The following is a 144,179-nucleotide window of genomic DNA, read 5'->3' as shown; positions in this document are numbered from 1 at the left end:
ACCCCCAGTGATCAGATGGGAAGCAGACCCAGTGGCTCCTGGGGCCCCGGGCCCAGTCCCTCGTCAGGCAGTAGCGACAGCCCGTGTCCGGAGCAGCAGCAGCAGGAACCAGGGGGGCAGGGCACTGGGCTGGACTGGCCGGGCTGCCATTTGGAGTCACAGGGACTTGTGAGGGCCCAGGGCCAGGTGCCCTCCCAGACACAAGGAAGCAAAATGAGAGGTGGGGGGCTTTGTAGTCACAGGGAAGGGTTTGTGCAAAGGCCCCAAAGTAGGGGTGGCAACCAGAGATGAAGGGGGTCAGAATTTGGGGAGATAGAATGGGAAAGAACTTAGTGACCGGATCCCAACGTGCCAGGTGGGCCTTGTGGGGGCTGGGCCTCCCTTCCCAGAGTTTCGGTGTCCATTGTGGTGTGTGTGGTGAGAGCTGCATGTCACTGTCACCAGCCGCCCCCCTCAGCCCCGGGTCTGGCATCCCCAGGCCAGCCTGCAGGCCTGAGGGCACATGTGGAAAGTCCCTCATGCCGGGGGCAGGACAGCGATGGATGTGAGTCTGGGAGGTCAGGGAGGCTCTCAAAGTGGTTGCCCCTAGAGGTAGATGTCTTTTTCTGACAGAACAGGAAAAAGCGGTTTAGGCAGAAGGACACTCGGTGCAAAGTTGTGGAAGTTGGAGGGTACAGGAGGAATGTGAGGCCAGGGCGAGTTGGGCCACCAGAGGGGAGGCTGGATGTGTGCAGGGTGCTGGGGGGAGGCTGCAAGGGGATGGGGTCAGTTTGTAGGGCTGTGCGTCAGCAAGTATGGAAGTTGTTGTGGAGGAATGTGACTGCCATTCATCCACCCTCCATCCATCTCCTGCTCATCATCAATCACCCACTCAGCTCCACCCATCCACCTTAATCCACCACTGAATCACCACCCCATCCAGCTCATCCACCCGCATCCACCTCTATCCATCCACCCACAGGGGCTAACCAATCACCTCACCTATCCACCCATCCACGGGCATCAAACTGCCACAGCCGGACCGTACCATCCCCCATCCACCACACATCATGACACACCACCCATCCATCCAGCACCAACCAGCCACCACGCAACCGGCGACCCACAAACAACCAAGCACCATCCATCAACAACAGCCACAAGCCATCCAGCCACCCAGCCATCGCCACCAGCCAGTCAACCACTCCAATACCATCCACACCCATCCATCCACCACCCATCCATCCATCCATCCACCTATCCACCCACCCATCCATCCATCCATCCATCCATCCATCCACCCATCCATCCATCCATCCATCTACCCATCCATCCATCCATCCATCCATCCATCCATCCATCTACCCATCATCCATCCATCCATCCATCCACCCATCCATCCATCCATCCACCCATCCATCCATCCATCCATCCATCTACCCATCCATCCACCCCCATCCATCCATCCACCCACCCATCCATCCCTTCCATTCACCCATCCATCCATCCATCCATCCACCCATCCATCCATCCATCCATCCATCCATCCATCCATCCATCCATCTACCCATCCATCCATCCATCCATCCCCACCCATCCTCCTCCATCCACCCACCCATCCATCCATCCATCCACCCATCCATCCATCCATCCACCCACCCATCCATCCATCCATCCACCTATCCACCCATCCATCCCCCCCCATCCATCCATCCATCTACCCATCCATCCATCCCATCCACCATCCATCCATCCATCCATCCCTATACACCATCCATCCACATCATCCATCCATCCACCATCCATCCATCCATCTACCCATCCATCCATCCATCCATCCATCCACCCACCCATCCATCCATCCATCCATCTACCCATCCACCCACCCATCCAGTCTTCAGTGATTTCTGGCCACTGACAAGGCACTGCTCTTTGACGACTCCCTTGTGCATGGTCAGTAATCACTCAAGACCTCAGACTCCTCCAATCCCCAGTGAGGAGGGACAGGAAAGAGGAACATACAGATCTCTGTGAAACCATCAGGTCATGGCACAGGCCAAGAAGTGGACCCAGTGGACCGAGTGGCAGGTGGGGTGAGGTGCCTTTCAGGGCAGGTGGATGGAAGCCTCTCTGGGGTTGTGTGTGAGAAGAAGCCTGACATATCACTGTGCACGTGGGTGTCTGGGGACAAGCATTTTGGCAGAAGGAACAGGCAGTGCAAAGGCCCTGTGGTGGGAGTGTCCAGGGCCATATGGCAGACTCCACTGCCCTTTCTATCTCTAGGTCTGGGGTTGTGAGGGCAGGGGCTGGGGCAGGGGCCTGGGTGGGGAGAGAGCTGGGGGAACCTCATACCCTTAGGAAACTGGCCCTCTGGCTTTAGTTGCTGTCAACTGCTTTTCTCTGGGTTTTGCATGTGACACATGCTCCTTGTACAAATTGGAGTATTTAAAAATGATGAAAAAATAAAAAGCAAGAAATAGGGCCCAGGCGCTCACAGGACCCATGCTGGCCATCGTGGGTGGTTATGCTGCGGCTGCAGATCCATTTTGTCTGGCCCCTGATGTTGGAACAAGCCCCTCCCCACAGCCCAGAAACCCTCCCCAGGGGCTGTTCCAAGGCTGCCCGCAACTCCCTGGGGGTGCCTGTTCACCCAGCGGCCCAGCACCCTCACTTGGACAGCTCTGCCCACATTTCTAATTGTTTCTTTGCCATTGAGTCCCTTGGACAGTTTAAAGATCTTGGTGGCAAATTGCTTTCCAGAAAGTTGGCCCCATCGCCTTGTTCCCTCCCCCTGGGGCAGCAGGCTGTGAGCGGTCTGGCCAGCCCAGTGAGTGTGGTCCCCAGGGCTGTGTGACCTGGGGCAGATTCCACCATCTAGGTGCCTCAGCCTCCCATCCCCAGGACCAAAGTCTGCCTGCTTGTGGGAGGGGGCAGAGTGGGCGATGGGGAGTGGGCTGCAGCCAGGTCCATGGGGTGCTCACCAGTGGCCTCCACCTCAGGTGTGGAGGGCCCACCCACTGCCCACCCCTGGATGAGACTTACAGGGTCACTACGCCTGGGCCCAGGGCTCTGAGGTCAGCAGGAAGGTGCTCCAGAACACACTTTGCCTGCAAGCTCCCTGTTCAGTCTTGGGCACGTCCCTAGGAGCCCGGTTAACTGTGCCTGTTACCTCTGGGGAAGCTGAGGCTCTGAAAGGACCACAGTCCAGCTCAAGATGGAGAATGTAGTATCTGATCCAGAACTGCGAAGCTTGGGCCAGAGGCTCGGGGAGGGGAAGGGGAGGAGAGGGTGGGGGCTGTCTCTCCCCTTCCCCAGACTTCCCCCACTTTGCTCTGCCCTGTGCTAGACAGAACCTCCTTCCATGTTCAGATGGGACCACTCCTCACATAACCAGGCTCAGAGGAGCCAAGCATTTCCTGAAATGGCGACCAGGGTCAGAGCCCCATGTCTACTTCCACCAGTGAGCCCAGAGATTGCGTCTGTGCTCTCCTATGTCTGTGTTTGTGTGTATTTGTGTGTGTTTGGGTGAGAAAATGTCTCACATCTGCAAAATTGTGTGTGTTGGGGGGGTGCCACTGGGGGCTGAGAACCATCCGTGACATGACCATCCTCTGAGTAGTTCAATCTTTTGATCCATGATGTGATCCATGACTCTGTCCCTGGTCACTGATGGAGCCTAGATTCCAGACTCAGACTGAGCCCTGGTCCTGGTCACTGGTCACATGCTGAGTCTTGACCCTGGTCACACATTGAGCCCTGACCCTGTGTCTCATCTGGAGTCACTTGTGCGCGTTCACATATAGTTATGCATGCGTCATGTCCTTGCAGGGCTGCCCGCTTTTCCAGCCACATGCAGTTGTCAGCCATGTGACATGCTTGTCTTGGAAAGTCTGAGCCACAGGCTCCACCAACAGAGCAGATCCTCTGCCTGCCTCACCCTCAGTTGTACACACACACTTGCACAAATGGGCTCAACTTCTACACTTGAGGTGACTGCTCCCAACAGGGCTGAGGGCCCCATCTCCCACACACACCCCTACACCAGCCTGGCCAGTGGCACCGAGGGCCTTGGGAGCAGGGCCACTAGGGAGGGAAATGGGTGGTCTTTGCAGAATTCCCAGCTGTTTAGGTTCGTGGGTGGAGGATGGGCCCAGGACGGACGGACTGGTGCTGGGGGTTAAGGAAGGCCAGGAGCACATCATGGGAATTAAGTCCTGTGGTTCTGAAGGGACAGCTCCTTTCCCTCATGGAGGCTGCACGTAACCCAGAGTTACAAGGAGCAAAAAATTCAGAGCTAGCAAGATCCTTACAAATCACCTGTTCTGCTCTCAGTTGAAAATGGTGGAGGTGAGGGCCAGCTTAGAGACATCAGTGCAGGCCAGGCCTGGGCCAGACACCCTCCAGGTGCTCACACTGCTACAGCAGCCTTTTAGGAGGCGTTCTGCCTGACGCCAATCCCACGTGGGCTCCAGGAAGGGCAGACTTCCATACCCACCAGCTCTTTTGCTCCTGGGTCCTCGTGCTTGGCAAACATAAAGGCTCTGAGAAGTCCTGCAGCAGGCTTCTGTTCAGTCGGGTTTGGGTTTCCTTAATAGTGGGCACTGGGTACCCTCACTGAGCTGGCAGATCAGACACTGGGACTGGCTGGTGGAGGGCGTAACCTTCCTGCACAGTCTGTTGGGTTTTTTTCTCAGAGCCTGACCCTGCTCTAGGCAATGTTAGACCAGCCTGGCTGAGGAGACTGGGACACAGAGTGACATTGACATGGCCAGGGTTGCCCCATGGGTCATGACAGTCTGTGCCATCACCTTGCCCAGGCAGACCATAACCGTGTGGGATGCAGCCATCCAGGGGGTGCTCAGGACCCAGGCTCAGCCCCTTCCCAGTGTTCCTAGCCCAAGTTCTTGTTGGTCCCTTAAAGAGCCTTGCCCCCACCCCATCCCTGGTTTCCTTGGAGACGGCAGTGACGGGGCAGGCCCAGGGAGGTAAGCGAATCGGAGACTTCTCAGGGTTCCTTGGTCACTGTCAGCCGCGGGTCAGTTCCCTGCCTGATGTCTCCCACACTGGCTGGTTCTTGATGGGGGCAGAGGAGGCAGCTCCGGGTGGGTGGATTATGAGGAGGATGGGACAGGAGACGGGCTCGACACAGACGTCCTCTTTGGTGGCCTCTGAAGGGTCTTAGGGTCCGCACTGCCAGTGAGCGTGGGAGGGGGTGTGCTGTACCCCCCCATCTGGGTGGGGGGCTGGGGTTGGGGAAACGGTGCTCTGTTGCTCTCAGAGGGGAGGTCACCTACCATCGGCTGCTCCTGCCTGGCCCTGGATTCAGCCCCCCGCCCCTTCCCCAGGGCCTCTCCCTTCTCTGAGTTCACACCACTTTGTCCTTGGGGAGCAGCGGGGCTGGCAGAGGCTCACAGTGGGCCTGCCCTCTCCTCAAGGGTGCCTGAGCCCAGGCCTGCCTGTCCCCTGCCAGGCTTGGGAGCTGGAGCGGACAATGAGGGCGTGGCTTAGGGACTGCCGCTGTGCTCTGAGCCTGGGGCAGTGAGCATCTCCCCTGCCCAGGCATGCAGCCCTGTCCGCCCGAGCTGCTGCCCTCCACCCTGTGGGCCCCCTTGTCACTCTCCTCCTCAGTGCCAGCTGGAATGCTTGGTGCTTTTGTCCCTGGACCCGCTGCCCTCCTCCAGCCTCAAAAGCCACCTGCTCTTGGAGGCCTTTCTGCCCATTTTCCGACGTCCTTGGTCCTGTCGACTTCCACAGCTTGGACCTCAATTTTGCAGGAAGTCCGTGTATCCTCAAGTTTGCCTCTCCCTCAGCAGAGCGTGAGCCCCATATCCCCCTGTCGGCTGTGCAGTAAGCCCTCGGGAGGTGAACAGAAGCCATTGGAATGGGCCACATGTGAAGGGGTCCCTCATCCTCCAAGGACTGGGGATTTACTCATTCATCCATTCGTTCATTCATTAACTCACTCATTCATTCCCCCAAACACGTCATTCCTGCATCGAGTCTGCCCAGGGTGGTCTGACCATGGTGACAGGGTCCTGCCTCCAAGGTGCCCCCATACACCACCCACCCAGCAGGACATCCACCACGGTGCCTGGCCCTGGTAAGCCCACCCCCTCCCACTCTTGGATATGGGGAGAGGGGCCCACCCAGGAGGCTGGGGACCAGAGGGGCTGGGCTCCAAGTTGCCACCCCCGCAGTGCCTGCTTAGGTCTGTACATCCAAGGGTTTGGGGTCTGTCATGTCCTTGGGTGGTAGATCAGGATGATCAATCCTTCCAACTCAGGAATCCTTGTCTCTGCCCGCACCGGCCACACAAGCCCCAGCCTCAGTTTCCTTAGCTGTGCAATGGGACTAAGGAGGCGCGGCCCAACCACCCCACCCAGCCCCAGCCTCCGCCAGATGCCTCCCAGGCTCCCACAGAGGATGGGCGGCCAGTGCTGGGCCTCCTCCCCACCGCTCCGCATGCTCCTCATCCTGTGGGGAAGCGGACTGCCAGCTGTTGCTAGGCCAGTGATGCTGGTGAGGTGTGTCTGGGGGGGACCATCACAGACATGTGCTTGAGGGTCGGGGCACACTGGCGTGGTAGGGGCAGGGGGGCACCTGGGTGTGGGGAGCTTTCCCAGGCGGAGTCAGGGCGCAGGAGTCTCCCGTGGGGCTGCCTCCCGTGGCATCTCATCCGTGTGTTTCCCCACCTCTGCGGGGCCCCCGTGTCTGGGTCCCCGTGTGTCGGTGGTGGGGATCTGCGGTGCAATGAGCGTGGTGCTCACAGATACTCGAAGGCAAGGGGCTGGGACTGACAGTCAGGGGAGCTAGTGGGTATGGCCAGCCCTGAGCTCACGGGATGTGTTGGATGGGATGGGGGTGGGCAGGGCAGCTGCGGGGTCGGGCCAGGTGGAGTCAAATGCTGAGTGGTCGGGGAGAGTGGGGCACCAGCAGGGGCCTGGGGCTGGGCAGGGAGCTTCGAGGCCTCCCTTACTCCCTGCCTCCTGGCCTCTGCCATCATCCAGCCAGAATCTGCGCAGGCACTGGTTTGGGGGGTGGGCGGGACAGGGAGGAGGAGGAGCATGGAGGGGGCACCCACTGGGGAGGTCAGTGCTGCACCCTGAGTTCACCGGGCAGTGCCAGGAAGCGGGGAGTGCTCAAGCAGTGCTCACTGCCCCCTACAGTGGGACCTGAGGGCGTCCGGTGGGACTGCCTGGGGGCACGGGGCAGCTGCCTTGTGGGGTCACTGGGTGCAGGGAGGGTGCATATGAGGACAGATCCGGGTCTCCTCTGGGAAGGGCCCAGCCAGGCTGGAAGCAGGCGCTTCAGGACACTCCTGGCAGGGGTTTCATCTCTCCGTCCCTCCTTCTGTTTGCGATACGCCTGAGCTCCGTGTCTCTGTAGTAACTCCCGCCCCTGTTGGGGGCTCCCTCACGCCCAGCACTCGTCCTCAGCCTCCCAGGAGGGGTCAGGGTGGGGACTGCCCGCTGCCCAGACCCTGCCTGCTGCCTCCACGGGGCCCTGTCTCTGATGGTAAAGGTGATGCTGTTGATAATGTAACAGTAGTGCTGACATTGGTGACGTTGGTGGTGGCAACGGCAGAGACGTAGCAGTGATGGTTTGATGGTGTTGATGGCATCGATGGTGGTGGTGGTGGTAATGATTGTGCCGGTGACGTTGCTGATGGTGGTGACATGGTGAAAATCGCATTGATGGTGATGGTGTGGGTGGTGGTGCTGACGGTGTTGTGGGTCGTGGGGAAGGTGGTGATGTGGTGGTAGCAATGGCAGTGATGTAGTGGGTCGTGATGATCTGATGATGTTGATGGAAGCAATGATGGTGGTAGTGACGACTGAGGTGCTGATGTTAGCGGTGGTGGTGTTAACTGATGCAGCTCTGTGTAGTGACATGATGGTGGTGGTGTTGGTGGCGGTGGTAGTATGGTTGTGGCATTTGATGCTGGTGGTGGCGCCATGGTGCTGTTGATAATGTACTGTTGGTACTGATGTTGATGGTGTTGGTGTTGGTGGTGATGTGGTAATGACGGTGGTGGTGGTGATGGCGCCGGCAGTGGTACTGATTGTGTTGAAGGTTTTGATGATGTTGACACTGGTGATGGTTTCAGTGAGAGCCGTGAGGGTGGAGGTTGTAGACAGTTAAGGTGGTGTTCGGGGTGTTCTCAGCAATTTGGGGGATGTGAAGCCCCGTCCTCGTGGGAACCAGGCTGCACCCTTGGCAGTGAATGGGGCAGAGTAGGTGAGGGGGGTGGGCGGGAGGGCAGAGGGGAGCGCTCTTGGAGCCCCCAGTCTGGGAAGGTGTCTTGGAGGAGACAGAGATGAGCTGGCAGAGGTGGGGAGGTTTGGGACCCACTGGAGCCTGTGCAGGCGCCCAGCACCCAGCACGGAGCCTGACCAGGCCGGCCAGGGACGCACTTGCTGAGTGAGTGACCTACCGGCTTGACCTCCAGCTGCGCCAGTGGTTGGAGCGTGAGGGGGTGTGGGGGTTGAGGCACTAGCCACACAACTGGCATGAGTAGGTGACAGGCCGGAAGGAGCTGGGCCGGAGGTGCACCAGGTGAAGGTCAGCATGACGGGGAAAGGGCTCAGGCAGGGGTGCAGGCCTCTGAGCTGGGTGGAGACGGCAGGTGCCCTGGGGTTGGTCTGACCCCACATCCCCAGTCCAGACCGCCTCCTTGGAGGGCTGGGGAGCTCAGGGACTCACCTTCTCCAGGGACCCTGTTCTGCTTGCAGACTGTGGGCCTCTGTGGCCCTGCCCAGGTGGGTGCAGTGCATCAGACAAAGAGCTACCAGAGGGTGAGGATGGCCAGGGTTTTTCAGCCTTGGGGCAGGCCTGTGGCTGGAAGCTCTGAATCAGAGCGTGGCCAGTGTCAGGTGGGAACCAGGAGTTTGTCATCCTGGGCTATTTGAGAAGTCTTGGAGGCCCTGATCACAGACCTGTGGATGCTAAGAGAGCCTTAGACATTGTCAGTGCTTGGGGAGCTCGCCCACAGGCAGGAACACAGGCCTGAGGGAACATTGCTCAGCAAGACTGAGATGAGGCAAATATCCATCCACTGAGGTCCCCTTGGTGACAAGCATTGCCCCCAGGGCCTGAACTGAGAGGATATGGCACTGATCTGGGGAAGCAGATGTGGGCCTGCCCGGGGGTGGGTTGGTTCTGACAGGCTAGTGGTCAGATGGGAGCTGGAATGGAGTGGGAGGTTGAGGAGGCTGCCAGGAGATGGCAGGGCCTCGGGAGAGCCCTGAAGGATGAAGCTGAGTCAGCCAGCGGACAGGAGGGGATGTGGTCAGAGGGAACGGCCAAGATCAAGGCCTGGAGGCAGGAGAGGGCGCCTGTGCTCTAAGTCACCAGTGGTTCCATGCCGGCTGGCACAGGAAGGCAGGGCTGCCAGGCCTGAGGTGGGCTTAAAAGCCCTGGTGAGCTATAGATGCTGGGGAGGTAGGACCCAGGAAGGGACCACCAGCCCAGAGGCCGGGTAGGACCTGTAGGAGGAGCCAGGTGCAATGTGCAGGAACTCACAGCTTATCCAGGTGGGCTCCCTGGAGGCGGCAACCCAGCGCAAGCCGTGGCCTGTGGGTGGGAATTCAGTAGGCAGACGTGGGAGGTCGGCACTCTGGACGTGTGAAGCCTGATTCGCCAGGGCTTGTAAATGGAATGGGTGGTTTCAGGAGCATCAAGGCACAGCTGAGGAGTTTTGAGGGGGGTCTCCTAGACGCCCCTGCCTGCAGAAACATCTTGCCCACTCCCTGTTCCCTCACTGGGGTGAGGGTGCCCTCTCTGGCTTCTTTCTGCTGTGTGGGAAGACACCTATGGGTCATTCCCACATCAGTGTGAATTAGCCCATCACCCCAGGGGACCCCGATGCACACAGTCCTATGATAACACCTGCTTCCTGGGCCAGCAGGAGGCATCCTGAATGCCGAGAAGGCCCAGGCCCAGTGGGAGGCCGGGCAGACGGGTGCTCTCCACGCACAGTGTGTTACTGGCCCCTGATGTCCCCTGTGCTGAGCCCTGCGTCCCTGTGGCCTCCCTGACCAGCACACGGGGTGAGGGTTTGTGCCCCCGATAGATGAGGCAGCTCAGACCTGAGTGGCCAGCGGCGGTCTTTGCTGCCCAGTTTCCCCTCCTGGGGCTGGCCTGGGCCAGCAATATCTGGGCTCTGCAGGGAGTAGGGTGGCAGGGGGCCCCAGGCTGAGCCTCCTCCCAGGGCCTCCAACACGCCTGGGCCCTGGGGGAGGTCCCCTGGGGCCCGCTCTGCCGAGTGGGGGCCAGGCTACTCCCCTCTGGCGGTTGGTGGCAGCAGCCAGGCCGCTTTCTCTGAGCCACCTCACCTGGGACACCAAGATAAGGCTGTGGCCCCACAGGCGCTGGAGTCAAAACAAGGTGGGTCTCCCAGGGGGAGAGTGCAGCGAGCTAGGGTTCCCCGCCTGAGTGTGGCTGGAAGGATGCACTTGAGGGGAAGGGGGAGGGTCAGGGATAACGGGCCAGCCCCTGTGGGCTCTGGGTCCCTGAGGGCTGCATGGCCTTTGCTCTGAGTGAGGCGGGAGTGGCGGGGAGGTTTTGAGCAGAGCATGTGTCCTGGCAAATTACAAATGATGGCACTGTGCTGGGGACAGGCAGAGGCGGGAAGGGTGGGGGCCGACAGTGGGTCCCACCAGGGTGGTGGCCACAGAATGGTAAACCGCAGTGACACTCTCAGTGCATTTTGGCAGGAAGGCTGGTTGCTGATGGGTCTGTTTGTATGAGAGAGGGAGGGAGGTGGGAGGGGTCCTGGAGGTCGCTGCCAGGTTGGAGAGGCAGAGGCGGGCCATACTGCCCAGCATCGGGGCCTCGCTTGTCCACTCATAGCAAGTCTTGGCTGGGCTCTCTGCCCCTACTGGGGTGCAGGCAGTAGGGTGAGCCAGCCAGGCCCCGGTCCTGCCCTCCCAGAGGAGGATGCCAGCAGGAACATAAAGCCATCATGTGATGGGAGAACCCGGCAGAGTTGGGAGAACCCACAGGTGGTATGCAGCCAGTGGGTGTGCAGGCAAGGGACAGCCACCAGAGGACAACTTGGAGTGGGGGTACACAGGATCGGAAGGCCGGCTGTCCAGGGAATGAGGTGGGTGGATGGGCTGGTGTGGGGTGAAGGGAGGACGCTGCGTGTATTCAGGACTGGCCAAGGGTGCAAGGGGTGGGAAGCAGCAGAGGAAACTCAGGTCTCTGCTCAGGGTCAGTCCCTGGGAGCCAGTATGTAGGGGGTGCTGACTCAGGGCAGCAGAAGAGCCCAGAAGTGGAGCAAAAGGGACAGGCAGCTGTCCCTGGGGTTTGATGACATGGGGACTTTGGCCAGAGTGGGGTGGGAGGAGCACGTGGTGAGGAACTGGTGGCCTGAGGGGTGTGGGCAGTGCCTGGACCTTCTTGGGGACCCTGGTCAATGGGAGAGGCATAGCCCTGCCCTGGGGGATCCTAGTCTGAAGGGGAAGGCATGGCTGTGTCCTGGAGACCCTGGTCTGATGGGGGAGGAACAGCCTCTTCTCTGGGAGCTCTGATTTGAGAGGCCCAGGGCCACATGCAACCTGTCCTCAACTCAGGCAGGAAAGGGCTTCCCCCTCCCAGTGCTGAGAGGGACCACTGCCCCAGCTCCTTCTGTCACCCTGGACCTGCAGGGTGGGGAGCAACAGGTGTCACTGACCTACATTCCTCCGATCTGAGCCCAGGAGTGGGGGCCTGGATCTGTGACCCCCAAAGTTCCAAGTTTCTGAAGCTCAGACAAGAGGTAGCAAGTGGTCTCCCATGTGTGGGAGTGGTCCCTGTGTGCCCGAGGAAGCAGTGACCTGCTTGTGTTGCAGCGTTGGTAACAGGTGTCCCCTGCAGCAGGAAGGATTGTAGTCAGACGTGCGGAAGAACTTCCAGATGTGGGTACAAGAAGATGTGTCCTAGAGGTCTCACTGAAAGAAGGAGGGCCAAGGGGCCCCTGACCTTTGCCAGGCCAGGGTTTGCCTAAGATACAAGTGAGGGTCCTCTAGCCAGAGACCACCACCCACCTGTCCTGCTTGGGGCCAGTCCTTGGCCAATGCCCAGCACAGCCCAGAAGGATCTGCAAACAATCTTGTAAACATCCTTTGAAGGGCTCTGTCCTGGAGGGGGATGGGCCTTAGGCAAGTCCCCACTCCGCCTGGTCTGGGTGTTAGGACAACCTTGACGGCCACTGTCAAGTCTGTGTTTCAGAGTCCAGTGGCTCAGATGTTGCAGGCCTTGGGGAGGGGCGGTGCGAGGCAGTCAGACAGGTAAAATCTGCTGGAATCTTCACCTTCCTGCTGTCTTAATGTGTGGCGTCAGGCAATCCCACCACCTCTCTGAGCCTCAGTTTCTATATCTACACAGCTGAGCTGAGGATTACTTCTGAGATTAAATGATAAAATGCACAGGAAGCTGTTAATATTGAAAAGGTGGGAAGGGGCAAGGAGAAGCTTCCTGTGCATGTGCTGGAGGTCAGGAGCCTGCACGTGCTCCCCTGATCCCGGCTGCCGGGGCCTGCTGGAGCCAGGGGACACTGGATGGGGGACACCTTGAGGCCAAGGAGCCTGTACTACAGTCCTGCTCCCACAGCTACCCACCTCCTAGGCTGCCAGCCGAAGCAGCTGGTTTTCTGGACGAGGGGCGGAGGCCTCCTGGCGCCCTCTGTGATGGAGGCTGCAGGGGTAGACCCAGGCCAAGCCCCTCAGCGGAGGGGCTGTGCCCATTGCCCTCCCCTCCTCTGGGAGGCTGATATTATTATTAGTGCCCATAGCAGGAATCCTGTGAGGGAAGTCAGTGGTGGCCGGCAGCTGACAGCCTGGTGCCCTGTAGGGCCACCAGCACTGCCTGGGAAACTGCCAGGCTGTTATCCCCAAACAGCCTGACTCCTGTAACCCCAGCCCTCAGGGTGCTGTCCCCTCCTGACCCTCCCAGCAGCCTTCAGCCAGCAGGAAAGCTGGGTTCTGGGTCCCTCCATCCACTCAGAGGAGGAAGCCTGAGACAGTGTCCAGGCCTGGACCATGAGAAATTGAGCTGGGGTGTGAACCCCGGACTGGCCAGCCACAGACCCCTGCTCTTGGGACGAGGACGATGGTGGCAGCGGGGCTGGCCCAGCTGGTGGCTCCCGGAGGGCAGGGCCCCCAGTCCGGACCTGTCCCTGCGGCAGGCGCGCTGAGCGAGGACACCCAGACGCCGCTGCAGCTTCAGCAGCCTCTGCCACCCCGGCTGCCCCGGCGCCTGGGTCTCAGGATGAGCAGGAAATGCCTGTCCTGGTGGAAGGCCTGGGGGCACCTGTGCTCCGTGCAGCTGCTGACTAGCGCTCCTAGTGTTACATGGATAAACGAGATTTATTTTTTCAGGACTAGCGCTGAAGAGGGCTGGTTCAGATACTCGAAAAGCAAGACACGTGACTGGGGAGAGGATGTAGCTCAAGTGACAGAGTACGTGCTAAATACACACGAGGTCCCAGATTCAATCCCCAGTACCTCCTCCAAACGGAAATAAATGAACACACCTAATCTTTAACAAATACTGACCTTTTAAATCTTAGATTTAACTGAATGATAAATAATGTTGCTGTTATTAGTGGGGTCTATGTATATTTTTGAACTAATGTTTTTATTTGAGGGGGTATACGTCAAGAGTGGAATTCCTGGGCCGTATGGTGGTTCAATGTTTAGGCTTCTGAGAACCCTCCATATTGGTTTCCATTGTGGCTGCACCAATTTGCTTTCCTACCAACACTGTACAAGGGTTCCCTTTCCTCCACATCCTTGCCAACATTCGTTTTTGTGTTCTGTTGGAGAACGGTCATTCTTACAAGTGTTGGATGATATCTCATTGTGATTTAGATTTAAATTTCCCCGATATGAGTGATGTTGATGAACTTTTCGTGTTCCTCTTGGCCATCTGCATTTCCTCTTTTGGAAAAATGTCTGTTCAGTTCTTCTGCTCATATTTTAAATGGGTTGTTTGCTTTGTAATTGAAGTACAGTTGATTCCAAATGTTGTATTAATTTCTGGTGTACATGATTTTTTAAAGAAGTTTCAGGGATATCATATTGAGTTACTTATGGCTGAGTTAATAAATGCTTCCCAAAATAAGTCTTTGAAAATAAGACTGTAATTAACACAGCTTATAAAGATGGATTCTAATGCCCTAAGCCTTTCTCTGAACTACAAGTATTTGATGCTAATTTGAGTTGCATTGTAAGCAGCAGTGATTTGCAGGGTTAAGGAGAAATCATATCTCACAGTTTAGTAAGATGATCCACACATTTTTCTAAACATAACAAAACAAAACAAAACATAAAGCCTGGATTCATAATCCTTTGTGACTCTGCACAGAATAAGGAGACATGCTCAACAAAAACAAACGAACCAACCAACCTGCTGGAATCTCAGTGGCATTGACTTGTGAAGAAATACTTTCCTTCAGATATAAAGGAGTTATATCTTTACTAAATAAAAATTTATCTTACTAAATAAATCTTTATATTCAGATATAAAGATTTATTTAGTAAGACAAGGTGAGTGGATGTGATGGTTTTAAATTTAAAGATTCTTTGAGGCTTTTCTCATGCACTTCCCTCCCCTTAAATATATGCTGGCCTCAGTAACTGGTTTCTTGGGGACAGAATATGGGGGACCTGCTGTGTGATTTCTAAGGCTAAATATATTCTGCCTTTCACTCCATGGGGATGTTCACCCTTAGAATCCTGCTACCGTGTTGTGAAGAATTCCAGGCCACATAGCGAGTCTTTCTACATGCAGGCGTTCCAGCTGACTGCCCCAGCTAACGTCCCAACCAATGCCAAGTGTAACTGCCAAGCATGTACGCGAACAAGCTTTTAGATGATTCCAGTCCTCACCTTCAAGTCACCCTTGTTGATGCCAAATGGAGAAGAAATGCGCTGGCTCCACTGAACCTTGCGGAAATGCAGATTTGTGAAACAAGCAAATCCTGTTTTGAGCCGCCATGTTTTTACGTGGTTTATTACATGATTTACCAGCAATAAATAACTGACACATGTTGATGTTAAAAATGGGGTGCAGCCATGAGAAAGAACTAAAACATATGGCGATGCCTTTGAACCTAGAGGTAGTTGCATTCTGAACGGATATACAGAAAAGTAAGTATGGAAACACAAAGGGCTCCATGAGACTGTTCGTGAAAGCCTGAGGGCCCTTGAAGGGGCTGAGAGTGAAGGCCTCTAGGCCAGGGAAGAAAATGACACTGAAACTGGAGGAGACGGGACTCTTGCTACCAAACAGTAAAAAGTAAACTAGATGAGAGAGATAATTTTTAAAAAAGAGTATTAAATATAAAGGAATCAGGACTCACTGGTTTCTAATATCTGTATCCCATTTACAGCCTCTCCACGTGTCCAACTGTCAAATAATGGTAAAATAAAGAAACGGCTTCTGGGCTAAGATCAAGTCTAGGGTGCAGCCAGGACAACATGGTATAAATATGAAGCCGAGACTTTGTTAAGATCTTGGAAAGATTCAAGATGCTGCCTCAGATTCCTTTAAGGGTCTTAAAAGCATAAGAATTTTAAAGGTTTTGTACAACTACAGCTTCGCAGGAAGCCCCAAGTGAAGAGCTTATCTCAAAAAGACTTGTGAGGGTAGCTTTTCCAGTAGCATGAACCCCAATAAAAATTCACAGGAAACTCAAAGTTTCAAAGAGAACTCGGGGAGCAGAAACACTTCTTGCTAGCTTGGACTGAAAGAGACAAAGACAGTACAAAATGCGAAGAGGCCTTGGGTTTTTTCCTTAGAAGTTCTATGAGGAGGAAGCGGGCTTGGGGAAAATTTTAGTCAGCTGCAAACACAGGTCATTTGTTATGAAAGGGACAGAACAAAGAGTTCAGAGAGGACAGCAAAGGAGAACCCTTCCCATGGTTAGGACTAAGTCCTAATCAAAGAACTGCCAACAAGCATCAGGCTGTATTTTGGAAATGCTATGGACCAGTGTGCCTCCATTTTCCACTTGTGAATGGGAGGGTCTTTAGAAGTTTAGCAGAAGGTTGGGTGTGTGGTGGTAAATAACTTGTTTCCTTCATCCTCAAGTCTCAGTATTGAAAGGAGCGTGCTCAAGAAGCTATACTCTAGAAACCACACCCTCAGCCCCATCTTTATCTGATGAAGATGGTAAGATCTTGGAATGGAGCCCGACCCTAACACCGCAGCAATGGAGACGTGTGTGACTACCGAGAAGTGTATTTTTCATGTGGAAGCAATATAAAGCAGCATGGCAAGTGATTAGATTATGCTGGTTTTTCAATGTATGCATAAGGTTTTTTTAAATTAATTCCATAAAAAGGTAGACATTGGGCCAACCTTAAATCACTTGCTCCTAATGAACTGAATGTGGTGAGAGTGGCCCTGGGGGAACTGCAAGGTTAGAAAAGGCAACACGGCATCTTCCTGGCTCTAAACCCTGGAAACCAGCCTCATGTGTTGAAGCTCAGGCCACAGAGAAGGCGTAGGTGTTCCAGGGGAGATGCTCCACCTGCGTACACCAGCTAAGTTTGCAGCCAACCACCAACTTCAAACATGGGTGGACAAATCTTCAAGTGATTCCAGCTCCCAGCCTTCGTGCTGCCCCACCTGAAGCTGAGAGGAATACAGGCCAGCTGTCTTGGCCACACTTTTCCTAAGTGTAGGTTGTGAACAAAATAAATGTTTATTTAAGCCACTGTGCTTTGGGGGAGTTAGTTAGGGGAAAACAGATACATAGAATAGTGGATTTAAAAAAGCTAATAAGAAATGTAATTTAAATACAGTAGAAATTGGTCTCCTATAAATGGGAATCTAATGAACATTGAGATTAACTTATTAATGACAAGCAATGCTGATGAGAAGCAGCAGATAATGAGAAGTGAGTGCTAAGAATGATTGAAAGTTTTTTCAGAGTTTCCTTCAGTTACAATTTCTTGCAAATAAACATGTATGCCTCTTTAGAATTTCCCCTCAGGTTTGAGGGTAAGGAAGACAGGTAAACAGGGAGACATATGGTCTGAAGCCTAATAGTTGAAAAACAAGTGGAAACAGTCAGTTTAGTTACCAAAATCAGACTTTTTACCTCATTTATTGAACTGAAATTCTAAAAGTGATAGGCAACTTTGAGATTTATTACTCTAGCACTGAATTTTTATTTTCCTTTCATCAGAGAGAAAATAAAATATTATGATATCATTTTTAATCTTCTCAGTCATAAAACAAATGTAGTGTCCTTGGGCAGCATTTAAATTAAATACAAATTTTCCCTTACTTTACTTAAACTTGTTTGCATGGGAAGGTAAGACTATCTCGCCTTTATGTTGTACCACAATGCTTCTTTTTTTTAACTTTTTTATTGATTTATAATCATTTTACAATGTTGTGTCAAATTTCCAGTGTAGAGCACAATTTTTCAGTTATACATGAACATATATATATTCATTGTCACATTTTTTCTCTGTGAGCTACCATAAGATCTTGTGTATATTTCTCTGTGCTCTACAGGATAATCTTGTTTATCTATTCTACAAATTTGAAATCCCAGTCTATCTCTTCCCACCCACTGCCCCCTTGGCAACCACAAGTTTGTATTCTGTATCTGTGAGTCTGTTTCTGTTTTGTATTTATGCTTTGTTTGTTTTTTGTTTTGGTTTGGTTTTTTTTAGATTCCACATATGAGCGATCTCATATGGTATTTTTCTTTCTCTTTCTGGTTTACTTCACTTAGAATGAAATTCTCCAGGAGCATCCATGTTGCTGCAAATGGTGTTATGTTGTCAGTTTTTATGGCTGAGTAGTATTCCATAGTATAAATATACCACATCTTCTTTATCCAGTCATCCATTGATGGACATTTAGGCTGTTTCCATGTCTTGGCTATTGTTAATAGTGCTGCTATGAACATTGGGGTGCTTTATGTTCATGTCCACAATGCTTCTTGATATCATATAGATTGACTTTGAAACTTTGAAGTTCAATGCCTAATATATTATCTGTTCATAATGAATTGATTGACTATTATCTGATTTTAACAGCTGTACTCTTGAAAAACTTTCCTTGGACAGGATGAAATATTTATTTCACTAATTATGTATTAAGCTATAAAATACAGCTGGGCATTTCTCTTTTATAAGCAAAAGGAGGGAGATACAGGGGGCAGTGGTTTCTGAGAATGCAGGATCTATGCCAAGAACAAGTTCAGCACCAGTGTTACGCACAAGAACCAAGTCAAAAAAGGATTTGATTGTGAACTGCAAGATGATGGATTAGGGAGACTTCCAAAATGGCAATTTGACAGCCTAGATTTAATCTTTTGCTTCTGGAGAGTGAAATCTATGGATGAGTCTATGAATTATAATGAGTTCAACATAATGAAGTATATTGCAGACTGAGTCAGCAGATCCTGAGACCATGACTTGATGGAAATTGGAGTGAAGTGGGAGGCACTGGGTGAGAAACTAAAGGTTTGGATGGAGGGGGGAAAAAGGAATGGAATTTATCTTTGTAAGCCTACTTCCCATCATGTCATGGAGTCAGCAAGGCATAAGCTGGTCACAGGCTCCTTCAAGAAGCAGAAAATCTCCATCAAAATAGAGTTTAAAACATTGCACTGCACTGACTTTATATTTTGTAAAACAACTGGTAATATGCAAGATGACTGGGAAAAGTTCTCATAAAATCTATCTAGGTACTGGCATAGGACAGACATAGATCAAAGCATTACCACTGAGAATCTAAAAAAAAAAACCCTCACATTTATGGTCAATTGATTTTCCAAATAATTGAATGAGAAAATAATAGTCTTTTTAAGAAATGATACTGGTACAATCGGATATCCACATGCAAAAGAACATATTTCAAACTCTACCGCACACCATATATAAAAAGCAATGCAAAAAAAAAATCAATGTACAATAAAAGAGCTAATACTACAAAATTATTAAAAGAAAACATGTGTGTATTTTCATGACTGGATTTGACACTTATTTCTTAGATAGGACGCTAAAAGATAAAAACAGATTAACTGAACTTTGTCAATATTAAAAATTTCTATGGTTCAAAGAACATCATCAAGAAGGCAAAAAGTCAAGCTCCTGAATAGGAGAAAACATTTGAAAGACCACATTTGATAAAAGATTTATATCCAGATACTAAAAGAATTCATACAATTCAATAATAAAAAGACAACCCTATTTAAAAATGGGCAAAAACTTGAATAGACAGTTCTTCAGAGAAGATACACAAAGGTATAAGCACATGAAAAAATCCCCAACATTATTAGTCATCAGAAAAATGCAAATCAAAACCACAGTGAGATGTCACTTCACACCTACCTGGATGGCTATGTTAAAAAAAAAAAATCGGAGCTACTGAAAATTGTTGACAGGAACGTACAGAAATTGGGATACCTGTACACTTTGGATAAAAATGTAAAATGGTGCAGCCACTCTGGAAACCAGAATGGCAGTTCTTCAAAAGGTTAAACAGAATTAGCATGTGATATGGTGATTGCATTCATAAGTATAATCCCCCCAAAGTGAAAACGTGTTCACACGCAAACTTGGACATAAATGTTCACAGCAGCATTATTAACAGTAGCCAAAAAGTGGAGACAACCCAAAGGTCAGTCAGCTGATGAATGGATAAATAAAATGTGGTATGTCCAAACAATGGAATATTATTCGGCAAGAAAAAGAAATGAAATACTGACACATGCTACAAAATAGATGGACCCTGAAAACATTATGCTAAATGACAGAAGCCAGTTGCAAAGGACCCCATATTATGTGATTTCATTGATATGAAATGTCCAGAGACAGGGAGTAGAGTAGTGGTTCCCTAGGGCTGGGAAGAGTGGGGAAGGGGAAATTGGCACAGTGTGATGGCTAAAAGATACAGGCTTTCTTTTTAGGGTGATGACAATGTTCTAAAATGGATAACTGCATAACACTTTGAATAACTAAAAGAACTGAATCATACACTTTAAACGAGTGAACTGCATGGTATGTTCATTATATTTCAATAAAACTGTCACCAAAATACAATGGATGCCTGGGGATCTGGGATGGTGCACTGCTCAGGTTCAGGTCACTAGCCGGGGTTCATGACATAAGGGAGTTAATACTAAGCCCTTTTTATAGAAAATGATATAGGACAAATGCTGTCTTTTTTACTGGTATGAAATCTGGAAAATTAATATTAAAAAAATCTATGTTTCAGTGGTCAAAGCACTGAGTGACTTATATTTCCCCAAATTAAGTAATTTTGGTGTCCCAAAATTGACTAAAAATTGCCTTATGCTTTAGCATATTAATCTGAATATCCATTTCAATTTGATTATTTTTCAAATCTCCGTGGAAACTAATCTCTCCATTTTCATATTCATACAACTTCCTTCTTGTCATTTTAAAGTTTCTTAAATCTGTAGAAATGTGTTGAATGAGTAAGTCAAGTTCTTTAAAAGTAAATATTGAATTATTACTTAAACAGATATATGTTCTATCATATAAAATAAATCAATAAAACTATGATCGTTTCTCATTTGTTCTAATATTGTTTGAAATCATAATAACTATATTATAATCTTAGGCAAATAATATGAAGAAAAACCTTATGAAATATATGGCAGGTAAAAGTTTAACATAATATCTATATTACATATAGAGTTTTAAACATGTTATAATTAATATCCATTTTTAGTATATTAATATGAAACATTCACTTATTAAATATTAACAATAAACCAAAGATCAAAGTATCCAAAGTGAAGAAGAAGAGCATATTTATAAAATGAATGTTTTGAAAAGACACAAAAATACATTTTGGAACATACCGGACCACAGCTTACAAAAAACAAACAAAAAAAAAGTACACACAAAAAACATCAAGTTATTCACTCAAAACAGAAGAAGAAACAAGGAAGATAAACCTTTGGCGTCTGAGTTGTGGGCGGGGGGGATCCAGAGCGTGAAAGAAAGGAAATCAATGGAGAGAGAATGTGTAAGTCTCCTCAAGACTGTTCTAAGGGATCTAGAAATCTTGGCGAGCACAATGTTGACAAAATATAAAACAATGCAGAGAAAATTTAATGAGAGAACAATGTTGATATGCATCAGGAAACACCTAAGTATAATCATCTCTCGGTGTCCACAGAGGTTGCAATACCCTTTCACACCCCATGGATTCCAAAATCCACAAATGCTCGATCTCCTATATAAAATGGCGTAATGTTTGCATGTAACCTGCACAACATCCTCCCACGTATTTTAAACCATCTCTAGATCACTTATAATAACTAATATAATGTAAGCACTATGTAAATAGTTGTAAATTCAATGTAAATGCCACGTGAATATTTGCCAGCCTGAGGCCAATTCAACTTTTGCTTTCTGGAACTTTCTGGAACTTTTTTTCTGCATTCTTTCCATCTGAGGTTGGTTGAATCTGTGGATGCTAAAGCTAACTGTGCTCAGCAAATAAATGGAAAGGAAGCCATGTGGGCACTTCACAGACTTTGGGACGCACTTTAAAAAAATCTGAGTGGTTGAAACATGATCACTAATTTTATTATTAAGTCATACATATATTTTTGTATGTACACTTTATGACTAAAATGAGAAGAAATTATAAGCCCAATTAAGTTTTGATGTGAAACACTGACACAGATAGGTTTTTAGATACTAAAGCACTTGAGTTTTGAACAACACTAGTTAAAGAAGGAACGATTACCAAAAAGAGCAAAGATACCTTGCAGAGATAAAAATTCAAGGAAGACAATGAAGAGCAGAGTAATATGACTATATGCAAGCGGCATGGTTCTTATTCTTTTAGAAATCTTTATAAAGCAAGTGCAATATTGTGGCATTCAAAAAAGTTTCAGAATGTGCTGTGACTGTCCAAAGTATATATTTAAATACGATAATTTGTTTAGTTATGAAAATACATACATAAAATGAATTTGCATCTAGGTTTTAATAAAAAATATAATCATAGTTAAATCAATCAATTAATAATTGAAATGATCTGAAATATTAAAATCTTACCCAGTAATCTCTTTATTTCTAATTCACTATTTTTCTTCACTTCTTGACCCAAACTATATTCCAGAGATTGCTTTAACTCTGTTAATTTTTTCATTGTTCCTTTTCATCCTCAGACTTTGAAAAAAAAATTAAAGAAAATTATTTTTAAAAACCTAGAGACTTCTTTCTTAAAAATATTATTTTTCATGAGTTTGAGTCATGTGTGTTAATAGTGAAATACAGTTTATAAACCTAATGCCAATGGGGACAGATTTCAAAAATAATGACTTTCCTTAAAACAGCTTTAATTGATTTTTCATTATCATCATCCATTTTCTGAAACTTAAATTGCCAAAATATATCTGTTACAAGCAGAGTTTTTTACACATAAAATGTGAAGTGTTAATGAAATTCTTTAAGAGTGGCTATATTTACATTTTAGCTTCTAAAGATGCCCTAGAAACATTTTCATCAATAGCTCAAGATATTGCAGTTTTCATTAAATTGCAACTTACTAAAATAATCTTTGAAAAATTCTCATGCAATCTGCATTACATTTTTTATAATCATGTGACTACAGGTTTTGATAAAGCCTCTCATTCTCTGTAAGTATCCTTCCATAGGTTTCAATTTCTCCTTTTTTAGCAACCATTTTTCTCTTTAAATTAAGTGTAAGTCTTCTCTATACTATATAAATATGTAACTTTTTCTTGACCCTTGTAGCTTTTTCTTTCTATCATCCTTTTTTGCCCCCTTCCATTGGACTCTAACATTCTTCAATGCATGGCCTCATCCACAGAGTCATCTTTCTTTTACATTAAAATCTCATTCTTCTTTGACACTACAATCTGAATTTCAACTTTATAATTCCCCTAAAAAAATATTGAGGGTTACCAGGAACCTTTTTCTTTAGTCTTTATCCTGCTTTTTTCTCAGCAGCAACTGGTAACATGGCCACACCCTCCCTTTGCTCCTGTAAGCCGACCTCATGTCTAAGTGACCGTAACATTTGGTGTTCGGTCCTTGACCCTTCCTGATCCTCTTTTGGAATTCTCTCGGAGTTCCTTAAGTCCCAAGGCTTCAATTCAGATTCCTGAACTGCATTTCTGACTTGACCCCTTTACTGAGGTCATCTGTATTTTTCCTCTCCCTTCTAGGTCCCCCTACACAATATCTTCAGCCACACTCATGAACCATCACTTGCTGTGGGTTGCCTTTATAGCGCGCTTATCTTAGACACTTGAGGTTTATTATCATTGGTGTCATTTTGATTAGAGTGTTATTTTCCAATCTTGTTAATAAGCATATTGTGTTGGTTTTCTGTTATAAAAAATGCGAAACTTTTCCACGAGGGTCAGGTTTTCAGTTTTTTACCTTCTGTTCTCTTGAATAATTTCCAGTCCCATAGAGACCTGATCTTATGGAAGCCTTTTTCTGACGCTCCTTTCAGATGAATGACTCAACCCAACTGTTTGGAGCTTTGAGTCAGCTAGAGTTATCTCTTCTTCCCAACCCAGATTCTCCCCCTCAAAACTGTGTTGTTCAGATATCCTAACCCGGGTTAATCTCTCGCCAGGGGATTCATGATTTGAGAACCCTGTAGAGAAGCTAGCACTATTGACTGAGTTTGTTAAAACCTGACTCATTAAATTTTTCATTCAGGTCGACCTTAAAGTAGCTAATAATTCTATGTCATAATCCTAACTCATTTCTATAGGAATTTACAGAAAACCCCTCAGTATTAAAAATAACATGCTTAATCAGTTTTTGGTATTCCTACAATTTCTTTTCCATTTCTGATACCTTAATAGATTTCCATTTCACAATGTAAGGGGACTTCTGGCAAATTCAAAGAAAAGTCTTTTTATCAACAAATTGTGTTGTCACTTGTATGAAAAGTATGTTAATACAATATGACTACTTCATGTCAAGTCTAAATAACTAATTTTCATTCTTTCTTCAAACACAAGAAGGATTAGTCAACTGAATGTTTGAGTTCCCCTGACAGGTGCGTATCTGCAAAATGACCCTGCATGAATCTAGCTACTGTGACTAAAAGAAATGAGTTGGACACCTCACTGCTTCATCTCAGGGTTCACAATGCAATCTTCTGATTTTTATATCGTGGGTAACTTCTACAAAGGAGACTATAAATGGAAGGAGAATCCTGTTCTGCTTGCCAAACTGATATATAGTTTTCATTCTCCATCGATAAATTGGAATTCTGGATTAAACGGCAATCTTTTCTGAGACTGGCTGTAAAATCTTTGAAAGGCTGATTAACTCAAGTGAATGGGAAAAATAAATTGCTTCTGAACTTGCAATACTGGGAGCACCTGTTCCTGTGTAAGGCCCTGACTGAGCAGCCATTTCTACTTTTGCTTTGATACCTCTTTTCTTTTTAATTTTAATCCAACAAAGGAAAAATATATTCCTTTTAGAAAAATGCTTGTACAATTACCCAATAATCATTCTTGATGAAGAGAACAAAATACATTAAGGGTAATTCAGTCTCAAAATCCCACTGAAGCATTTAGATTGCAAGAGAAATTCAGAATTCTAGATCAAATCATTACTCAGATTTCTGGACTTCAGGAAATATTTGTATATCCATGTTTATAGCAGCATTACAAACAATAGCCAACATGTGGACAAACACAAATGTTCACTGACATTTGAATGAATAAACAAAATGTGGTATATATTGCTTTTGGACTGTCACAAACTTTTCAACTAAAATCTTACTATGAAAATTATTTATTTGTGAACTTAGTCAACTTCCTCTATAAAGGGAATTATATTACTAGTATCAAGTAATATCAGTATAAATACAACAAATACTTTTATCAGTGAGACTGTTCATATTATCTCAAATATTCTTATATACTTCTAGTAAAGAAATTAGAATTCCTCTTCTCTATGACACAAATTAAGAGATTGACTTAACCAAATTTGTACTTAACAGGTCCTTCTTGAGCTGCTCAATTTTACCTCCTTGCTTTTTGATTATAACTTTTAACTTGGAATTTTCAATTTCAAGCCTAAATGTATATTTTAAAATAATTATTCTGATTTTTAAAATACTACACTGTTTCTGAACAAACACCTCCGTGTTCAAGAACATAAGTTCTTAAAAGTTTGAAGAGTAGATGATTTGGTAATTGTGGCCTTTTTCTAGTTGGGTTTTGTGGAGAATGTGCAAAATTTAGAAATAACAGGGAAAAATTACATATTTCAAAACAGCTCAAAACTGAAAATTTTACCCAGCTTCACAATGATGTATTTACTATCATTACTGATTTAATTCTCAGGTTAATTACTGCTTTCTACTTATACTCAGGTTAGTTTCTGTGCTGCTTCAAATTCGACTTTTGTATGTGACCCTGCATCTTCCCAGCACATCTCACGGCCTCTGTATATCAATACTGTTCTTCTCGGAACCAAAACAAAGGGAAAAAATGTTTTTAATGACTGATAGCCTAGTACATATCTGCCATTGTCTATTTTGTGTTTCTCATCTGCACAGTGTTTATGGCTACTTTGGGGCCATCGCAGCAGAGCTGAGTTACAACAGAGACTTCATGGCTGGCAAAGCCTAAAATACTTACTATCTGGCCCTTTCAAAGTTACTGATATCTCCTCTAGTACTAAAATGCAACATTATTCGTGCTTGAAAATATATTTTGTCAAGTAAATACAGAATTTTATAAATTGGCCAAATGGGAAAAGACATTTAACTTATGGTAAATATTTTTATTTTTGGACTCCAAGCTCCACATCAGCTATAATTTAAAATATTTACATATGTGAATGACCAGGGCTATTTCAGTGAAAATAAAAGTTAACACTGCTTTGGGTGACGACCAGAAGTTTCATGTACTAGTTAGAGAGGCTGTATCTATGCAGGAGACAGAAAGCATGGGTCTGAGTCTTAATCTCCACCAGTTAAGCTGTGTGTCCTTGAGCAAACTACTTACATTTTCTTTGTCTGAACTTCTCCATCCATCAAGTGGAGATGATCAGAGCATCTATCTCCCTGGGATGTTGGGAAGATAAAACTGAGGAAAATACATAATGAACTTAGAAGAGGATGCGGCACATAATGAGTGTTAAGTGTTTGCGGAGATGGGCCAAGACGGCGGAGTAGAAGGACGCTTGTAGCTCACCCTCTCCCACAGATACACCAAAACTCACATCCACAGACCCACCTAGCCAACCAGAGCACCTGCTGAACTCCGACAGAACATCACCCTCTTCAAAAGACGAAGACACCGTTAATCTGGTAGGAGAAAGGAAAAAAAGAAAGAAGAAAAAGCAAAACAGTGGCAGGACCAGTCCTGCTGGGAGGGAGCAGCAAAGGAGGAATAGCGCTTGTTTGCTGGGTCTCCCCACTCCAACGGAGAGGTCAGAGGGATGGAGGGGGTGTCTCCGAGTCTCAGATCTGTATGGAACAGCCCTTGACTGACAGAACTAAGTTAGTTGGCACAGAGGGTCTGAACAACCCCCAGACACAAGAGGCAAATTGGCAGGTGGGGAATGGACAGGCTGCCTGAGTGGGGCAGAGGACTGGAGCAGGCTGCACAACCCTGGGGGACTGCAGGGTGCTGCGTGCCATGGATGAGTGGGTACACAGGGCAGAACAACCTGGTACCCCCATAAAATATGAAAAAAAAAAAGCAACATTGCTGACGTGCCCTGGGGAGAAGGGTGCCATAACCCCTATCTCTGAATACCCACCAAACTGGTTTTCAGGAGAAGAGAGGTGGGGCTCAGCCACAGCCGCCATATCCTACAGTGCTTAGCATTCGGGTGCAGGTGGGGTCAAATCCTGAAATGACCTTAGGTGTACCTAAGGGCTTAGGAGCAGCAATGGTGAGATGAAGGCTTGTTTACAGGCCGAGGCAGATAGGATTGTTCTGCCCTGGTACCTCTGAGAACTTGTGCCTCCAAGACAAACAAGGAGTTGAGTTTGGCATGGAGTGGGGCAGGGCTGTTCTGTGGTCCTCCCTGAGCCCACCTATGGAGCATGGACCCGAGGTGGAGTGGGCAGCTGCACAGAGCAGGGAGTGACCAGCACCGGGAGAGGGGTGAGTGGTCACCTGTCTTTCCAGCAGGAGCACAGCACATGATCACAGTGCTGGGAGGGGGCAAGACCTGCCTGCCTACCTTGTAAGAGTACAGCACCTGACCAGTACTGTTGGGAGGGGGCACGACCTGCTCACCTAACTTCGCTCAAGTGCAGCATCTGACCACAGCATCGGGAAGGGGAGTGATCCATCGCCTACCATACAGGAGCTGAGCTCCTGACTGCAGTGTTGGGAGGGGCGTGATTTGCTTGCTGACCGGCACTGGGAGCAGCACAAACCAGGGGAATGAACTGAGGGCCTCAGGAAGCAGCAGGCTGTGTTCATGCATCAGGGAGAGAACAGAAAGACCTCTCGATAAAATAATTAAGAGTGCACACTCTCCATGAGAACACATCCACTTTTTTTCTTTTTTCCTCTTTTTTCTTTGTTCTATTTTCTATTACCTTTTTAATTTTTACTTTTTAAACAATTGTACATGTCTCCAAGTTTTAATCCCTTTAAAATTTTTCTTTCCAAATATTATTATTATTATTATTATTATTATTATTATTATTATTATTATTATTATTATTATTATTATTATATTTTATTTAACCTCAATTTCGCTTTTATTTCTCTTGGTTTTGATCTCCTGTTATTGATTATACTCAGGTTTAAATTTTTTTTCTCCTTTTTTAAGGTTTTTAAAAGACTTCTCAACTCAATTGTTATTTTGCTTCAATTTATTCTTCTGTTATTGATTATATGCTGTTTTCAAACCTTTTATCTTCCCTTCTTTTACAATTCTCTCTCACTTTTTAAAGCTTTATTCCTGCATAAGCTTTAATAGATAAATAAACTCCTTAAGGACCACAATAGATAACTGATACTCCATAGGCCACAGTGCCAGAGATATGAACATATGAAGACGCAGAGGAACCACTCCCAATTAAAACAAGATAAATCCCCTGAAAGCATGATCGGTGAACTGGACATTGATGGCCTACTAGATCAAGATGTCCAAAAAGGAGTGATCAAGTACTGAAGAAACTAAAAGAGAGTGTTAAGAGATATAAAATATGTCAAAAATGAAATTGAAGCTATAAAGAAGAGCCAAGTGAAATTGGAAAACTCATTTGCTGAGATGAGAGCTGACCTAAAGGCTGTACAAAGCAGGCTAGATGATGCAGAGGAACGAATAAGTGACCTAGAAGACAGGACAACAGAAAGCACCCAATCAGAACAGCTGAGAGAAAAACAAGTAAAAAGCAATGAAAACAATATAAGGGACCTATGGGATAATATAAAGCGAGGCAATCTACGCATAATAGGGGTTCCAGAAGGGGAAGAAAGAACAAAGGGGATTGAAAAGGTATTGAAAGAAATCATGACTGAAAACTTCCCAAACCTAAAGAAGGATCAGATATCCAAGTACAGGAAGTTCAGAGGGTCTCAAACAGGAAGAACCCAAGCAGACCCACACATAGACATATTAGAATCAAGATGGCCAGGGTCAAGGATAAACAATGATCCTAAAAGCAGCAAGAGAAAAGCAAAGAGTGAGTTACAAGGGAAGGCTTTCAGCTGATTTCTCTACAGGCCAGAAGGGAGTGGCAAGATACATTCAAAGTTCTGAATGAAAAAAAAAAAGATGCAGCCTAGGATACTTTATCCAGCAAGTCTGTCCTTTAGAAGAGAAGGAGATATAAAGAACTTCACAGATGAGCAAAAACTAGAAGAGTTAGCAACACTAAACCCATGCTAAAAGAAATATTGACAGGTCTACTCTAAATAAAAAAAGAAGCAGGATGTCACAGAACTGAGAAAATCATAACTGGAAAGGTGGTAACTACCATAAATTACAAATAGAATAAGCATGAAATTGTAAAAGAAGACATCTAGATCATTAAGACTGGGAGAGGGAAGCAGGAAAATATAGAATTTTTTTTTCTTTTTAAAATTTTCTGTTCTTGGTAGGATGGGCTTGAGCTAATATTACTACCTGTTTAATACAAACAGTTACCCTAGTAGGTTAATAGACTTACAAAAAAGGGTAACCACAAGACAAAAACTTACAAATGAGTCACAAAAACTAAATAAAATCCAACATAATGCAAAGGAAAATTATCAAACCACAAAAGAAAGGAACAAAGAGGAAATATCAAATCAACTGAAAAAATAAGTTCAAAATGGCAATAAACACTTATCTATCATTAATTACTGTACATGTCAATGGACTAAATGCTCCAATCAAAAGACATAGAGTGGCAGATTGGATGATAAAGAACCCTCAATATGCTACATACAAGAGACTCACTTCAGTGAGAACACATACATATTGAGTGAAAGGATGGAAAAGGATACTCCATGCAAATGGAAAAGCCAAGAAAGCAGGTGTAGCAATACTGATTTCAGACAAAATAGACTTTAAAACAAAGGCCTTAAAGAAAGATAAAGAAGGACACTTCAAAATGATTAAAGGAGTAATACAAGATGAGGATATTACACTCGTTAATATATATGCACCCAATATAAGAGCACCTAAATACATAAAACAATTACTAACAGAGATAAAGGGGGAAATTGATGGGAATACAATTGTCAGAGAATTTAACAATGCATTAACATCACTAGACAGATCTTCCAGACAGAAAATAAAGGAGATAACAGAGAAATTAAATGATACAATAGAAAAATCAGACTTGGTGGATATTTTCAAAGCATTACACCCTGCAAAAATTGAATATACATTCTTTTCAAGTGCACATGGAGCATTTTGTAGGATTGATCATGTACCTGGGCACAAAAGAAGCCTCAACAATTTTAAGAAGACAGAAGTTATCTCAAGCATCTTTACTGACCACAATGCCACAAAACTAGAAATCAACTACAGAAAAATAAAGGAGAAAATAATGACAGAATGGAGATTAAACAACATGCTATTAAAAAACCAATGGGTCGATGAGGAAATCAAAGCTGAACTTAAAAAATACCTTGAGACAAATGAAAATGAAAACACAACCACACAAAATTTATGGGATGCAGCAAAGGCAGTGCTAAGAGGAAAGGTTATAACAATACAGGTCTTCCTCAAAAAAAAAAAGAATATCAAAAAAACAATCATACCAACCAGCTAAAATAATTAGAAAAAGAAGAGCAAAAAAGCCAAAAAGTCATCAGAAGGAAGGAAATAATAAAAATCAGGGAAGAAATAAGTAAAATAGAGTTTTAAAAAAAACAGGAAAAAATCAATCAAACCAAAAGCTGGTTTTTTGAAAGAGTAAATAAAATCAACAAACCTCTGGCCAAACTCACAAAGAAGAAAAAAAGGGCCAAACTCACAAATAAGCAAAATAAGAAAGGAAATGGAGAAATTACAATAACATAGAAATACAGAATATCATATGAGAATATTATGAAAAACTATTTGGAAGTAAAATGGATAACCTAGAGGAGATGGACAAGTTTCTGGAAACATCCTGTCCACCAAGACTGAATCGAGAAGAAACTGACCACTTGAACAAACTGATCACTAGAAATGAAATCAAATTAGCAATAAAAAACCTCCCTACAAATAAAAGTCTAGGACTGGACAGCTTCACCAGGCAATTCTACCACACATATAAAGAACTCATACCAGTCCTTCTCAAAGTCTTCCAGACGATTGAAAAGGAGGGAATACCCCCAAACTCATCCTATGAAACCAACATCACCCTGGTACCAAAACCAGGCAAAGACACTAACAAAAAAGAGAATTACAGACCAATATCATTGATGAACATAGATGCAAAAATCCTCACCAAAATATTAGCAAATAGAATCCAACAACACATGAAAAAGATTATACATCATGACTAAGTGGGGTTCATTCCAGGGACACAAAGATGGTTCAACATATGCAAATCAATCAATGTAATACATCACATCAACAAGAGAAAGGACAAAAATCACATGATCATCTCAATAGATGCAGAAAAAGCATTTGATAAAATTCAACACCCATTTATGATAAAAACTCTCACCAAAGTGGGTATAGAGGGAACATATCTCAACATAACAAAAGCTATATATGACAAACCTACAGCCAGCATAGTACTCAATGGTGAAAAACTCAAAAGCTTCCCACTAAAATTGGGGACAAGACAAGGCTGCCCACTATCACCACTGCTATTCAACATATTCTTTGAAGTCCTAGCCACAGCAAACAGGCAAGAGAGAGAAATAAAAGGGATCCAAAATGGAAAAGAAGAGGTAAAATTGTCAATATACAGGTGAAATGATACTATATATAGAAAACCCTAAAAGATCCACACAAAAACTACTAGAACTAATCAAAGAATTCAGCAAGGTAGCAGGTTACAAGATTAATGTACAAAAATCAGTTGCATTTCTTTACATTAATGATGAATCAACAGAAAAAGAAAGTAAAGAAACAATCTCCTTTAAAATAGCACCCAAAGTAATAAACTACCTAGGAATAAATCTAACCAAGGAAGTGAAAGAATTATACACAGAAAACTATAAACCACTGATGAAGGAAATTAAAGAAGACTTTAAAAATGGAAAGATATCCCATGCTCCTTGATTGGAAGAATCAATAGGGTTAAAATGGTCACACTGCCCAAGGCAATCTACAGATTTAATGCAATCCCTATCAAATTACCCAGGACATATTTCACAGAACTAGAACAAATCATAATAACATTTATATGGAACCATAAAAGACCTAGAATTGCCAAAGCATTATTGAAGAAAAAGAAAGAGGCTGGAGGAATAACTCTCCCAGACTTCAGACAATACTATAGAGCTACAGTAATCAAAAGAGCATGGTATTGGTACAAAAACAGACATATAGACCAATGGAACAGAATAGAGAGCCCAGAAATGAACCCACAATCTTTTGGTCAACTAATCTTCGACAAAGGAGGCAAGGACATACAACGGAATAAACAATCTCTTCAGCAAATGGTGTTGGGAAAACTGGACAGCAGCATGTAAATCAATGAAGCTAGAACACTCCCTTACACCATACACAAAAATAAACTCAAAATGGATCAAAGACTTAAACATAAAACAAGATACCATAAACCTCCTAGAAGATAACATAGGCAAAACATTATCTGACATACATCTCAAAAATGCTCTGGCAGTCTACCCAAGCAATAGAAATAAAAGCAAGAATAAACAAATGGGACCTAACTAAACTTACAAGCTTATGCACAGCAAAGGAAACCATAAACAAAACAAAATGACAACCTATGGAATGGGAGAACATTTTTGCAAAAGATGAAACTGACAAAGGCTTGATCTCCAGAATATATAAGCAGCTCATGTGACTTCATAAGAAAAAAACAAACAATCCAATCCAAAAATGGGCAAAGACCTAAACAAGCAGTTCTCCAAGAAGAAATACAAATGGTCAATAGACACACGAAAAAATGCTCAATATCACTAATTATCAGAGAAATGCAAATAAAAACTACAGTGAGATGTCACCTCACACCAGTCAGAATGGCCACCATTCAAAAACCCACAAATGACAAATGCTGGAGAGGCTGTGGAGAAAAGGGAACCCTCCTACACTGCTGGTGGGAATGCAGTTTGGTGAAGCCACTGTGGAAAACAGGATGGAGATTCCTCAAAAGACTAGGAATAGACTTACCGTATGACCCAGGAATCCCGCTCCTGGGCATATATCCTGAAGGAACCGGACTTCAAAAAGACACCTGCACCCCAATGTTCACAGCAGCACTATTTACAACAGCGAAGACATGGAAACAGCCTAAATGTCCATCAACGGATGACTGGATAAAGAAGTGGTATATTCACACAATGGAATACTATTCAGCCATAAAAATAACACCACCATTTGAAGCAACATGGATGGTTCTGGAGAATGTCATTTACAGTGAAGTAAGCCAGAAAGAGAAAGAAAAATACCATATGATATCACTCATTTGTAGAATGTAAAAGGAGGAGGAGGAAGAGAAAAAAATGAAATTATATATAAAACAGAAAGAGACTCACAGACATAGAATACAAACTTGTGGTTGCCAGGGGGGAGGGGGGTGCAAAGGGACAGACTTGGAGCTTGAGATTTGTAGATACTGACAGGTATATATAGAATAGATAAGTGAGTTTATACTGTACAGCACAGAGAAATATATACAAGATCTTATAGTAGCTCATGGTGGAAAAGATTATGAAAATGAATATATGTACATTCATGTATGACTGAAAAATTGTGTTGTGCACCAGAAATTGACACAACATTGTAAATTGACTATAACTCAATAAAAATTTTTTAAATTCACAAAAAAGAGAAAATAATAATTTTTTTTTAATTTCTAAATGGTGAATGGATAAAAATGTTGAATGTGCGTGCACACACACACCACACACACAAACGGAATTATTATTCAGCCTTGAGAAAGGAGGACATCCTGACACTTACAACATGGATGGACCTTGACTATATTATGCTAAGTGAGCTAAGTCAGACGTAGAAAGACAAATACTGCATGACATCACTTACATGTAGAATTTAACAAAGCCAACTTTTTAAAAAACAGAATAAAATGATGACTACCAGGGATGCAGGGAGGGAGGACTGGACAGATGTTTAGGATACAAACTTACAACAAGTAGTATGTAAATCCTAGAGATACGATGCACACTACAGTGAACAGAGACTATATTATATTACAATGATCAAAAACCAAGACACTGTAATAATTCTTCCAACTACTAAAAAGAAAGGATAATTTTGTAACGAGACAGAGGTGCTAATTATCACTATAGTGGCAATCATATTACAATACATTCATGCATTACCATGCCTTACACCATACATTTACATACCTTTATTTGTCCAATACATTTTAATTAAAAAAAAAAAAAGGATCAGGGTCAAGGAAGGTCTGGGTGAGGCTGTCACGTATCAAGGCAAGGGTGAGCATGAGGGTCACAGTCAGATACAGGGTAAGGGCCAGGGTCAGGCTGAGGATTTAGATGAAGTTCAGAGCCAAGGTCAGTTTCATGATCAGTATGTGGGTGGATCTGGGCTCTGAGGGTCAGGGACATAATCAAGTCCAGCTGAGTTTGTCAAGGTCACAGTCAACGTAATGGTGAGGGTCAGAACTTCTGGTTAGCCAGTATTAGGATGAAAATGTGGAACAGAGGGTCAAGTTCAGATGAAAAGCCAGGTTCAGGATCAGATTGAGGGTGAGGGTGTGTCAGAGTGAAGGTCAGAGAGGATCAGGGTGACGGTCAAAGTCCCGGTCAGCTTGAATTTTGTCAACAGTGTACCAGGGTGAGCCTCAGGGCCTGAACGGCAACTTTGGGATTGTTGAGTCTCAGAGCAAGGTCAAGAGCAAGGTTGGATCTGTGTGAGGGAGTGTCTGGGTGAGGGCTGAGTTTCAAGGTCAAGGTCAGCCTCAGAGTCTGGTTTAGTGATGAGCGAGAGTCAGAATTAGGGTCATATTTAAATGATTTTCTGGTTCGTGGTCAAGGTTATGATGAACGTTTGGGTGAGGATCACGGTCAAAGGAAGCATCAGTGTTACCAGTTAGGATGAGTTGAGTTGGGGTCACTGGAAGGGTCGGGACAGTGTTAGGATGAAGTTTTCACAGCGAGGTTTTCTGCATGTCAAGGGCACAGGGTCTTGGTCAGGGCCAGGGTGAGTCCGTCAGTCAGCCTAAGGCCCTGGTGGACACCCTCAGGTAAGTGAGGTTGAGGGTAAAGGTCGAGTTGTGGGTAGAATCAGGGAGAATCAAGGGTTAGGCTCAGAGTGAGCATTAGGGTCCAGGACCAAGTTAAGGGTATCAGGATCGTGGTCAAGGGGAGGGTCATCGGCGTCTGGGTGGAGGTGAAGGTCAGCAAACCCCGCCCCATTTCCCAGTACCACGTGCAGCTCCCGCAGATAGCACGTCCCTGAAACATTCTTCCCTCGTTTACCGGCCTACCTCCCTCCCTCACCTGCCTGGAGTCTTCGATGCTGCCCACCCGTCTGCCCCCTCCCACTGGGATACAAGTGCTGTGAAGGCAAGGATTCTGGAATGGAAGGTTCTGTTCCTTGATGGGCTCCCAGCTACTTAGAAGAGTGTCTGGCACAGTGTAGGGGCACAGTTGAAAGCTTAATAATGAGCATGCAGTACAGGATTTCTGGGGGGAAAAGTACACCTGGAAATAAACTACAACAGTTTACAGTAGTCCTTCCTGGGGTAGCATTACAAGTAAGCTTCATGGTTAATGTCATACATGTCCATATTGTTTTTATTTGTTTTTTGAGGGGGAGGTAATTCGGTTTATTTATTTAGTTATTTCAGTGGAGGTACTGGGGACTGAACTCAGGACCTCGTGCATGCTAAGCATGTACTCTCACCACTGAGCTATAACCTTCCCCACCATGTCGGTATTGTTTTGATTTTTAGAAAATTAACACTGCTTGAATCTTTCCATTTTTAAGGGGAAACAAAGAACTTCAGGTAAAGTTCCTGACACGATTGGCACAAAATACTCAATGAACTGTTAACTATTACCTAAACCTTACGTAACTAGCCGCCTTCCTGGGAAGCCTACAGCATCCTCAAGGAAACCGTTTTAGTTCCCTAGATGGACTAAAAGGCAGGACAACATGGAAAAAGTCTATTTATTCGAGGGCAACTTTGAAAACAAAGCCTCAGTAGTCCGATGGGACCTACTTCCCCCATTTCTACTTCAGCCCTTTCCCGCAGGTTTCTGTCCTTTGCAGGCTAGAGCTTGAAGCAGAAAGGGCAGACGGCCTAGATGTACTTATACACAACCTTGGAGGGCACAGTTTGCAGGTGCAGACGCACAGGACACTTGTAGAAGTGGGACAGCAGGGTCTCACTGTAGCCCACGAGGAAGTAGAACTTGTGTGCGGGCAGCTGTCTCAGGACCAGGGCACAGATCTCCAGCTGGTTAGCCCGGCGCTTGAGGACAAGCTGGTCAGCCAGGCAGCCTGGGAAGGTGCCCAGCATAAACTTGCGGAGGAAGACATCTTCCACTGTCCGCTCTGCGGCATGCTCCTCCCCATCCAGGTTACCTGAAACGAGAAGGGCACCACCGCACGTTGGCCAAAACTCTAGCGGTAACATCCAAGGGCACTTGATTCCACACCCGACCCCAGCCTCTTCTCTTTTCTCCTATAAAGGGAATAAAAAGAAATACACTTTAAAGGTCAAACTACATTATGCCAATAACCCCCAAACAAATCCTGTGAAGTACGTATGATCAGTACCCTTGTTTTACAAAAAAAAAATTCGCCAGGGCACAAGACTCAGGTGATCCCTCTGCCAGCCCTCTTCCCGCTCCTTCTTCACCGCCGTATAGAAGCCCTCGCCAGCCCACGGGCCAGAGATGAGGCCACCAGCTACTTCTGAGTTTAAGGATGTGAGTTCTCTCACTGGCCAGGGCCATGACCTCAACCACTGGATTCTCGTTCTGGACCCTGTAGCTGTTAAGGGTCTCTACACCCACCCCCAGACTTTAGACCCAGAACTTGAAATGGGTGGGGAAAAGGAATCCATATTTTAAGTACGTTCTCTAGATACATGTATCTCAAACATTCAAGCTGAGAATCTCATAGGGAACAAAATACTATTGATTCTCATTAATCCATAGTAGTCATATTCTATAAACTCACTGGTTATGTTCCACAAAATCACTGTGAATAATGAATTAGCAAATACTGAACCACTGTTTCTGATGGAAATACACAGTTAGGTTTCTCAAGCCTTTGGTTACAATATTTTTGTCAACAGATCAATATGCAAGGTTTTATTTTGTTTTTCTGTTTAAAGATATCTACGTGTGGCTGGTTAACAATGAACTCTTTTCCAACACCTTTCTTAACTCATGCCTGAAGAAAGCTTTTTTATCATGTTTTCCCTGTAAGGTAAACCGTAGCCTTCTTGTGCTTAGGAACACTAGACAGAACTTCAGTATTATAGGCTACTTTAAGGCAGTGGAATCACCAAAAAAAAAAAAAAAAAAAAAAAGCACAAAACTTGAAAACATAGCACTAATACATTTCAAAATGGTTATTTGTTTACAACATGAAAGCTGAAGCTAAAAGGCAGAGCCTTGCTTGCATGGCAAGATGCATGAGGGGTTCTGCTCCGCCCATGTCTCAGAATGAACGTGCAAGAGTGGGCAAATTCACAAACATGGAATCTGCGAATAATGGAGTCAACTTGTAGTGAAAACTGTGTGCTTCGGTGGGAAACTGCAATATTCAGAAGTTCTCCAGGTCATCGATTTCTACTGGGTTTTAACTCTTTCCACTGCCTCTGAGCTAGTCTACATCTCCTTAAATTACAGACACCCAATAGCAATACAAAATAATTGCCTTCAGACACCGTGAATGAAAAATATTGCCAGCCATATCACGTCTCTGCCTTTTTACTTCTCCTTTGAAGGCGCTAACTGATTTCTGTCTCTGCCATTGATTACTGAGTCAAATAAAACTTCTGACACGTGTTCGTTTCCTGTTTCTGTGACAATCACGATTGAGAACTCCTGCGGTGGGACCTGGGGTCGCATCACCGGCCCCTCTGCACGTCCTCGTCCTCCTCTACCACCGAGACAGGCATCGCCCCCTCACTTGTGTGCAGCGACAGCCAGCCTTTGCGGTGCGCGATGTAGTGAGGCGCGTGTGCCTCCTCGTAGGTTACTGGCTTGTCCCCCTTGCCCACTCGGACTCGGGCCGCCCGATTCTGGAAGAAAAGAAGGGTCATGACTTCCCGCGACCACGGACCCAAACCGCGCCTCAGACCAGGCCCCGCGACCACTGACACAAACAGCGCCCCGAACCAGGACCCAGCGACCACTGACCCAAAAGCGCGCCTCAAACCAGGACCCAGCGACCACTGACCCAAAAGCGCGCCTCAAACCAGGACCCCGCGACCACTGACCCAAACCGCGCCCCACGCCAGGCCCCCACCATGGGGCCTCGGGCCCCGGGTCGCCAGGCCCCCGCCCCAGCAGCCCTGGCCGCGCTCACCTTGGAGCAGACCGCGGAGGTGTGCAGGGCGCGACAGACGCACGGCAGCTCCCGGCTCCAGGGCAGCACCTGTGGGGGGAGTGGGTCGTGAGACCGAAACGAGGGCCCGCCACCCTCGCCGGCCGGCCCCGCCTGCGCCGCCCACTCACCAGCCGCCGGAGCCCCGGGCTGCACATGGGCGCCGCCATGTTGGGCCGACCGGAAGCCGCGACGCAGCGCGACCGGAAGCCGGGACGCAGCGCGGCGCCGCGTGGGGGCGGGGCGACCTCGGGGCAAAGGTCAACCGCGGGAGGCCGCGACGCGGGCGAGACCACGCAGGAGCCGGCGCGGGGGGCGAGCGCTCCGGCCGCGGGGCAGGCGGCGCAGACCCGCGGCGGACGGCGGGGGGCCGGGCTCGGGGGCCGCGCGGCGGGCTACGGGGGCCGGGCGGTGCGGGAGCTGGGCTCTCCCGCCTCCCCCGCCGGCCCGTGCGCCCCTCCGCCCCGCCGCGGTCCTCGCTCCCGGAAATGGGAGGCCGCGGAGCCTGGGGCTTGGCCGGGCGCGCGGTGCCCCGCAGCCGGAGGCGCAGCGCCCGGCCGGCGAGCGCCGCACCAGCCTCTGGGAGTTGGGCTGCTGGGTTCTGTCTCCCTAAGTAATATTCTTGAAAAAAAAAAAAAAAACCCTCTGGCTTTTATCCACAAAGAAAGAGGAAATACGCTTTGGTTCGGACTCTGCCCAGTTCTTGGGAGGAACGAGACACGGGTGGGGGATTCAGAGACGCAAACTACGAGATATGAAATGAATAATCTGCGAGAATATATCGTACAGCGCGGGGAATGTGGAAGCTTTTCGTTTTATCGTAACTTTAAATGAAGTGTAACTTACAGAAACATTGTGTTACTGTGTTGTACGCCTAAATATGGTGAACTAATACAATAGTGTCAATCAACTATACTTGAATACATGTAAAAAAAAAAGAAGAAGAAGCCAGTTCTTCAAGGTTGGGTTATGCAGAGGCTAGGGTTTCACGTGTGCACGTAGCCTAGTGTCTGGCCCTGGGGGAAGGAAAATTAAAGGAGAAAGCGCTGACTAGTAAGGAAGTCCTTGGGGATGTTACAGAGTCTCTAATACCCAAACCAAAGCACTGCCACTGTCGTTTGTATCCAGCGATTATTGTCAGAGGCGGGGAAATCCAGCAACAGTGGGTATCTTCGTTCAGAACTCACCGTAGTAAAGGGGGAACACATTTACTCTGGATGCGGGCTCAGATGCGACAATCTTTGTACAACTGCGCCTCGGTTCCATGACCTAGAAAATGGATTTTGTTAATAATATCACCTTCATAGACCTGTAAGGATACATAGCTGTTACTGGTTCTGTTACGATGAATCACGTGAAGTTGCCAACATTTGGCTGTTTTGATGTAATCATTCACCCCAATATTGCTTACATACTGCTGTGGTTTCCGGTGGGTGAGGGGCGAGGAGGACTAGATTATCCTCTACGTGTAGGGGAAATGGAGGCGAAGGCACAGGGTGAATTGCCTAAGATCCCACTCAGGAGAGCCAGAGGGACTCCTGGCTTCAGTCCAGTACATTTTCCAGGATCAAGATTCTTCTGACCACCTGGAGCTGGTTTCTCCAAAAAGGGACAACGTCTCTTCTGGCCACTTTACTAGGAATGTTTTATTTCTAAACTTTTAAACTGTGGCCTCAAACTGTCCTGGGTACTAGATAAGGGGGCAGGGTAAGAGGGTGAGATGATTTTTCAACCACAATACTTCCCAAACATAAGAACTTTCACCTTTAACTGAAGGACACTTTTAAACTGATAGTATTTATTTTTTTCTTTTTCAAGTTTCCATAACTTTTGGTAATCTTCTAGTTTGATACATTTAATAAATCTGCTCGAAAGTAGTGAGGAACATGGGAGCTGGTATCTGAATTACTGCTTCCTGGCTGTGCAATTTAGGCAAGTGACTTGACCTTCCTGAGCCTTCATTTCCCTCATCTATAAAGCGGGGACAGTGATGGTTGTGAAAATCACATTGTAAAAATGCCTGATGGAGTGAGCAGCTAATAATTTTTTTTTTTTTTAAAGAATAGAGTGTGATACCTACATCCTCTTAGGGAAATGAACCAGCTGTTGAGGGTTTATGAGAACTCAGTGGACCACCACCCTCACCAGAGGAAAGGAGAAGCTGGTTTTCCATCAAGGCAACAATGACAATGACTTCTGTTGAAGCAGCAGGAGGCAGAGCTGTCCAGCTGATCAGGGGCTGCTGTGCTGGGGGCTCAAGTTTTCCCATTCTTCCTTATGCCTCCCAGGAATTCCAAACTGATCTAGAACTTTCATGACATTGTGTTTATTATCTTTGTTTTATACTATACCATGCCTCGTTGCAAAAAGAGTTTCAGCTGGTTCCTTGATGGGGATGGGGGTGGATGATGGGGTCATAGGAATGTGGTACATGATTTAAATAACTTTAAATGACATTTTAAAACTGACTGAACTGTTACACTGTTTTAAGTCACCAGCGGAAAAATTTTAGTTGACTATTTATTTTTCGGTAATTTCCATTTGTTAAGTGTTTTGATGCATTTTGCTTCTCCCATCAATCCTGTAAAGGAAGCAGTATTGTCCAGGTTTTGCAGATGGAGGCTCAGAGGCTCCCCTGAGGTTCAGAACTGGCCAATGGTAGCAAGCCTTCTTGTTCCAAAGCGTGTGCTCGTTCCATCTCTGGGGTTCCACTGCGTCTCTGGGTGGGGGTGAGTGTTCAGAACCTTGTAGGATGGGAGGAGGGACTGTGTTTCTGTGGTTGGGCACAGACTGCTCAGGACGGGCCCCAAAGGGCTTCCTTGATAAGGCAGCCACATCTCTGAACAAGGGACCCATGTGAAGAGGCTGCCTGCTCCCCTCCTGATGGAGGAGGGAAGTGGTCTGGACCACAGCCCTGGGGACACAGGGAGGTACAACTTTCTTCTCACACAGGAGCCCCTTTGCTCTCCTCATGATCACCAGGAGGATCCAGCCTTGCTTTTATGTTCTCAAAGCAGCGGTTCCCCACCTTGGCTGCCCATTAGAGAGTCCACGGGGCCCCACCACAAGCAGAGCACTGGGCAGCCTGGTGATACCAGTCCTTTCTCAGGGTTCCTTATGGTTGAGAACCAGTGTCCCAAACCCCAGGTTTATATGGGGGATCCCCAGAACCTGGTTTGTAGCGACCCCTTTGCAGGAGAGGGCTGTCGGATGACCCTTACAACCCTCTCCTACCACCAATCCTTTGAGACATGACATGGGCCACAAGGCAAAGGAAGGGGCTGCTGTGTGGCCTGGACTTTTGAAGATGGCCTGTCCAGTGGGTCCAGGGCAGCCCAAGGGCTCACCTGTATCTAGCCAGGCTTGTGAGGTGACAGGTGTGGGAGAGGGAGACCCTGGGCCGCCCTCAGCTTGCATAGTACAGGCCAGCCCGGGACACAGTGTTTGTTTCCAGGAACCCAGGGGAGAGGTGCCCTTCCTGTTGGGTGTGGGCTTAGCCAACACACCACCACACATGTCGGTTCTCCTCACAGGACTGACTTAACCAATTTATTATTTTTTTAATGGAGGGACTGGGGATTGAACCCAGGACCTCGTGCATGCTAGGCATGCACTCTGCCATTTCAGCTGTACCCTCACCCACTGTAAACCTATGGTTTTTACATTACCCTTGGTAATTCATTTTCTCCTAATGATCAACCCACTCACCCAGAGGTTCTCATAAGCTCTATTCTGGGAACTAAGCCAAACCAGCGCTGAAACCAAGTTAAAGCAGAGCCTTGAATTGTTCTCTGTCTTGCACAAGGAGCCAGGGGGGCTCTGATCCCACGTTTCCCCGTGAGCTCCCACTCCACTCTCCCACCCCTACTGTCCTGTCGAGGCACAGGAAGAAGGGTAGGTTCCGCGGGTTAGGTCCCAAGCTGTTATCACTGACTTCAGTTTTGGACCGCTGAGTAAGTCCAGTCTCTGGACAGTGGGTCCAATTAGAAACACCCTTTGCCACACTGGGACCCTGGGCTGACAGTCAGGACTCCAGGGCTTGGAGTAGATGGCCAGGATGGGGACCAGGCCTCGCGTGTGCCAGCCACTGAGACCCCACTCCCTTGTTCTCAGATGCTGTGCTGGACCTGGGCACAGAAATGGGCTAGACACCCTGCCTTCCGCAGGGGAGGGCAGAGAAGTAAAAGGAGCTAAGACAAGGACCATGACAGGGACACAAAAAGGCCTTCCTGGGGGGCAGGATGGAGGTGGGGCTGCCATCCAAGTGTGTCCCGAGGAAGTGCCAGACGGGACCAAGAACAGATGGGAGGAAGCTCCAGGCAGACAAGGGCATGAACGAAGCCATGGAGTCCAGAGTGTGGGCGTGCGGGATGACAGGCGGAAGGTCACAAGAGCCCAGCTCAGGATCACACCGTGGCTCTTCTCTGTGGTTCTGATTTACTGGTGCTTGTAAAGCTGGACTCTGATGTGATTTTGTTGAAGCCTTAGGACTTGGGGTAGGTTTGTAGCCAAAATCACCGTTTTATTGCTGACTCAGAAAAGAGAACGGGTTTTTCTTTACTGAGCTAATTCACAACTGAGGAGCTGGGGAGAGCTCCCAGATCAGGTTTACATCAGTGCATAGACTTCTCCACACCAGCCCTGCTAGGTAACGTGTTTCGGTAAATCTAACATGGTGACTAGAAGACAGCGCTTTATGTGCCGTGAAGAATGAGGAAAGGCTGCAAATTAACTTGAAGATACTCCTCATCGATTACAAGATGAATCCTGTGTAGCATGTTAAAATGTTTGTTGATGCAGAAGGCAGGCAACTGCCTTTGCACGAACCTCGTGGGTGTGCAGACACGGCTTCAGGAGTCTTACTTGTCAGTGCGCAGACTGGCTCCTCCAGAACCAGCTTTTGCACACTCACCACAGAGCAGGTGCCAGCCGGGGGGCTACGGCTTAGGGAAGTTAAGTGACTTCGCTCAAAGGGCCATTAGTTAGCAGGAAGCAAGGCCGAGTTCAGAACCAGGCTGCAAGTTCCGCGTGTTAAGGGAGGTACGTCTCATCCCCAGGGACGGGGCAGGCACGCTTGTGCCCAAAGACTCCCAGGCCTGCTTACCCCAAGACCACTTTCGCGGTTCACCACTCTCACCAGAGTAGCTGATGCCATGCGAACAGCCCACACAGCCCTCCATCTCTGAGAGGCTCCCACATCACCATGCCTGGCTCCGAGCACGTACTGCCCAGCCGCCCCATGACAAGTTCTGTGGCCTCTCAGACCCTGGAGATGCCTGCAGGTCTGACGTAGGGGTCGCCCTCTGGCTGTGGCGAACCCAGGAACGACCAGAGTGGACTGGTGCTTAGTATTTTGCGCTCCGAGGCACTAGACAAGTCTTGGGTCCTGTGGAAATGTAATCACGGGAGCAGGGTCTGAAGGTGAACCCCTTTTTGCAGGTCATGGCATTTCACACCAACCCCTCCAAAGTGCCATAAATGCCTCTTGTTGGAAAAAGCCCGCAGCTCCAGGACAGCTTCTCCTGGTCTTGCATCTGAGAGAGGCAGCGGTCTGTCGACACTGCCCAGGGAGGTCCAGAATCCCTCCGTTGTGTGACTGTGAGTTCTCCAAGGCGGCCCTCCCCGGGGCTCCTCGGGGCACCCTCTTGCTCAAGGTCTGTGACGTTTCTCTTTACATTGTTTACTACTGGTTAAATACATCGGGCAAATGTTTGAGGTGACTGCATGGTTTCTTAGGTCCCGGGGATGTACGGGGTAGCGTTCCTGATTACCGAGCAGGTATTAATCTCTTTTAGGTCCTGCCGAAATCCTTCTGAAAGTTTTGCTGAAAGCTATGAATGCTTCCTCCCTTCTCCGTTGCAAAAAAAAAAAAAAAAAAAAAAAAAAAGCACACACTTAATTGTCAGTAATTCAGTAACAGAACCTTATCTATGGACAATGGATAGACTCAAAGTGAAGAATCCTTGATTAGCAGGGAGCCACTAAAATTGGCTTCCCCGTTTCCGATTCCAGGAAGAGCTTGAACCAGTTTTTAAAGGAAGTGGCTGCTATTCGACAATTCTGAAAGAGATTTCCAATGCCTGAACTTGGGGTCCAGGAATCTCCTGGGTGAAATTCCTTCAGTGCTAAAGAAGCAACTGGGTAGTTTCTATGGTTCAGGGGGAAAAAAAGGTAAAGGAGAGGCTTCGGTATTTCCAGGTGAACCAAAATCTTAAATATTTGCATTATTTAATGACCTGGGAAGAAATGAATTTCTAAGTGCCTGAGGATTAGAAGTTCTTTTTGCGTCTCAGAAGTGAAAAGCTTTTTCCTACATTGATGAACAAAAGAGCAGGTTTCCTTTCAGCATCCATTTCACGGGTCCAGAACCAGGCTCCCAGGACCCAGGGCAACACTGTGAGCATCAGATGAGGGGCAGGTGGAGCGCCCTGAGGCTCCAGAGAAGGGGCTGGGGAGCCTGCCGTTCAAGAAAGGGCTCCAGTCAGGAGAGCTCCCCTGCCGTCTGGCAGGAGCACAAGGGACAGAGAAGCTCCTGGTTGCCACCTGGGGCCGTAGTTTCCCTGAACTCGTAAAATACACAGGGAAGGAGGCCCTAAGACCGGGCAGGGATTCCCAGGAATAATGACCCAGCTGGGCTTGGGGCCCGGGGCTCAGAGAGGTGACCCACAGACAAGGATTCCAGCTAGAGAATCAACAAGAGGAGGAGCCCCATGTTCTGGCCCAGTGGTGGCAAGGGGGCCACGGATGATGTCAAGGAGGAGGTCTGGCCCCAGAGGCAGGGAAGCGGGATGAAAGGCTGGCAGCGAGGGGCCAGGCTGGGGGTGAGCCTGGGAGGTGTGAGTGACCAGGAAGCAGAGGCACAGGGCTGAGCCATCCAGTACCTCATCCATTCTCTGCCGATGCAGGCGTGTGGGCAGGGCAAGCCGCTTACTTCCCTCATCTGTAAAATGGGTTCACAACGGAGCTGTTCTGGAAATGTCTCTTATGGAGGCATTTAGTTCAGCTTTCCAATAATGGCCTGAAGAATGGATCTGTGCCTACAGAGCAAGGATGCGGTGGCCTTTTCCAAGACACCTGTCTCAGGTGCCCATTATTCCAGATGTTCTAGAATGCATGGTCCTCAGACAGATGCTGGGGTCCTCTTTGAGGAAACAGCAAAATTAAGGCCCAGAGAGGACCCTGCTCGTTACCGTCATTTGTGCACTCACTACTTGAATTCATTCAACACACATTTATTGAGTGCCTACAGTGTGCCCGGCCCCGGGGGTACAGAGTTGGGTGATGTAAGGCCCCTGATCTCAAGGAGCTCACAGGTCTAGGGGAGAGGCAGACGCGTGCACGGGGAAGTCACGACGCGCGTACGGGGAAGTCACGACGCGCGTGCTGAGTGTTGTGGCAGGGGTTTAAACAAAGTGCTGGGCGTGCGACAGAGCCAACGGGGCCTCTTCCCCGGGGCGGGCTCAGTCCATAAACAGGGTGCCATGGGAGCCCTCGCACACCACGGGCACTCACTCAAATGGCAGGCTCCCTGGAGGGAACGCCTACCTTGCTCTGCTTCCTCAGGGCACCTTCCCAGCCCTATCCTGGGTGCCATCTGCCCGGGCTGCGGTGGCCAGGAGCCACTCTCCTCCCCAGATGCAAACGACAGAGAGCAGCTATGCAAAATGCTTTGGCCTCGAGAGGAGTTCAGAGACAAAGAGCAAGTTACTGCTTGTGTCTACACCTCCTGCCCCAGGGTTGTTACGCTCCCGAGAGCATCTCCAAGCTGCTCTGTGAGGTGACTTCCTTTCCTAACACTGTTTGGGCAACTCCAGACGCGCCCGCCTCCCACTTGTCTTCCCTCCCGGGGGCCGGGCACCGCCCCACGGGGATGCGCTCCCATCAGGACAGGCCGCTCACCGCGGGCCTCTGGCAGCTGGCCTTCTCCCGACGACTCACAGCCGCCTTACCAGCTCGAGGAGCTGCTGAATGTCCTTGTTCTGGTTGGAGAGGCCATTCCTGATGTTTTCCAGCAAGCACCTCTTCAACTCAAAAATGGCTTCGCTGTACCCCGAGCTCACAGCGGCCATGGGAGGCACCCCGTGCCACAGGCCAGGAATGTGCCAAATGTGCTGCTTCTCAGGGTCACAAAAGGTCAGGTCGGCCAGCGTCCGGAGCCCGTCGCCCTGCTTCTCCATCTGCGCCGCGGCCCTGCTCACGTCGCCGGGCTGATCCAGGAGCTGCCGCCTCTCTCTCGGCTTGGAGCCGGGGGCGGACACATCGCGAAGGTTCTGGTACACAAATTGACAGTTGGGCATGTGCCCCGTCTTCTCCAGCCTCAGAAACGCGTGCAGGATAGCCGGCGGGATGTCCCTGGTTTCCGCCAAGCTGACCACGGTGACATTGCTCAGCCCCATGATCAGCGTGGCCAGGGAGGCCTCGCGCTCGAGCCTGTCCCCTGCCTCGCTCAGGACCCCGCCGACCACGCCCCCGGAGTCTATCACCAGGATGTGGTCGCAGCCCAGGTCCTGGCTGAAGCTCTCGGCCACCGTGATCAGCTGCATGAAGGCCCCCCGAGGACCGCAGCCCCTTCCCGTGGCAAAGCGCAGCCCAAACATGGTGTTGAGCAGCGTGGACTTGCCCGTGCCCGGCACGCCGAGCGCTGACAGCACCACCAGCCGCGACCTCCGGTCCAGGCGGCCATGCAGCTCCCGCAGGAGGCCTGTGACCCAGCGCAGCGGGGTGCTCAGGGTGCTCCCGTCGACCAGCTCCAGGGGGAGCCCCCGGAGCAGCAGCTCCAAGGCCAAGCCCGGGAAGTGCGCAAAGCGCCTCTGCCCGGCGGGCAGCTTCCCCGCCTCCACGAGGCAGCTCTCGGCCTCGTAGAACTGGCCCATCTCGCGCAGGAAGTGCTCCACCCCCAGGGGCTCGGGCCACGGCGGCTCGCTGAGGTCCGCGGCCCCGCAGTGCTTGGGCCTCAGGGCGAGAATCGCCTCCGGGGCCGGCCTCGGCCTCGGCGGGGCCAGCCGGGCCAGCCCCCACTCCATCCACCTCAGGAAGTACTGCCTCTCACCCGCGGAGGGGCTGCTGATGCCCCAGACGAACTCCTGCAAGCCCCAGGGGGGCGCGTGGCCGTTCTGCTGCATCCGCAGCTCCAGTAACCGATGCCGCAGCTCCGCCCGGTACTTCTCGGGGGGCTCCCCCGCCCACTGGACCTGGCACAGCTCCCTCTCCACCTGGGCTGCCTTCCGCCACGGGTCCCCCTGCAGCCTCAGCTCGTCCCTCCGGTAGGCGTCGGCGTCTTTGATCTTCCGGGTGATCCGCTCCATGCGGTCCTTTGCGCGCTGACACTCCTCGCAGTCCTCGTCCACCCGCAGCCCCAGCTTGCGGGCCGCGCCCGCCATGTCCTCCACCGACAGCCTCCGGCAGGGCGACCGCGTCACGTGCGCCACGATGGCGCGCACCCTGCGCACGAAGCCCGCGCCGTCCGTGCTGCTGACCTTGACCAGCACGTGCGAGTGGTCCATCCTCAGCACGGGAATCAGCCTGTTCAGAAAGCGCAGGTTCGTGTTCCGCTTGCCCCGGTAGGGGCTCAGGATGAAGTAGTATTTCGTGGCCGAGCCCTTGACGGAGGACAGCAGCTTGTACTCCTTCTTGCTGATGTTGTCCGTCAGGATGAACACGGCCGAGGAGATCTCCGTCAGGAGCTTGAACTGCAGCCAGTGAGACCCAATGTCCCCTCGCAGGTTCAGAAAGGCCACCGGCTCCGGGAAGATGTCCACGTCCTCCCTGCCGCTGGGGAGAAACCAGGAAATTTCCACCAGCCCGTCTGCAATCTCCCGGGGGTTGGTGCCCAAGTTCAGATCCCGGTGCCAGAAGCAGTCCCGCTGCCGGTGGCCGGGGCTCAGCACGGCGTTGAGCAGCTGCGACTTGGAGTTGGTGCTCACCTCCATGCGCACGAAGGCGAAGGCCGGCGCCCGGGCCAGGACCACGCTGTCCTCTCGGAAGCTGCCCGCCGCCCTGGGGGGCTGCGGCCAGCAAGTCCGCACCGTGCCCCGCAGGGCCCACAGCAGAAACACGTGGTCGTGGTTTTCCGAGTCGGGCAACACCAGCGGGAGTGCAAACTGGCAGAGGGCCATTTTTAACACGATCTCTTGCTGCAGGAAGCTGTCGGAGGAATGCAGAAGGGCGCAGAGGAGGTCCAAGGGGTTCACGGGCGTGTCTGGCGTGGGCAGCTCGGAGAAGGAGTAGATGTCGGCAGAGATGTCGTCAGCCGTGTCCCAGTACACGATCTCCTCCTCCATCTGGCTCTCCTTCTCCGCAGGCCTGGTGTCCGGGGGCATGTCCAGCACCATGGTGGTGCTCCTGGCCTCGGCGTTGAGGGCCTGCAGCTTCCTGAGGAAGCTCCAGGGCAGGTCTTTGGGGGCCTGAGGGGCCCAGTTCTTCATGCTGTCACTGCTGATCTGCAAGGAGTCCTGGAGGCTGAGTTTCTGCCCCTGGTACGTCTCTAGTCCCAGCAGTGCCAGCATTTCCTGCAGTCTGCTCCTCTCCACTGTGGAGGGAAAGGAAGACGTAAGTGGTCACCGTGCATGTCAGGGACCCAGGTGACAGGTGGGGAGGGAGGGCCCAGCAAGGTGGGGAGGAGATGGCCTCCTTCAGAGCAAAACGCAGGCACTCCTAGGCCACCTGAGGCCAAGGCAGAGGTGACATCACCCACACCAGATCCAAGTGCAGCCAGGTCCGCACCCTAGCTGGGGGCGCAGGCCCCACTCTCTGCCCATGCCCCCACTCCTCCAAGACACCCCTATGCGTCTCCCCCACCCTCTGGGCCCCGCGGTGGAGCCCCGCACACCGACACCAAGGATTTCCTACAGGGGTGCCCTCACTGATTCACTCTGACCTTCTTGTTCATGTGGTTTCCTCTTTGCAAACAAGTTGGAAACTTTGTAAAGGAAACAGGGAGTTCGTTCCTAGGTGTGGAGTGACAGGAATCATAGATAAATAACATTTTGCAAACCTGAAGCCAATGATACGGTTTTTAATTTTCAGTGTATTAAAAAATACTTGGTAGAGATGATCGTAAGTCTGTGATTGTTCAGAGTTTCAACCGTAACACCCGATACAGTATGAATTCTTACACGCACCAGATGCTCAGAACAGCAGTGCCACCTGCATAGGTTCCATCCAGCACCCCTGTTCTTGCCTGCGGCATCTTACCAATTTTCATAGCATATATATAATTTACTACATATAGTGAATAGCCTTTAAATACTAAATATATTCACAAACAAATAAATACAAATCCTGCTGAGCTCCAGGACTCTCTGCATTCCTTTCTCAAAAGAGGAATGCCACACCCATCATTCTACCTAAGGTCCTGATGGAAACCACAGGAGGAAGCGTAGATGTCAGCCGCCTTTTTTCCCAGGAGGTCATATGATGGGTTCAGGACCCCTCCTGGGTGAACAGCGGGACTCAAGGCACTGGAGAAGGGGTGCCTCATTCTCCTGTGGGGGTCCACCTTGCCGCCTAATGTCTGTCTGCAGAAACTCCACCCTCCATAGGGGCTCAGGAGCGCTACTAGCAGTGTGGCTGTGCCACCGCCCCAGATCGCTCAGGGACTGGCTAATGTGATGCAGAAACACAAGAACTGCACGGGGAGTTGAAATCCACCACAGAATTAACTCAGGTTTCTGAGTGCTACCTGACAGGGACCAGGGATGTTGTCTTCCTCATCCAGACATAGAACAACTGTTTTGAAGTAAGGTGGCAGTTAAGTGCGACAAGGAAAATCCAGGGCAAACGAATCTATTTATACATGCACTTCTGCCCAGTCCGTGACCCTTGGCAGATCTATAAATGAAACACGGGGTCAGATAGATGGTTCCCAAACTTGGCCGTGCTTTAGAATCACTTTGGGAACTTGTATAAGATAAGATTTCTGGGCTTTGCCTCCAAAGATGCAAACTCACTGTGTCACTCTATAGGGTAACAGCAACCGAGAGTTGCTTCTCAGGTAATACTATTAACGGCACATAAAATGGTCCAGTGCTGGTCCTGATGTGGTCAGGCGCTGGAACCATCAGCCCAGAGGATGTGCTCTGTCAACAGGGCAGGAAGTGAGAGCAGAGACAGGAAACAGACAGAAGAAACATACCTGTTGGAAAGTCACTGTCCTGAGCCTCATTTGTACCGTCTAAAAAGAAGCAAAGGAATATGAAGTGTCAATCAAATCAGGTGGCCTCAAATCAATTGGAGCTAACAAATTAACTTCAGCTAAACTCAGAACCCTCTCTCTTTCTCGGTGACGTAGCAGTTTCTTCCAATCATTCACAACACAAAAGCCCTGTCATTTTTCCCATTCCCTAGCTCTTCCCCCAATCCAATCTGCTGCCATAATGAAGTTGTCTCTACCTCCATAATGAAACTCGCAATCATCTCCTTCCATTTCTCTCCATTCCAAATCTGGAAGGAAAAGAAAAAAAAAACATACATCACAGTTTTATCAGCAAGTTAGGACTTTTCCACCAAAAAGGTCAAGTGAAGAGACGGTGGTTAATGTTTATTTCGAGTGCCATCATTGGCGTCAGTTTTTCCTCTGTAAATTTCACTTGTTTACTACCCAAAATTTAGCACAAAGTAGTAACAGCCACACACAGGATAAATGATTTGCTCTAGGACATATTCCTTGTAAAATTCACTAAATTTTGTGAAAATGAAATGTTAAGTAACTACATGAAATTTATACAGGTTAGTGTTTGATTTCAGAAACGATTTAAAATAGTTGATATAAATCCCTTGGCTCCATTTCAGAGCACCTCCTACAAAGTCCATTTTTAATCTCTCATAAGGAGTTTCTGTTATCACGTAAAAGATGCACATATATGGGGGAGAATGTAGAGTGGGGAGTAGAAATGATTTACAAGTAAGCTGTTTCTTGTTCAGAGTCTCTAACAGCATGATATATTCATCAACATTAATTAATTTTAATCACTGAATGTATTTAATTTAGGGCCATTCAGATATTTACATTGGGAAAAAAACCCTTAAAACTCTATAGATTTGCTAGCAAAGGTGGGATGGTGGGAACCAGACTTCTCTGTACAAATTTTTTTATTGTTTTGACTTCTGATCCAAGTAAAAGTATCACCTATTTCAAGATAAAAATTGTATTCTTAAAAGCTTACGAACCAGGAAAATATTCTGACATTTTCAGATTTGTTAGTTTTCTCGTGATTTCTGTGTAATCAGATAGATAAACACGACAATTCAGTCTTCTCTGATGATGTCTCTGGGGGGACAGATGTGAAGAGTTGGAAAAGCAAGAGAAAAAAAGGAAAGGTGGGTCCAGAAAGCATGAGAAGATGAGAGAAGACACATAGATCAGGCTGGCGCGTTGAGCAGTCAAAAGATTATTTTATTCACAGTGGACAAAAGACATCAGAAGAATTTCTCCAAGGAACCCAAAGTGCCATCTGAGCTGGCAGAATGGCTAAAGCAGACACCTGGAGGAGGCCACGACGGGGTCGAGGTGGCTCTGAGAGAGTAGTTTTGAGCTGGAACCAAGGAATAAATTTCAGACCCAGAGAAGACAGGACCTTGCTTTGCTAGTAACGGGAGACAGAATCTGCTTCGGAACAGAAAGGTAACAGGTGGCTGAAGGCAAGAGCGCACAAAATGGCAGAAGGTCGCGCTGTCAAAGGAAATTGCCAAGGGGGCGTGGCCTTGTCACCCCGAATGTTTCACAGGCAGAGAGTTCTGGAAGCCCACATAAACATTCGTCACTAGCAGAGGATGGAAGGGGCAGAAGACAAGGCAGAAGGGCTTTGGACAAGTACACACGTCAGCAGGCAACTACAGGAAGCGAGCAAGGACTTGGGACCGTGGGCCAGGGTCTCCACCGTATTCCCTGCTGGACAAGAACTGGTTAGGACCGGTCAGGCTTGGGCCCCAACCCACTAGGAACACAGGGCTCAGATGGAACACAAGGAGCAGACTGTGGGTTCACTGAGATGAACTCTACATGGGGCGATTAAAACCATTCCCACCCATTACAGTGAACGACTTTTTTCCCTCAATTATTATAGCAGCCAGTCCTCACGCTGTAGAGTTTTTCACCAAATTTTGAAATATTTGTAATTGGGCAGTAAGTGGACATTTAAGACACTATTTGACACCTTTGGGCTATTAGTGTTAAGAATGAGCTATGGATTCCCACGTGCAAAAAGAATGAAGTGGAACTCCTCCCTCACACCATACACAAAAATTAACTCAAAATGTATCAAAGACCTAGACGGAGGAGCTAAAACCATAAAACTCTTAGAAGAAGACATGGGGTTAACCCTCATAACCTTAAATTTGGCAATGAATTCTTAGGTATGTCACCAAAGCACAGGCCACAAAGGCAAAAAAGATACATAAACTGAACTTCATCGAAGTATAAATTCTGTGTGCATTAAAGAACATTAGGAAGAAAAGTGAAGGGCAACCTACAAAATGGGGAAAATATGTGTAAATCATATGTGATTGGATCTAGTATCCAGCATTCATAAACAATTCTTACAACTTCACAACAAAAAAGGAAAAATAATTAAAAATGGGCAGAGGACTTGAATAGACTTTTCTCCCCAGAAGATAGACAAATGGCCAAAAAACACATGAAATGAAGCTTAGCATCACTACTCACTACTGAGATACGAATCAAAACCACAGTGAGATGCCACTGCACCCCTGCTAGGATGGAGACTTGAAAAAAAAAAAAAACAGAAAGATGGAAAATAACAAATGTTGACACGATAGGGAAACATTGGAATCCTTGTATGTTTCTGGTGGGACTGTAAACGGTGTGGAAAACAGGCTGGCTGTTCCTCAAAAAGTTAAACATGGAATTACCATGTGACTCAGTAATTCCACTCTGAGGTGTAGACCCAGAAGCACTGAAAACAGGGACTCAGACAAGTACATGCACGTGCACGCTCACAGCATCACTGCTCACTACAGCCAAAAGGTGCAAACAATCCGAAATGTTCCTCAAGAGATGAACGGATAAACACAATGTTGTCCATCCATGCAAGAGAATATTTTTCACCCTTAAAAAGGAACCACGTGGGTGAACCCCAGAACACTGTGCTAGGTCAAAGAAACTCAGCACAGAAGGGCACACATTGTATGATTCCACTTATAGGAAGTGAACAGAATAGATAAACAAAGATCTAACACAGATTTAATGGTTCCTATAGGGCCCAGGTGGAGGGAGGGGTAGGGAGAAACTAGACATTTTTTGAAAATGAATAGATAAGAAGTGATGATTGATCAACTCTGAATGGGAAAGTACTAAATGCCACAGACCTATTCACTGTAAAATGCTTCCCCCCCCCCAAGATTTTTCCTTTCTTAAAATTGTGTTAAAATACACATAACATAAAATTTACTGTCGTAAACATTTTTAAGTGTACAGGTCAGCGGTACTAAATATATTCACACGGCTCTACAGCCATCACCATCATCTGTCTGCATAATTCTACTCATCTTGTAGATCTGAAATTCTGCACCTATCAAACAATCCCTCATCTGCCCCTCTCCCAGCCCCTGGCCCCACCATCATACTTTTCGACTTTCTGATACTGACACTCTAACCCACACGAGTGGACTCATACAGTATTTGCCATTTTATAACTGGCTTATTTCTGTTAGCGTTATGTTCTCAAGGTTCATCCACGCCGTAACGTGCTGCATGTCTGACTGCTATTCCACTGTATGTATATACACCACGTTTTGATGATCCACTCATCTGTTGATGGACACTTGGGTTGCTTCCATGTCGGTTATTGTGAGTAATGATGCTACGAATCTGTGTGCACCAATCCCTCTTTGAGACCTTGCTTTTGATTCTTTGGGTATATACCCGGAAGTGGGATTGCTGGATCATATGGTAGTTCTATTTTTAGTTTCTTGAGGAGCCTCCATACTGTTTTCCACAGTGGTTTCACGACTTTCCATTCCCACCAACAGCGCACAAGGGTTCCAGGTCCTCCACACCCCTGCCAACACTTGTTCTTCTCTGTTATTTTGATAGTAGCCATCCTAATGGGTGTGAGGCGGCCTCGCACTGTGGTTTTTAAATTGCATTTCCCTAATCACTGGCGATGCAGAACATCTTTTAGAGGGCGTACTGTCCATCCGTCTGTCGTCTTTGGAGAAATGTCTGTTCAAGTACTTTGCCCATTTTTGTATCAGGTTGTTTTTCAATGCTGAGGTTGAGTTCTCTTATATTCTGATATGAATCCCTTATCAAATGTATGATTTGCAAATGTTTCCTCCTATTCTGTGCAATGCCTTTTACTCTGTGGATAGGGTCTTTTGATAAACAAAATTTGTTCATTCTCACAAAATCCAATTTGTATATTTTTTCTTTTCTTGCAGGAGTCTTTGGGGTCACATTCAAGACATTGTAGCCAAATCCAAATTCGTGCAGCTTTTGTCCAATGTTTTCTTCTAAGACAGAGTTTAAGTTTTGCATTGAGGATTACATTGATCGACTTTGAGTTAATTTTTGTATACATTTTTAAGTAGGAGTCCAGTCTCATTCTTTTGCATGCAAATACTCAGTGTTTCCTGCACTGTTTGTTGAAAAGACTGTCCTTTACCAACTGAGTGGTCTGAGCATCCTTGTTCAACATCACCAAGATCTTTTTCAAGGTTGTTTTAGTTATTCACTGTCCCTTGAGATTCCATACAAATTTTAGAATGGGTTTCTATATTTTTTCAAAAAAAAAATCACTGGGTATTTACTAGAGATTGCACTGAATCTGTAGAATGTTTTGGGTAATATTGACATTTTAACAACGTTAAGTTTTCTGCAAGGGAGGGACAAAATAGGGATGGGACTTAAGAGTACAAACTACTATGTATAAAATAAATAAGCTACAAGGATATATTGTACAGCACACAGAATATAGCCAATATTTTATAGTAACTATAGATAGAGTATAACTTTGAAAAATTGTGAATCACTCTTGTAACACCCAAAATTTATATAATATTGTAAATCAATTATATCTCAATAAAACAAGCAATACTAGTCTTCCAGTCCATGAACTTGGTACCTGTTTCCACTTACTTATGTCTTCTTTGTTTTCTTTCAAAAATGGGCCAGTTTCCCATATGTATATTAAACTTCAAAAAACCTTTTCTTTTTAATCCTGTGGGTTGAAGAACTTGCTTTAAGTCTTAATGAAATGCATGCTGAAGAGGAACTCACATACATCAGGAAGGAAATATTTAAAAATAATTACAAAAGGCTTATTCGCTTTTGGAGAGACGCACAGAGATGGAACTTTGGGGAAGGACCAGAAGGTCCCTGAGCCTCAGTTTCCTCAAACGAAATAAGAACCAATAATAACTATCTTATGAGGCTGTTGTAAAAATCTTAATAGGGCAACCTAGCTCATAAGAGACCAGAAGAACATTCTTTTTCCTCAGCCCACTCTTAAGTTTTCTTTCCTAGTTTCCTAAAGCAACACCCGGTAGCAGAACTTGTGCTGGAGCAAATGCTCTGTGTCTGCACTGTTCAGCATGCAGCCACTAGCTGCCTGGCTACTGAGCACCTGAAATATGGCTAGTGCGAGTGAGCAACTGAGTTTTTCATTTTGTTTAATTTTAAATCGTGTGCCTAGTGGCTACTGTATTGAGTAGCACGTTTCTAGATTCTGAGAAACCAAAGGGCTTTGGGCAATTACTGCTTGATCCCACCTTTGCTATAAACCTTGACCAACCTGCCATGAACTCCCACAGGGCTTACCTTCTAGAATTTAAGTTATGAGGACTGGGATTTGGGGCCATTGCATTCAGTTGCTTCCTATATTCTCAATGCCTACAAGGCCATTACATGGTAAGTAGTCAATAAATGTTTGTTTGAATGAATAAAATAAAAAGGAAATTTGATTAACCCAAACTTATTTGCATATTTTGGGGGGCTATTTTGCATAACACTATTAATATCCAATAGAACGCATTTTGAGAAGCACCCAATTAATTAAAAATGCCACATGATATCATTTATATGAGGCATCTAACATATAATAATTATAAGGACACAAATGAACTAATTATTATTTTGATTTCTTGAATATGTGTGAGCACATCTGACTGTCCTTTATGACTGGGTTACTGCGTTCTGTTGATTCTTAGTTTGTAGTTGGCTTTATTTCTTTGATAACTATGTGAGTTTAAAAAGCTAAAGATCTAATCTGCTCTTAGAAACAATAATTAGTACATGTATGGAAACTAAAAAAAGTGCAGTATATTGTAGATATGTATTTACATGCAATATAATGTGTATGTGCAGTCGAACTATATTCTACATAATAAAGCTGAAAAAGGAGAAAAAAAAAGAAAGATAGATTCAAAATGAGTTAAGAGAAATTAAGATATCTGGAGTGTGGCCACCATATCTCAGAGCTGGAGTCACAAGGGGCAGGTACAGCCCTACCGCTGAAATCCCCAGAGAAAGAAAAACCAGCTTATTGGGACCATAACCGAGAGACTACAAGCCCCAGTCCACGCTAGGGACAATCCCAGTTTATAACTTTTGTCCCAAGAGAAAGCACCTTTCACTCTCCCAAGTGCCAAGCTATGTTCAGGATGGCAGGTACCACAACGTGCTCAGACTGGGGTGATGTGTTCCCGGCCACTGCATGGTAATTACCTTTTTAAAACTGAATCCTATTTTGAATAGATGAGGGGGGCTCAAAAGACCCTTAAATGGATCTTGTTGTAAAAGGAAAAATAAAAGCCTTATGTGTGTTTATTTTTGAGGTCCATGACGCGCCCAGGTGGTGCTGGAATCCAGGATCCTAGTGGGACAGAAGAGACCAGTCTGTTTCCGGGTGGGTCCCAGCCCAGCTTTACCTGCAATGGCCACAGCTGTTCGTCCCTCGGATGCTTTTAATTCTGGGGCCACGTCTCCCAAATCTGAGCGTCTGAAACAATTTCAGAAGAAAATTGTAATTAAATTAGCGGAACACCACTGTCACCTATCAAACTGGCTGCGTGTCAAAAATCTCTCTACAAATCCTGTTCTCACTCCTCATCCTTGTCACTGGAATCTCAGAACCGAGCCCTGGGCGTCGCTGCTTTAAAAAGTGCCCGCAGTGAGTATAAGTGTAGCCACAGCTGAGAAACAACGGCCTAGATAAACCAGCCCTCCGAAAAAACTGCGGGCTACAGCAAGGAGCTATTCAGAAAAACAGGTAAATATACGTAACTATTTGACCAGTAATTCCACTTCTATCCTAAGGGAAAAATTAAAATTTAGTTACAAATATGTTGATGCCAACTTTATACATAATAGTGAAAAACTGGATGTTTTAAATCGAAGTCTAGTAACGGGGAATTATGGTGCAGACTTATTCTTTGGACCTCATTTTGTGGGCAAAAAGATGTTGTATGATATGTTATGTAATGATGGTAACGATACATTCATTAATGGGGGAAAAGTCAGGTTATGGAAGAGCATGTGCAGTGTGATTAGTATTTAATAAAACTGTGTCTATTTATTGATAGGTATATGCAGGGAAATCTGGAAGGATGTTTATCAAAAGTTAGTAGTGGGGGCAGGAAGGGATGACCCTGAATTATTTTAAGTAGGTTTGATAAGTACAGTCTATTCAAGAATAAATTATTTTATAAATGCTGGAGAGGCTGTGGAGAAAAGGGAGCCCTCCTACACTTCTGGTGGGAATGCAGTTTGGTGCAGCCACTGTGGAAAACAGTGTGGAGATTCCTCAAAAGACTAAAATTAGGCTTACCCTATGATCCAGCAATCCTACTCCTGGGCATATATCCAGAGGGAACCCTAATTCAAAAGGACACCCCAGTGTTCACAGCAGCACTATTTATAATAGCCAAGACATGGAAACAACTTAAATGTCCATCGACAGGTGACTGGATAAAGAAGCTGTGGTATATTTATACAATGGAATACTACTCAGCCATGAAAAATGATAAAAATAATGCCATTTGCAGCAACATGGATGGCCCTGGAGAATGTCATTCTAAGTGAAGAAAGCCAGAAAGAGAAAGAAAAATACCACATGAGATTGCTCATATGTGAATCTAAGAGGAAAAAAAAGAAGAACATAAATACAAAACAGAAACAGACTCACAGCCACAGAATACAGACTTGTGGTTGCCGGGGGGGTGGGGGGAGCGATAAACTGGGAGTTTGAGATTTGCAGATACTGACAGGTATATGTAAAATAGATAAACAAGTTTATACTGTAGAGCACAGGGAACTATATTCAATATCTTGTAGTAGCTCATGGTGAAAAAGAATATGAAAAATAATATATGTATGTTCACGTATGACTGAAGCATTGTGCTGAACACCATAAATTGACACAACATTGTAAAGTGACTATACCTCGATTAAAAAAGAAGAATAAATATTTTAGGTATATCATAGGAATGAGTAAATGTGTTGATTTTGTCAGAAGTCAGGGCTCCACTGTCGGAGAAAGGGCGTACAAATGAAAGGAGTGGAGGAAGTTAGAAAAAGATCCAGAGAGGTGCCCTGGAACTGGAGGTCCTAGTGTGCACGCATGTTAGCGTACACATGTGTGTCCACTTGCGTGTACATGCATGTATTTCCTAGCTCTGTCCACTGAAAGGGCCATGAAGCAGAGACACTGCTTGTAGCCGCGAGCACACTGAGCACCTTTCAACATCATTCCATGCTGAGAGACACCAGGTCTCCCTGGAGAAACTGCAGGTCCCAGGAGTCGCAAAAGAACAAGATGAATCTGAACATCTTATTTCAGAAAATTAGGAAGTAGTCCAAAAAAAATTTAAAATGCTGGGGCATCTCACAGGACACAGGAGCCAGCTTGAAGGGGCTCCCACTATCAAGTGTGCGTCGATCTGAGTGTGAAGCATAAATCGTAAGACAAACTCAAAATGGAATGTTGTTAGAGGGGGAGAGCTGTATTACCCCAAGGTATGAAAGTCGTAAAAGACTGAGGAAACGTTCCAGATCCAGGGTTGCTAAAGAGACAAGGACACAAGACACAGTAGCTCGCCCTAGACTGGACCCTGAGCTAGGAGACATCTTTGGGGGTCAAATGACTAAACTGAAATATAGGTGTAACCAATGTTACATTTCCTGATGTTGATAACTGTACGCTGGTTACATAAGGGAATATCTGTATTCTTAGGAAATAAGACGCTGAAGGATTTAGGGATAAAGGGTAATGATGTATATAAGTTACTTTCTAATGGTTAAGAAAAAATTACATACGTGTGTATTTAACGCAGAGAGAGAGAAAGAATGATAAATGAGAGTGGTAAATGAGCTAAAATGTTGTGAATGGGAGACCCTGGATAAGGGGCCTTTTTAATTTTGTAATTTATCCGTAAGTAAAAATTATTTCCAGGGGGGAGTTAGACCTCAGGGGTTAGAGTGCATACCTAGCATGCACAAGGTCCTAGGTTCAATCCCCAGTCCCTCCATGAAAAACGAATAAATAAACATCTAATTACCTCCTCCCTCCAAAAAAAAGTCAGCATGTTAAACACTTAAAAAAAAAAAAGACATTAATTCCAAATTAAAAGTTTTAAAAATTAATAGTGATTAGTTCTTTCTGAGCATCAGTTTATCTCATTTGATTTTTTTTTTAAATAGAAGAGGCATGTATTGATTTAATACAACTGGATGAGCTGTTATAATAATGCTGAGGGTCAGGGTCAGAATAAGATATATATGTGCCCCTTTAAACCGCCTTATAGCACAGAATACTAGGCAGCTCTGACTTAATCGGACCCCGATACTACAAAAATGAGAGTTTTCACTGTCTTCTCTTCATTTTTCTGCAAAGAACGTATATTGCTTTTGTAATAAGAAAAAAGGTATCCTTAAAAAAAAGAAAATGTGACTGGTTAAAAATAGCTTCCCAGAGGGGACGAAGCAGACCTGGCCTGGAGGTGGCAGCAGCCGCTGTGCTGAGGTCCCAGGCAGGAAGGGGCAGAGGACAGGTACTTACAGCCCAGGGCTGCTGCCAGGCCTACGCCCACTGCCCGCAGCGCTAAGGACACACTCGCCAGGACGGGAGCTTAACTTCAACCATGTCTTTTCCACGCAAGAAAGTGGAAAACTTAAGAGTGAAATTATCACAGGGGCAACTCTGAGTTTGTGCTGATTTCTGAAAATATACCTGTAAGTCTGTACTTTATTCTTGCTAACAAACTTCATACTTAATTGAGTCCCTGTGTTGTAAACTGGAAGCCGAGCCAACTCTTGCAAGAGAACAGCAACAGAATTTGTGAAATGCTTTCTTTTTTTTTTATATTGAGGTGTAGTCAGTTTACAATGTTGTGTCCATTTCTGGTGCACAGCACAATGCTTAAGTCATACATGAACATACACATACTCAGTTTCACATTCTTTTTCACGAGATCTTGAGTATATTTCCCCGTGCTGTACAGTATGAATTTGTTTATCTATTTCATATATACCAGTCAGTGTCTGCAAATCTCAAACTCCCAATCTATCCCTTCCCACCCCACTTCCCTCTGGCAACCACAAGTCTGTATTCTATGTCTGTGAGTCTGTTTCTGTTTTATATATAAGTTCATTTGTCGTTTGTTTTTTTTTTTTAAGATTCCACATATTAACGATCTCATATGGTACTTTTCTTTCTCTTTCTGGCTTACTTCACTTAGAATGACATTTTCCAGGGCCATCCATGTTGTTGCAAATGGCATTATTTTATCATTTTCATGGCTGAGTAGTATTCCATTGTATAAATATACCACATCTTCTTTATCCAGTCATCTGTCGATGGACATTTAGGCTGTTTCCATGTCTTGGCTATTGTAAATAGTGCTGCTATGAATATTGGGGTGCAGGTGTCTTTTTGAATTAGGGTTCTCTCTAGATATATGCCCAGGAGTAGGACTGCTGGATCATATGGTAAATCTGTTTTCAGTCTTTTGAGGAAATCTCCATACTGTTTTCCACAATGACTGCACCAAACTGTGCAATGCTTTTTAATTTACAACTCATCTTTCAGTATTTGTATGGCCTGAATTGCATCCCCTCAAATTCCTATGCTAAAACCCTAACCCCACAATGTGACTGTATTTGGATACAGGGCCTTTGGGGAAATAATTAAGGTTGAATGAGGTCACAAGGGTGAGGCCCTGATCTGATGGGACTGGTGTCCCATTAGAGGAGGAGGCCCCCGCCCCCCCAAGAGCCCGCTCTCTCTCTGCAGGTGAACAGAAAAGGCCACGTAAGGACACAGCCTGAAGGTGGCCACCGACAAGCCCGGGGGAGGTGCTCCAGGAGAAGCTGAATCTGCCTGCACTGTGGTCTAGGATTTCCCACCTTCACAACTGTGAGGAACAAATGGTAAGCCCCTCGTCTGTGGGACTTTGTTACGGGGGCTAGGCCACCCGACGTCACCCAGCTAGGAAGCTCGGGGCCAAAGCCCGCACACGCAGCTTCTGGTTCCCTTTCGGTTCATTATCAAGGGTCAGATGGCTTTTACGTGACTCCTAATTACAGCTAGTAACTACAAAAATCATCCAAAGCAGCCCACCTGCCCACCCCCAGGGCAGCCTGCAAACCCCAGCCTTGCAGACTTGCTAAGCCGCCTCCTGCCTGTCCACCAGCCGCCCAGGCCAAGAGACTGGAAACACACCGGGCCTCCAGTGGCCCCCGTGTGCCCTGTTCCACTTCCTTATTCGGGGCTATTTAGATTTCAGTCTTCTCCTGAGGCCCATGCTGGTCCTTTCAAGACTTCAGGGCACAGAGCCAAAAGTGGAATCCAGCTCAGGCACGGCCTGGGGGCCACCAGCACAGAGGTCCGGCCGGGGCCTGGGCCCCTGGACCGCTCTGCAGGGCAAGGGGTGATCGGAACGCCACCCTGAGAACAGTCCTTTGTCACTAAGTTAGGAAGCAGGCACCCTGCTTGCACACGGGGCTCCCTTCACGTCTGGCAGGCAGAATCAAGACCCCGACAACTCTGGGCTGTCTGCCTCACCAGCTGTCACCCCTCAAGACACAGAGCAAGGCGCACTTCCCTTGTCTTTTTTGAGGCGCACTGCTTCTTCACCTGGAGGTTTTAAGCCAGGAGATCCCCCTCTGAGATGGAGATGCCTGCGACACCTCGGAGTTAGGCCCTCCTTGGGCAATGTCCCTCCACGCCAAGAACAGGCCGATGCCTAGCAGCAGACCTGGCTCCCGCACTGAGAGGTGCCAACAAAAGAGGATGGCACAGAAAATCGAACAAAACAGGGGCTAAACCCAGTGGCAGTTGCTTCCCTTCGTGTAGTTGGCAATATATTATTAATTGCTTCACACAGCAACGAGTCTGACCCAGTTTTTGCTGTTTGATGCAGACAGCTTTCAAGATCTTCCCCGGCCCCTGCTGCCCCGCATCTGGACCAGCAGACAAGGCAGCCTGGGGGCTCTGTCCTTTGGCCCTGGCTGGGGACCCTCACCCCATGACAACCTCGGAAACAAAACAAAACCTGAGGCCCGTCGCTCACTAAATTAGTCATAAACTTTTTCAAACCCTCTTGGTGGGCTGAACGCTGTCCCCGACAAACCCTATGTTCAAGTCCTAACCCCAGGGCTGTGAACGTGGCCTTATACGGAAAAGGAAAAGGGGTCTTTGCAGGTGTAATTGAGATGCTAAATTAAGATGAGGTCATACTGGGGCAGGCTGGGCCCCTAATGCAATGACTGGTATCTTTATAAGAGAACAACTTGGATGCACAGAGAGAAAAGCACACAACAATGGAAGTGGAGGTGACTGGGCTGGCGCACCTACAATCCAAGGGACACAAGGCCTGCTGGCAGCCACCACAGGGCAGGAGAGAGGCCTGGGACAGGCTCTCCCTCAGAGCCTCCAGAAGGAACCAATCAGCCCACACTTTAGTTTCAGCCCCTTGGCATCCAGAACTGTGAGAGAAAAAATGTCTGTTTTCTGTAAGCCGCCCAGTTTGCGGCACCGTGTTAGACCATCGCTACCGAGCTGGGACGGTGTGTGCGTGGCCCTTGACAGCTGCATTCGTTTCTGCCTCTTATCTTGACAGGGGTTCTCCCCTGCGTGTGTCTGTGTGTCTTCTCTGCTTCTGTGAGGGCGCCAGTCACTAGAGCAGGGCCCACCCTGACACCCAGTGCGCCCCCATTTTAACTCACTGTGTCTGCAGAGTCTAGTTTCAGAAAAGGACACGTCTTTGCCCCAGGCCCACTCTGTGTATGTGCAGCGCACAAGAGGACGTGGCTGTAAACTGCGCCCCATCCTCCAGGCCCTTAAAGAGTTTCGCTGGGGACGCGCTGTGAACACTCACTACACAAACTCTACAAAACACAACGTACGCTGATCTGTGCAGCAAGGCTGCCCTTCCCTGCGCTGCGCACCTCATCAGGTTGCTGTAAGGACCCGGAGAGACTCACGTACACGAAGCCATGTTTATGGAAGGCGATCGCTGTTCTCTTGAATTTATCTGCATATTCATTTGCTGCTAGGAGCTTTTCCAGGAGTTTGAGGTTGGGATAAGACAGATATCTGTGCTCTTAGCTCGCAGTCAGTGAGGTGGGGGGGAGGACAATAAACAATTTTTGAAAGTTTTAGATAGGGGGCACGCTGGGAGGTGAGCTGCTGGGGAGGAAGCTGTGGACCAGGATGAGGGGACCGGGCATTTGTGAACAGCAGGGGGAGGGGGGGCGCTGCTGTAACTGGGTCAGGGCGGGCCTCCCAGGGAAGGGGACGTGAGCGTGCAGACTTGGCCCCAGGTGACAGCACGAGGCGCCCAGCTCCCGGGGAAGGCGTTCCAGGCAGAGGCCGGTGCGGCTGGCGCAGAGGGAGCGGTCAGATGAGACAACGTTCTGGGCCCCAGGAAAGGTTCTGGCTTTGACTCTGCAGGATGCTCTGAGCGCAAGTCAGCATTCCTGTTTCACACTGAGAGGAAACTGAAGAAGGTGAGGCCCTGGGTGGGAGCACCAGAGGTGACAACCAGGGATGGGCTCTGAACATCTCTGTGAGGAATTTCAACAGACTGGGAAGGCTGTGGGCAGGGCAGGGCTGAGGGGCCCACGGGCAATCCGGTGCCCACTTCTGGCCCAGGATCCAGGGACAAAGCCTTCGGAGCTGCTGAGCAGCACAGGGCCTGCAAGGGGCCGGGGGAGGCTTAGGGAAGGCAGCGCCCCACCACGTACCCAATAGACCACTGTTGGCGTCTTTCCTAAGGACACACCGTCCGCCCACGACAAAGGCAGAATCGGCTTGCTATTTCTCCGGGATAACTGAAAGCAATTATGATGTGGATAGAGCTGGAAAACCCAAGAGAGCAACTGAAAAGCAGCTGTGAGCAATGCGGGAATTCAGGGGATGTACAAAAAAAGTTATGTTAAAAACCCAACTGCCTTCCTGTACGTGAACAGAAGTTTAGAACTGTGGAAGGGACATTCCCACTAGGGTATCAACAAGAAAAAAATTAAGAATATACATTATAAATGTGCAACATCTATATGAAAAGGATTTCTGAATTGGGAGCCACTATGTTGTACATTTGTAACTTTATATATTGTACATCAATTGTACCTCAATAAAAAATTTATTCATAAATAAAGAATTTCTAAATACTAAAGAATATAAAAGACTTCAATAAATGAAGAGGCATATTCTTTTTAGAGAAAAAGAAAAGCTTACCATATTTTAAAGTGTAACTCTCCCTAAATTAACCTGTAAGTGAATTGAGGCTCAAAAGCAGATAAGCTGATTCTATTCAGAATTATCTGCACAATAATAATCTGGAAAATTCTGAAAAAATGAATGGTAATGAAGGAAGACAAAACCTCCCAGACAGTAAAATATAGTACAATACATTAATAAATTAAATAAATCTCTGTAGTCCTGGTGCATGAATGAACAGAGCGTCCAGTAAAAGAAGAGCCCAGAAATTTTGTCCCGAATCCAGGTCGCTCGGAGTATCCGGTGATTTTTCAGTTCCAACAACCTGGGAAGAATAAAGGTAAATCCCTACCAATTCTTTCACCAAAATGAAAACCACCTGGATCTAAGAGCTAAATTAGAAAATGAAACAAAAAATGCTCTGAAAGAAAATATTTAAAAAAAAAAAAAGATCTTCATAAAGTCAAAAGGCACATGACAGACAGAGGGAAAGAATTTGTAACACATACAACAAAAGATTATTCGATTTCTCTATGCACAAAGATCCACACGTCCGTGGGCAAGAGCCAAGAATCTAAACAGAAACAAAATAACAAAGCAGACCTCCACAAGGCAGTGTGGGTTTGAAACAGAACAAGGAGGGGGACCCAGAATCCTTACTGTGCCCTGCCTCCCACGGTGATGCTTCTCCAGCAAGGATGCAGGTTCTCAGACAGGAACAGAGTGCGAGGCACCTGAGTTTTCATTTATGTCCCTTTTATACCTTTTGAAACTTTTACCATGTGTCTATATTAACTACTTTTCAAGGCAACTAAGAATTTTATAAAAAGTTACGATGCAGAGAATCTAAGACAGAAGCACCACTTCTGAACTACAGCAGAGAAGGGCTCCCCTGAGATGCCGGTGGTCTCCCTCCCAGCGCACCAGCGCCCATGGGGAACCACTCTCTAAGGGACAGGGCCGCTTCCAGGTTATCCCATCTTCAGCCACCATAACAGCATTAACAGCATAATTGAAGGTACAGCCACTCTGCTGATACAGCTTTTCATCCCAACAAACCAAGTAAACACATCCTTCCTTCAGCTTCCTTCACAACTGTGCCAGAGACACTGTGTGTGTGCTCTGTGATCGGAACAAAACACTGAATCCACGTTTCTGTTTGCGCCTCAGTAAGCAAATTTAATCCAACTATCCTTAATGGAGTCGTTCTGCATCAAGTTTTAACCCAAACTGCTTATGAGATGGGCCTCAGTTCCCTCATCTGTATAACTCGGGTAACAGTGCCACAGGATTGTTGTGAAGATTAAAAACCGTAATACACGCAAAAGGACTTAGAACGGGGCCCAATAACACACTTCTTGGAAGTGGGCAGGATCTAAATTTAAAAGAACATTCGCTCAGACTGGAAAGCCCCTGCCACTCGTGGTTCTGGGAAGGAAGAGGTTCCCCTTCGCGCTGGGGCACAGGCTGGCCATGCTGGCATGCGATCTGATGAGGCGCTAACACAGCTGCCATCCAGGGGCAGGGAGGCGGGGTTCGGTGCGCTGCTCTGCAGAGCCAGGGATGGGTCAGTCCACACCACCTTCCTCTTTGTCTCATTTTCTCCAGTGGGGAGACACTGTGGTGGCGGCGGCTGGCTCACTGGGCAATCCCAGATCTACGGGCGAAGGGCTAAGGCTGCGTCCTGCTGGCAAAGCCACCTGCACACCTTTGGAAGCCACTGTAGCTCCTGAGCGGAGGCTAAGGGCTCCTGATGGACTTCTCCCAGGAGCAGGTATATACCTTGTCTGAGTTCCTCAGTGTCTCCTCCCCGCAGTATGACCTGTGGGTCCTCTGCTCCGCTACCCTGGACTGGCTAGAGGACCCACCCTCCACCCAAGTAAAGAGCCCGGAGCTCTTCTGGCTCATGTGGCCCAGGCCAGGCTCCACTGGGAAAGCTAAGCCCTTGCCAGACGGGGAAGTCCGGGATCCTTTCCTCCCCTACAAAATGATGGCATTGGGAGAGAATCTTTCTGGACAGGGAAGACAAAAAGTTAAGGGGGGAGGGTAGAGCTCAGTGGTAGAGCACATGCGCGGGGTCCTGAGTTCATCCCCAGTACCTCCATTAAAAAATATATTTAAAAAAAAACATTATATATATATATATACATACATACATACACATATACATACACCTAATTCCACACCCCACCAAAAAAAATTTTTAAAGTTACGTCTCAGGTACTTTTAAATGTCCAGTGGATGTTAATGGGAGAGCCTTCAGATGCCAAGGGAGGTAAGTTCTGCAAGAGTGGCCAGGAGGGAGGGTGAGGTGTCCGGTGGACCCCCCCTGCCTCCCACACCTTCACTCCAGGACAGGTCTGTTGCCTCACTCCCGGCCCAGCGCAGGGACTGCTCGAGTGCATAATGACCACATTTCCTGAAACAAAAACTTGATGACGTGAGTTTACTAATGGGCTGTGGGTGCTTAGAATTTGATGTTATCCACCGGATCAAAGACAGTGGGACTGACTACTTCTGAGGGATTATAAGGGGTCAGGGGTAAAGTTTCTCTCTTCATGGGGAGTGAAGGTGGCGTTAGCTTCCTATTTCTTGACTCAGTAATTCCATCAGACAGCAAAACTTTTAAAGTCTGATGCCATCCCATGTTGGGGCGTGTAGAGAACCCATAAAACCTGGTGATGGCACAACCGTTTATGAAGATGCTTTGGGAGCATCAGTTCAAAACCGGACAGGCTCGCTGACCACAATGACCACAATTCTTTGTTACCTGCTTTATAAAAACACCTGTGCATGTCCAGAGGGAGACACTGAGGCGGGAAGCCCCCCAAAAAAACCCGGCATGGCCCCCAAGCAGGGCCACTGCTCTCCTGCCGGCACCACCCGGCTCCCTGGCCCAGAGGCTCGCTCTCACTTTCTGCCTCTGAAACGGCTTACTTACCCCTAAAGCTCTATTGGTTCCCTGAGCTCACTTCTGATTGGTAATTTCTCTCACTCCTGATTGGTCTATTTCTACAAAGCTTGTTCCTGGTTGGTCAACTTCTGTTGTACTTTATTTGCATATGATGTTGCAAAGTGTAAAACTGGCACCTATAAAGGCCTGTGTAAACCTACAGACGGGGTCCAGAGCTTGGAGTGTTAACTCTTCTGGGTTGGGTGGTGTAGTAAACCTGAGTTCTCCAACCCTGAGTGCTGCTTGCTTGGTCTCTTGCCCGGATCTGGGTTGCTGTCACAACTGAGCCGTAACACCAAGCTGTAACACATTTTTCTGCAACACCACCAGCTATGCAGCGTTATCTTACAGAGAAAACTGGAGGCGCTCATAACCATGCCACAGAACATTATACAAATGTCAGATTTTACGTGAATCTGGTCTTTGTTCTCACATGCAAAGAAAGCATTTCAAAGCAGATTGATGGGTGAATAAAGCAAGCTGCTGAACAGTATGAGACCGCTTATGTAGAAAGAGAGAAAATAAATGGTTAAGATGGCAACTTTTAGATTATGTGTAAAATAATAAATTTAAAAATTCCGGGGATGGAAACAGAGCAAAGAACAAATATAACGTGTAAATACAAGGGAAGATGTCTGTCAGGATACCCACCTAGGGTGGGAGGGGAATTTAGGTCCACCTGTAAGGATATCTCTCTGGTTAAAAAAATAATAATAATGCCTTAATTTTAAAAACACCAAAATGTTGTAAGTGGTGGTCTACGGAAACTCAGACTATACTTGATTTTTATTCTCTGTTTTATGTTTGTTTTTTAAAATCCCTACCATCAACAACCTGGAAAAATATGTATTTTGCAGGTAACTAGGTTTGCTATCCATCTAGATAGGTGTGAATGGATGGTTGAGTAGGAGCCCATTCAAGATGGGCTACAGGTGATGAAGGCTACGGACTTGGTCCCAGGAAAATACACATCGCCCCCCCACCCCCGCAACCCCGCAACACTGCATACAATTTCAAGGAATGCAGGACCCTGGAAGCTCACCCATGAATCGTGGACCCTAAGTCATTCAGAACCTCTGACCTGGGACATTTAAAGCTGAAGGGGTGGATGCAGTCATGCACATGTACTGGGGATTACAGAGATGGGCTACAGAACCCAAGGAAACCTTAACAATGAAGGAGCAGGCAGAGAAAGAAGAGATGGGGGCTATAAGAAAGGAAGCCCACGGGAGAGGGTAGACGGAGCAGGTTGATGACCTCCATCTCCCCTGCCTGCTCCGCCTTCCCCACACTGCTGTCACATGGATTCCCCAAGAACTGGGTGACAAACATCCCTCAGTGAACAGTGGGCATCAAGCCCACAAAAGGAGGCCAGGTCCTGCAGTCTGGCCCAGCCTCCATCTGTGGCCTTGTCTCTATTTAGCTCCAAACACACTGGGCTGTGAGTCATCTCAAATGTATCTTTTTCCTTTGATGCCTTCATTCTTGCCACTTTGTTTTGCATAATGCCTAGCACATGGGTAAGGTCCTCAAAAATTGTCAAGATTTCTTCTTTCCTTCCCAGCTGTCTTACAGAAATTGTCACTTGGAAAAGAACACCAGATTTGGTCGCTCCTCCATGAACAGCCCAGGATAAATCATGGCTCCCCTGCCATCCCTGCCCTGAATCTCTGGATTTGTTCCCAAAACACCCAGTCTACTAGGCTGGATGACTGCTGACTTGAGAGAGGCCTGGGGATCTTAGGAAATCAGGTCTCCGTGTCTGGACTCTGGTCTACCAGCAAAGCCCGCAGACATCTGGAGATGGGGACTGTCCCCAGATTTGTACATACCATAATAAGTACATAGTTCTTTCCATGAAATACACTAAAAATTTTGTACCCTTGCAGTGGGTACCCTTCAGAAATCAGCACGAACCGCAAACTCATGGGGTCATTCACAAATAGCTGGAACTGCAAATATCAAATCTATGTCCCTGTAGCCACCTACAGCAGTGCATACCAGCCCAGCATTAAGTACTGCTCTGATCCAGCTCTACAAAGTAGTGGGTTGGACACCAAATGCACCATCACTTTTTAAAGAGGCTCATGGCAGCCCTTCCTGCCTCCAGTCCATCCTGCCTCACCCTTTCCTGACAAGAGGGCCAGGAATACAGTGGGACCTTGGACCTCTGGGTGAATCAGCCTGGCCTTCTGAGGGATGAGCTGTTTATTTTACTTCCAAGCTCAGAGCACTGGGTGCTTCTGACTGCTCCTCCCCAAACCTAGAAAGACAGCAGGTGGATGGAAAATGCCCATGACTTGGTGGAATCAAATCCATATTGCTCCACTGCACTGAGCCCGTTCGCTCGGGGGCATGGTTCAGGCCTCACCTCTAAGGGCCCTCAGATCCATCATCTCTGCCTCACGCCCCCACCCCCACCGGTAAAAGGCCTTCGTGATGTGTAAGGATGTAACAACTCGATCTGCTATCACAGACACTAGATCTAAGACACTGTGAATGGCGGACAACAGTCAAATGCAGACTATTAACCAACCAAAGCAATGACCTTGAGACTAAATGTTCCTCCTCTGTGAAGCGGGGCTGTTGGGTGAATGAAGTCATTCCCAGCTTTCGCGACTAGTTAGACTATCAAACCCAAAAGTGATCATGATGAATTGCTGAGGTTTTATTTTGCAGTAAGGATTTCTTTTTTAATTACAAACTCTATGTGTCACCATCATTTCCTCAAAGAGAGAACACTCGGACACCAAGACAGCAGAATGGAGGTGAAATTCCCACAGCGGCAGCCGCCGCCGCTACCGGGCCCCGCGGCGCAGCCCGAGCGGAAGGCCCGGGCCGGGCCGGGCGGGTCCGCGCCGCCGCCCTGCGGGGCCGCTGGGGCCGGGCCCGCGGCAGGGAGGCCCCGGCACTGGATCACGGCCGCAGCGCCGGCGGGAGAGCGGCCGCGGAGCGCAGGGCGGAGGAGGCCGGGCGCGCGGCTCCCGGCCCCGGGCGCTCGGGGGGCGGGCGGCGGGGGGGGGGCGCGACCAGAGCACACCCGCCCCGCCCCGCACCGCGCGGCCCCCGCGCACCCCGAGCCGCGACACCCGCACGCACCCCGCCCACCGCGCGGCCGCCTCCCCTCCCCGCGGGCGGCGGGAGAGGGCGAGCGCGGCCGGGGGCCGGGGCCAGGGGGCTCCCGCGAGGCCGCGGCCCCGGCCCTCCCGCCACCCCCGCGCCCCCCGCCCGCGCTCTCGGCGCCGCAGCCCCCTCCCCGGCGCGGCCGCCGGCGCCGCACTCACCCGGGCGACGCCATGAGCGCGGCGAGGTCTCGGCGCGGCTGCCGCCTCCGCTTCCTCCGCGCTGAGCGGCTCCGCCGGGGAGGGGCCTCGCGCCGGCCGCCCGCCCGCCGGGGCAGCTCCGGCCGCGGGGGCGCGGGGAGGGCCCGGGCCGGCCGGGGGTGGGGAGGCTGGGAGCGGGCCCGGAGCCGGCGGCGGGGGCGGCGGGGGTGGCGGGGGGTGGGGGGCGGCGCGGGGCGCGGGGGCGCGGGCGGCACGTGCGGGGCGGGGGACTACCCGCAGCCCGGGCCCGCACCGACCCCCCCCCCCCCCGCCGGGTGCCCCGGCGCCCAGGTGCCCGCGGGCCGGGGCGCGCCGCGGGGAGGACGGGGCCACCAGGCGGCTGCGGGGACCCAGGTGAGGTCACCGCCTCCCTGCGATCTGAGTTTTCCGTTTTCTTAAGAAAAGCCTTTCCTTTAGCTCCGGAGTGCAAGGCGTTGTTATTATCAAGCAAAACAGTAACTTTGCTGTTTCTCAGCTGGTGTGCTGCTCTGCGGGAGTCACAGCGCGCAGCCCTGAGGACTGTGGGGCACTTTTATTACTTTTCCACACTGTATTATTTACCAATAATCATGAATTCCTGCAATGGGTTTCACCCCATCAAGCGCGGGGTACTTGAGTGTCCATTCCTGTCTCAGCCAAATGACTTTTCACAGATAAAAGAGCTCTTATAAGTGAAAGCATTTCATAAAAAGCGCTGGACAGTGAAAGCCTTTGTCGATCACATCTGTTATTTTTTTTAACATTTCTTAATTGAGTAATAGTCATTTTACAATGTTGTGTTAAATTCCAGTGTAGAGCGCAATTTCCCAGTTATACATGAACATACATATATTGTCACATTTTTTTCCGCTATGAGTTACCACAAGATCTTGTATATATTTCCCTGTGCTATACAGTGTAATCTTGTTTATCTATTCTACATTTTGAAATCTCAGTCTGTCCATCTGTGTTATATTTCATTATATGAACAATCATCATTTTATCATTTTCACTACGAATAAAAACAAGGGACAGCCAAGCTGTGACTGAAAGCCTTGGCTGGGAGCCAGAATACTTGGGTTGAAGTCTGGACCCTACCAATAATCCTCTCCGGAACCTTGGCCAAGATAGAACCTTCCCAGAGCTACAGTTTCTTCAGCTGAAAAATGGCGATAATAAAGGTCCCTTCCTCTCTAGGAGACCTGAGTTAATAGGAGTTAATATTTGTGGAGGGATTAATACATTTCCTGGTAAACAGTCTCTTAACTTCTGGAGAGTCCATTCAACGTTTTCAGCCTCCTTGTTTCTTTCAGTAAAATGTTATCTCACAATTGCTGCCTTGAGTCCAGATGACAATGCTCTGTAAACGTGAGCTGGTAAGTATGGGGGCATGTGAGATCCAAAATAGGTGTAAACCCCAGAGGACCGGACTTAGAGAAGAGTTTGAGGGATGGGCAACTACTGAATGGGCTGACTCAAGACAATAATGATTGCCACTGGAGTGGGGGAGGTCAGATACTTTTTTAAAATAAGCTGTTGGTTTTAAAATATATTTTGAAATAATGAATAATATCAGTGCAATGAAATTAAATATTCTTCCAATATGAATTTTACTAGGTATGTAGCAATTCACTGCATGACGGACCATCATATGTTTTAATCAACCCTATTATTAGACATAAATGTGATACATATATAATAATGTACATAAACACGCACAAACACACAAAGATTGCTGTTCCAGCACGGTCACCAACACTGATGATACTGCCAGTTTCAAAAAAACTCTCAATAAATGTTACAATTTATTTTTTTATCATTGCCAGTTTGATACGTTAAAAAAAACTTTTGCGGGGGAGGGTATAGCTCAAGTGGTTGAGTGCATGCTTAGCTTGCACAAAGTCCTGGATTCAATCCCCAGTAGTTCCTCTAAAAAAATAAAACAAACCTAATTATCTCCCCTCCACCAAAAATAAAATAATTAATTTAAAAAAGAACTGTTTTGGCAAAATGGCAGACTAGGAGGTTCCGAGCTCTCCTTTTCCCACAGAAACATGAAGAAAGCAACCAGAAGCTGTCTGAACGAATTTTGTAGGGGTTTTGAAAAAGTCAAAGGTTTACAGCAACCAAGCAAAAATTCCAGCAAGAAAAAGCCATCTTTAAAATGACAAGAAAGTTTTGTGGCATCTTTCTATTTGCCATCGCCCGACTCCTTCCCCAGTGTGCCAGTGGCTTTGCTTGAGCAGGGAGCCTTCTGTTTCCCAGTCCCCACAGCCCCATCACCTTGCACTGGAGGGAGCAGAACAGACCTTGTTTGGATGCTACCTGACCTGTGAGAAACAGTAAAGGCGGTCCTTCAGTTTGAAATGCCAGGCAATAACTCATAACAGTATGAAGTTGTAAAGATCTGACAAAGAAAGACATGGGCAAGTATAAAAACTAGTATTCTTTTAAATTTCGTAGCTACTACACCTTTTATTTTCAACAGGACTTAAAAGACAAATGCATTAAAATAATTATCAATTATAAATCTGTATTATTAGACTCAACGTATAAAGGTGTAATCTGCGATATTACTAACATGAAGGGGAAACAGAACTGTATAGGAGTAAAGGTTTTATATGCATTTGAAGTTAAGTTGGTATTATGCAAATTAGATTGTATTATAACTTGAGGATGTTATATGTCACCCCCGTGATAATCACAAAGAAAACATCTTTAGGATATACAGAAAAGTGTATATGAGAAGGGAATTAAAACCTGCCATTAAAATTTTTTAAAAATCTGCTGAACAGAAAAGAAGGCAGTAAGAGAGACCAAAAACACTATAAGACTTTTTTTTAAAGTAGTAAAATAGTAAGTTCCTCCTTAGGAACAGTTACTTTAAATGTAAATGGATTAAACTGTCTGATCAAAAGGCAGAGATAGGCAGAATGGATTAGAAAAATGATCCAAGTTTATACAGTCTACAAGTGACTCACATTAGATCTAAAGATAGAAAAAAGAATGAAAATGGAAAGAGATATTCCATGTAAATATTAACCAAAAGAAAGTTGGGTAGGCTATACTAATGCAGACAAAACAGACTTCATTTCAAAGACTTACAAGAGATAAAGACATTATTGATTAAACGAAAGTTAATTAAACACAACATAACAACTATAAACATATATGCACCAAAAAGAGGACAGAAACATATGAAGCAAACATTCACAGAATTAAAGGGAAACACAGTTCCATAATAATAATTGACTACTTCAATAACCACTTTCAATAATAGATAAGAAAGCCAGATCAATAAGAAAATAGAGCACCTCAGCAATATTACAGATCAGCTGTACCTAATAGACGTTGACTGAAAAAAACCACAACCTAAAAGTTGAGAACTGTGTTTTATTCAGACTTTCTGAGGACTTAAGCGCGGAAGACAGCCTCTCGAATGGCTCTGAGGAACTGCTCCAAAGAGGTAAGGGAAACGTTTTTGCAACAAAAACCAGATAGAACATCAAAAGATTGCAGTTCATTGAGGACAAACCAGATATCTCAAGTTGATGAATTCAGCACTTTTCTCTGTATGGGAAGATGCAAGAGGCCGGGCTCAATGACATCGTTCCTGTGATGCGCACCTGTGCCATCAGGGGCCAGTGTCCGCTTCTCTCCATCCTGCGTCCCCTCAGGGTGCCCAGTCGGGGGCAGCTGCAGTGGCTGATGGCTTGATGCCTGCAACATCATTTGTTTCCTGATATGGCAGGCGATATTTTTCATCCACGGTGCCCCTTCATAAATTCGAGCGACGTTTGGGAGGCATTTTTTGACTTTTTTTGTCCCATGGTTGATAGGAAGGCTCAGTCCTAGATCAGGTGGAGATTAAGTTGACAGGCCAATCAATGTGTTAATTTTTGGATCAGGCCCTGTTGATAATCTAAAATTCTCTGGATCGCCTGTTTCGCTAGTCTGTGATGAGCCAGGAAATGTTTTCCCTTGCATCTTCCCATATCTAGAGTTGTACAAATACAATTATCCTATGCAATTATATATGTAGCTCAGTTGCCTCAAGACATTTGGCCATCACAGAGTCCTGGTTACACACTGGGTAATACGATCTTATAATTTAGACAGGACACGTAACATAGCTAATAACGTTAAGGTCATAGTTCAGCAGAGAGAGACTCAAAGCATAAATTAAGATAAAAATTAAAGCAGTGGTAAGTATAAATAGTTGTAATCTGTCACAAGCAACCATCAAGTCCACAGGGGAGTGAGCTGGAGAAGCCAAATTCTGGAGGGATCGGGTAGAGAGAAAAATCTTCGTTTTATCTTTATCTTTGTTTACACAGTTATGCTTTATCAACCTATTGAAGGTCATAGCATAAGAGGAAAAGTTTTTCTGGAAAGCAAAGATTAAAGTCCAGTATATTTCAGGAAAAAGTCATAAAATTGTAAGTCATATTTATCAGTTCATTTAGTCCCATGTAATTAATTCCTGTTGATCTGGGTGAAGTTGTCCAGCTTTCCATTAGAGTTTTGTAATTTCTTACCCAGTTCAGTGGTATGATCTCAAAGTTATAAGAAACATATTTGTCAGGAAAAAAAAAAATCCTTTTTGTGAATCTTTTTGAAGATCTTCATTTTATAAAAGCATCAGAGTGAAACAATGATTATCTATAAACAGCAAAAGTCTTAAAGTGGCGTGGTTAAAGATCTGATTGCAATGCAATTGTCAAGAAACTTGAACATTAATGTGACACATAACATTTCAAGATAACCAGAATTATGACCGGTAACATTATACCAGGACATATCACATTTACAGAAATTCCAATATTTATATGGAGGAATATTTATCTCCAGTCACTTGGCAATGCTTCTCAAGTAATTTAACACACCAGGTAAGTCTAGTTAGTTTAATATCCCTCTCTGAGATGTCTCGGGGTTTACTTTGAAGCACCCCAGAGTTAGCTGGAGGTTAAAAAAACTTTAGTTAGAATTTATTACTTGGGAAGTTTGTCAAAAATATCAAAAAAAAGTTTAAAAATACTTGGTCAAACAGGATCATAGATCACAGTGAAACAATACTTACTTACTTAACCAAAGTGACAAAAGATTTCAAAAAGCAAATACAGATTGCTTAAAGGCAAAGAAATTCACTTAATCTATTATCAAAAGCAGTATTCCAAGAAAACTTTTTTCTCTTAACAGAGAGAAATCAAATCCAGTCCTGTACCAGCCTATGTTTAATAACAAAACCCATTTATCTAATTAAATTTAATCTAATCCCAGCCTGATCATGCTTAAAACTCTTTTAAACAAAATCTACCACAACTCTGTGTATCCATATTAGTTGATCCCAATTTTGTTTTTTAAATCTAGAAATGATCAGCTCTATGACAAAATTACTCCTTCCCCTTAACAACATGCATTTCCATCTTTTATACCTTCTTTTGTTGAAAACACACATCTGCTTTCCCTGTATAACAAAATGTTTCTCTTATTTTTAGTAGCTTTAACTACATATTATAATTTTAATCCTTATAAATCTCTATCTCTAGCAAAAACCAACAAGCAGCAAGTAATTGTGGACTGTTTATCATCCCACCACTTTCTGATTGGCAAACTTAGAAATATTCCATAACCTCTAAAAACATACAACTTCTCATGGTATAATTTCTTTTTTTAAATGTGGTACAAGACATGTGTTTAATAAACCCCACATATCTTTATGAGATGAAAAAGAAAAACATATTTTTCATCTCATAAGAAGACAAAAGCGGTTAAATTTAGACCTGTTGAGCAATTATTGTTTTAATATTCTATCTTATTTGAAATGAGCTGGGACAGTCAATGAGTTCCCATCATTTAACTTAACCTCACAAAACTCAAGTTAGCCAAAATCTGGAGAATCTATTTTAGATAGACATACCCCAAAACATAATTATTTCTAAAAGATTTCACCTAAAAACTCTTTACCTCATTTACTTTTATTTTACAACTTAGAAAAACCATACCTTATCAAGCTTTTTTTTTTTCTTGTTGAACTCTGCAATAGAAATAACATGAATTTATTGACCTTCAGTAAATCTAGGTACAGTAAGAGAAAAACACATCTATATTGATTAAGTCAGCAAGTGTAAGCCAGCTTTAATAGCAGATATTAATTTAATACGGATTATCCTAAATCATGTGAACCTGATATTCATTCTAGCCAGTTTCCTTTTCAGAAATATTTAATTTGTAAGTGCTTACTTTTAAGTCAAGTAAATAGAGCTATTTTATAATTTTAATTTTGATAGAACTCTCTGGAGGTAGAGACATACTATACGTATAATGTGTTTACACAGACATATAAACAGGCAAAACTAGAGATCTCATACCTTCACTCTAAAAACTTATTTATGAATCAGATATTATAAAATAAACTTACTAGTTTACAAATAACAGTTGGAATAAATTAAATTTGCTTGCTAAGGCTTTACTGTTTGTGGAAAAGACTCTTAATGATTTCTATCTGTTCTTGGTCAAACCTTAAGGAAACTGTGAGATTTTGGGTGAGGGGGCCTTTCCCTTTTTCTTCTCCTTTAGCTTTAGGTTTTACTTGATTGAGCAAATGAGGCTCTGTCTCAGGTCACTGTGAGTTGTATTTACATTTCTGATTTGTAAAAAGATTTGCAAGACAAAGACAGTTGCTTTTAATTTCCCAAAGAACTGGTCTGTCACCTGAATGACATCCAAAGATTCATTTGTCCAACTATATTTTCTTTAATATGCTTCTTTTTTAATATCAGTGAGAAGCTCTCCAGCTAAGCTGAAAATCAAGAGTTCTATGTTCTAAAACTTTAAGAGTTTAATTTGCCATGCCTTCAAAAGCTTGTATAAGGCATTCAACAAAGGCCCTCTTTCTGGGTGCACAGGTTAGACCGAGAGCAAAATGTCTACTATTATTTTTATTAGCCCCTGAATATTGCTCTCAGTCTTTATATATTATGGGTTCAATTAACCCTACTGGCTTCCTTTAGTATGTTTAATTAATATTTCCTGAGGGGCAGATTCATAGTCCCTGCCTTATAATATCAAGCAAGGGAAACATTCCCTACTGAAACATGTCTATCTCAAAATATAATTAAGCAAAAGAAAGGTAACTGAAGTGGGAGGGAATGGGGCAGGGCACCACCATTGAAGGAATGACACAGCCATTGAGGGCAAACTGGTTAGAACCAAGATGGCGGGAGACTCGACTTCCCGTTGACCTTGAGCCTCATGGCGCACCCACAGGCGCCATGGCGGTTCCAGGGCTGACCATAAAAGGTGTTACTTTAAACACCCCACACCTCTCGGTCTCTCTCCCTCTCACCTTTCTGAGATGGACCACATTCTGTGTATGGAGTGGGTACCTCTCTAAATAAACTTGCTTTCACCTTACCAAGCCTTGCTCTTGAACTCCTTCCTGCACGAGGCAAGAACCGAATCTCCCACAACATAACCATCTTATATAAAGCCCATTAAAACATACCATTTTTTATAAACTTTCATCTCAATTCTATCAACGTTTATACCTTTAACGTTGGACCCAATCAACACGTCTTGGTCTTACAAGGAGTCCTAAAAGCTTTCCTTATTTTTCAATCCCCCATTTTATCTACTTGGTAAAAAAGGTTCTGGGGTTCCCAGTGAGGGTTCGAACCAAGGGACTCAGGCCCTTTTGTAAATCTTTAAACTTGATTAATTGGCCTGTCACCCCAAGTAATTGTTGCTCAGATATCTCAGTGTAATTTTCCATCAGCCTTTAAAATATACATATATATAAATATAAATATAAATATAAATATAAATATATATATATTTATAAATAGGGCAGACTAGTCTTGGGCCCTTTAGTATTGGGGCCAGGGTTGGGGGGTGGTCCCTTTGATCCATTCAACCTTAAATAGTGTTGTATCAAAACTGTTTGTTTTAATCCCAATAACGTCTTTTTATTTTTCCCATTTCTTAATAACCATCTAGAGATTTCTTTATCCTTTTGGAATGAGTCCGTTTAAAATTTCCACCTTGCTGGGGAAAAGTCGCTAGACGTTCTCTTAAGATTTTTCTTATTTCCTTGTGAATCAACCCAATTAGCATATTAACATTCTAATTTTTTTTTTTTTTTTTTAGCATCCTTAAGACTTATTGAAGGGAAGCAGAGGCCATAAATAAGGCTTCCCCAAACCAATTTTGTTTCTTTGTTTTAAATTAAGGGAGCTCCTAGGTTAACTTAACTGCGATATATATACACAATTTCCACCTTTCAATTTGTTTTTTATAGGTGCCAATAAAACAGCTGTTTATAACGAGAGTACTCTAAAATATTTACCACTTTAGAAGTTTCTCCAATCTAAAAGGATTCATAATCTGGCCACTAATGAGATATACCTTAATTCTGACTCGAACCAGTAAGATGCAAGGGGCTTCCCCACAAGGGAGTGTGAAGGATGTTGCCTAAAGAAGATCCAGAACGTTTACTCCCAAGAATTGTCTCAGAAAGTGAAGACCTTTATTGTGCTGTCGGACAAGACAAAGGTTAAGACGGCAAAAAGCCCCAGAGTTGGAACAGTCAGACCAAAGATTAGTCAGTATCCCAAAGTATTTGATTGTCTGCCAAGTGTACACCATACATGTATCTTCTGGACGGCAGAGACCAAGTCCTCAAAACACATGCACAACGTACACACACAAACCACGTAGGAGGTCAGGGAGAGCATTTGCATCTCAAAGGCACAGGAAGAGAAATGCAAGTCCCCCCCCCCCCCCAGAAGGGCTTTTGTTTCTTTAAGGTCAGAATTCTGAGAAGATGTTTTATCAAGCCAACTTTTTCTAACTTGACTGCTCTGTATACAATAGAAGAGCCCCCATCTTAGTCATTTTTCAGGGCAAGATTTTCTTTAATTCACAATTAAGTACATACTTAGAAGTGTTAAGTTTTGTACCTACATAAACCTGGCTGGGGTATAGCTGGAGGCAATCTATCATTTCTCTCTCTTTTGTTTAGAAAGCTGTTCCCCATTCTGAGGTTAGTTTGTCAAGATAATTAAAATGAGTGGGTTTTCCTATAGAGAAGTCTGCATGGTATGTGGACCTCCCTCCATCACTCTCGCAAGCTCCTCAGTTGCCCAAGAAAGCCATTATTGACCAGGAGGAGATGTCCCTTCTGTGGAGCTGAAAGCTCTCATGAGATATATTCACATTTATTTTGATAAGCCCTACTTAAAATAGCCAATTCAAGGAAAAACCCAGCTCAACCCTACTTAGTGTCTTTCAACTGAGCAAAGACTTCGCAGTCTTTTAACTGAGGATAGCCCACTCAGTGTCTAAATTGAGCAAAATCTGCTCAGTGTCTTTCAACTGAGGATAACCCAAATCAAGTTTCAAGGACAATCTACTCCTCCAGAGAGGAGTTTTTAACACCCCTGAATAAAACTTAAGATCATCAGCCAATAATGGGATGTATGAGGACCAGGAGAGACTCACCCACATTGATCTGGGCTCTCTGAGGAGGCAGATGGGCCCAAAAGGCCTCTGCTGGTATCAGGCTGTGGATCCCCATAGAGTTCAGGCAAGGGAGAGAAGTCTGCTCTGGGTCCCTTTGTGATGGTCGCCAAAACTGTTGACTGAAGAAAAAGCACAACCTAAAAGTTGAGAATTATATTTTATATGGCGGACTTTCTGAGGACTAAAGCCCCACAGCCTCTCAGATAGCTTTGAGGGACTGCTCCAAAGAGCTAGGGGAGAAACTAAGATATGTAAGAGTTTTCACAACAAAAATCAGGTAGTCAGAACATCAGAATATTACTGTTAATTAAAGAAAAATCAGACATCTTGAGTTAATTAATTTACCACTTTCCTATATATGGGAAGCTGCAAAAGTCTGGGCTCATAGAAATCATTCCTTTGATGTGCACCTGAATTATCTAGGGCCAGTATCCTGCTTTCCTCCATTCTGAATCCCCTCATGTTGAAAAATCAAGGGCAGCTGCAGTGGATGATGGCTTGATGACTACAACATCCCTTGTGTACCAATATATAGTAGTCCACAAAGACACATACAGAACACTCCATTCAGTAACAGCAGAATACACATTCTTCTCAAGTGCACATGGAACATTGTTCAGAACAGACCATATGTTAGGCCACCAAAAAAAGCCTTAATAAATTTTAAAACATTGAAATCATCTTTAATCTCCAGAGTTACTTTTATGATCACAATGGAATCCAACCAGACACCAAAAATAGAAGGAAAATGGAAAGTTCACAAATATGTGGAAACTAGACAACACACTCTTAAACCAACAGATTAAACAAGAAATCACAAGAGGAATTAGAAAACACCTTGATAAAAATAAAAACAACAGGCTAAAACTTATGCAGCAAAGTCAGGGCTAAGATGGAATTTTATACCATACTTATATAAGTATCTATGTTAAAGAAAAAGAAAGATCTCAAATTAATAACCTGACTCTATGTCTTAAGGAACAACAACAAAATGAACAGCAAACCAAACTCAAAGCTAGAAAAAGGAAGGAAATAGCAAAGATAAGAGCAAATAAAAAAATAGAGAATAGATAGAGAAATGTTAATGAAATAAAAATTGATTCTTGGAACGATCAACAAAATTAACAAACCTTTTATTAAACTCACTAAGAAAAAAGGAAACAAGACTCAAATTACTAAAATAGAAATAAAAGGTGGGCAAGTATAGCTCAAGTGGCAGAGCACTTGCTTAGCATGCATGAAGTCCTGAGTTCAATCCCCAGTATCTCCTCTAAATGTAAATAAATAAATAAACCTAATTACCTCCCCTTACCAAAAAAAAACCTAAATAAATAAATATCACTGTATAAAAAATAAAAGTATACATTAAAAAATTAAATTCAGAAATAAAAGTGGGGACAGTACTACTGATTTTGCAGAAACAAAAAGAATTTTAAGAGAATACTAGAACAGTTGTACACCAACAAATTGGAAAGCCTAAGTAAAAAAAAATCCTGGAAACATACTATCATCCATAACTGAATAATGAAGAAACAGAAAATCTGAATAGATCTACAAGTAAAGACATTGAATTAGGAATCAAAAAATATTCCCCCCAAAAAACCATGGACTAGCTACATATTCGTACATTTTACCAAACATTTAAATGTTAGTTAAACTAACTCCAATCCTTCTCTAACTCTTACAAAAAGTTAAAAAGTACCTCTGATTTTATTAGGTTAACATTAGCCCAATACTAAAGCCTGACAAAAACACCATAAGAAAACTGCAGATCAATAACCTTTATTGACACAAAATATACATCCTATATTGATACAAAAATCCTCAACACAATACTAAAAAACAGAACACAGAAACATAGAAGAGGATTATACACCATGACCAAGTGAATTTATTCCTGGAATGCAAGGATGGTTCAACATATGAAACTCTATCAGTGTAATATAAGAAATTAATACAATAAAGTTGCATTTCTATACCCACACAAAATCTAGTCAAAAAGGAAAGTAAGAAAACAATTTTATTTGCAATAGCATCAAAAAGTAAAATACTTAGGAATAAACTTAACCAAGGAGGTGAAAAATTTGTACATTTTAACATTGTTTTAACATTGATGAAAGAAATTAAAGACACAAATAATTGGAAGGGCATCCCATGTTCATGGATTGAAAGAATTAATATTGCTAAAATATCCATACTACCCAAAGTGATCTACAGTTTCAGTACAATCCTTATCAAAACCCCTATGGCATTCTTTGCAGAAATAGAAAAAATAATCCTAGAATTCATTTGGAACCATGAAACACCCTGCATGTCCAATGAACTTTTACACAAGAAAAAAGTTGGAGGCATTACACTTACTGATTTCAAAATATATTATACAAAGCTATGGCACTGGCATTAAAAGAAACATATAAAACATTGGAACATGGCAGAGAGCTCAGAAGTAAGTCCATGCATGTACAGTCAACTGATCTTCAAAAAGCATATCAAGAACAAAAAATTTGGAAAGGATAGTCTCTTTAATAAACAGTGAAGGGAGAACAGGATATAAACATGCAGAAGAATGAAGCTGCATCCTTATCCCAAATTATACACAAAAACTACTTAAAGTGGATTGAAGACATAAACATAAAACCTGTAACCATAAAACTCATAGAAGAAAGCATAAAAACATTGGACTTGGGGATGATTTATTGGATATGACATCGAAAGAATAGACAAATACAAATATATCAAACTAAAAGGCTGCTGCACAGCAAAAGAAACAGTCAACAAAATGTAAAACAACCTATGGGATGGGAGAAATACTTGCAAACCATAGGTCCGATAAAAGGTTAATATCCAAAATCCAAAAGGAACCATTAACAAATGGGCAAAGGACATCAATACACATTATTCAAAAGAAGACGTACAAAAGTCTTCCTTTATACAAACAGGTATATGAAAAGATGTTCACCATCACTAATCATCAAGAAAATGCAAACGACAAAAATCAATGAGATATCACTTCTCACCCATTAGTATGGCTATTACCCAAAAACAAAAGACAGCAAGTGTTGGCAAGGATGCTGAGAAATGGGATGCCTTGTACACTGCTGCTGGGAGTGCACATTAATACAGCCACTATGCAAAATCTATGCCAGTTCTTCAAAAAACTAAACATAGAAATACCATGTGATTCAGTCATCCCACTTCTGGGTATATATCCAAAAGTACTCAAGTCAGAATCTCAAAGAGATATGTGTACTCCCATGTTCATTGCAACATTACTCACCATAATCTCAATATGGACACATACTAAATGTCTGTCAATGGATGAATGGGCAAAGAAAATGTGGCATATAAATACAATGAAATATTAGTCAGCCTTTAAAAAGCAGCAAATCCTGCCATTTGGGACAATTCAGATGTACCTGCAGGACAATACGCTAAGTGGAATAACCCAGACACAGAATGACACATACTGCATTATCCTACTTTTATGAGGAATTTAAAACGGGCAAATTTAGAACCAGAGCATAGAATGGTGGTTATGAGGGGCTAGGAAGTGGGTAAAGTAAAGAGGTGTTGGTTGGACAAATGGTATAGAGTGTCAGTTATGCACATTAAGTAAGTTCTGGAGATCTACTATACAACATAAGGCCTGCGTTAACAATGACATATGGCATACTTAATTTGCTAAGAAAGTAGATCTCATGGTAAGTGCTCTTATCACAAAAGAAAAATATATAATGAATAAATAGATAAATAAATACTAAAATTAATAAATGAATGGAGTGAGAGGAGACTTTAGAAGGTCATACGTAAGTTTATGGCCTTGATTGTGGTAATGGCTTCACAAGTGTATCTTATTTCCAAGCTAATCAAGTTGTGCAGCATTTTTAAGTTGATCATACTCAATCAAGAGGTTAAAAAAAAAAAGTCAGTTGTATTTACATATACTAACAATGAATAATACAAAGAGAAATTGAGAAATCAATTCTATTGATATTTGCATCAAAAAGAAAAATATTTAGAAATAAATTTATCCAAAAAGGCAAAACATGTGAACACTGAAAACTATAAAACAACAATGAAAAAAATTAAGATATAAATGGAAAGACATCCCACATTCACATTGGAGATCTTAATATTACAAAGATATCAATACTACCAAAGCAATCTACAGATTGAGTAAAGTCCCCATCAAAATCCCAAGCCATTTTCTACAGAAATAGAAGAATCCATCCTAAACTTCATTTGGAATCTCAAAGAACAATAATTATACAAGCAAAACAGTCTTGAAAATAAAGTACCAAGCTGGAGAGGTCACACATCCTTATTTCAAAACTAACTACAAAGATACAGTAATCAAAAAAGTGTGGTACTAGCATACAGACAGACATATAGACCAATGGAATAGAAAATAGAGTCCAGAAACCCTCACATACATCTCTATATGTTGAAGTGTAGTTGATTTACAGTATTGTGTTGGTTTCCAGTGTACAGCAGAGTGATTCAGTTATATACGTTCTTCTGATTATTTTTCATCATAGGTTATTACAGGGTGTTGAATATAATTCCCTGTGCTGTACAGTAAATCCTCATTGCTCATCTATTTTATGTACAGTACTTTGTCAATGCCATACTCATTTATCCAGCCCCCAACTTTCCCCGTTGGTAAACATAAGTTTGTTTTTTATGTCTGTGAATCTGTTTCTGTTTTGCATGTAGATTCATTTGTATTAGTTTTGAGATTCCAAATATCATACAGCATTTGTCTTTTTCTGTCTCACTTACTTCACTAAGTACCATGTCCTGTAGGCCCACCCATTTGGCTACAAATGGCTTATTTCATTCTTTTTTATGACTGACTAATATCCCATTGTATATAGAGCATATTTTCTTAAACCAACCATCTGCTGACAGGCACTTGGGTTGTTTCTACATCTTGGCTATTGTAAATAGTGCTGCTATGAACAGTGGGGTGCAGGTGTCTTTTTGAATTAGGGTTTTTGTCTTTTCCAGATATACACCCAGGAGTGGGGTTGCTGGATCATAGAGTAACTTTATTTTTAGCATTTTAAGGAATCTCCACTGTTTTCCATAGAAGCTGCACCAGTATGCATTCCTAACAGCTGTGTAAGAGGGTTACCTTTTCTCCATATCCTCTCCAACATTTCTTATTTGTAGACTTTTTGATGATAGTCACGCTGAACCCCATGAGGTGCTACCCCATTGTGGTTTCAATTTGCATTTCTCTAATAATTATTGATAGTGAGCATCTTTTCATGTGCCTGTTGGCCATCTCTATGTGTTCTTTGGAAAAATATCTACTTACGTCTTCTGCCCATTTTTTGATTGGGTTGTTTGTTTTTTTGATATTGAATTGTATGTGCTGTTTTTATATTTTGGATATTAACTCCTTGTCAGTTGCATCATTTGCAAGTATTTTCTGCCATTTCATAGATTGTTTTTTCTTTTTTTTATATTAACAACCATGCCAATGGGATTCTTTTTAATTGAGTTATAATCAGTTTACAATGCTGTGTCAATTTCTGGTGTATAGCACAATTTTTCAGTCATACATGAATGTACATATATTCATTTTCTTATTCTTTTTCACCATGAGCTACGACAAGATATTGAATATATTTCCTTGAGCTATACAGTATAAACTTGTTTATCTATTCTATATATACCAGTCAGTATCTACAAATCTCAAACTCCCAGTCTGTCCCTTCCCACCCACCCCCATCTCCCGGCAACCACAAGTCTGTATTCTATGTCTGTAAGTCTGTTTCTGTTTTATATTTAAGTTCATTTGTCATCTTTTTTTTTTTTTTAAGACTTCACATATGAGCGATCTCATATGGTATTTTTCTTTCTCTTTCTGGCTGACTTCACTTAGAATGACATTCTCCAGGGCCATCCATGTTGCTGCAAATGGCATTATGTTGTCATTTTTATGGTTTAATAGTATTCCATTGTATAAATACACCATGACTTCTTTATCCAGTCATCTGTCGATGGACATTTAGGTTGTTTCCATGACTTGGCTATTGTAAATAGTGCTGCTATGAACATTGGGGTGCAGGAGTCTTTTTGAATTAGGGTTCCTTCTGGATATATGCCCAGGAGTGGGATTGCTAGGTTGTTTTTTCATTTTGTTTATGGTTTCCTATACGGTGCAAAAGTCTTTAAGTTTGATTAGATTCCATTCATTTATCTTTGCTTTTATTTATTTTGTCTTGAGGGACTGATATGAAAAAATGTTGCTATGATTTACTTATGTCCAAGAATGTTTTTCCCATGTTCTCCTCCAGGAGTTTTATGGTGTCATGTCTTATACTTAGGCCTTTAAACCAGTTTGAGTTTATTTCTGTGTATGTGATTTACACATAGCTGTCCAGCTTTCCCAACACTTGTTGAAGAAATTGACTATCTTTTCTCCATTGTATATTTCTGCCTGCTTTATCATAGATTAATTGATCATAGGTGTATGGGTTTATTTCTGGGCTCTCCATTCTATTCCATTGATCTATCTGTCTTTTTTTGTGTGCCAATATCAAACTGTTTTGATTACTAGAGCTTTGTGGAATAGTGTGAAGTCTGGAACGGTTATGCCTCCACCTTTATTCTTTTTCCTCAGGATTGCTTTGGCAACTCTAGGTCTTTGCGGTTCTATATAAATTTCAGAATGATTTGTTCTAGTTCTGTTAAAAACATAACAGGTATACTGACTGGAACTGCATTCAATCTGTAGATTACTTTGGGTGGTATTGTCATTTAAACAATATTAATTCTTCCCATCCAAAAGCATGGGGTATCTTTCCATTGCTTTGAATTATCTTCAATTTCCTTTATCAACATTTTATAGTTTTAAGCATATACGTTTATTCCTACATTTTAATTTTTTGTGACACAATTTTAAAGTGGATTTTTTTTTTTTTTACTTTCTCTTTCTGGTGTTTCATTGTTAGTGTAGAGAAATGCAACAGGTTTCTGTATATTAATCTTGTGTCCTGATACCTTGCTGAATTCATGTATTAGTTCTAATAGTTTTTTGTGTGGAGACTTTAGGGTTCTCTATATGGAGTATCATGTCATCTACAAATAGTGATAATTTCACTGCTTCCCTTCCAACTTGTATACATTTTATTTCTTTTTCTTGTCTTAGTGCTGTGTCCAGAACCTCCACTACTATGTTGAAAAGAAGTGGTGAGAGTGGTTACCCTTGTATCATTCCTGAATTTATCGGGAAGGCTTTCCATTTTTCACCCTTGAGTATTATGTTGGCTCTGGGTTGTCATAAGTGGCTTTTATTATGTGGCGATATGTTCCCTCTATACCCACTTCAGTGAGAATTTTTGTCATGAATGGATGTTGAATTTTATCAAATGTTTTTTCTGCACCTGTTGCAACGATCATGTATTTTTTGTCTTTCCTTTTGTTAATGTGGTGTATCACATTGATTTTGTGTATTTTGAAATATCCTTATGCTTCCTGGAATGAAACCAACTTGATCATGGTGTATGATCCTTTTTATGTATTGATAGATTCCATTTGCTGATATTTTGTTGACGATTTCTGTATCTATAGTCAACAAAGACATTGGCCTGTCGTTTTTTTGGTAGTATCTTTGTCTGGTTTCGGTATTATGGTGATGGTGGCGTCACAGAATAAATCTAGGAATGTCCCCTCCTCTTCAGTTTTTTTGAATAGTTTGAGCAGGACAAGCATAAATTCTTCGCATGTTTGGTAGAATTCCCCAGAGAGGCTGTCTGGTCCTGAACTTTTGTTTGCAGGGAGTTTGTTTTTTTTTTTTAATCATAAATTCTATTTCACTTCTATGATTGGTCTGTTCAAATTATATGATTCTTCTTGACTCAGTTTTGGCAGGCTATATTTTTCTAGAAGCTTGTCTGTTTCTTCTAGGTTGTTCAATTTGTTGCCATATAATTGTTCATAGTATTCTCGTGATTTTTTTTTTTTTTCGGTATTTCTGTAGTATCAGTTGTTATTTCTCCTCTTTCATTTTATTTATTTTGTTTATTTGGGTCCTCTCTCTCTTCTTCTTAGTGAGCTTGGCTAGAGGTTTGTTGTTTTTGTCATTTTGAAAAACTAGCCTTTGTTTTCATTCATTTTTAAAATTGTTTTTCAGTCTTTATTTTACTTATTTTCTCTCTGATCTTTATTGTGTCCTTCCTTTGGCTGATTTGGGCCTTTGTGTTTGTTCTTCTTTTTCTTTTTTCTTTTTTTTAAAAACATTTTTATTGACTTATAATAATTTGACAATGTTGTGTCAAATTCCAGTGTAGAGCTCAATTTTTCAATTATACACGAACATATATATATATATATATATATATTCATTGTCACATTATTTTCTCTGTGAGCTACCATAAGATCTTGTATATATTTCCCGATGCTACACAGTATAATCTTGTTTATCTATTCTACATTTTGAAATCCCAGTCTATCCCTTCCCACCCCTCACCCCCTTGGCAACCACCAGTTTGTATTCTATGTCTGTGAGTCTGTTTCTGTTTTGTATTTATGTTTTGTTTGTTTGTTTGTTTTCTTTTAGATTCCATATATGAGCGATTTCATATGGTATTTTTCTTTCTCTTTCTGGCTTACTTCACTTAGAATGACATTCTCCAGGGCCATCCATGTAGCTCCAAATGGCATTTATTCTTTTTCATGGCTGAGTAGTATTCCATTGTATAAATATACCACTTCTTCTTTATCCAGTCATCTGTTGATGGACATTTAGGCTGTTTCCATGTCTTGGGTATTGTAAATAGTGCTGCTATGAACATTGGGGTGCAGGTGTCATTCTGAAGTAGGGTTCCTTCTGGATATATGCCCAGGAGCAGGAGTCCTGGGTGGTTCTTCTTTTTCTAAGTCTTTCAGGTGGTAGGTTAGATTATTTGAGATTTTTCTTATTTGTTGAAGAAGGCCTGTATGAACTTCCCTCTTAGAATTGCTTTTGCTGCATCCCATAGATTTTGTAAGGTTGTGTTTTCATTGTCATCTTTCGAGTTATTCTCTGATTTCTTCTTTGATTTCATCATTGACCCATTGAGGGGTTTTGTAGCAGGCTGTTTAGTTTCCATGTGTTTGTTCTTTCCCTGCTTTTCTTTCTGTGGTTGATTTTGAGTTTCACACCATTGTGGTCAGAAAAGATGCTTAATACAATTTCTTTCCTCTTGAATTTGTTGAGGCTTCTTTTGTGACCACATATGTGGTCTATCGTAGAGCATTTTTCATGTGCTCTTGAAAAGACTGTGTATTTGGATTTGGTGTTCTGTAGACATCAATTAAGTGCAATTGGAGTATCGTGTCATGTAGGACCTCTGTTGTCTTATTGATTTTCTGTCTATAAGATGTCAATTGATCTTAGAGGATTGTTAAAGTCTTCTATTATTATTGTATTATTGACCATTTCTCCCTTCATGTCTGTTAATGTTTGTTTTATATATTTAGGTGCTCCTAAATTGGATGCATATATGTTAATGAGTGTAATATCCTCTTCTTGTCTTGATTTCTTTATCACTATATAATGTCCTTCATCTTTCCGTTTTTTGTTTTTTGTTTTTTTTCTTAGCAGTTCCAGAACTTTATAGAAAATCAGCAATTCATTCTCATCCACATTAACTGTAGATTTTTTTTTAAGTAGTGTCAGGTACATAGATAACCAATGTATAGAGCTTGTTTGGTGAATCTTCATCTTCATTACATTTTCTGGGCAACTGCACACAGATACACTACGGGACATTCCTTATTCCTTTGGCCCACACAGCTTTGTTGAGTCTGGTGTCAATGCATACATCTGGAGTTCCCATCTCCTTCATGGCAAATTTCCGGATTTCCTTGAGTGCCCAAGGCACGTGCTAATTGAAACCTACTCCATGGATGCACTTGTGAATGTTGATCATGTATTCTCTGGTCACCATGGTGGACTGGCCCTTCTTCTCATCACCCTTCCTTGTGGGAGCCATTCTGCTCGGATGGGTTGGAAAGGAAGGGATGCAAGGGTTTGCGGCAGAAGGAAAGCCCTTCTTTGTCTTTCTTTATGGACTTTGTTTTAAAGTCTATTTTGTCTGATGTGAGTATTTCTACCCCATTTTTATGTCATTTCCATTTGCATGAAATATCTTTTCCCACCCCTTCACATTCAATCTGTGTGTGTCTATAGCCCTGAATTGAGTCTCCTGTAGGCAGCAAATTTTAGGTTCTTTTTTTTTTTCTTTTAATCCAGTCTACCTCGTGTCTTTTGATTGGAGTATTTAGTTCAATTACATTTAATGTAATTATTGACAGATACACACTTATTGCCACCTTAACCTTGTTCCAGTCATCTTTATAGTTGTCTTGTGTTCATTTTTTCTTCTTTTTGTTTTTTCCTTTTGTGGTTTGACGTTTTTCTTTTGTAGTATGATTGAGTTCCTTTCTTTTTGGTTTTTGCGAATCTGTTGAGAATTGAATTGTCTCCTTTTGATTGGTTCATCTTCGTAGTTTCTAGTTCCTTGGTACCATGATTTGTGTTTCCATTGATAATATTTCTTAATTCATTTAGCATTCTCAACACCTCCTTGTTGAGCTTAGGGCCTTGAAGATGGTGAGGTCTGTTCCAATATTTGTTCTTTCATGGGATTTTTCTTATTCTTTTAATTGTGAGTAATAACTCTGCCTTTTCATTTTACTTAACTTTCTCTGTCTCTATGAATCTAGGAAACAGTTGTCTACTGTGATCTTGAAGGGGTGTTTTTATGTGGGAGTGTCCCTGTGTAGACTGTGTGTTCCAATATTTTTGATGTGAGAGCTGGTTTGGGTATGGCTGACAGCCATGTCTTTCCTCAGAGTACGTTGGTCATTATCCCCTTGATAGGGACTGTGATTGGTGTCATACGGTCTAAAGCCTGTGCTGGATGTGAGGCAGTCCTTTCTCTTTGCTCTGTGGCTGTCACTGCCCTGTTGGTGGTGGGGTCTGCTTCTCAATTGGAGTAGAAGCCCTGAGGTTCAGGTTTGATCAGGCTTTATTGCCCTTGAGTGCATGGCCTGTCCCAAAGTTTGTGTTTGCTAAAGCAAGTGAGGCCAGTGTGGTCACAGCTAACCTATGCACCACCTGTGCAGACATCCATGGTTCTGTTCAGAAGCATCACAAGTTTGTGTTCCTCTTTCAGTTGTGTTCATCCCACATCTAGCACAAGGTTGTGGTGTGGATCAGACTGAGGCTGGATGTTGGGACATTGTAGCTGCATGAAATGAGGTGGTTGTGCTCCATCTGAGATCTGGGCTGTCTCCATGGCAGACTTCTCCCAGGACCTGTCTGCCCCAGATATAGTGCTAAGTTATGGTGTGGAGTGGGTGGAGCTAGGACACTCTCAGTGGGAAAGAAACCACTGTGTGTTCTTCTCCAAGGCCAATCTGCCTGAAATTCAGTGCTTAGCCTCTGTGCAGTCATGTGGCACCACCCGGTGTGTATACTGACAATGTCTGCCTAGCTAGACCCGCTGCCCAGTGCACATGGTGACAGATGTCTCTGTGGTTCTGCCCAGATCACAGCACTGGCAGCCTGGTCTGTCTCTGCATTGCTAGACTATTTGCCCTGATCTTATGCCAGGCTATGATGTGGACTGAGTGGTGCTGGGGTGTTCACCCCTTTGGATTGGGAAGTGCAGTGAGGCAGCAGCCACTGGTACATGGCTCTCCCCACCCTGTTAACAAGCCAGCATGCACGTATTCCTCAGGAGTAGAGTTTAGGCTTCTCCAGCCCTTCTATCTGTCTCAGTGGATTTCCCAGCAGGCAAGGGGGCTTGTCTCCTCCCTGCAGGACCCCAGGGGATCCCAGGGGCTGGCCACACTTTGAGTCAACATAGTCCCCAGGGTGAAGGTCCACCCATGTGGACCTACTGCTCCTTACAGATCCCTCCCAGAGGTGCAGGTTCTGACCCAATGCCTTTGCTTCTTGTCCCACCTGGTTATATGGATGTCTTCCTTGCAGCTTTGGTCATCTAGGAGTTCCTCCATTTCCCGGTTAGCTTTCCATGAGAACTGTTCCACATATAGATGTATTTTTTGATGCATTTGTTGGAGAAGGTGACCTCCATATCCTCCTAACTCTGCCATCTTGGTCTCCTTTAGTTCAAAATATTTTTGACGTAAGTGCTATGATGATTTAACTTGGAAGGGATAGTGTTTTCAACAAGTGGTGCTGAGAAAACTGGATATCCACACAAGTTGGATCCACATCTCACATCATATACAAAATTACTCAAAATGGATCTAAGACCTAAACATACAAATTAAAAGCATAAAACTCTTGAAAGAAAGATAGGTGAAAAGCTTGTAACATTGACTTTAACAATTATTTTTTGGATATGACACTGAAAGCACAGGCAACAAAAGAAAAAAAGAGAAAAATTGAGCTTCATCAAAATTAAAACATTTTGGTGCATCAAAGACATTAGCAAGAAAGTGAAAAGATAACCTATAAAATGGGAGAAGATATTTGCAAATCACTTATCTGACAAGGGATTAATACCTAAAAATACATAAGGAAAACCTCCAACTCAACAGCAGCAAAAGGAAAAATAATTTTTTAAATGGGCAAAAGGTTTCCCTGGACATTTCTCAACATAGATAGACTTAGAGAAAATGAGCACACAAAAATAGCTCCACACCATTAGTCATTTAAAAAAATGCAAATAAAAACCAGAATGAGATAATATTCCCACATTCTAAAACTGGTCTAGTCAAAACACTAGAAATCCCCAAGTGTTATGGAATTTAGAAATTAGGACCCTCATACATTGTTGGTGGGAATGGAGAAGGTTCAGTTATTGTGGAAACCAGTTTGGCAAGTTGTTCAGAAAGCTAAATGTACTTTATGATCCAGCAATCCCACTTCTGGGTATACACTCAAAAGAATTCAGGGCAGGGATTCAAACAGATACAATGTTCATAGCAGCCATTATTCACAATAGCTAAAAGGTGAAAATAGCCCAAATGTCCATCACAACTAAATGGATAAACAAAATATGGTAAAAAGAATAAAGTGGAATATTATTCAGTCACAAAAAAGAAACGAAATTCTGATATACCCTACAACATGGATGAATCTTGAAAACACGATAAGTGAAATAAGACAGACATGAAAGGATAAATATTGTATGATTCCACTTCTATGGGGTATCAAGAATAGGCAAATTAATAGAGGCAGAAAGTAGATTAGAGGTTACCAGGGGCCAAAGGTACGGGAAGTGGGGAGTTACTGCTTAATGGTTACAGAGTCCCTAGGGATAATTAAGTCTTTTTTCAGAATTGACAATGATGTTGTTGCAAAACATTATGAATGCAATCAGTGCCACTAAACTGCACACTTAATGATTAAAATGGTAAAATTTTATGTGTATATGTTACTACAACAAAAAAAAAATTGCAAGAATCAACTACAGATCTCAGAAATAAATATACTGTTGAAATATATAAAATTTTAAATATATTGTTGAAATAAAAGATCTGAAAGAGTGGATTTTAATCATTGGAAAATGCTGCTGTACACTTGTTCTGACCCCACTGCTATTAATAATTGTAAAACCCAGAATAATTTTTAAAATATTAAACCTCTCCAATGAGCTTGTGAGAGAGCTAGGAATTCTCTGGTTAAGTAAAAGAAACAAAGAAGTGGAACGAAACAGCAACCGTGGCCTCCTTCTCCTTGGGGATCTTCGACTTGCCAGGTGAACTTGAATTTGAGCTTCCACAGTCTCTGGTGTTTGAAAAACAGAAACCATCCCTCAGGACCCACCCACAGCAGGGACTGTAAAAGAACAGACTTCATCCCTAAAGCTGGGACCCCAAAGGGCCATACCCACAGTATTGAGAGTGAAACTGCCCTCCACTTCAGAGGAGAGTCGACTGTCTCCAATTTGGCTTAGGAGGATAACTTCCAATAACACCAAAGTGACAGTGGTCCTCATTATAGGTTTATAGCCTGAATTCACCCTACCTGGGTAATCTGAAACTTGAGAAGTAAATTTAGAGTGATCCTGGATTGGGAGGCCTTCTGGGAGCCTGGGAGACACAAGGACAAATCGCCTCTGGAAGAATACACATCTATTCCAGGCCTCAAAGACTTTCTGAAATAAAACTCCAAGAAAAATGAGCATCTGATAGTCAAAAATAATACAAACAGAAACAAGGCACCGTGAATAGGAAAAAAAGCTAGAACAGACCTTCAAGAATTTCAGATAAATAAGTGGGGGTATAGCTCAAGAGGTAGAGTGCATACTTGGCATGCCCGAGGTCCTAGGTTCAATTCCCAGTACCTCCTCTAAAAATAAATAAATAAACCTAATTATCCCTGCCCAAAAAATTAAAAAAAAAAAAAGAATTTTAGATAAATGGAATTGTTAGACACAGATTTTATAATAACTGTTTAATATTTTAAAAGAAATAAAAGATTGTCTTGAATATACAATATAGAAAAAAGGATGAATGAGACTCGAAAAAGAATCAAATCAAATCAAATATAATTTAAATTATGGATGTAATGGATGCTTTTAGCTGCAAATTAGACACCCTGAAAAGAATATATAACTAAAAAGATTATTTGGAATGGAGCAAAAAGCCAAAGACATGGAAAATATGAAGAAGGGTTAAGAAATAACAGAGGATAAAGTAAGAAAGTTTAACATCTATGTAATTATGGACCCAGCTGGGAAGAAAGAGAAAATGGAGAAGAAGCAATACCTGAAAAGATAAATGACCAAGAATTTTCCAGAACTGATGAAAGATAACAACTCACGGATTGAAAGAGCTAAACAAATTTCAAGCAAAAAATAAAAATAAAAATAAATCCACACCTGGTTAAATATGAATGAAAAGCACAACACCAAGAGAATGTACTCTAGGGAAGAGGAAAATTGGCAGACGGAAGATCTGAGCTGCAGGAGGTAATAAAGGGCACAGAAATTAATAGCTGTGTGGGTACATTTAAACAAACATTGGCCTTAAAAACAAACAAACAAACAACAACAATAATAATAATCGTAGGTTAAATAAAACAACTTTAAAGGCAAGATTAGTAGGCAAACTAATGGTCCCCCAAAGGTGCCCATGTCCTAATTTCTATCACCTGTGAATACGTTATATGGCAAAGGGAAATTAAAGGTTGCAGATGGAACTAAGGTTGGTAATTTGATGATTTTAATACACAAAGAGTATACAGGTTACTGGAGGAGGGGCAATGCCCATTATTACAAGGGTCTTTAAAGGCACAAAAAGAAGGGAGAAGAAAAGGTCAGATAGGATAAAACGATTTGACCTGCTGTTGCTGGCTTTGAAAAGTAAGGAAGGGGCCATGAGCCAACATATACAAGCCACCTCTAGGAGTTGGAAAAGGCAAGGAAACAGATTCTCTCATTGGCCTCTAGCAAGGAACACAGCCTTGCCAACACCTTGATCCCAATGAAATCTTTATTGAATTTCTAACCTACAGAACTGGGAAATAAACTTGTGTTGTTTCAAGCCAGCAAGCTTGTGGTAATTTGTTACAGCAGCAATACAAAACTAATACAGAGAGTTAAAAATACACACCAACAACAGCTAATACTCAGCAAATGAAAATATTCTAAGACCCTTTGATTTACTGAGGGTATAAGCAATGTGAAACCAGCTTAAAGTCACTTACAAGCCATTTGTGTACATTTCCTTCCAACTCCACATTCCAATGATGATAGCTTGAAATCAGCCATGATGAGAGGATTTACATGACAAAAACAAACAAATGCCACAAATCAGACTTGTATTTTTTAAATTTATTTATTGTTTTTTTAAAAGGGAAAAAAATGTTGTCATTCTTGGAGTAAAAAGTTATTATAGCCCTAATCCAAAGTTCCAAACTAATCTGGGCATGGTGGGGAGGGAAGTGACAAGGGGGAGATGAGAAAAACTACTGAATATATCCAAAACAGGGCAAGAAAAGAGAAAAGGAAATGTGAAAAAAGGTCATACAATAAAGAGTACAAAGATTATGTTTGTAAACTGAAACATATCAATGATTACAATCATTTAAATGTGCTGAATGTTCAAGTGAAAAGGAAAAGGTTGTCAGAATTTTATTTAAGTGTGCTACATGCTATTAAAGGGACACTTCTGAAGCACAAGGATACTGGGAAGTTGAAAGTAAAAGATACTTAGGGAAATTCTAACCAAGACAAAATTGCTATAGTTACACTAATATCAGGCAAAGTAGACTTTGAGGCAAAAAAAAAAAAAAATCACTGCAAATGATAAAGAAGGAAACTTCATAAAGATAAAATATTATTTCACCAGAGAGATATGACAATTTTAAATCTGTATATGCCTAGTAATGTAACATTAACCATAGAAAGTAAACACTGATATAATTATGAAGACAGACTAATCTACCATCATGGTGGGAGATTTTAACACATTTAGCACTTGAGAAACAGACAAAACAAATCAGTTAAGCACATAAAATATTTGAATAAAAATTTGACATAGGGGATAGTTCAATGTACAGAAAATTTGCAATGATTTGTATGTTTCCCTATGTTCCTTACCCACTATCCCCTAATGTTAACATTTAATAATTACTATAGTATATTTTTATACATAGTAATATATAATTGCCATAGCATAATTACCAAAATTAAGAAATTAACATTGTTGCAATACACTAACTAAAGATCTCTCTCAGACTTGCCTAGTTCTCCTACTAACGTTCTTTATTTGTTTCAAAATCCAATTCAAGATTCCACTTTGCATATAGTTGTCATGCTTCCTTACTGTCTTTTAATCTGTGACAGCTCTTCAGTTTTTCTTTGCCTTTCATGACCGTGACACTTCTGAAGAGCACATGTCAGGTATTTTGGAAAATGTCCTTCAATGTATTCTCATACGTGGACCGAGGTTATAGGTTTTGGAGAATACCGCACAAATACTGCTCAGTTTTGTGCAGCTGTGACCATGGGAGCCCTTTCAGGTTGGCTCCTGTGTCCTTCTATGTACCTCCATGCACTTCCTTACTTTCCAAAGACACTCCAGGATTATCTTGTATTTTCCTTGCCATAGCCCTGGAATCAATGACTTCTCCAGGGACCCTCTGGTCCCTTTTAATGAAGAATGGTACTTAGAAACCAAGATCTGGGTGCTAGGTATGCTCACTGCTATTGGTCTGCCACTGCTTCGAGACCCTCTCAGCTTACAGAGCAAAAAAATATGTGTATACTAAGTCATATATACACATATCTATATTTTAAAACCTATCTATTTTTTTTTCAGCAGAAAACTAAGAAGTGTTGGCAAAGATACGGAGAAACTGGGAAGTTTTGTGCTTTCATAGTGGAAGTACAAAATGAAGCAGTCATTGTGGAAAACAGTATGGCTGCCCTCAAAATATTAAACATAGAATTAATATTTGATTAAGCCATTCTCCTTGTGAGTACACAACTAAAAGAACTGAAAAGATGGACTTGAGCAATTGTCTATTATCAATGTTCCTGGAAGCATTGTGCATGAGAGCCAAAAGGTGGAAGCTACCCAACTGCCTATCAGTAGGTAAACGGAGAAACAAAATGTGGTATATACAAGTCTTTAAAAACAATGAAATTCTTGTTTAGGTCTTTTGCCCATTCCACGGAAGACATACAAGGTATCACCTCACACCAGTCAGAATGGCCATTATTCAAAAATCCACAAATGACAAATGCTGGAAAGGCTGTGGAGAAAAGGGAACCCTCCATCACTGCTGGTGGGAATGCAGTTTGGTGAAGCCACTGTGAAAAACAGTATGGAGATTCCTCAAAAGACTAGGAAAAGACTTACCATATGGCCCAGGAATCCAGCTCCTGGGCATATATCCAGAGGGAGCCCTACTTCAAAATGACACCTGCACCCAAATGTTCATAGCAGCACTATTTACAATAGCTAAGACATAGAAACAGCCTAAATGTCCATTGACAGATGACTGGATAAAGAAGCTGTGGTATATTTATACAATGGAATACTACACCGCCATAAAAACTGACAACATAACGCCATTTGCAGCAACATGGATGTTCCTGGAGAATGTCATTCTAAGTGAAGTAAGCCAGAAAGAGAAAGAAAACTACCATATGAGATCACTGATATGTGGAATCTAAATAAATAAATAAATACATACATACATACATACATACATACAAAACAGAAATAGACTCAGAGATGTAGAAAGTAAACTTCTGGTTGCCAAGGGGGCAGCGGGTGGGAAGAGATAGACTGGGATTTCAAAATTGTGGAGTAGATAAATAAGACTGTATAGCACAGGGAAATATATACAAGATCTTGTCGTAGCTCACAGTGAAAAAAACGTGACAATGAATATATATATGTTCATGTATAACTGAAAAATTGTGCTCTACACTGGAATTTGACACGACATTGTAAAATGATTATAAGTCAATTAAAAATGTTTAAAAAAATGGTCAGAAGCAAATAAATCAAACTTTAATTAAAAAATAAAATTTTAAATGACTAGACCAAACCAAGTAGATATAGTAATGGGTTAACATACATGAAAAACAGGGTACCCACAAATCAAAAATTTACAATTGAGTCACAAAAACCAAAAAGAAGAGAGCTGAGGCATACCAAAAACAAAATCATCAAACAGTAAGAAAAAGAAAAGAAGAAATTTTTAAAAATCAACTGGAAAAAACAAAGGTTTAAAATGGCAATAAGCACGTATCTATCAATAATTACCTTAAATGTCAGTGGACTAAGTGCACCGATCAGAAGACAGAGGGGGCCCGGGTCCCCGCGGGGCCGTGGTGCCCGCCCGCCCTGCGCTCCTCTTCCAGCCCCTCCGGCCGCCGGGGAGGGTGAGGCGGGGGCGGCCAAGGCGGCGGGTCCCCTGTGCCCGGCCCGAGTGCCCGGGCGGAGGTCGCCATCCGCCGAGCAGGCCAGACTCCCTCGGCCCGCGATGGCGATGGGCGGCGGGACCGGAGGACAAGGAGGCGCCCGGGCCCAGGGCGCGAGGCGCGGGCCTCCGGAGACGAGGCGCGGCAGGCGCATGGCGCAGTGACGGCCCCGGCCGCCCCGCCAGCTCCCCGGCCCCAGGCCCGGCCATCCGGCCGTCCTCCTCCTCCTCCTCCTCCTCCTCCTCCCCTCCCCCTCCCCTCCTCCTCCTCCTCCTCCTTGGCCGCCCGTGGCCAGGGTCAGCGGCTGGGCCCGGCGGCACCGCGAGCCGCGCGGGAGGATGCGGACCCAGGCGCTGCCGCCGCTCCGCCCGCCGCAGCAAGCGGCACCAGCGCCAGGGCCGGAAGAAGCACGAGCTCACGTGCCAGGGCGGCGAGGGCACCCGCGCCCACGGAGCGGGCCAGCCCCGCGCCACCGCCCCGCGCCACCGGCCGCCGCGCGTCCGCCGGGCCGGGGCGGCCAGGAAGGCAGTGAGCACCGCGCCGGGATAAAGCCACCGCCGCCGCCGCCACGGACGCTGCGGGCCCACGGGCGGCCGGAGACGCAGCCAAGGTGAAGGCAAAGGGCCAAGCCCCTGGGGGCCGCGTCCCCGCCGCCCGCGGCGCCCGCCGGCCAGGGGACCCGCGAAGGAGGAGCCGCCGGCCCGCTCGCCGCTGCACCGGGACAACGCGGACCTGTGCCCGCCGACCACGCGCAGTCGAGGAACTGAGCCCCGGGGACGGCCTGCGGCTCAGCGGGGCAGACGAAGCGTGGCGCCAACAAGCACGCGTCTGCGCGGCGGACGGCTTCCTGGGCAAGGACACCCGGGCAGCAAGCAGATCGGCGACGAGGTGATCGCCCTGCACGACGCGGGCAAGTTCACAGACGGGCAGCAGGACATCCAAGGCGGTAAGATCACCTGGATCGAGGGCAAGGAGCCCGGCTGCGAAACCATCGGGCTGCTCACGAGCATCATGGACAACCTGATCCACCACTGTAATGGGAAGCTGGGCAACTACAAAATCAATGGCCAGATGAAAACTATGGTTGCTTGTTATCCAGGCAATGGAACGGGTTATGTGTGTCATGTTGATAATCCAAATGGAGATGGAAAATGTGTGGCATGTGTATATTATCTTAATACTAAGGCTGGTATGCCAATGTAACTGGAGGTATACTTCAAATTTTTCCAGAAGGCAAAGCCCAGTTTGCTGACATTGAACCCAAATTTAATAGACTTCTGTTTTTCCAGTCTGACCCCTGCAACCCTCATGAAGTACAACCAGCATACGTTACAAGGTATGCAAGAACTGTCTGGTATTTCGATGCAGATGAGAGAGCAGGAGCTAAAGTAAAATAATGTAAAAAAGATGCGAGGGTTGAACCCAATAAACCATCCAATTCATTCAGTAAAGACTTCTTGTAGAGCCTTCAAGCCACCGATACCACACCTCATGTACAACAGGTGTTGAAGCTATTAATTTGTAACATGAATAAACAGGATAAAGAAAAATAACCAGTTGACATTTTAACAAGGAAACAGAAACAACTTTTTTTGTATCACATGAAAAAGAAGACTTTGACTGTGTGCCTTCTTACTGCATGATGGACTCTGCGCCTGTCATTGCTTATGGGACAGATATAAGTTATCAACTGACAGGGCTGTTTGCATCTGGACATGAAATAAGTGCCCTAGGTAGAATTTTTCATTCTGATATTTTGCCACATCTGTCACCTAGCTGAGTTCATTTCATCATTCCCCTTTTTATATAGTCAAGTTTGAATTTGAAGTAATTTTTGTATGATCAGTTACAATTGATAAAAACTGAGTTGAGAAAAAATTACAGCATTATTCCCCGAAATAGCATCAATCTGTTTTTGTTAAACCTCTTCATATTATTAAATTTTGCCTTTAAAAAAAAAAGACACAGATTGGCTAATAACAAGAGCCTACAATATACGACCTATAAGAGATCCACATTAGAGCAAAGGACACACTGATTGAAAGTGAGAGTATGGGAAAAGATATTTCATGCAAATGGAAATGACAAGAAATCAGGGTTGGCAATACTCATATCAGACAAAATAGACTTTAAAACAAAGGCCATAAAGAAGGACACTACTTAATGATAAAAGGATCAATACAAGAAGAGAACACTACACTCATGAACATATATGCACCCAATATAGGAATACCTAAACACATAAATACTAACAGACATAAAGGAAGAAATTGATGGCAATACAATAATAGGAGACTTTAACACCCCACTAAAATTGTCAATAGCTCTATCTGTCAATAGACAGATCTTCCAGACAGAAAGTTAGTAAGGCAACAGAGATCCTAAATGACACAACAGAAAACAGTTGGACCTAGTTGATATTCTCAGGATATTACATAAAAAAGAAGAAAAAAACCCAGAATATACATTCTTTTCTAGTGCACATGAAACATTCTCTAGGCTAGACCAAATACTAGAATATAAGACAAGCCTCAACAAATGTGAGAGAATAATATTTATTTCAAGCATCTTTTCTGACCACAATGGCATGAAACAGAAATCAACAGAAAGAGAAATGAGAAAAAAAGTGCCTACATGGAGACTAAACAACATGAAACCAATGGGTCAATGATGAAATCAAAGGGAAAATTTGAAAATACCTTGGAACAAGTGACAGTGAAAACACAACCACACAAAATCTATGGGATGCAGCAAAAAGCAGCCCTAAGAGGAAGTTCACAGTCATAAGGACTTCCTGAAGAATCAAAACAAAACAAACAAAAGTCTCAAACAACCTAACCTACTACCTAAAAGAATTAGAAGAAAAAGAATAAAAAAAAAAAAGAACACACAAAACCTGAAGTCAGCAGAAGGAAAGAAATAATAAAGACCAGAGAGGAAACAAATAAAATAGATTTTAAAAAACAATAGGAAAGATGCCTGTAAACACAAGAGTATTTATAAATTAGTAAATTAAACCATGTTTTAACTTTGAAAAAAAAAGAGAAAAAAGACCAGTAAAACCAAGATCTGTTTGTTTTTAAAGAGTAAATACAATCAACAAACCTCTGGCTAGACTCACCAAGAAGAAAAGAGAGAGGACCCACATAAACAAAATAAGAAATGAAAGAGGAGAAATAACAACTGATACCACAGAAATACAAAAAAATAAAATAAGAGCATACTTTGAACAATTATATGCCAACAAACTGGACAACTTAGAAGAAATTAACAAGGTTCTAGAAACATACAGTCCACCAAAACTGAATCAAGCAGAAATAGAGAATTTGAGCAGACCGATCACCAGAAGTGAAATAGAAACTGTAAGAGAAAAAACTCCCTGCAAACCAACATCCAGGACCAGATGGCTTCATCTTGGAATTCTACCAAACGTACAAAGAAGAACTAATACCAAATTTTCAGAAACTATTTGAAAAGATTAACGAGGAGGAGACACTCCCAAAATCACTCTATGAAGCTACCATTATCTTGATACCAAAATCTGATAAAGACACTACCAAAAAAGAAAATTACAGGCCAATATCTTTTATGGATATAGATACAAAAATTCTTACCAAGATATTAGAAGACAACATGTAAAAAATATCATACACCATGATCAAGTAGGATTCATCCCTGGGTCACAAAGATGTTGCAACATACACAGATTAATCAATGTGATTTAAAAAACACACACATATCACAAAAGAAGACAAAAACCACATGATCATCTCAATAGATACAGGAAAATATTCGATAAAATTCAATATCCTGGGGGAGGGTATAGCTCAAGTGGTAGCATGCACAAGGTCCTGGGTTCAATCCCCAGTCCCTCCTCTAAAAATAAAACTAATTACCTCCACTGCCCCCAAAATAAAATAATACAATAATAAATAAAATATTTTTAAATTAAATATCCTATCATAACTCTTACCAAAGTGGATATAGGGGGAACATATCTCAATAAAAGCTCTGTATGACAAACATAATAGTGGACACTGAAAAGATGGAAGCCTTGCCACTAAAATCTGGAATAAGACCAGGATGCCCACTCTCATCATTTCTATTCAACAGAGTATTGGAAGCCCTAGCTATAGCAATTAGGCAAGAAAAAGAAATAAAAGGGATCCAAGTGGAAGGGAAGAGCTAAAATTGTCACTGTATGCACACGACATAATACTACATACAGTAAGTTTTAAGGACTCTACACAAAAACTACTAGAGCCAATATACAAATTAAGCAAGATAGCAGGATACAAGATTAATTTACAGAAATGTTGCATTTCTTAACACTAACAATGAAATATCAGAAAAGGTAAGTTAAAAATAATCCCTTTTAGAATCGTATCAATGGAATATTACCCAGTCATTAAGAAGAATGAAATAATGCCATTTGCACCAATGTGGGTTGATGTAGAGATCATCATATTAAGTAAAGTAACTCAAACAAAGACAAATACCATATGATATCACTTATATGTGGAATCTAAAAAAATTATACAAATGAACTTTACAAAAAGAAATACACTCACAGAGAATCTGAAAAAGGTACATATATATGTATGGCTGAATCACTTTTCTGTACCCCTTAAACACTGTAAATCAACCACACTGTCAGTGTTGCAATACCATGTACACATACACACCGTATGCGGAGAGAGCTGATGGCTACTCTGAAGCTTTATTAAGTTGCACAGTCTTATATAGCAAAGGAGAATGACAAGGGAAATGGTTAACAGGCAGCATCTGGCTCAAGGTCAGAAGACCCTTTATGTTTTGGTAAATCATGGTCGTGTTGGCACCAGCAAGCCTTACAGCTTATCATGACGGAATGTATGAGAAACAGCTGCTTTATAACATTCTTCTTGGACTCAGGTTGCTGTTCGTGTCTTAGGTTGCCCCCTCTGGGGATCTTACCCATCCTTGGCTAACCAGCCTTCTCACCTCTGAGTCTGCAGCTTTTTATAAGTTGTTTACCATTCCGGCCCAAGACTCGTTTCTTGGTCCCCACAGTTGGGGGCCTACACTATACTACATGTAAAAGAAAGAAAAAGGAAAAAATGTAGATCAACCTTTAAAATAGAAAGTCTTCAACTCATTGTGGATATGTCCATTTCTCCTTTTCATTTCTGTTGGCTTTGTGCTTTATATATTTTGAAGTTCAATTATTAGGAGCATAAACATTTATCACTGTTACATCATCCTAACAAATTAATCTTTTTCCATTATAAAATGCTCCTCTTAAATTCTAGAAATACCAAAGTATGGATACTCCAGCCTTCTTCTCATGACATATCTTTTCCATTCATTTGCTTTTAACGTGTTTTTGTTTTTGTTTTCATAATCTTTTTTTAATGGAGGGACTGGAGATTGAACCCAGGACCTCATGCATGCTAAGCATGCACTCTATCATCGAGCTATATGCACCCCCTAACGTGTTTTTAAATGATAGCTTTATTGATGTTTAACTAACATAATAAATAAACTTCACATAAAGTATATAATTTCATAAGTTTTGACATATTCATAAACACAGAAATCCACCACAGTTAAGATAATGAACATATCTATCACATCTAAAGTTTCCCCATGTCCCTTTTAATCCTTCCCTCTTCCCTCTTATCCATCCTCTTTGATCAATAATCTGCTTTCAGTATAGACTATTTTGCATTTCCTAGAATTCCTAGTAAACTAAATCATTTTTATGCAAACAAAGATTTCTTGGGCCAAAAGACAAGAAGCCAACAGTTACTGAGGTCCATAGGAAGGATAGATGCTACCTCCAGAATGTTCTCCAAGCAATGTGCTCAATGCAGGCCAGGTCCCAGGTTTCAGCTATCCAGTGAGAATCTGGGAGGAGTTTATATAGAGTTTAGGGGTTCACTCCCTCAGCAGGGCCCTCTCCCAGGATTTCTCCAGGATTTCTGCACTCCTGCCCACTGAAACTTCAGCCTCAAACTTCCCTACAGAAACCAAAATGTGACAAAGAGCCAGAGTAGGGCAAACCCTACCCTTGGCTGTTCAAGGGTAGACCTCCCTCCAAACTCTACCTGCTTTTGTTTGCCTCTAGGGTTTTCAAATAATTGTTTGGAATTTTTCCATATTTTACGATTATTATCTGTTTCAAGAGTTTTCGTTCAGTCAAGCTACAATGTCAGTTATTAGAAGTCAGTCCCATCTGAACATCTGACTCACAGTTATACCTCAGAGATATTGCAGGTTTGGTTCCAGACCACCGCAATAAAGTGAACATTGCAATAAAGTGAGTCACACACATTTGCTTTCCCAGCACTTATAAAAGCTATGTTAACTATACTGTAGTCTATCAAGTGTTCAGTAGTAGTAATTTTTTAAGTACAGACTATACTTCAAAAAAAAAAAAACCCAATGTATATACCCTAATTTTTAAAAAATTGCTAAAAAAAATGCTAAGTATTATCTGAGCCTTCAACAAGGCATAAACTTCTTCCTGGTGGAAGATCTTTCCTCAATGTTCATGGCTGCTGACTGACCAGGGTGGTGGTTACTGAAGGCTGGGGTGGCTGTGGAAATTTCTTAAACTAAGACAGCAATGAAATTTGCTGCATTGATTGACTCTTCCTTCCATGAATGATTTCTCTGCAGCATGCAATGCTGTTTGACAGCATTTTATCCACAGTAGAACTTCTTTCAAAGTTGGAGTCAGTTCTCTCCAACCCTGCCACTGCTTTATCCAATAAGTTTATGCAACATTCTAAATCTTTTATTATCATTTCAATGATCTTCATAACACCTTCACCAACATTAGTTTCTGCTTCAAAAAAGCACTTTCTTTGCTCATCCGTAAGAAATAACTCCTCATTCATTGAAGTTTTAGCATAAGATTGCAGCAACTGAGTCACATCTTTAAGCCCCACGTCTAATTCGAGCTCTCGTGCTGCTTCTATCACTTCTGCAGTTAATTCTTTTACTAAAGTCCTGAACCCTTAAAGTCATTCAAGAGGGCTGGAATCAAGTTCTTCCAAAATCCTGATAATGTTGATATTTTGAGCTCTTCCCATGAATCACAAGTGTTTTTAGTGGCATCAGCCCTTTCCAGATGCTTTCAATTTATTTCGCCCGGCTCTATCAGAGGATTTGCTATGGTAGCTATAGCCTTATGGAGAGCACTACTTAAAGAGTGAGACTCGAAAGTCAAAATAACTCCTTGATCCGTGGGCTTCAGGATGGACCCTGTGTTAGCAGGCATGAAAACTATATGAATCTCATTATACACGTCCAATAGAGGTCTTGGGTGACCAAGTACATTGTCAATGAGCAGTAATATTTTGAAAGAAATCTTTTTTTTCTGAGCAGTAGGTCTCAACAGTGAGCTTAGGATACTCAGTAAACCATGTTGTAAACAGATGTGCTGTCATGCAGGCTTAGTCAATCCATTTGTAGATCGCAGGCAGAGTAGATTTAGCATAATTCTTGAGGGCCCTAGGATTTGGGGAATGGTAAATTAACATTGTGGTCAACCCAATGCCACCAGCTGCCCCTAACAAGAATGTCAGCATATCTTTTCAAGCTTTGAAGCTCTCTAGCTTAAATGTCCTAGATGGCATCTTACAATATAAGGCCATTTCTTTCACATTGACAATCTGTTGTTGAGTTTAACAAGCTGCATTATCTTAGCGAGATCTGGATAACATGCCACAACTTCCACATCAGCATTTGTCACTTCACCTTGTACTGTTATGTTCTGTAACTTTTTATAATGTTCTATAACTTTTTTTCCTGGAACTATTATGTTCTAGAACTTTTTATGTTCTAGAACTTTTTTTATGTTCTATAACTTTCTATAACCTTGTACTTTTATGTTCTATAACTTTTTATGTTATGCAGGTGGCTCCTTTTCTTAAACCTCATGAACCAACCTCTGTTGGCTTCAAACTTGTCTTCTGCAGCCTCCTCACCTCTCTCAGCCTTTACGGAATTTAAAAGAATGGCTTAAGGGAATGTTGTGGATGGTTTGATCTTCGATCCAGACTACTACAACTGTCTTCACATCAAGCACAAAGACTGTTCACTGGGGCACCGGAACATTCATGTGTTCACAGGGGCGGCGTTTTTAATTTTACCCAAGAAAGTATTCTCTGCATTCACAACTTTGCTGTTTGGCACAAGAGGTCTAGTTTTCATCCTGTCTTGGATTTCAACATGTCTTCCTCACTAAGCTTAATCATTAGTAGCCTGTGATTTAAAATGAGACATGTGCAACTTCTCCTCCATTTGAACACTTAGAGGCCATTGTCGGTTATTAATTGGCCGATATCAACATTGTTTTCTATCAGGGAATAGGAATGCCTGGCAAGAGGGACAGTGATGGTGGTACAGCTGGTCGGTGGAGCAGTCAGAACACACACAACATTTATTGGTTAAGTTCACTGCCTTGTGTGGGTGTGGCTTGTGGGAGCTCAAAACAATTATAATAGCAATATCAATGCTTACTTCCACAGATCACCATGACAAATATAATTCATCTTTTTTTAATTTTATTTTATTGAGTCATAGTTTACAATGTTGTGTCAGTTTCCAGTGTAGAGCTCAATTTTTCAGTTACACGTGAACATACATATATTCATTGGCATCTTTTTAATAACTGCATAATAAAAAATCCATAGTAAAGGGGTTCTGTAGTTTAACCAAACATTCTATTGATTGGCATTTAGGTACCTTTCAGTTGTTGATTAATTTTGTATATATTTATGCCCCTAGAAGCAGCTCTGTGGAAAATGTCTGCATTTGTTGGTGTGTGTGTGTATGCTTTGTTTTCATAAGATGTATTCCCCCAAAGTGAAATTTCAAAGAATTTCATCTTGAAATTTATTTCCAGGCTTTTCTTCCCAAAGAATGGAACAATGCACACTCCCATTTGTGAAGTATTGTGACGCTTTTTCAGTCTATCAGCTAAATGAAAAAGGCTATATCATTGCTGTTTTCAGTTCCATTTTCTGTGATTATTAACTGGGAGGCTGGGAATCTTTCCAAAATGTCTTTGGCCATTGGCTTTGCCCCAACGTGAATGATTATTCATACCCTTCACCTGGTTTTTCCATTGGGCCTTTTCTTTTTCAATTTTTATAAGCTCTGCATATTTTTAAGGAGGAAAATTAAAAACACTGGAGAACAAGGATATTATCATTTTGAAAATTAAAATTTCTTCAAAAAGGGCAATGCCCTAAGCAGTAGAGAAATTTCTATTTCCCTCTGGACCTGCGTCCTCAATAACTTGTTTTTTAATAATTCCAGTGCTTAAAATCTGTCTTGATTTTCTTTGGGTTTTGCTAGTTCTCCCCATGGTACAGATGATCATGCTTGAAAAATTAATTTGAGGCCTTAGGTGAAGATACCATCCTCCACAGACAATCTGCATTTGTTTCCATTAAGCATATGAATACATTATTAGTTTAGGATTATCTCCACCAAATTCAAGGTTTGAGGTCCCCCAGGCTACCCAGCAGTACAAATCCACGCTGAAAATGAGAACGATTACTTGGGTTCCAACTTACCCTAGGGCCACAAGCCTCTGGGATACAAATGCATTTAGGCTCTGGTAGAGGTCTTGGATTTTGGTTTTTGATCCCAAGTCTATCAAAACTGTCAAGATGAAAGTTTAAGTTTGTTGTGATCATAGGCTCAATTATCTTTTTTTATAAACTGTGATGATATACATATACCATAAAGTCTACCATGTTAACTACTTTTAAGTGTACTGTTCAGTGGTAAGTACAATCATACTGTTGTACTTAACCAGCCATCATCGCCACCCATAACCTGAACCATTTTCATCTTGCAAAACTGAAATTCTGTACTCATTTTAAAAATAACTCTCTCTCCACCCTCCTTTGCCCCTGGCAACCATCATTCTACTTTCTGTCTCTGTGATTTTGTCCATTCTAAGCACTTCATGTAAGTAAGATCAGATGTTATTTGTGTTTTGTGATTGGCTTATTTCACTCAGCATAATGTCCTCAAGGCTCATCCATTTTGTAGTATATGTCAGAATTTTCTTCCTTTTTAAGGTTGAATAATACTCCACTGAATGCATATACCACATTTTGCTTATCCATTCATCTACCAATGGACATTTGGTTGGCTTCAACCTCTCAACTACTGTGAGTAATGTCACTCTAAACATGAGTGTACAAATACATCTTCCAGACCCCCTTTCAATTATTTTGGGTCAATATACAGAAGTGGAATTGCTGGATCAAATGGTAATTATACGTTTTATTCTTTGAGAATAAAACCATACTGTTTTCCATAATGGCTCTACTATTTTACATTCTCACCACCAGTGCACAAGTTCCAGCTTTTCCTGATCCTCATTGAAAATTGTTATTTTCTGTTTTGTTGACAGCAGCCATGCTAATGGGTGGGAGGGGGCATCTCACTGCAGATTTGCTTTGCACTTCCTGAATCATTAGTGTTGTTGAACATCTTTTCATGTGCTTATCACCTATTTGTGTATCTTCCTTAGAGAAATGCCTATTCAAGTCCTTTGCCCGGTTTTTAATCTGGTTGCCTGTTCTCTTGTTCAGTTTTAGGAGTCTTCTGTATATTCTGGATATTAATCTCTCATGAGATATGTGATTTTTGAGTATTTTCTCCCACTTCGTGAGTTTCCTTTTTACTTTGTGGATGTCTCTCGATATACAAAGTTTTAAAAATTTTCCATGAAATCCAATTTGTCTAGTATCATTTTGTGGTTGTTGTTGTCTGGGACTTTTTTGGTGTCATGTCCAAAACATTCAATGCCAGATCCAGTGTCATGAAGCTTATATTTTCTCCTAAGAGTTGTATAGTTTTAGGTCTTACATTTAGCTCATGGGTCCATTTTCAATTGCTATGGACTGAACTGTGACACTCAAAACTCATGTTTAAGCCCTAACCCCCAAATGAGTGTATCTGGAGATAGGGTCCTTAAGAGGTAATTAAGGTTAACTGAAGTTATAAGGGTGGGGCCCTAAGCCTAGAGGATTAATGTCCTTCTAAGAAGAGGAAGAGAAGTCAGAGTGCCCCCACCATCCTCTCTTCATGTGCACTAAGGGAAGTCCAGGTGATCACACAGGAAAGGGAGGAGGAGACCCCTCCCCAGACACCAACCTCATTGGCACCCTTACTGGGGACATCCCAAGCTCCAGAGATGTGAGAAAATTTAATATATACTGTTTAGCTATCCAGTCTGTAGTTTTTTTTTAAATAGCAGCCCAAACTAATACATGAGTTTACTTTTGTATATGGTGTGAAGGTCTAACTTTTTTTTTTCTTTTTTGCATGTGGATATCCAGCTTTCTCAGCACCATTTGGTGAAAAGCCTGTCTTTTCCCCCATTGAACAGTCTTAGTCCGCTTGATGAAAATCACTTAACCATTTATGCGAGGATTCACTTCTGAGCTCTCTATTTTGTTCAGTTAGTCTATATATGAAGATCTTTTTGTCAGTACTACACTGTTTTGACTACCATGGCTTGATTCTAAACTTTAAAATCAAGATGGGCAAATGCTTCAGCTTTGTGCTTTTTCAAGATGGTTTTGGCTATTCAGTGCCCCTTGAAGTTCTGTATTTTAGGATGAGTTTTTCCATTTCTATAAAAAACTGTCATTGGGATTTTGATGAGGACCTCATTGAAACTGTAGATTCCATTCATAATATTGACATCTTAACAACATTAAGATTTCCAATGTGAACATGAAATGTCTTTCTATTTGCTTATGCATTCTTTAATTTTCTACACGTCTTGTAGTTTTCAATGTATGTATCTTTCAGTTCCTTGCTTCCTCAGTATTACTAAGTATTTTATTCTTTTTGATACTAATGTAAATGGAATTATTTTCTTAATTTCCTTTTGGTTCATTGTTAGTGGATGCAATGGATATTTTGTGTTGATTTTGTATCTTGTGATGTTGCTTGAAATTGTTTATTAGTTCTAATAATTTGTATATGGGTATAGAATCTTTAGGGTTTTCTACCTATAAGATTATATCATTTATGTATAAAGATTATTTTACTTCTTCCTTTCCAATTTGGAAGTCTTTCATTTCCTTTTCTTGACTAACTGCTCTGGTTAGAATTACCAAGACTATGTTGAACAGAAATAGTGAAAATGGGCATCCTTGTCTTTTTCTTGATCTTAAGGAAAAGCTTTCAGTCTTTCACCACTGAGTATGATGTTCATTGTGGGGTTTTTATATATGGCTTTTATTATATTGAAGTATTCCTTCTATTCATAGTTTGTTGAGTGTTTTTTTTTTTTTATGAGAATGTGTTAAACTGTGTCAAATGCCTTTTCTGCAACAACTGAGATAATCATGTGACTTTTTCCCCCTTTCTTTTGTTAATGTGGTGTATAACAATGATAGATTTTCCTACGTGGAACCATCGTTAAATTCTAGGGGGGAAAATCCCAATTGGTCATGATGTATAATCCTTTTCTTTCTGAGAAAACTTGTCACAAGGCAAATTCTACTTTACTTTTTCAAGTTACCAAAATATAAGCATGTAAAGTATAAAATCTAGTCCATATAAGAGTAGTTCTTGTCACTTAAGATTTATAAGGAATTTACTATATACAATTCATACACAAGTCTTAAAACACACAAAGTTAATGAATAGTAGACAACAATTCAATTCAGTTGCTGCTAATTCAATACAGATTTTGAGGCTGTTCTTAAACACAGGGAACGGCAGTGTTTGAGCACTCTGATGACTACTAAATGTAGTTTTAAATAGTTACTGCAAAATAAGAATAAGCTACTTTTGAGCAGGATACAATGAGTATTTTTTGATCAGTATTATACAAAGGTATGGTCTAACTTTCAGTTCCACCCCCTTCCCCTGTCTAATTTTCTTAAGTAACTTGCTTACGAACTGACTGTCAATATAACATACTGGCTTGGAACTCACTAGAAGATATCTCAAAAAAATCAGTTAAGAGAACTGAGGATTTCTTGTCAAGATGGCAGAGTAGCTGGAGCAAGAGCTCACCTCCATTCATGATTACAACAAAACCACAATTGACTGCTAAACAATGACAGGAGGGGAAAAAAAGACTGGAACCTAGCAAAAAAAGAGACCTGCTTCAACTGGAAACACAAAGAGGGAACTACAGCAGGATGGTAGGAGGAACGTGCTCATGATATAGTCAGGCCTCCTTCCTGCTGGGTGGGTGACCCACAAACTGGAAAATAATTAAATTGCAGAGGCCATCCCACAGGAGTGATAGTTCTGACCCCAGCCCAGGGTCTCAGCATTGGGAGAAGACCCCTTGGATATCTGGTTTTAAAGGCCAGTGGGGCTTAAGTGCAGAAGCACCATGAGACTGGGGGAGACAGAGACTTCACGCTCTTGGGAAGTGCACACAGAATCCCACACGTGTTGGGACAAAGGACAGAGGTAGTAATTTCATAGAAACCTGGGCCAGACCTGCCTGCTAGTTTTGTAAGGTCTCCTGGGGAGGTGGGGTGGGGCAGCTGTGGCTCACCCTGAGGACATGAAAGCTGGTGGCAAGACATTTGTGAGGTGTTCATCTACTTGAGCTTTCCTGGAGACTGACATCTTGCTTGGGTCACTAGTGCCAAGACCTAGCTCCACCAAACAGTTTGCATGCTTAAGTGCTGTGAAGCCTTGGGCCAAACAACATACTGGGTGGGAACACAGCCCCACCCATCAGCAGACTTTCTGAGCCCACAGCCCTAGACACAGCCCTGCCCACCAGAGGTCCAGGACCAAGCTCCAACCAGCAGTGGGGAGGCACCAACTCCTGCCAGGAAACCTGAACAAGCCTCTAGTCCAGCCTCATCCATCAGGGGGCAGATACCATAAGCAAGAAACCAACAATTCCAGAGCTTGTGGGAAGAGTCCACACATGCAGGCCAGACTCTACAGTGCAATCAGCTGGACCGGGGCCCTTGGGTGACAGGGGGGAGTGCACTGCTGGGACGTCTCATTAACAGAGAGCCACTCCTCCAAGGTCAAGAAACATAACTCACCTACATAAAATTACAAAAAGAAATTTAGACAAGATGAGGTGGCAGAGGAATATGTTCCAGGCAAAGGCACAAGATAAAATCCCCCAAAAATAAATAAGTGATGAGGAGATAGGCAATCTACCTGAGAAAGAGTTCAGAGTAATGATTGTTAAGATGATCACAAAACTTGGGAGGAGAATAGATGCACAGAGGGAAGTTTTTATCAAAGAGTTAGAAAATATAAAGAATATGCAGAGTTGAAGAATACAATCACTGAAGCAAGCAATACACTAGAAGGAACCAGGCATAGTCTAAATGAGGCAGAAGAAGAGGTCGGTGAGCTAGAAGACAGAAAGGAGCAAATCACTACTGCAGAACCATAAAAAGGGAAAAAAATGGGGATAGTTTAAGAGACCTCTGGGACAACATGAATTGCACTAATATCACATTATAGGAGTATCAGAAAAAGAAGAGAGAAAAGAAAGGACCTAAGAAAATATTTGAAGAGACAATAGCTGAAAAATTCCCTTACTTGGGAAAGGAAACAGTCACCCAAGTCCAGGATGCACAGAGTCCTACACAGGATTAACCTGAGGGACACACCAAGGCACACTGAGTAATCAAATTGACAAAAATTAAAGATAAGGAGAAAATATTAAAATCAGCAAGAGAAAAGCAACATATAACATACAAGGGAACTCTCATAAGGTTATCAGCTGATTTTTCAGCAGAAACTCTACAGGCCAGAAGGGAGCGGCACAATATATTTAAAGTGATGAAAGGGAAAAACCTACAACCAAGAACACTCTACCCAGCGAGGCTCCCATTAACATTTGATAAAGAAACCAAAAGCTTCACAGATAAGCAAAAGCTAAAAGAATTCAGCACCACCAAACCAGCTTTACAACAAATGTTAAAGGAAATTTTATAGGTAAAAAAGACAAGGCCACAATTAGAAACAAGAAAAGTAATCATGAGGGGAGGAGGGTACCAATGCAGGGTATCTAAAATGCATTTAAAATTAAGAAATCAGCAACTGAAAAGAGTCATGTATAGATATAGATATTGATAGATAGATTTTTATACCAAAACCTCATGGTAAGCGCAAACCAAAAATCTATAATAGATATACACACAGAAAAGAAAGAGGAATCCAAATGTAACTCTATAGTCATCAAACCACAAGAGAAAATAAAAAGAACAAGAAAAAAAGATCTATAAAAACAAATCCAAAACAAATAATAAAATGGCAGTAAGAACATACATATCAATAATTACCTTAAATGTAAATGGATTAAACTCTCCAACCAAAAGACACAGACTGGCTGAATGGATACAAATACAAGATTAATGTACATGCTGTCTACAAGAGACCCTCCACAGAGCTAGAGACACATACAGACTGAAAGTGAGGGCATGGGAAAAGATATTCCATGCAAATGGAAACCAAAAGAAAGCTGAAGTAGCAATATTTGTACGAGACAAAATAGATTTTAAAATAAAGACTGTTAAGAGAGACAAAGAGGACATGACATGTTTAAGGGATCAATCCAAGAAGAAGATGCACAATTGTAAATAGATACACACCCAACACAGAAGCACTTCAATGTATAAGTCAACTGTTAACAGATGTAAAAGGAGAAATCAACAGTAACACAATAATGGAGGGGGGGCTTAACACCCCACTTACATCAATGGACAGATCATCCAGACAGAAAATCATTAAGGAAATACAGGTTTTAAAAAATGCATTAGACCAGGTGGACTTAATTGATATTTACAGAGCATTCCATCTGAAAGCAGTGCACATTCTTCTCAAGTGCACATGGAACATTCTCCAGAATTAATCATATGTTGGCCCACAAAGCAAGCCTCAGAAAATTTAAGAAGTTTGAAATCATGTCAAGCACTTTTTCTGACCACAACACTGTAAGATTAGAAATGAACTACAAAAAAAAAAAAAAAACTGCAAAACCTGCAAACATGTGGAGGCTAAAAAATATGCTGTTAAACAACCAATGGATCGTTGAAGAAGTCAAGGAGGAAATCAAGACCTCTGGGACACAGAAAAGCAGCTCCAAGAGGGAAGTTTATAGAGATACAAGCTTACCTCAGGAAACAAGAAAAATCTCAAATAAACAACCTAACTTTACACCTAAAGCAACAAGGGAAAGAAGAACAAAAACCCTCAAGTTAGTAGAAGGGAAAAAAATCATAAAGATTAGAGCAGAAATGAAAGAAATAGAGACAAAAATAGAAAAGGTCAATGTAACTAAAAGCTGGTTCTTTGAAAAGATAAACAAAATTGATAAACCTTCAATCAGACTCCTCAAGAAAAACAGGGAGAGGGCACAAATTAATAAAATCAGAAATGAAAAAAAAGTTACAACTGACACCACAGAAATACAAGGTATCATAAAAGGCTACTATGAGCAACTACGCACCAACAAAAAGGACAACCTAGAAGAAATGGACAATTTCTTAGAAAGGTACAATTGGTCAACACTGAACCAGGAAGAAATAAAAATAAAAATAGACCAATTACCAGTACTGAAATCAAATCAGTAGTTTAAAAACTCCCAACACATAAAAGTCCAGGACCAGATGGCTTCACAGGTGAATTCTGCTAAACATTTAGAGAAGAGTTAACACCTACCCTTCTGAAACTATTCCAAAAAATTGCAGAGAAAGGAACACTTCCAAGCTCATTCTGTGAGGCCGCCATTACCCTGATACCAAAAACAGACAAAGACATCATGAAAAAAAGAAAATTACAGGCCAGTATCACTTATGAATGTAGATTCAAAAAATCCTGAACAAAATACAAGCAAATCAACTCCAACGATGTATTAAAAGGATCATACACCATGATCAAGTAGGATTTATCCCAAAGATGGAAGGATTTTTCAATATCTGCAACTCAATCAGTGTGATACACTACACTAACAAATCGAAGAATAAAAACCATATGATCATCTCAATAGATGTAGAAAGACTTTTGATAAAATTCAACATCCATTTATAGTTTTTAAAAAACTCTCTAAAAAGTGGGCATAGAGGGAACATACTCAACATAATAAAGGCAATATATAACAAACCCACAGCTAACATCATATTTAATGGTGAAAAGTTGAAAGCATTTCCTCTAAGATTTGCTCCTCCAGGAATAAGACAAGGATGACAACTCTCACTACTTTTATTCAACTCAGTTTTGTAAGACCTAGCCACAGCAATCAGAGGAAAAAAATAAATAAAAGGAATCTAAATTGGAAAAGAAGTAAAGCTGTCACTGTTTGCAGATGACATGACACTATACATCGAAAATCACGAAGACACTACAAGAAAATGACTAGAGCCCATCAATGCATTTGGTGAAGTGGCAGCATACAAAATTAATACAGAGAAATCGGTTGTATTTCTATATACTAACAACAAAATAGCAGAAAAAGACATTAAGGAAACAATCCCATTTACCATCACATCAAAAAGAATAAAATACTTAGGAATAAGCCTACCTAAGGAGGCAAAGGACCTGTACTCTGAAAACTATGAGACACAGATGTAAGAAATGGAAGATGAAACAAGCATATGTGAAGATATACTGTGTTCTTGGATTGGAAGAATCAATATTGTTAAAATGGCCATACTACCCAAGGCAATATACAGATTCATGGCAACCCCTATCAAACTAGCAATGACATTTTTCATATAACTGGGAAAAAAATGCTAAAATTTTTATGGAAACACACAAGACCCCTAGTCTTGAGAAAGAAGAATGGAGCTGGGGGAATCACACTCCCTGACTTCAGACTATACTACAAAGCTACAGTAATCAGAACATTACGGTACTGGTGCAAAAACAGATACACAGATCAATGGAATGGGATAGAAAGTCCAGAAATAAACTCACTCACACATCGATGGTCAATTAATCTATGACAAAGGAGGTAAGATTTTACAATGGAGGAAAAAACAGTCTCTTTGATAGGTGGTACTGGGAAAACTGGACAGTTACCTGTAAAAGAATGAAATTAGAACATTATTTAACACCATACACAAAAATAAACTCAAAATGGATTAAATACCTGAATTTAAGACTGCATACTATAAAACTCCTAAAGGAAAACACAGGCAGAACACTCTTTGACATAAATCACAGCAATACTGCTTTTGAACCAGCTCCTACAGTAATGGAAATAAAAGTAAAAATAAGCAAATGGAACCTGATTACACTTAAGAACTCTTGCACAGCAAAGGATACCATCAACAAAATGAAAAACACAACCTACAGAATGGGAGAAAATATTTGCAAATATTTGCAACCGACAAGGGACTAATTTCCAAAATATACAGTTCACACAGCTTAATATCCAAAAAAGCAAGCAACTCAATCAAAATATGGGCAGAAGACCTAAATAGACATCTCTCCAAAGAAAACATCCAGATGGCCAACAGCACATGAAAAGAGGCTTGACATCACTAATTGCTAGAGAAATGCAAATCAAAACTACAATGAGGTAACACCTCACACCAGTCAGAATGGCCATGATCAAAAAGTCTACAAATGACAAGTGCTGGAGAGGGTGTGGAGAAAAAAGATCCCTCCTACACTGTTGTTGGGAATGTAAAGTGGAGCAGCCACTATGGAGGACAGTATGGAGATTCCTCAAAAAACCAAAAGTAAACTAACCACATGATCCAGCAATCCCACTCCTGGGCATACAGCTGGCGGAAAATATAATTTGAAAAGACACATGCAGTGATGAAAGAGAAAGATTTACAACCAAGAACACTCTATCCAGCAAGGCTCCCATTCAGATTTGATGGAGAAAACAAAAGCTTCACAGATAAACAAAAGTTAAAGAATTCAGTACGACCAAACCAGCTTTACAACAAACATTAAAGGACCTTCTCTAGTCATCAAACCATAAGAAAAGAGAACAAAAATAAGAAAGAAAAAGGAAAAAGGCCTACAAAAGATTACTTTGGCTGTTTGGGGTCTTTTGTGGTTCCTTACAAATTTTGGAATTCTTTGTTCCAGATCTGTGAGGAATGTCGTGGGTGTTTTCATGGGGATTGCGTTGGATCTGTGGGTTGCTTTGGGTAGTGTGGCCATTTAGATATTGTTGATTCTTCCAATCCAAGAGCACAAAATAGCTTTCCATTTCTTTGTGTCATTTCAGTTTTTGGTTTTTAGAGTATCAGTAACCTCCTTGGTTGAGTTTATTTCCGGGTATTTTGTCATTTTCAATGCAATGGAAATGTTTATGCCAGTTATAAAATTCTGGGTTTTGAAATTTTAAAAAAAGTGAATGAAAGGCCACAAATGGCAAAGTATCCATCTTTCTCATGGGTGAGTTGTTTATCTTGGCAATTATAAATAATATTGCTGTGAATAGCAGGGTGTGTGTATCTTTTTGAATTAATTCTTATTTTGTGGTTGACTTTATTCCTTTAATAACTGTGTAAATTTAAAAAGCTAAAGCTCTAAATGTTCTTAGAAACAATGAACAGTATATATATGTAAAGTTAAAAAATACATGCAGTAAAAAAATGTTGTATTAGTTTCTGGTGTACAGTGTGGATGGACTTGGAGGGTACTGTGCTGAGTGAAATAAGTCAGAGAAAGAAAGACAAATGCTATAAGATATCACTTACATGTGGAATCTTAAAAAATACAACAAACTAGTGAATATAACAGAAAAGAAACAGACTCATGGATGTAGAGAAGGAACTAGTGGTTGAACAAGGGGGAGAAGGAAGGGGGAGGGGCAAGACGGAGGTGAGGATTACGAGGTACCAGCTATCAGATGTAAAACAAGCTACAACGATGTATTGTACAACAGTGGGGAACAGAGCCAGTATTTTATAATAGCAATAAATGGAGTATGACCTCTAAAAATCTGTAATCATGTTGTATACCTGTAACACATAATATTGTACATCAACTATACTTGGAACCTACAAGTATTCTTGTAGAACTGTCTATTTCTCCCTTCAAGTCCCTCAATTTTTTACTTCCTATATTTTGATGGTCTGACATTAAGTGCATAAATTCTTATAACTGTTACATCTTGCCGCATTCAAATATTTGCTGATAGGTACTGCCCACTGTCTCTTGTAACCAGTTTTGATTTGAAGCCTATTCCATCTGAAATTAGCATAGCCACTCCTGCCCTCTGTTAGTAACTATTTAAATGTAACATCTTTCTCTGTCCTTTCACTTTCACAAAAAATGGTTTGTGTCTTTGGATCTCAAGTGAGCCCCTTATAGGCAGCATATAGTTGGATCATGTGTTTTTATGCATTCTGACAATTGCTGTCTTTTAATTGGAGACTTTAACCCACTTACAATTAAAGTAATTACTGATAAGGAAGCACTTAATTTCTGTCATTGTGCTTTTGGTTTTCTACAGGCCTATAACTTTGTCCTTCATTCCTTGCAATCCTCTCTCTTTTTTTTTTTTATTTTGTTTTGTTTTGTTTTGTTTTGTTGATGTTTTGGTAGTGAAATGTTTACATTCCTTCTTGATTTCCTTCTGTGTATATTCAATAGCAATTGTCTTTGTAGCTGCCATGGGGATTACATTTAATGTCCTAATGCTGTAACAAACATTTGAATTTATAGCACATTAACTTCAATAACATACAAAAACTCAGCTCCTAGACACTCTGTCCCCACCTCTTTGGGTTGCTGACGTCACAAGTCACATTTCTATACGTGTGCCCCAAAACATAAACCAACAACTCTTCAAATGCATCCATCTCCTAAATTACATACAGAACAAGATTTGGAGTTACAAACCAAAGTTACATTAATACTAGCTGTTACATCAATTTTTTAATTTAAATATACTGGTGTCTTCAGTCATGCAGAAAACAAAAAGTGCAGCTACAATCCATTGTTACAATTATACTAGCTATGGGGGTGGAGGGTGGGAAGGGACAGACGGGATTTCAAAATTGTAGAATAGATAAACAAGATTATACTGTATAGCACAGGGAAATATACACAAGATCTTACGGTAGCTCACAGTGAAAATGAATGCGACAATGAATATATGCATGTTCACGTGTAACTGAAAAATTCTGCTCTACACTGGAATTTGACACAACATTGTAAAATGATTATAAATCAATAAAAAATATTTAAAAAGAAAAGTAAAAAACCAATTATACTAGCTATTAGAATTGCCCATGTATTTACCCTTACTGAGATCTTTATTTCTCCATACAGCCTTGGGTTACTGTCTAATGTCCTGTCACTTTGCAGGACTCCCTTGCGCACTTCTCCCAGGGCCAGTCTAGTGCTCACAAACTCCTTCAGCTTTTTGAGAACTTTTTTCAGCTTCTTGATTTCTCCCTCACTTTTGAAAGACAGTATTGCTGGATACATGAATCCTGGGTGAGTTTTTTCCCTTAAGCACTTTTAATATATCTCCCCCCTATTTCTGCCCTCAAAAGTTTCTAATGAGCAATCTGCAGATAATCTCTTTGAGGATCACTTGTATGTCATGATTTGCTTCCCGCTTGCTTGCTTTCAAGATTTCTTCTTTTCCTTTGTAGTTTGAAAATTAAATGTCATGTGTCTTGGTATAAGTCTGTTTCATGAATCTTAACTTGGAGTTCACTGAGCTTCTTGGATGTTTACATGAATGTCTTCCTTTAAACTGGGGAAGCTTTCAGCTATTATTTCTTCAAACATTTTCTCTGACTCTCTCTTCTTCTGGGACTCACAATGTGTGCCTTTGCCTTTCTGATGGCATCCAGTATCTCTTAGACTCTGATGCTTTTCTTCAATCTTTTCTATCTCTGTTCCTTAGACTAGATCATTTCTATTGTCCTAGTTTCAAGTTCGCTTAATCATTCTTCTGCCTGCCAAGTCTGCCTTTGAATCCTGCTAGTGGATCTTTTATTTCAGTTACTGTACTCTTCAGCGCCAGAATTTTGTTTTGGCTTCTTTTTAGGTTTTGTATCTCTTTATTGATATTTCCATTTTGTTCACTCATCATTTTCTTAACTGTTTCCACGTCTTCCTTTACTTTTTTCCAGCATCTTCAGGACCATTGTTTTAAAGTCTTTGTCCAATATACCTGTCATGAAGTATTTTCAGGGACTGATTTGGTGGTAATTCTGGAAATCAGATTCTTCCACCATTTCCCAGGGTTTGGTCTTGGGCATTTTTTTTAAATTTGTTTTTTATTGTTTTAAGCTGTCTCTTTGCTTAGGAGTAGCCTAAGGAGTAAACTTAAGGTCTTCTCTGATCCTTTCTGAGCATTTTCCTAAGAATGCACAGTAACTTTCTAATTTTCCCCACATACGAAGTTGTTTCTGAACATTCTAGTCTTTAACATGTGGCTGCCAAAAGTGGAAAAAGTGAAAATTTAAGGTGGGAGGTGAGAGTGTTGGCCTTTTTTTAAATGGCAGTATAGTTGATTAACAATGTTGTGTTAGTTTCTGGTGTACAGCACAGTGGTACTGTGATTCAGATATTAAAAGTATATTTTTTTTATTATAGGTTATTACAGACATTGAAAGTGGTTTCCTCTGCTATACATTAGGATCTGTTTTTTTATCTATTTTATACACAGTAGTTTGTACCTGCTAATTCCAAACTTCTAATTTATCCCTCCCCTCCCTTTCCCCTTTGGCAACCATAAGGTTGTCTTCTATGTCTATGAGTCTCTTTCTGTTTTGTACATAAGTTCATTTGTAACTTTTTTTAGATTCCATATATAAATGATATTATATAATATTTGGTTTTTTATGACTTACTTCACTTAGTATGGTAACTTCTAGGTCCATCCATGTTGCTGCAAATGGCATTACTTCATTCTTCTTTATGGCTGAATAGTATTACATTGTGTGTGCGTGCGTGCGTGCATGTGTCACATCACATCTCCTTTGTCCAATCATCTGTTGATGGGCTTTTAGGTTGCTTCCATGTCTTGGCTACTGTAAATTGTGCTGCTGTGAACATTGGGGTGCTTGTGTCTTTTTGAATTAGAGTTTTCTCCAGATATACGCCCAGGAGTGGGACTGCTAGATGATATGGTAGCTCTATTTTTAGTGTTTTAAGGAGTCTCCATACTGTCTTCCCATAGCGGCTGCATCAAATTACATTCCCACCAGCAGTGTAGGAGGGCTCCCTTTTCTCCACACCCTCTCCAGCACTTATTGTTTGTGGAGAAGTGCTGGCCCTTTAATTCCCGTCTAAGTCACTTCAGTTAAGAGGGTGAGGGGCTTGCAACAATGTGGGGAGGTGCAGCAGCAATGGCTGACCCCTCTTTGTGTCACCTCTGTGATCAGAAGCAGCAATCAGAGCACAGATGCCGGATATTTGGAGGACAGGGTTCTTTTTGCCCTCCTTGCTTCTCACAAGATGGTCAAGCTGCTCCAGGAGCACAGTCAAACCGCGTACCATGTGATGGTAGGTTGGAGACTAGTAGCTGCTACTGTGCTAGGAGCTGACATTGACAGAAACTCACCAATTTACTGCTACAAGTTACCTGGCTTCAACAGACTTCAGAGCTCCAAAACAGATACATTAGATGATTCTGCTGGTGCAGCTGCTGCCTAGTTGGGCAGACAGACTCCTGGTGCTTCTGATTGCACCATCTTCCCAGAATCCTTTTTAATCTTCTCTTTTTCTTCATCTATCCAGATAAAGATTTGTCAATTTTGTTGTTCTTTAAAAAATACATACATTTTTTATTTTCATTCATCTTATCTATCATTTTTCTAATCTATATTTCACTCATCTCTGTTATTTTTTATTATTTATTCCTTCACATAGCTTTGGGTTTAATTCCTTCCTCCCTTCCAAAGGACAGTTTTTGGCAGATATAGGATTCTTGATTGACACTTTGTTGTTTTTCTTTCAGTATTTTGAATATACCAGCCCACTGACTTTTGGCATCCAAAGTTTCAGGAGAAAAGTCTACTTGATAATCTTATTGAGGATCCTTTTTATGTGATGAATCGCTTCTCTCTTGTTGCTTTCAAGATTTTCTTTTGACAGCTTTTGTGTCTTCTTGTGGCTTTCTCTGAATTCATCTTATTAAGAGTTCATTAAGGTTCTTGAATGTTTTTATTCTTGTCTTTCCTCAGATTTGGAAAGTTTTCAGGCATTTTTTCTTCAAATAATCTCTTTGTCCCTGCCTGTTAGTCTCTCCTGGGACTCCCGCAATGTATGTTGATCCTCTTGAAGATTTTCCACAGGTTTCTTAGGATTCGTTTGCTTTTCTTCAATCCTTAGTCTTTCTATTCCTCAGACTTGATAATTTCAATTGTTTTAGCTTCTAGTTCACTAATTCTTTCTTCTGCTCAAATCTGCTTTTGAATGCATCTAGTGAGTTTTTCATTCAAGGTATTGTACTTTTCCGCTCCAGAATTTCTTTTTGATGTATTCTTATATTTTCTCTTTCTTGATATCTCCATTTTGTTCATACATTGTCCTGACTGTCTCCATGTCTTCCTTTAGTTTTTTTAGCATTTCAATTCTGTCTGTTGTGTCTGCCATCTGGCCTTTCTGACCAGTGTTTTGTTTTTGGTTTTGTTTTGCTTTGAATGGCAAAATGTTTTTTCCTGTTTCTTTGTATGTCTTATAACTTGGGGAGAGGGAGTGTTGAAACACTTGGTATTTGAATCTAATAGTGTAGTAAGTCTGGAAAACAGATTGTCCCATTTCCCCAGGCTTTCCTTTCCTTTTGTTTATTATTTTTAATATTTTGTTTAATTTAGGCTGTCTGCCAGGGATCAGCCTGAGGTATAAACTTAAGATCTTCTCAGGCTGAGGTCTTGTATGAGCCTGTGTTTCTCCTTAGGCATGCATGGTAACTTTCTAAATTCCCCTGTATGTGTAATTGCTTTTGAATGTCCTGCTCATTAAATGTCTTGCTCCCCCCAAAAAAGAGGGAAAGAGATAAATAAAGATGGCGAAAATAGTTGCAGCTCTTTAAATCTCCTGGAAGTTGTTTCAGCTGTTGCAAGAGGCTTGCAACAATGTGGGGTATGGTGCAGCACTGGCTGTCACATCTATGTCTTTACTTACATTATCAGAAGCAGCAAATCAGAAATCAGATTCCTGATATTTGGAGGACAGGGTCCTTATGGTCCATTCTGAGTCAGCAAGCTTCAAGTAAGCTGCTTCTGGTTCAAACGCACAACTGACTGTCACGGAGTTGAGGGTGGGGGATGGGTGGCCATTGCAGAAATTGACCAGAATCACATGGAATTTCCCATTCAAGCCTTCCCCTTGAAGTTGCAAGTCTGAATAAACTCCAGAGTTCCAACGTAGTTGTATCAAGCAGATTCTGCCAGTACAATCGTCGAGGCAAGAAGACAAGTTTCCTGGCACTTCATACTCGGCCGTCTTCCCAGAATCCCACAGCTCTTTTTATGTATTGCTAAATCCTACTTATTAACTTTTCATTGAGAATTTCTGCATCTGTATTCCTGAGAGATATTAACCTGTAGTTTTTCTTTTTTATGAATGGTCTTTGTATGGTTTTGGCTTCAGGATAATACTGGCCTGACAAAACGAGTTGGGGAATTTCTCATTTTCTGTTTTCTGGAAGACAGTGTGTAGAAATGCTTATTCTTTATATGTAGGATTTTCCACTGAAAACATCGGATTCTTTCTTGGGAGTTTTTTAATTAAAAATTCAATTTCTGTAATGTCTGTTGAACTATGTAAATTATGTATTTCATATTGGGTGAGTTTTGAGGAACTAGTCCATTCACTTAAGTTGTCAAATTTATGCATGTAAAATTGTTTATACTTCCTCATTCTACTTTTGATGTCTACAAGCTCTGCAGTGATGTCCCATTTCATTTCTGATATTGCTACTTTGTGTTATCTTTTTTGCTTTATTGATCTCAGAAGTTTGTCAATATTATTGATCTTTTCCAATAATCATCTTTTGTTTACTTTCTCTATTGTTTTTCTGTTTTCAATTTCATTGATTTCTCTGTATATTATTTATTTCTGCATCTCTGGGTTTTACCCTGCTCTTCTTTTTATAGGATCTTAAGGTGAGATTTTACATTATTTTCTTGAGATTTTTCCTCTTTTCTAATGTAAGAATTTGGTGCTATAAACTTTTCTCTCAGCACTACTTTAGTTATATGCCACACATCTTGGTATGCTTTACTTTCATTTTCATTTAGTTCAATGTGTTGTTTTTATTTCCTTTGTGACTTCCTCTCTCACCCAAAGATTACTTAGCAACTTATTCTTTAGTTTCCAATTGTTTGGAGGTTTTTCCTGTTGTCTTTCTCTTATGATTTCTAGTTTGGTTCCATTGTGGTGAAAGCACACACAGTATGAATTCAATTATCTTTAAAATGTTGAATTTATTTTATAGTCCTGTCATGGTAAGTGGTTGATCTTGGTAAACTACCCGTGGGAACTTGAAAGTAATGTCTATTGCGCTGTTGTTGAGTGAACTGGGGTGTGTGTGTGTGTGTGTGTGTGTGTGTGTGTGTGTGTGTGTGTGTGTGTTGGATCCTGCTGATTTATGGTACTGCTGAGTCATATATCCTTGCTGATTTTCTGTGTACATCAGTCAATTGTTGAAAGGGAGGCTTTGAAATCTCCAACTATAACCATGCATTTGTCTATTTCTCCTCTCAGTTCTGTCAACTTTTTTCATAAATAAAGTTTATTTATGTATTTACTTTACAATATCATATTTTTTAAATTGAAGTGTAGTTGACATACAATGTTACATGTTACAGGTATATAATACAGTGACTCACAATTTTTTAAAGGTAATTTCCATTTATAGTATTTATAAAATATTGGCTAGATTCCCATGTTGCACAATACATCCTTTTTGCTTATTTTATACCTGAGTTGGCACCTCTTAATCCCCCACCCTCATCTTGCCCCCCCCCTCGTCCCTCTCCCCACTGGTAACCACTAGTTCCTTCTCTACATCTGTGAGTCTGTTTCTTTTCTGTTATATTCACTAGTTTGCTGTATTTTTTAAGATTCCACATGTAAGTGATATCTTAAAGTATTTGTCTTTCTCTGTCTGACTTATTTCACTCAGCACAGTGCCCTCCAAGTCCATGTATGCTGTACACCATAAGCTAAAACAACATTTTAAATCAACTGTACTTCAATTTAAAAGCAAACAAACAACAACCCATTTAAAATATGTGCAGAAGAACTGAACAGACATTTTTCCAAAAGAGGAAATGCAGGTGGCCAACAGGAACATGGAAAGTTGCTCAACATCACCAACATCAAGGAAATGCAAATCAAAACCACAACGAGACACCACCTCACACCTGTCAGAATGGCCATCATCAAAAACAGCAGAAATGCCAGATGTTGGCCAGGATGTGGAGAAGAGGGAACCCTGTACACCATTGGTGGAAATGTAAGTTGGTGCAGTCACCATGGAAAACAATATGGAGGTTTCTCAAAAACCCCAAAACCAGTTTTGTCCATTTTTGCTTTAAGTATTTTGCAGCTCTGTTTTTTGGTACATACAGATTTAGGATTGCCGTATCCTCTTGAGAGCCTGACTCTTTTATTATTATGAAATGCTCTCTGACCCTGGTAATTTTCTTTGCTATAGAGTCTACTTTATCTGCCATTAATACAGCCTACTGCTTTTTTAAAAATTAAAGTTTGCGTTGCATTCTCTTTTTCCATCTTTCAATTTCAGCCTACCTATACCATTAATTTTGAACTGAGTTTCTTGTGGGGAGCTTATAGCAGGTCTTGTTTGTTTGTTTGTTTATCTACTCTGTCCTTCTCTTTTAATTGGTGTTTTCAGACATTTATATTTAATGTAACTACTGATATGCTAGGACTTCAGTGGAGATTTTGTTTCATTTTGTTTTGTTTCCTTCCTGTTTTCTTTTTCGGCCTCCCTTTAAGTGACTTGTACCTTTTATTTTAGAATTACATTGTGCTTTATCAATGATGCTTTTCAATGTACCTCTTTGTATAAGTGTTTACTTGTTGCTCTAGGCATTATGTTATGCATACGTAACTTTTGGTGTATTTTATCCATTTGAGTGAAGTGTTAAAACCTTACAATCCTTTAAATTCTTGTACCCTGTGTCATTTATAATAAAATTGTCCTAAATATTTCCCCTACATGCTTTTGAAATGCACATCAATGTTGCAATTTTTATTTATTATTTTATTTTATTTTATTTATTATTAAATTTTCATCTAATTTAGAAAACTTAAAGAGAAAAAATCCATTGTATTAACTAATATTTTTACTTGATTGTTCTACTGCCTTTCCTGATATTTCAAGATTCCTTCTTTTATCATTCTTTCCAATTCAAGAAACTCCTTTAGCCTTTTTTTTTTTTTAATATGGTAGAACTCCTGGTGACAAATCCTTTTAGTTTTCCTTAATCTGAAAGTGTCTTGATATCCACTTTATTTCTGAAGAATGTTTTCACTGGATATAGAATTCTGAGTTACAGTTCTTTGTTTACAGCACTTGGAAATGTGACTGCCCCTTCCTTCTAGCCCCCTTGGATTCTGATAAGAAGCCTTCTGCCATTCGAATTGCTTTCCACTTCTAGGTAAAATATTTTTTCTTTCTGCTTTCAAGATTTTTTGTCTTTAGTTTTCAAAATTTTGACTATGATGTACTTTGGCATGATATATTTGGGGGGTGTCCTATGTGGGGTTAGCATCTGTAATTGCTAAACCGCTAATAGTTCTAGAAGCTTTTTGTAATCTCATTCAGATTTTTGTGTGTAGACAAGCATGCGAATACTTTTGTGAATACTTACTTTTTTCCAGTCTGCCTTTTATTTCTTGTCCTTGCCTTTAAAAAAAAAATGGCTAGGGCATCCAGTATAACATGGATAGTAGTGAAAACAAACTTGCCTTATTCCTGATCTTAGGGTGAAGCAGAGGAAGCATGTAGCCCTTTCATTACCGTTGTGGACTGAATGTTTATTTCCCCTCAAAATTTATATGTTGGAGCCCTAACTCTGAGTGTGGCTAAATTTGGAGATGGGGTCTCTATGGAAGAAATTAAGGTTGAATGAGGTCATAAGGGTGGGGCTCTGATCCAACAGGACTGAGAGAACTAGTGCTCACCCCCTACCCCACTCACCATGTACACGCACCCTGGAAAGACCCTGCGAGTACCTAGTGAGAAGAAGGCCATTTACACAGCAGGAGGAGAGCCCTCATGGAAGCCAAGGCAGCCAGCACCTTGGTCTTGGACTTCTAACCTCGCGAGCTGTGAGAAAATAAATTTCTGTTATTTAAATCACTCATTATATGGTATTTATGGCAGTCCTGGCAAACTAACACAGATTCCCTTGGCTCAAGTTTTTTCAGTAGGTTGCAGTCAAGCTGTCAGCCAGGATCATCCTAATGCTTGAATGGGGAAGGATCGAATTCCAAGCTCATTCATATGGTGTTGGCAGGATTCAGTTTCTTGTGGAGTGTTAGACTGAGGACCTGTTCTTCACTAGCTATCGCTAAGAGACCTGACTTCCTTGGCACAAGGGACTCTCCACAGGGCAGCTTACAATACGGCAGCTAGTTTCCATCACAGTGAGGAAGTGAGGGACCTAGGGAGCAAAGAAACAAGAGAGTGTGAGAGCAAGAGGTCTGCTCAAGATGGACCCTAAGCTCAGACGTGTCATCCCATCAACTTCTCTATTCATTGGAAACATCACTAAATCCAGCCCACACTCAAGGAGAGATCACAAAAGAGCCTGAATACTAGGAGATAGGTATCAGTCAGAGGCCACCTTAGACTCTCCCGACAACAAGCTCTCAATGGCCAAATTTGGGATGACTTGAGAAGCATATTAAATGATGACACTAATGGATTAAAACCGACAGAATAAACATCCATGGGTCCATACTGATATAAACAAGATACCTGAATAAATACAGATCTTCCTCAGTGTAAGATGGGGCTATGTCCTGATAAACCCACCATAGGTTGAAAATGCACTTAATACGCCTACTAAACATCGCAGATTAGCCTAGCCTGTCCTAAACATGCTCAGAACACTCAACGCTAGCTTGCAATCGGGTTTAAGCATCTAACACAAAGACTATTTCGTACTAAAGTACTGAAAATCTCGTGTATTTTGCTGAATGCTGTACTGAAAGTAAAAACAAAATGGCCCCATGGGTACAGAATGGTTGTAAGTGTACTGGTTGTTTACCTTCCTGATTGTGGGGCTTACTGGTTCACTGCTGCTCCCCAGCATCACAGGAGAGCATCATAACACAACGCTAGCCCAGGGAAAGATCAAAACTCAGAATTCAAAGTATGGTTTCTACTGAACTTCTGTTGCTTTCAAATCAACTTCAAAGAAGTGTAAGTTGAACCACTGTAAGTCAAAGACTATCTGTAAGTAAATGGAGGAGAAAGGACAGCTCTTCCTTACAGCAGAATTCCATTTAACAAACGTAGAAAGAAAACTCGAAATAGAAAATTACCACTTGGTAAATACCACAGTAATAACTGCTGTAAGCAAGAATGGAATCTGAAATTACTGGATGATTTGACACAAGATTGTAAAATGATTATAAATCAATAAAAAATGTTAAAAAATTAATAAAAAATGAAAACCTCTTTAAAAAATCACTGGGTGAAAGTCTGATTTTAAAAAATAATATATTTACTTAATCTCAAAGTTTCTCCTCACAATCCACTTAATTTAAAAAGAAACATGTTTAGCTATACAGTGGAGTAATCTGACAAATGACTTAACAAAATAATCAGACTTAACCAGTAATGATTTATCAATGTCACGTGTCTCTAATATGATGCACCAAAAAGTGCAAAACATCATTTCTGTAATAGTCTTGCCAAAAATGCATAACCTTAACCTCATCAACCAGAAAACCCAAATTGAGGAGCAGTTTACAAAATAACTTTCACATACTCTTCAACTGTCAAGGTCATCAAAGCCAAAGAAAGACTAAAAGTCATCTAAGATTGCAGGAGGCTACAGTGACAGGATAAACAGATGCAACATGAGATCCTAAGTTGAATCCTGGACCAGAAAAAGGACGTGATGTGGATAATTAGTGAAATTTAAGTGAAATCTGTAAACTAATAAAAAGTATTATTTAGATGTTAATTTTCTCAGATCATTATATTAGTTACATAATATGCTAATGTTAGATGCTGAAGGGTATACAAAAACTCTGTGTATTGTGATTATATTTCAAACAGCTTTACAGACATATAATTTACTCACTAGCAATCACTTCCTAGCTCTGCCCTCTCAGCTCTAGGCAACAACTAATATACTTTATCTCTACAGAGTTACGTATTCTAGACACTTCATATAAATGGAATCATACAACATGGCCTTTTGAGACAGGCTTCTTTTATTTAGCATAATGTTTTCATCCATTTTTATGTGTTAAATTGTGTACCCTCAAAAGATGTTGAAGTCCTAACCCCAGCACCTGTGAACGTGTCTTCATTTGAAATTTGAGTCTTCACAGATGTCAAGTAAAGATGAGGTCATTCGGCACGGTGGGCCCTGATCCAGTCACTGAGTCCTAATAAAAAGGGCAAATTTGGACACAGAGATAGACACACATAGAGGGAAGGCGATGTCAAGACACAGGAAGAACAGCGTCCACAAGCCACAGAATGCCTGAGGCTACCAGAAGCTAGATGACAGGCCTAGAAAAGATACTCCTCCACAGTCCTCAGAAGAAACCAATCCTGCCAATACCTTGATTTCAGACTTCTAGCCTCCAAAACCGCGAGATAATTATTAAGCATCCCAGCTTGCGGTACTGTCATGACAACCCCAGAAATCTAATACATCCATGTCGTAGCGTATATCAGTACTTCATTTTTTTGTATTATCAAATCATTTCATTGTGTGGCTGTACCACATTTGGCTTACTCATTCAACATTTGGGTTGTTTTGACCTTTTGGCTAATATAAAAAAATGCTGCTATAAACATTTGTGTACAAGTTTCTGCGTGGACATGTTTTAATTTCTCTCGGGTATATACCTAAGATCGGAACTGCTAGGTCATATAATTCTACATTTAACTTCTTAAGGAACTGTCAAACTATTTTCCAAAGTAGCCGCACCATTTTATATTCCCACCAGTGAAGTGCCACGGTTCCAGCTTCTCCACATCCTCGGCAATACCTGTGTTGTCTGTCCCTTTCATTACAGCCAAGAAGGCATGAAGTAGTACCTAATTGCAGCCGTGATTTGCATTTCCCTAATAACTAAGGATGTTGAGCTTATTTTATGTGCAATCATTGGCCATTTCTGTATCTTCTTTGGAGAAATTTCCACTCCAATTCTTTACTTTTTAGTTTATCTTTTTCATTAAGTTGTTAAAGTTCTTTACATATTCTGGATACTGAATCCTTATATATATACTTTGCAAATATTTTCTCCCATTCTGTGTGTTTCCTTTTTGCTTCTTTGATGGTGGTGTTCAAAGCACAAAAGCTTTACATTTTCATGAAGTCCAATTTATCAATTTTTATATCTTTTATTGTATTTGCAACACTTCTGTACATGTAAAATTACTTCAACACAAAAACTATGTATAAAAACGTACATAAAAAATTTAGAAGACTATGCTCTAGACTACCAACAGGAAATAGAAGTGGAATTTTTCATTGCTATTCAACACAATTGTTTCTTTTCTTTTTTCCTAGATTATACAAGCGATGCAAATTCTCCGGAAATTTTGGAAACTAACATTATTAGCACACTCATCATCCAGAGACAACCATCATCGTCACTGAGGTTTATATTCTTACATAAATACAAACACTTATAAAAAATTAAGATCATGTATTCTGTTGGGGGAGAACCATGTAAACAACATGAGGATGGATGACTCAAGAATTAACTGGAATTTGTGTTGCAAAGTGACACCAAGGAGAGGTGGTGCTCAACCAGGGCCATTCTGGATTGGGGTCGGGGAGGGGGGGGTGATGCTTGAACTTGCTTTACAAGGTGAGTGATGGCTGTGCATTAGGTGAAAAGAAAAAGGTGGTTTCTAGAGAGCAACCAGGAGTGAAGGAGTGTATTGGGAGCAGTGACAGAAACCCTTAATAGTAAGCCAGACTGGGCGACACTGAATTTTGAGGAGCCTTCCACGGCACTGGGTGTAATCCTTGGAGGTCATGGGGCGTCCTTGAAGACTTCCGGGCAAAGACATGGCTGGGGACCATGGCAATGTCTGTAACATTTTATATTCTGACTGAGTACTTACATAGAGAGGACCGTATGTCTTGATTGACCAGCGAAAGCCTCAGATTACAACTTTGGTCCTGCAGTAATTATACTGCACCTCCTTTCACTCTCAAAAAAGCACCTAAGTTTGGAGGGTAAATACCATCTACACACACACACACACACACACACAATCAGGACTTTCACAATTCTTACTTTTATTATGTGAAATGCACTGAGATTTTCTATTTTTTTTTTTAATGTTGGTTGCAACCCATTTACTTCGTGATGCATTTAATTGTACCTAACGCAAAAACTCTGACCTAGACACCTGCCAGGTCTTGGGGAAAGGAGGGAGGAGGCAGAGAAGTCAGCCTGGAGGCACAGTTTAAGGCCGTGGTTCTCAACTCTGGCAGTGCATCAAAATCCCATCAAGCATCACTGGACATGCCCCTCTCCAGCCCCGTGTACTTTTTGCAAACGTGTGCTTCTGTGCAAAGAGCAGCAACGTATTCGACGTCACACGTGAGAGCATGAATACTTACAGACACACGTTCAAAGCAGGGCTGAGAACCACTACCTCCAGGAACACGCGACAGCCCGGGAGGGCCCACAGGACGGGGGTCAGAGGGCAGGGCCGCGGCGACGCCTCCCTCTCGCCGGCGGCCGCCCCCGGCCCTCGATCACCGGGGGCAGAGAGCGGGCGGAGGCAACAGGCGGCGCACGCGCACCCGCACCCGCACGCGGGGACGCCGCCCCACAGTGCCCCGCGGCGCGCACGCGCAGGGGCCGCCCCCAGCCGGCAGCCCGGGGCCGGGCGCCCCCGCACCCGCAGCGGGGGTGGGATGGCGCTGACGCGGATCCAGGCGAGGCGTCCTCGGCCTTCGGGCTCCCTGCGAGTCCGAAGCGTCGGTTCGCGCGCCGCCCAGTGATCGGCGGCTGAAACGACACGGAGCACGGCGACAGCTCCCACGGAGGGAGGCGGAAGAGCCGCCCTGGCGGCCTTAAAAGCGCACGGCGCGCGGGGCGGGGCGGCGTCACGTGGGACTGTGGGGGGCGGGGCAGCGTCACGTGAGACAAACGGCGCGCGGGGCGGGGCTGCGTCACAAGGGGCTGTGGGGGCGGGGCGGCGGCTGCGGCGCCTTCGCTGGGCGCCTGGCGCTGGATCGGGCTCCGGGCCGCAGCGGGAGGAGGGCGAGCCCCTGCGGGGTGTCGGGAGCGCGGGGAGACGTGGTGCGGGCGCCTGGGGCTGGGTAGGAGCCCCGCGGGGGCGGGGACCGGACGTGGCGGGGCCGGGGCGCGCCTTAGGGCCCAGTGCGGGCACCGCTTTTTCATTCTGCGGGTAATTGGCAGTCCTGTAGGCGTTTATCGTATTAACTAGAATTTGGAAAACGCACAACGGCAGAAGACAGAAAAAGTGTTTTCAGGTCTACCGTATTACCACTTGTTGACGTTCCCGCGCACCTGCTCCCAGTCTCCCCTGTACTTAAAAAGAAGTTATACTGTATTTCGCATCCCGCTTTTTCACGTAGCATTAAACGTGAGCACTTTTCGTATTGTGAAATAGTATTCGTAACTAATTTTGAACGGTAGCATTCCATTAAGTACATGAGCAGTCAGTTACTTAATCATTACCTGTGAGGAATAAACGCGTGGGTCACAGGGACCCTGGGTGGTCCCAAAAAAAAGTGTAGTCAACTTTTTTCTGATTATAAATGTTAATTGTTCTTTACAGAGAACTTAGAAAGTCAGGAAAGTATAGATAAAACCGTATTTCACCTACTCTTAAGATGAACATTTTTTCACATCTCTGAAATTGAAATGTTTCTTAAAATCGCTGTCAGCCAGTAACTTAGAAGTGACCGTAGGCAAGGCAGTCATTCCCAGCCTGCGTGTCCTACGTGTTTATAGACTTCTTTTAGGACTTGGATGAGAACATGTTTAGTACGTGCTTGGCAGACACCGAGCACCCAATATGAGTTAACTGCTACTGATATTCTAAATTTTATATAAAGTAAGTAATGCTGTGATGAGCATCATTGTTCAGTGAGGTTTGATTGCCAGAGGTGGAATTACAAGATCTCTTAAGATGAATAGCTCTCAAAAAAAAAAAAAAAAATGTTTCTGGCACAGTATTCTCTAAAAGGGGTCATCTGTCATCCTAGGACTTGGAGGCAGGTGAATGACGTGCTTAGATCTGTGCCGTAAAAAGAGCCTTCTGGCTCTGATGTGGCCTGGAGTGGGCCAGAGACTGGGACAAAGGGAGAGTAGAGAGTGTTGTGAAACTCATCAAAGGTTCGTGCCTTTGATACCTAAGGCGAGCACCGTGCTGGGGTGCTATGGCAGGGGTAGAAGCGACAGGACTTGAGGAAGAACATGCGGTGAGAGTGAGAGAGGGAGGTGCACGAGATGGGTAACTGGGTGGTGGGTAGTGTCACTGCCTGTGACGGGGAATCAGACGTTTTGAGGCCAGGGAGCCGGGTCGGGGAGATAAGCAGTGCAGGTTTGAACCTGCACTTTGGAACATGTAGGCTGATAAGATTTACAGAAGGGACAGGTAGGAGAAACAAGTTGGGACCTTGAGGATGGCATGGCAACCATTGATAGGAGGTGACTGAAGTCATAAGGCCAAGGGAGAGCCTTCCTTGATACTAACCAGTAAGGGAGAAACCAGAGCTGGCTTCACCAGTATGTGACTCATCCAGTCTCACTGGGCCCCCGGCTGTGAAGGGCCCTGCCCTTGGTTTAATGCTCTGCTGGTGACCGTCTTGAAATTCTTGATTAATTGAACAGGAAACCCTGCATTTTTATTTTGCACGAGGACTCTGCACATTCTATATCAAGACCTGGAAGAAACAACACAACTTGAAAAGTGTCAAGCCCACGGAAGGCACCAGTGGGATGATTTAGGACGCCCTTGCTCACAGAATTGGAGGTCCGCAGGACGTGGGGAGTGACTGCCCTTTTTTTGTGAGAGCCTGTACCCAGCAGCTGTGGGTCCCGCTGCCCACTGGACACGGCCTGGGAGGCTGGGGGGCACTGGCTTCCAGAAGTTCTCAGCCCAGTGAGTCATTTTTTTTTCCCCTTTGCCCCTTGTTATGAATCAAGTCACATTCATGAACCAGTGAATAGTAAGGAGTGTGGCTGCCCTTAGGCCTGGAGCTGAGGGTGAGTCTGCCTGTCCTGAGGGCCTGGAACTGGCCAGAAGCTCCTCAGGACAGAGGGAGGGGAGTGGATGCTGGCAGCTTGAGGCCTGGTCCAGAGGGGGCCTTGGGCTCACCGTGCCCTTAGCTCCCAACCCACAGCCCTTGCCAGCCAACTCCATGCCTTTTTAAAAAGCTGCTTCTAGAGAGTTGAGTACGTATGCATGAACTTTCACTTTATTGATCAAGTATTTCCTTCAATTAAACAAGAATTCACATTTTAAAACTACGAATGTGTGTCTGTAACACTTCTAAATGCCTTCAGCAGGGACAGGGGTTTATGTGACAGCGTTACATTTACGTTTACAGCCATTTTTTTTGTGCTTTTTAAAGTAATATATATCTTTAGAGAAAATTTGGAAAATACCCGCAAAATGCAATTTTCAAAGAAGTCATCTATATCCCCACGAGGAAATTGTGGTTAACATTTTGGTAGCTTTCATTCCAGTCTCTTCCATGTGAATGTGTGTTTCTGATGATCATAGTCACGTGATAGATCAGATTTTTTTATATTCTGCCTTTTCTCCCCTTTTCCTTAATGTTGTTTCATGACATTTTACTCCTGTTACTCTGTAGTGCTTAGAAACTATAATTCTGAGTGATTGCATAATTGATTCAGCTTTCCAAAACAAGTTCAGTCAACTTTTTTTCTGATTATAAATGTTAATTGTTCTTTACAGAGAACTTGGAAAATCAGGAAAGTACAGATGAAAGGGTATTTAACCTACTCTTAAGATGAACTTTTTTTCGCATCTCTGAAATTGGTATGTTTCTTAAAATGGCTGTCAGCCAGGCGGCAGTTGTGACTTAGTGTCACTAGGTTTGCGTGAGCCAGGTGCGTATTACAGAGGTTAAGTGCATTGTTGGTGTGTTGAGTTCAACTGCTTTAAAAATGCCTTCAAAAAGATACTGTGATGAAAGAAAGGGAAGGGAAGGGAAGGGAAGGGAAGGGAAGGGAAGGGAAGGGAAAAAGGAAGGAAGAAAGGGAAAAAGGAAGGAAGAAAGGAAGAAAGAAAGAAAGAAAGAAAGAAAGAAAGAAAGAAAGAAAGAAAGAAAGAAAGAAAGAAAGCTGTTAAATATAAAATTAAAAAAAAGGATACTGTGATTTAACACTGAGATTAAAAGCTTTTGTGAGCACAGGCACAGAAACAGAAGAGCGGGGAGTAACTTTTATGTTAATGGAATAAACGTTGTTGGCGAAAGCACTACAGTTCTCTCTTTTTCATGCCAAGCTAACCAAATGCTTCAGAGACCGCAGAAAGCACCGTGTACCCTTGAGTCAGTGAGACCGGATCACCTTTGCTTGCTGGGGTTTGTGCAAAGAGATTGTGGATCATGGGTCTTTGCAAAATGAGCATCAGTGGCTTGGGAGAAAACTCCAGAAACAGTAGTGAAGGAGTCTTCAAGAATAGCCACATCACTGTTGCATGGACTCTGAACAGAAGACCCAATGTGTTTATTTCACTTCTTTTTTTTTTTTTTTTTGGTATGCATGAGTGATACTTGATTTAAAAAAACAAACAAAAAACTTATGCCCGAGTGAGCTTAACTAATTTTAAAGTGAATTTAAATTAAAAGTTTTCAGTGTAAAGAATGCATTTGGCCTTAGTTTAATTACCAGCATATTTTCTTTCTTAGTTGTACGTATAATAAAAATTGTGTCTAACATTGAACAAGATCTTGGATTCTGTGAAACAGCTGAGTACTGTCGCTTGCTTAACTGTTTTCCTCTGGTAATTCTCTCTGCTTCCACCTTCTTTCCCCTTTTCAGGATTCACCTTTATCATAATTGTTATTTATAACAATTATTACACAATTTGAACCTGCATAGTCCCTTATAATTAATGAAATATTTACTTATCGAATAGGTAATACAATTCATAAATTACAAAATTGAAAAATTGCGAAAGATTCTACACGGACAAGCCCCCCATCCATTTCTGTCCCCAGCCATCTAGTTCCCGTCGCGTCCTGTCCCGGGGCTGACCAGGACAGTGTTGTTAGTTAGTGTCCCCTGTATTTTTCTAGTGCTGGCTGTTTTCTGTCCTTCCTCATTCTTTTTGTGATGCTAATGACCGCATCCTCCACGCACTGTCACCCTTGATTCCTTCCTGGGCACCTTGTGTACGGTAAACACATCACGAAACTTCCAGCCAAACATGAGTTCTGGCCAGTTGGCAGGCAGGCGTTACGGTTACAGTTTAACAGGTAATTGTACTGAGGCCCAAAGAGGTCACAGAGATTTTCCCAGCGACAGAGCTGGGGCTCAGCCCCGGATCTTCCAGCCTCTGCTAGGAAAGCAGAGGAAGGCAATATGTGAGTGGACTAATTTCTTTTTGATCACACTGTTCTCCCTTGAAACGCCAGTTAGCATTTGAAATTCCTTGGTGCTGTGTGGAGTCTGTCAACTGAGACCCACTTCTGGGCCTCCAGGAGTCTTTAAATCTCAATGGCCATTGATCGCACCCCTAACGAGGTACATGCATTCTGGGGACAGGGAACGGCTCGTGCAAGGGCGTAGAGGTGTGGAGAGACCCAGTGAGCTGAGGAACTGGCCTGTAATGCGGCTTTTCCTGCCCCCAACTGCTCGTGTGGTCTGTCCAGGACTTGCCTCAACAGCCTTTCCACACAGCATCACAGAAGGCGTGAACAGTCCCCCACAGGGTGGTAGGGGAGGTGCCCAGGGGCAAGCAGGAAGGGAACTGTTCTCTGTCCTCTGGTCCCCTCATGTGACCTTAGTTGTTCCCCAAGCTCATTTCTACTGTCACAGCTAGTAATGCCGGGTAACGAGTACTCACCAAATGCAACCTATTTAGATACATTAGATACAAGCTAAGAACTGATCAGTGCTGTACTGGTAGGTGTTTAAAAACCAACCCTCTGGGGTAAAGCATGGCTTTGATTTGGCAACACTTGCTGGCTTCTGGGGTATAAATATCCCCACCATGGCCAATTGTATTTGTGCATAGGTGGGTTAAGTTCAGGATGGCCGGAGGGGCAGGAGTTACTGGAATGATCAGCCCGCCGGGAGATTATAAGGCAGAGTCAGGAGGGGCTTAGTGGATGAGCTCAGTTTCAGGCTTCGTGCAGGGAAGGGGGACGGTCATCACCCAGGTTTGAACTTCATGTGTGTGCCTCGGACCCTGGGCTTTGCGATCCTCTGAGGAATTTATGTGTCACCTGATGGACCATTCATTGTGCATCCTTTCTTCCCTTTAGAACTTGTCTGGAAACCCCAAGAAGTTTACCCAGCTCTGGAACCTGGGGAGAGGGGAAGTACCAGCAGATGCCCTGGTATGCCCTGGGCTAGGCTAAGTTTTGGGGATTGTGTCCAGAAGTTGGTATTCCATTAAAGGAGTCTAGTTATGACATAATTACTTTCCCCCATCGGTACACCAGGTGGCCGCGCTAGACTAACTCACATGCCCTTAATCTTCCACGCAGAGCCCTAGGGTTCCCGTACAACCAGTGGTCAGTAGGGCCATAGGGGAGGTAGGAAGATTGAGAAACAGGAGCCCTGTCCTTAACTGGGCACTTCCTCCGGGCTGAGTGTTCCAGGCATTAAATCTGGAAGCCAGAGCTAGAACCCAGCGCCCCCAGCCCCTGCCTTCTCCACCTGGGAGACACAGGAGACTCCTTGCTCTGCCCGCCTGCAGCTCTGTGACCTTGGGTAAGTAGCTTACCCTCTTTATGTCTCAATTTTCTAACTTATAAGATGGAAATGATAATACCTTCTTCCAGTGTGTTTTCACAGCCACGAGCAGACCCTAGTTTTCAAGGACACTGTGGGTCACCTGTTTTCCTGAGGTGTGGGAGCCCCTCCTACCAGGAGAAGGCACTTCTGGTCGGAAGTGTGGGATGCGGAGCAGCACCCCCAGTTCACACAGCCGCCCTGAGCTCACTGTCCTGTGTTCCAGGAATTAAGTGACTTGCAGAGGGACTGTCCCGCCCCGTGCTCCGCAGGACCTGTGGGAGAGGATTGTAAATGCGTTTCAGGGCACCGGATCCCAGGCGCCCTGCAATCAAGACCCCCAAATTTATCAGCTCATCGGTTTTGTTTCGGTTTGTTTTTTTTTTTAAGAAAACCTGTCATGTTTTCTCTTCATTTGCTCGTGAACTGCTTCTTCAATAGACACATTGAGATCATAGGCAAGATGCTGCCAGAAGTTACCACCTCCCAGTCAGTACCCGGCAGGGGAGGGCAAGAAAGCCGTCTTGTCCCGAGGCATGTGGGCTTCTGGAAAATGCCTCTGATGAACTGAAACTTGGGGAGTTGGTGTGAAAAATGGTCATGAAGTGAGTCATCGACCTGCTGCGGCTGCACTTGGCAGAACTGGAGGGCTGGCGCGGGGCAGGGGGGCTGGCTCTCTGCCTCTGCAAAGGGGAGGAGCGGTGCCCATAGTTTTCCCCCACGTCTGCCCTTCCCCAGGGGAGCCTGAAAAAGCAGCGTGGCTAGCCCACTGCCACCCTCTGTGGCCGATGGCCACAGGCCAGGCTGCCTAACACCTGGGTTCCCCAAATCCATACTCCTCTCTCCCACTTCACTTCCACTTTCTCAGCATCTTAGGCTCGAGGACACTCATCCTTTACTGTGAGGCTGCGGTCGCTACAGTCGAAGGGAGAACAGGTAGGGAAGGGAGAGACTGGGTGACAAAGAGGGGTGGTGCCCTTCAAGTGTTAGAGCAGGCAGATGGTTAGCCATGAGCAGAGAAAGGGGGACACAGACCACGCGGCAGGAACTGGGCAGAAAGGAGGGGCACAGGCCAAATGCAGGAAACCACACATCATGTGAGCACCAGGGGTCCCTGGGCAGAGAAATAAAAGCAGGAACCTCTGGGCTGATAAGGGATCACACTTTTTGAGGTGATGAGTGGCCTGGAGACAAAGAAAGGTGAGAAAAGGCAGGACTCTCCAGTGTCCGAATGTAACATTTTGCTCATCATGCCCTCATTTCAATAAAATTAGCCTTGCAGATCGGATGTACCCATCATGCATCGACACCATGACACTTCTGATCCAGACTAAATAAGGACAAAAATCCCACCTCCCTTCAGAAAGGTGGAGCTGGGATGAAAATCAGGGAATATGACCCCAAACCCTTCCTCCCCAATGAATATTCTGCCCATTCATTTTTACACCCTATGTAACCAACTTGCCAAAGAAACCCAGGGCAGCTGCTCACCTGAGCCTGCCCGCTCTCCCCTGAGAGGGTGCTGTCCACCTCGTAATAAATCCCCACTTGACTTTTTTAACCACTGCGTCTTATCTCTGAATTCTTTCCAGGACGGTACAAGGACCTGGAACACTGGTTACATCCACCGGCAACACAAGGACAGCAGAGAATTAAAAACAGGGACTCAAACAGAACTTGTACACCAGTGTTCATTGCACCACTATTTACAATCCCCTAGAGGTGCCCAGAGGCCCGTCAACAGGTAAATGAGTAAGCAAAGTGTGGTGTCTACATACAAGTGCACGTTATTTAGCCAGAAAAGGGAATGAAGGTCTGGTACGTGCTGTAATGTGGGTGAGGCTTGAAAACATGCTGAGTGACATAAGGCAGAAACAAAAAGATGAATACTGTATGATTCCATTGATATGAAATATCTAGGCAAGGCAAATTCATAGAGACAGAGAGTAGAGTAGAGGTTCATAGATGCTGAGGGGAGGTAGAAATGGGGAATTATTTCATGGTTCAGAATTTCTTTCTGGAGTGATGTAAAAGTTTTAGAAATGGGTCATGGTGGTGGTTGCACAACATGGTGAATGCACTTAATGCCACTGACCTATACACTTAAAAATGGCTAAGATGACATATTTCATGCTATGTTTTTTAAACTTTTTTATTATGTTAAAATACCAAAAAAAAAAAAATCATGAAGCTGGGAAAAAAAACCAAGAAAGTGGTGTCATTTGTCTGTGTGCCTGCATGTCCTGTGGGCTGAGGCTTTAGAGGTGGTGGACAGATGGAGCCACTGAAAATGAAGGGTTCCACCCTCCTGCACTGTCGGTGGGAATGCAGTTTGCTGCAGCCATTATGGAAAACAGTCTGGAGATTCCTCAAAAAACTGAAAATAGACTTACCATATGATCCAACAATCCCACTCCTGGGCATATATACAAAGGGAACCTTAATTCAAAAAGACACCTGCACCCCAATGTTCATAGCAGCACTATTTACAATAGCCAAGACATGGAAACAGCCTAAATGTCCATCAACAGATGACTGGATAAAGAAGCTGTGGTATATTTATACAATGGAATACTACTCAGCCATGAAAAAGAATAAAATAACGCCATTTGGAGCTACATGGATGGCCCTGGAGAATGTCTTTTTAAGTGAAGTAAGCCAAAAAGAGAAAGGAAAATACCATATAAGATCATTTATATGTGGAATCTAAAAAAAAAAAAAAAAGATAAATGAACTTACTTACAAAACAAAAACAGACTCATAGACAAACTTATGGTTACCAGGGGGAAGGGGAGTGGGAAGGGATAAACTAGGAGTTTGAGATTTGCAGATACTGACAGGTATATATAAAACAGATAAACAAGTTCATACTGTAGAGCACAGGGAACTATATTCAATATCTTGTAGTGGCTCACGGTGAAATAGAATATGAAAATGAATATATGTATGTTCATGTATGACTGAAGCACTGTGCTGTGCACCAGATATTGACACAACGTTGTAAATTGACTACAATTCAATTTTTAAAAATTTTTTTAAATGAAGGCTTCCGAAAGCTTTATGTGAGAGTTTAAATAATTTGTGCAGAGCAGAGCAGAAGTGATTCCCGCTGCATGTGCAGAGTTTAATGAACAAGTGTGACCCCAGCTTCACTGTTTCCCGGCCCTGCCTGTTACCTGCTCTGTGTTGTCCTTCCAGCATCCCAGGTCTCAGAAGTATATTTTCCTTTCTTACCTGTTTCTTAAGATGATGGCAAACCAAGGACACGGGTCAGATTGCACTGGTACTGATCCAGCCTCTAAAGATGCCCCTGGGTGCTTCTCTGCCCCGCACGCCCTCTCACGCTGAGCGTGAGTCTCAGCCCTGGGCTGGGAGGCGGCTGACCTTATCAGACAGGCTGGCCACCCTCTGTACTCAGTCCCTCAGTCTTGATGGGGTTTGTACCGCCTTGCAAACTGGCTAACCTTTTGGGACCGTGTCACGTCTCCCCTGCAGGCAAACAGCCGCTTTCCAGCATCCCTCTGCAATGCCCTTTCTCTTCCTCTCTTTTGGGACTTCTCTCCTGACTGTGCCCCAACCCCTGCTCAGCCCCTCAGCAGAGCTCAGGGGTTAAAGTGAATGGGACCAGAGGGTCCCAGCCTGTTCACTAGAAAGAGCCAGTTGCGTTACCCACCCCTCCCCATGGGCTCCTGTCCTCCAATATGTCAATTATCAAGTCCCTTTATTTAATAAGGGACTCCAGTCTATAACATGACCAGCCGAAAATACACCTACGAGCCGATGATTAGCATGAGTTGGAAAGAAAACAGCCCAAAGAAGACAAAGTGACCTTTCCATTGGCTCCGGCAGCCTCACTGTAGGTAGAGCCGTTGTCTCCAGTAGCATTTCTGGAAACGGTCATGGACTGCCGTCTCGGGCACGTCTCAGGGTTTGGGGAAATCCTTTTCTTTAGTCCCTTCACTTGCTTCCCCTCCTCAGGCCTTGGCGGTTTCCTGTCCTGCTGTCAAGGGTAGAGTCTGTGAGATATTTGAACAGGTGGCAGGAAACCCAGGCCAGAACCAGGAGGTCTGAAATCTTGGGCAAATCCACCCCCATCGTGGATGCATGAGGCAGAATTCCCTATAGAATGACAGACACCCCCCCCACCAAATGCTCTCAGCAGCCCTCTCAGGTGGGCAGAGAGACGCTTTCCACAAAGACTGGAGTCAACTCTGATGGAAGCCTTGGAGGTAAGTCAGTGGCCAGTCTTACTGAGTGGACTGGAGCCTTTCCAGGGATGGACAGAGCAACGCAAGAAGCCTCAGACACCAGAGAGGGCAGCAGAAGTGATGTGTAACAAGAGAAGCCTCTCACCCACCAACGACGGCACCTGGCCTGACCACCAGAGGTGGGGACCTGGGAGGGGAGGACGAGAGGGGCTGGTCTTGGCTGTGTCACCTCGTCCCTGGAGCACAGGGCGCTGCCTGGGGAGACGTGGGAGGGGACACAGATGGAGAGTGGCTGCGTTGAAGCCCCAGGGCCACAGGCACTGACTGGCTCCTGAAAAAGCGCCTTTGGAGAGGACTTCAGCG

General features: G+C 43.3%; 2 protein-coding genes, 1 long non-coding RNA gene and 2 pseudogenes across 5 annotated transcripts; 2 read left to right on the top strand and 3 right to left on the bottom strand.

Annotated features, from left to right (window-relative positions):
• Positions 1-33,948: 33,948 nt before the first annotated feature.
• Positions 33,949-38,508, bottom strand: MRPS24 (mitochondrial ribosomal protein S24). Its single transcript, XM_032470981.1, has 4 exons — positions 38,252-38,508; positions 38,103-38,171; positions 37,704-37,815; positions 33,949-36,143 (listed from the first exon to the last, which is right to left on the bottom strand). Exons 1-4 carry the CDS (start codon positions 38,288-38,290, stop codon positions 35,860-35,862), a joined length of 504 nt encoding a protein of 167 aa, XP_032326872.1. The 5' UTR covers positions 38,291-38,508; the 3' UTR covers positions 33,949-35,859.
• A 6,828-nt stretch (positions 38,509-45,336) lies between these two features.
• Positions 45,337-133,698, bottom strand: LOC102517879 (up-regulator of cell proliferation). Of its 2 annotated transcripts, none has more exons than XM_032470980.1 (5): positions 133,260-133,698; positions 57,006-57,076; positions 50,511-50,561; positions 50,254-50,292; positions 45,337-48,648 (listed from the first exon to the last, which is right to left on the bottom strand). In XM_032470980.1, the coding sequence occupies exons 3-5, from the start codon at positions 50,542-50,544 to the stop codon at positions 46,055-46,057; spliced, it is 2,667 nt and encodes an 888-aa protein (XP_032326871.1). In that variant the 5' UTR covers positions 50,545-50,561; positions 57,006-57,076; positions 133,260-133,698; the 3' UTR covers positions 45,337-46,054. The 2 variants fall into 2 exon arrangements, with proteins under 2 accessions (XP_032326871.1, XP_032326870.1); XM_032470979.1 differs by lacking the exon at positions 133,260-133,698 and adding an exon at positions 71,033-71,186.
• Positions 89,525-93,631, bottom strand: LOC116660787 (annotated as a pseudogene).
• On the top strand, positions 99,552-101,365 carry LOC116660738 (annotated as a pseudogene).
• Positions 133,699-133,847: 149 nt separating the features above from the next.
• Positions 133,848-136,842, top strand: LOC116660771. 2 transcript variants are annotated; one of them, XR_004316387.1, is made up of 2 exons: positions 133,848-133,967; positions 135,508-136,842. It is a non-coding gene; the product is annotated as an uncharacterized LOC116660771 (long non-coding RNA). The 2 variants fall into 2 exon arrangements; XR_004316388.1 differs by having other exon boundaries at positions 133,864-133,947.
• Positions 136,843-144,179: the final 7,337 nt, after the last annotated feature.

The sequence above is a fragment of the Camelus ferus genome, chromosome 31 (genome assembly GCF_009834535.1).
Source record: "Camelus ferus isolate YT-003-E chromosome 31, BCGSAC_Cfer_1.0, whole genome shotgun sequence".
Classification (NCBI taxonomy): Eukaryota; Metazoa; Chordata; class Mammalia; order Artiodactyla; family Camelidae; genus Camelus; species Camelus ferus.
Note: the sequence above shows the minus strand (reverse complement) of the source record. Positions and strands in the feature narration are given on the sequence as shown.

Coding starts and splice junctions, on each gene's coding strand:
- MRPS24 (XM_032470981.1), bottom strand. CDS start 38,290: ATGGCGGCGCCCATGTGCAGCCCGGGGCTCCGGCGGCTG. Junction 38,172..38,251: donor GCCCGGGGCTCCGGCGGCTG/GTGAGTGGGCGG, acceptor CTCCCCCCACAG/GTGCTGCCCTGGAGCCGGGA. Junction 37,816..38,102: donor CCTCCGCGGTCTGCTCCAAG/GTGAGCGCGGCC, acceptor CTTTTCTTCCAG/AATCGGGCGGCCCGAGTCCG.
- LOC102517879 (XM_032470979.1), bottom strand. Junction 50,562..57,005: donor AACAGCTGTGGCCATTGCAG/GTAAAGCTGGGC, acceptor TTTTCCTTCCAG/ATTTGGAATGGAGAGAAATG. Junction 50,293..50,510: donor TTGCGAGTTTCATTATGGAG/GTAGAGACAACT, acceptor GCTTCTTTTTAG/ACGGTACAAATGAGGCTCAG.